The 144179-nt window shown below is 45.4% G+C and overlaps 1 protein-coding gene across 1 annotated transcript; it reads right to left on the bottom strand.

The window, feature by feature from the left end:
- Positions 1–3518: 3518 nt before the first annotated feature.
- NDST1 (N-deacetylase and N-sulfotransferase 1) lies at positions 3519–98656 on the bottom strand. Its single transcript, XM_066590401.1, has 15 exons — positions 98539–98656; positions 56181–56982; positions 44887–45369; positions 44711–44798; positions 43072–43226; positions 42661–42846; positions 37482–37610; positions 28098–28280; positions 21494–21590; positions 16290–16413; positions 15919–16093; positions 15356–15526; positions 14297–14406; positions 10730–10832; positions 3519–7122 (listed from the first exon to the last, which is right to left on the bottom strand). Exons 2-15 carry the CDS (start codon positions 56691–56693, stop codon positions 7003–7005), a joined length of 2637 nt encoding a protein of 878 aa, XP_066446498.1. The 5' UTR covers positions 56694–56982; positions 98539–98656; the 3' UTR covers positions 3519–7002.
- Positions 98657–144179: the final 45523 nt, after the last annotated feature.

The raw sequence follows: 144179 nt of genomic DNA on the forward strand, positions 1-144179 counted from the left end.
GGCGTTCTGTCGCGCTCCGGCAGGATGTCGCTCGCTCCTCGTCCCCGGCGCAGCATTGCTTTCTGAATGCGGGGCTTGAAATCCCCGCTTCCAGAAAGCTAGTACACACGCCGGCAGCCATGACAGCATTGAATGGCTGTGATTGGCTGAAGGCGCACGTGTTAGCAATCACACCCATTCAATGATGTCATTGAATAGTGTGATTGGCTGAAGCCACGTGTGTTTTAGCCAATCACAGCCATTCAATGATGTCATTGAATAGTGTGATTGGCTGAAGCCACGTGTGTTTTAGCCAATCACAGCCATTCAATGATGTCATGGCTGCCGGCGTGTGTATTAGCTTTCTGGAAGCGGGGATTTCAAGCCCCGCATTCAGAAAGCAATGCTGCGCCGGGGACGAGGAGCGAGCGACATCCTGCCGGAGCGCGACAGAACGCCGGGGGAGGTGAGTAATGAAATTTTTTTTTTCTCCACTGTATACCGGCGTATAAGGTGACAGTTGGGGGGTCGTCTTATACGCCCCGTCGCCTTATACGCCGGTATATACGGTACCGGCCTGCAGTTTCTGGGTTCACTTTTTGACCTATTTTTGAGTAACGGCACACCATTGGCTATGTGCCAATCCAGTGTAACTGACTCTGTCACTATAGAGTCCTTAAATATAAGAAACAACTGTATCACATTACTTAATTACATCAGAACCCGGGGGTGTATGCCATCGGGACCCGGCGATTTCTCTTATTTTAATCTTTTTAAGGCTTCTCTGCACTTCTTCCTGGATTGAACTAGTGACATTTAGTGGAGAGTTTACTTTATCACTCTGCATCTCACCCGACAGTTCATTTTCCTCTGCGAACACACTGGAGAAAAAGCTGTTTAATACTATTTATATGACTAAAGAACACTTTAGGGTTACTTTTATTCTCTTTAGCAAAAAGTCTCTCTGCCTTTGCTGTTTTTAGCTGCTTTTTGCATATTATTTTTTTCCTTATAGGTTTTTAGTGTTTCTTCGCTGCCTTCTTGTTTAGTAGTTTACATGTTTTCTTTTTGTTTATTGCCCCCTTTACATATTCATTGGGCCACATTTTTTTCTTCTATTCCTAACCCTTTTATTCCCGTAAGGTATGTACTACTCAGAGTAAGTATTTAAGTTGTTTTTAAACATTTCCCATTTATTGGCTGTACTCTTATTTTTAAGGACATTGTCCCATTCAATAAGGTTAAGGACATCTCTGGGCTGATTGAACTTTGCCTTTCTAAAGTTATCATTTTCATAGCTCCCCAATAAAACTTCCTTTTATAAGACAACTGGAAATTTATTGTATTATGGTCACTATTTGTCAGCTGCCCCCCCAACCTGCACCCCTGTTATTCTGTCAGGTCTGTTGGTTAATATTAAGTTCAAAATGGCCGTCCCTCTAGTCTGATCCAGTACAAGTTGGGTAAGGTAATTATTAGAGATGAGCGAACCTACTCGTTTCGAGTATTTACTCGATCGAGCACCGCGATTTTCGAGTACTTCAGTACTCGGGTGAAAAGATTTGGGGGGCGCTGGGGGGCGGGGGGGTAGCAGCGGGGAACAGGGGGGAGCCCTCTCTCTCTCCCTCTCCCCCCCACTTCCCGCTGCAACCCCCCACTCACCCACGGCGTCCCCCGAATCTTTTCGCCCGAGTACAGAGCGGTGCTCTGGCGAAAAAGGGGCGTGGCCGAGTACGCTCGCTCATCTCTAGTTATTAACATTGCAAACAATGTGTTATTTTCATGCACAAATTCTGTCTATATCGCTATCGGACAGAATTTGCCCGTGTGAACGCACCCTAATTCTTACCATGTGTAGCACATTTTACTCACTTCCTATCACCATTCTTACTGTTGTCGCTCCAACTCACCCCAAAATATCTGTACCAGATTGGCCTTGGTTTCATCCCATTTAATGACATCACCACATGGTTAACAAAGGCTCGTTTACACACATCGATTATCGTTCAAAATTGTGTTCAGACCAACTACCGCGAGTGATAATCGTTCAGTGTGAATGCATAAAAATCGCTCACTATTCATTCGCGGTTGGTTAACTTGACTTTTCAGTCAGCTTAAAAAACATTGTAGGGTCGCCGGCTTCTCATCCCGTGTAAGCGCTCCCTGCTCAGCGCTTCCCTCAGGAGAAGCGGACGAGAAGCCAGCGATCCAGCGGCAAGCCTTTCTGTGTAAATGCTCTGTACGAGCGCTGATGACCTTAGCGGTGACGTCAGCACTCCTGCAGGGGTTTAAAGGACTGTCGGCCCGTGTAGAAGGGTCATAAGAAAGGGGTGCAAGTTAACCCCTTACTGACACGGCCTATTTTGGGCTTAAGGACGCAACGATTTTTGGCAGATTTTCTTCTCCATTTATCAAAAGTCATATTTTTTTTATTTTTCCGTCGACGCGGCCGTATAAGGGCTTGTTTTCGTGTGGCGAACTGTAGTTTTTATTGGCGTCATTTTTGGGTACATTGACTATATTGTAAAAGTTTTTTTTTTTTTATGATAGCAGGGAGAGAAAACGCATCAATTCTGCCATAGATTTTTTTTCTTACAGCGTTAATCATGCAGCATAAATGAGACAATCCATTTTTTCTGCGGGTCGGTACGGTTACAACGATACCAAAATTCTTACATTTTTTTTAAGGTTTTTCCACTTTTCTGCATTAAAAACCCTTTTTTTTGGAAATCTTTTTTTTTTCCCCTAAATCGCTGCATTCAAAGTCCTGTAACTTTTTTATTTTTCTACGTACGGAGCTCTGTGAGGGCTTATTTTTTGCGAGACGAGCTGTAGTTTTTATTGGTACCATTTTGCGGTACATACGGCTTTTTTGATCACTTTTATTGCGTTTTTAGTGAGGCAAAATACTAAAAATTAGCATTTTGCCTCAGTTTTTTAACGCTTTTTTCCGTGCACAGTCAAAAGCATGTGCAGCTTATTGTACGCATCGTTACAGACGCGACAATACCAAATATGTGGGCGGTTTCATTTTTTTAAAACTTTTTTTATGCCAATCTGAGAAAAAGCATAAAAAGGGGGTTCTTTAACTTTTTTTTTACATTTCTTTAATTCATTTTTTTAATCTTTTTTTTTTTTTTACAACATTTGTGTCCCTCTGGGGGAACTTTGACCACAGTACTGCCCATCGCTGTGATAAGGCATGGCAGCTCCCTCTGTGAACTCTTTCCATGCCGCGATCTACTTAGATCGCGGCAGGGAAGGGGTTTACAGCAGGGGGCGCATCTCCGATGCCCCCCCTGCTGTTGCAGCGGGACGCCGGCTGTGACTGACAGCCGGCTCCCGCTGCAGGATAGCGCGGGATCATATGGGATCTCGCGCTATCCCCAGGACGTAAGTTTACGCCCCGTTGCGGGAAGGGGTTAAAACAGTAAACAGATGTTAATAGTGGCCTCATTCACACGCTGCATTCCGTAGCATCCACAATTCATCCCTTTCAGTCTTAAAGGCACAATTACGGAAAAAAAATCACATTAAGGGTCATTAAAACAAGGAGGTTTTACTGAGCATCTCAGTTATAACTGCAGCACAAACCGCAAAGTGGGACCGCACCTCTAAAACATTAGTAATCTGAGTGGTTAAAGGACCAGCAAATGTAAAAAAAAACAATAAAACCCAATAACAACAAGGTACACAGGGAATAAATAGCAGGAATTGGCAAATATGTGGACTCTAAGCTAGACTACAACAGCATTGCATGCTGGGACATTTCCCATCTAGAGTCACTGGTTGCCGCTCTGCCCTGAAAGCTCACGAACGTGACTTTACATCACAGAATCCCTGATTATTATTGCTACAGTGTATTCTAGGCAGATTCCCATGATGGTCCAGTCTGAAGACTTTCATTCTTCTTCTTCGGAAACTTTTCTCGAAAGTAGGGCAAATGTTTCTGGATGGCATCGGTCAACCCTGGAGAGGCCCTAGAGTGTTTTTTTTTTTTCTTTAAAGGGGTTGTGAACAGCAAAAAATATATATTAGGGTGGAGAGAGTGGACTGGGAGATATTGACATAGCCATATCTCAGTCTATTATAGTCAGGACTCTTAATTTATAGTGTTTGTTAAAGGGGCGGTCCCACTTCTAGCTGTTTTGCTGCAGGAAGCAAACAGCTCCGCACAGTGCATAGTGGCCTGAGTTAGTACTGCAGACCAATCACTTTTATAGTGCTAAGCCCAGACACGCTGCAATGTACCGAGCCGTCTGCTTCCTGCAGCAAAGCAGCTAGAAGTGGGACAAATCTTATAAAGTATGAAATGGGATATTCTTTCTTCACCATGGCGTACCATCATAGAAGAAGCCACATTGTCTCAGCCGGTCCCCCATGCTACACAGTGAGGATGTCCCAACACAAGTATATATGACCAGTGATTAGCCCTGGTGTCAGTGTATCAATGCTAGTTCCCGTCACCTGCTAATTAAGAGTAGTGGCGGACCAGGCACTGGAGGAAGGGGAGCATCAGGGAAGAAGGGGAGACAAGTAAGTAAGCAGCTTTTGGAAAAAACTGACCCCAGAAAACCCCTTCTTGTCCCCAGACGACCCCTTTAAAAGGGTTGAGAAAAGATGAACAACCCCTTTAAGAAGTTAGGATGAAAAAGATGTGAGAAAGGGCACAGAGCAAAGAGCTGATTTCTCTTGCAGCGGCCACTGGATGACCGTTCTTATGGATGCATGTCCTGTAATGACAGGATGGCAGAAGGCCTGACTCAGCATCTCTCCCTTCTGGGACACAGAGGGGGGCCAAGCGAGGCACATAGTTAACGGCTTCCTGCCCCATGGCAAACATATAAGTCATGGGCGGATAGGTGCTCTCGCAAGATGCCATACATGTATAGCTAGAGATGGCACGGGCTCAGGAACCGGACCTGCACCATCTGCAGTGGAAGACAATAGGGATCGCTGTTGATTAATCCCTTATAATGTTGATCGCTGCATATTTGGGGTATGCCGAGAGAGAACTTCCTCTGTAATTTCATAAACACTCTGGCATCCAATCGTAGAGCGCAGATAGGTTGTCATGGCAACTGGATGATAGACAATGGCCTCCGGGTCTGCCATCGCTTATCATAGGCAAAAAAAAAACTGATAATACACTGCTGTACAGAAATACTACAGTGTATTATCTGAGAGATCATAGAATCGCAGGTTCAAAGCCCCTACAAGGACTTAAAAAAAAAGGGTAAGGAATGATCCCTGTAAAAAATGTTTTTAAAAACTTTTTCTTGTTGCATATAAGAAATCCATATTTGGTATTGTTGCATCCATAGCATCCGGTACAATGAATTGACCACACGTTTTATGCTGCATGGCAAACACTCTAAAAAAAAAAGTTAGAACAACTGAGTGAAAATATTTTTTTTTTGTTCATTTCAAATGCTAAAAAAAATGAATAAAAAGAATCAAAAAAGTCATATGTACCCCAAAATGGTAGCAATAAACACTACGGCTCATCACGCAAAAGAAACAAACCCACACAGCTCTGTCCACAGAAACAGAAGAAAGTTCTGGGTCTTTTGGAATGCAGCGATATCCCAAAAAACTATTTTCCAAAAAAAAAAAAAAAAAAGTTTTTTTATTGTGCAAATGTGGAAAAACCTAAAAGAAACATATAGTTTTGGTATAGTCCTGATTGTATTGACCCTCAGAAAAAAGTTATCATGTCATTTATACCCCACACTAAACGCCATGAAAAAAATGGCAGAATTGGTGTTCTGCTACCCTTCCCCCTCCCCCAAAGTAATAAAGATTATATGTACCCCAAAATGGTACCAATAGAACCTGTAGCTTATGGCGCAACAAGTAAGCACCCATACGGCCCCCCAAATTGTTGCATCTTTAAAAAGGTTGCACCCGAATTACAGGTTATTCCTTATCCATAGGGGAAATAGGGGTCCCATATCCCTCTCTTCTCTGCGGGATGCTTCTTCCACCCACAGTGACATCACACTGAATGAAGAGCAGTGAGGGTGATGAGAGACACAGAACCCCCATTCTCAGGATTGGTGGGGTCTGAGTGACAAGATCCCCACACATCAGCAAGTCATCTTCTATTCCTTTAATAACCTGTCATTCTGGTACAACCCCTTTAAGTACCAATCTTGGCCGCATTCTTATAGTATTTGGTTACAGGCAGCTCATTGGCTGGATGTAATTCAGGCACTAATTAAAACTGGAACTTCTTGCTGTAAGAGGGGAAGAGAGAGCTGTCTCATTCGGTATCTGGACACAGAGCTGTTCTCCCGGCAATACACAAATGCTGTAAACTAAAATCTTTATTTGGAGGGGTGGGATTGGGGGGACATGAAGACCATTTTGGTGTTTACAACCCCTTTAAAACCTTTCGTACCTGTGTCATTAGTGCTGCTGTAGGAGGCATGTTAATCAGTAAATAACTCAATACACTGCTTGCACCAAACTGTACACTAATTACATGGAGAGTAAAGATTTCATTTAACCAAATATCACATTCAGTTATCTATGTGAACTCAGGACGATTCCAAGGAGCAGCCTGGAAACGCTTGCAGTCTTTTTGTGGGAAGACCAGGAAATATTCTTGAAATACATGGTATCTCATAGCTTAGTGGCACTTCCATCTGTAGTACGGAGTCATTTTAAAGCCCACATTGTTGGAAGTTCCGAATTCAGACCTATCCAAGATTTCCACGTCCTTCCAAATCGCTGGGGCGCTAATACTTTTATAAGTGGTTGAGTCCAAGTACAACAGTCACACAAACTTGTAAGACCCTACAAAGCAGAGGGTCCTACACAATATAAACCAGGCCTCTAAAACAGGCCTTTCAGGATGCATATCAGTTGCTATGCGATGCCTTCAGGAGTAAAGGAGGTCCATCTCGATGTCTATCGAAGTCACTTGACAAGTCGGTAAGGCCAGAGTTCCTTGATGCCGTATCTACTTGGTCAAATTTCTTAAGGACTTATCCTCTTCCCAAAAGCAGCGGCCGCCAGCTACCTCGTGTTCTGCAGCTCCTCTCTCAGCCAGGTGGGTAGCGTCTGACCCATCTTGTACAGCAGCTTGGAGAGCTCGATGTTATGGTCCCTATAATAGTCTGTCAAGAAGGAGCGCGACTGCAAAAAGGAAAGGAAATCAAGATTACTCAAGAGAATTAACACTGACGTCTGTACATGGATACACAGAGACTGAGAAGAGAACTGGGTGTGGTCTCTTGGAACCTCCCACGAGGAGCGGGTAATGCATTGTGTATTCGTAGTAGGGTGTGTTGGCACTCGTATATCCCCACCTTGTTTCTATTTAACCCCTTCGCTTTGGGGCATAGATGTATGCCATCCAGGATCGGTGTTTGTATGTAGAGGGATCGGGAGACGAACGTGCTACATGCAGTGTGGGTGTCGGCTGTTTCTGACAGCTGACACCCACCAGCAACAGCCATAATCGGTGCTCATGCTGATGGCAGCTGGTAACCTTTTAAATGCATCTGTCAATTCTGACGGCGGCATTTGAATGCCCCAATCGGAGTTCAGGGGCCCTGAACACCCCAACACACGTAATGATTGTCCTGCTCGATTGCCATGGCAGCCAGAGACCTTCGGAAGGCCCCCAGGTTGCCATAAATGAATGCCTAGCAAGGCGTGCCTGTAAAAATGCAGTGAGTCTACTGTTATACTATGTTATTATTACATTATACTGGATGAGCAAGCAAAAAATTGCAAGTTCAAGTCCCCATTGGGGACTAAGAAAAAAATAAAAGGTAGTAAAAAAATTTTTTTTTACTCATTTTAAATTTGTTTAATGATAAGAGTTTAAAAAAAAACTTTTTTCCATATTTCTAAGGGAAAAAAAGAAGCAATTTTAGTGGAAGAAACAACCTGCAGGTAATATACCCCCCCCGAGACCTCCAGTCCCAGGAGAGAGTTTTGTTCCTAAAGAGAGCCGCTTTAAGTCGGCAGTTGCTGAGACCATCCATTGACATCCCACGATCACTGATCGGGATGGCAGTCTCCCTGTTCAACACCTTAGCTGCTGTGGTCACAATGGACCATACCACTGGGATTGGAGATAATGCTGATCCCAACCAGAATGGTGTCAGCTGTATGTTAACTACCGAGCTTAAAGGCTCATTCACATGAGCGTAGATGGTATGGGTCCGGCCCATTTACGCCAAGCCGGGATTGCCGTCGGACGAGGGGAGACAGTTTAGCTCGGCTAAGCTGCCTCCCCCTTTCCACCCCCTCACCGACTTTCGGCTAGGAAAGGGGGTGGGTGCTATTATGCTAAGCTCCCCTCTCCGCCCCTTGTCGGCTGCCAATAATGGGAAGGGACGGAAGCTTAGCAACTAGCTCCTGCCTCATCTTGCGCGCTCTCATTGCAAACAGCCAGCAAGGGGCGGACAGAAGGAGGGAAGGGGTTGGGAGTTCAGCAGACACGCTAAACCAATGCATCAGATGGGTAGCATATATCGGCCAGGGCGTGAAAGCGCAGCCGATATACGCTCGTGTGAATGAAGCCTAAGGGCTTATTCAGACGACCGTATATCGGCCGCGTATTCAAATGGTATCAATGCAAACTACGGGACATCCCGCACAAAATAAGCCCTCACACAACTATGTTGACGGAAAATTAAAAAGTTATCGCGATCAGAAGATGGCGGCAGAAAATAATAAAAAAAAAATTAAATATTTTTGAAAAAAAAATTAAAGTAGTACATAGAAAAAAACTATATAAACTTGGCATCATAGTAATCGCACTGATCCAAGGGATCGTGTCATTTTTGTTGCAGTGTGTACACCGTAGAAACAAGACGCACTCAAAGAGGCAACCCCCCCCCATTTCACGCCCCTTAAATTTTTTAAAAAGTTTTTCAGTACATTACATGGTACATCAAACAGACCAGTAAAAAATACATCTCATCACACAAAAAACAACAAAACTTCATGCAGCGACGGCGATGGATAAACAAAGGAGTTACGATTTTTTAAAAGGAGGAAGGAAAGACTGAAAATGGAAAAAAAAAAGGTCCCTGTCCTTAAGGGGTTAAACCTCGCAGTCCCGGCATCAATGTGTAGAAAAGATGCAAAATGATCAAAGAAAAGGATGTAAACTTCACTTGATCATTCACAAACAATCGGTGGTAATTACTGTGGGGCCGGCCTGCTGTAACCCTGTCCTAGTAGATACCTGCAGCTGCCACTAGTGGGAGCTCACTGAATACACATTTATGCAGCTCCATTAACCCCTTAGTGACAGGCCTATTTTAGCTAATGGATGCAATCACTTTTGGGGGGATTTTCGTCTCCACTTTTCAAAAGCAATTACTTTTTATTTTTCCGTCAACACGGCCGTATGAGCGCCCCTGTTTTGCGTGCGAAATGTAGTTTTTACTGCTACCATTTTTTGGTACCAAAATGTATAATGTGTTGTAAAACTTTTATTAATTCTTTTGGAGGGCAGCGAGAAAAAATGCATCAATTCTGCCGTTTTTTTTTTGTTTTTTTTTTTACAGAGTTATCATACAGCATAGGGGCTTATTCAGACGACCGTATATCGGCCGGGTATTCGCGCCGGTCGATATACGGTGTCCCTCTCTGCAGGGGGAGGAGGCTGGAAGAGCCGGGAGCAGTGCTCTGAGCTTCCACCCCCTCTTCGCCCCTCGGCACTATTTGCAATGGGAGGGGGCGTGATGGGGCAAAGCTAAGTCTCAGAACTTAGCCCCACCCCCTCCTCTCATTGCAAATAGTGCCGAGGGGCGGAGAGGGGGCGGGAGCTCAGAGCACTGCTCCCGACTCTTCCAGCCTCGTCCCCCTGCAGAGAGGGACGCCGTATATACGGTCATCTGAATAAGCCCTAAATGACATGGTCATTTTTTTTTTCTGCAGGTCGTTACGATTAGGACAATACCAAAATGATAATATACTTTTTTGTAGTTTTTTTCACTTTTGCCCAATCAGAACCTTCTTTTTTTTTTTAAACAATTTTCGTGTGAGGGCTTGTATTGTATGTGACGAGTTGTAGTTTTTATTGATACCATCTTGGGTTACATTTGGCTTTTTTATCACTTCTTTTGTGTTTTTTTCAGAGGCAAAATCAGCAAAATCAGCATTTTAGCTCCATGTTTAGTTTTCTCTATGGTTGGTGCCATGCGGGATAAAAAGTCTGTTCAATTATTTACACGTGTCATCAAGGATGTGAAGAAAGCAAATATGTGGGGTTTCATTTATTTTTATAACCAAATGGGTTTTTTAAAATTAGTTTTTTAATTATTTTTTTACACATTTTTTATGTCCCTGTACGGGACTTGAACCTTTAAAGCTATAATTGCTCTGAAAATACATTGCATTACTTCTGTACTGCGATGTATTATTGCTTACAATAGCAGTCCACGGGACGTAAGTTGCATTAGGCATCACCCAGCCAGGACGCAAACTTATATCCCGTGGCATTAAAGAGTTAAGTCTAAGGGGGTTATCTGGGACTTTTTTCTCCCCCTTGATGATAGGTCATCAATACCAGATTGGTAGGGTCCAGCAACCATCACCCCTGCAGATCAGCTGTTAGCTGGCCCAGAATGGTACTGCAGCTCAGCCCCGTTGGCGTACCTGGCATTCCAACACTCGCTTTTCTTACTACAATACTCTTATTGTACGACCAATGATGAGAACACTTTTCTAAAATCTGACCCAAAACGATACTTTGTAGCACTGAACTCCCCAGACTTACATCCGAGTCCATATCGGGGTATTTCCTCCCCTTGCTTTTTCCCAAACATTTGGTTTTCCCACCATCCAGAAGTTGGCACCAAAATCCCTTCTTGGCATCAAACCTGGAATAAAAAAGTAAGAAATGAATGAGCCGCTCTTTCCCGGCGCTATGGATTTGAGATAATTGCATTAATTACATGTCAGCCCTGCCAACTGCAAAAATTGTGTTGAAATGAGGGGAAAAACTTTTTTTTTTTTAAGCCAATTAACAGTTCGAAATGAAAACTAAAACATGTGTGCCAATGTGGAGCGGCATTAAGACCCGTCAGGAGAATCAAATGCTCAGCTATTCAGATGCCAAATGTCTTTCTACCTTCCGTGTGGATGGCAGGTACGCCTTAATGAGCAAGTGAGAAGAGAAACACAACGGACTTCAGCATTTATACAGCTTAACCCCTCAGTGACTGGGTGGTTTTCATTAGGCTTTTTAAAGCCCATTTTTTTAGTATGCATTAACCCCTTCCTGCTGCAGCCCTTTTTTGTATTCCCCACTTCTAAAAAAAAACCCCAAAAACATCTTTTAACCATTTAATGTACCAAATAACGTATTGGAAAGCTTTTAAAAGTTGGGTTAAATGGAAAAAAAACCCCAGCAGTTTTGCCCATATTTAGAGGGTTTGTCTTTATGGCGGTCATAGTGCGGTAAAATGACATGCCATCTCTATTCTGTGTATCAATACGATTATGGCAAGACCAAATCCAGGCTTTATTCACACAAGCGTATATATCGGCCGCGCTTTCACGGACAGACGATATACGCTGCCCATTAGTTTGCAATGCATCAATTCAGATGGCCGTATTCCCGCAGTGTAAAAGCGCCCAGCCGGCCAAGATAGCGCATTTCGGCTGGGCGCTTTTACGTTGGCCAAGAAAGATAGTTCAGGAACTATGTTACTGGCTGGAATACAGTGGGCACTACCATAGACTCCTATGGGAGCCTATAGCTGCTGCCGGAGAAGGGAGGAGGGGGGGGGGGAGTTTAGTAGCGTGCCTGCTGACCTCCCACCCCCTTCCCTCCTTCTCTTAGCTCGGCCCCCGCCATTGCAAACAGCGGCAATGGACAGAGAGGAGAAGAGAAGGGGGAGGGAGTTTTATAATTGCGCTGCTAAACTCCCTCCCACCTCCCTTCTTCAGCAGCTAGGATAGGCTCCCATAGGGATCTATGCAACTGCCGCCTCTGACGTGGGAGGGCCCATGTGCACTGATGCATTGTAAGCCAATCAGACAGGCAGCGTGTATCGGCCGGGCGTGAAAACCCGGCCGATATACGCCCGTGTGAATAAGCCCTAACGTTGATATAGGAGATTGCTATATCAGTTACATAATGCCAAGTTTTAATAAGATGGACTTTTATGGACATAGCGATACCATTTTTTTTTTTTACTTTTAATATTTTTTTTAATTTACTAATCAATAAAAAAAATATTTCATTTTTTTTTTAGTCCCCATTGAGATCTGAACTGGCGATTTTCTGATCACATGTATAATATACTGCAATACTTCAGTATCTCATAACTTTAACAGACAAAGGGGGGGGGGGGGGGCGCCTTCGCCTGCTTCTCTGCACAAGGTTATTAGCTGCGTCCGTCTTTCTTTTCCACCAGGCAATTAGCTGTTTTTTAGCTTTACATTATTTTAGGCAAGGACTACCAGACTAAAATTAAAGGGGGTTTTCGGGGAAATACTACTGAGTAGCTATCCTTAGGACAGGTCATCAATGGTTGATGGGTCTGCCGCTTGGGACTGTAGCTGATCCTCCAGCTCACTGTCATCGCAACACACAGAGGTCAAAGTGGAGGTTGTTGCTCTGACCCCTTGTGTAGTGGCCAGTCCTGGTAACTACAGCTGCAGATCTCATTAAAATCAATGGGAGCCGTGCCTGCAGTTACAAGTGCCGGCCACTACACAGCAGTCAGAACAGCAGTTTTGGCTCTGTACCCCTGTGTGTGGCCAGTCCTGGTAACTACAGCTGCAGATCTCATTAAAATCAATGGGAGCCGTGCCTGCAGTTACAAGTGCCGGCCACTACACAGCGGTCAGAACAGTAGTTTTGGCTCTGTACCCGAACAGCTGATCGGCCGGGATCCCGAGCAGTGGACTCCAGGTGGCTACATACTGATGACCTATCCTATAAAATATCATGGCAGCTCCTAATATAACCGGAATAGCATAAGTATAAAAGCATAAAAAGGTTATATCAATTTAAAGATAACCTGTCCTGGAGGCAGCAGGGCGGCTGTACAAAAACGGATCCCCCATCACTTCCCAGTCCACTGACTACTGCAGCTTTCCATTCCTCTCCACTCCCACACTTTCTCAGTCAGCCCTATTAAATTTGCCTGCTGGCACTGAGTCTGTCAAGTGGGTGGTCTCTACCACTTACTGTCAATCAAATCTGACATCACCCAGTGACAGTGATTTATGGGAACCTCCCATTTGACAGATTCACAGTGTCAGGAGAGAAACCTAATGGCACTTGTGCCGTAGAACTGCGCCCCAAATCACCTGCATAAACAGACCATTTGGGGTGCTCCCCGCCTCACTAGTGGAGCGCTACAGCTTAGGCTCTGAACGCAGCCAGTCAAAAAGGCGAAACATGCCGGGCAGCATAACAAAAATATAATGACTCAGATTACAGTCAGAAGGGCCTGCTTGGGGCGGAATGTCTTCCCCTCATAATGGGTCCATTTCTGGCTGCCATTCCATTTTTCCATTCCTATGCAAGACCAGAAAAATGGAATGACCGCATGTAGATATGAACAAAGCTTTACTGATGGTGCTTAACCCCTTAAGGTCCAGAGATTTATTGTTTTTTTATTTTCGTTTTTCCATCCCCGCCCTTTCCAAGAGCCATAGCTTTTTAATTCTTCCATTGACATGGCCGTATGGGGACTTGTCTTTGCAGAACAAGTTATTTAATGGTACGAATTGATCTACCATATAATATATGAATAGATGTTAAAAAAAATTTAAATGGGAAAAAAATTTAAAAAATTGCGCCATTTTTTGGTGGGTTTAGTTTTTACAGCACTCACAGTGCAGTAAAAATGACATATGAACTTTTTTCTACGGCCAGTAGGATTATAATCGGCCTTTAGTAGGCTGCGGGCTGCCATGCTAGCCCATCCGCACCCTCCAATCGTGCTGTAAGGGTTGCCGATGGGGGGCGGGAAGGGGTGCTCCCTCTGACTATTTGGCTGTGCCACCTAACCAGTTAAATGCTCTGATCAGAGCTAACGCAGAATTACCAAGGGCTGTCAGCTGAGAGCCACCAGATATGGCGTGGACTCTAAGACTGTTCTAGTCATTTGGCGGTCCTGAAATGGTTAATCAATAAGCTTCTACTGAATATAACACGCCAGAATTTTTAACATCGTACTCTATAGCTGTGTGACCGGAAGCAGAAGATTTGGCGCTCTGTACCCAAAGACCCGAGCACTGACCCCTCTGACGAGACTATTGGAATAGCTAATATACATTACACCTTAATAAAACCAAGGTGCGCACCACGCGCAGATGTACTTACGCCAGGGTCTTGTGGTAGTCTATGGCGTTCGCCAATCCAAGGAATTTCTGGACAGAGTCCATCACGTTGGCCGGCTCAGTGCGCAGCAGCTTACCATCTAAAACCAGCATCTAGGAGGAAGAACAAACCCCGGGGTTCAGGAATGGGCAGTTTCAGAATTCCTACCCAATCAGAAGCTTTCTGTAAGGAGAGCCACTGATTGGGTCACTGTTACTACTGGGGTATTTTATGGAGTTGCTACAGATTTGACCTTTTGCAATGCCAAGGAAGAAATCTGCACCACAGTCACAGTAACATCCGGGACGGGGCAGGTGAGGGTAAGCAAAAGCCTAGGTCGTCACCTAGCACAGGTAAGGGGGCAAGGGGCGGGGGAAGGGGGGGCCCAATTTTATTGGTAAAGTAATTTTTTGCAACACTTAGGTTTCTATACAAAGAGCACTTCCTTCAAACCCTGGGAGCATTGAGTATCTTCTGTATTTCTCACTGCTCCTCACTCCAGTCTGGTTCTCCTCTGGGCACTGGCGATGTACTAGATTTTGCCGATGACCACGTCTGTATTAATTATAGGGTCGGATCTGGGGTCTATTTTAATTATATGTGCAGATAAGAGCTCTATATTAATTATGAGGGCTGATCTGGGGGCCAGTGGAACATCTGCAACAGGGCTTTCCAGCTACCATGTGTCATTTATAATACTGGTGGGCACCATGGGCCCGGGTATGATGCAATTTTTGCACTCACTAGTGCTATACCACTGGCCAAAGATGTCTCAGTAAACTATGCATTCTCCAGAAGAAATCTCTGTGGCGGTCTGGGCCGAATGGAGGAGAAAAGTAAAACGAGTCACCGGATTAAATAATTGTACTTCCTGTATCCTTTAAAGATGTGTTTAAATCTCTTTCATTCAGAAAGTAATGTGTTTTGCATGATCAGGGCTGGGACACTGAATCACCTTGTCCAGGCCCTGAACATCCATGTGATACGTGCAGATCTTTTCTGCCACGTCTCTATGTATCCCAATGGTGAGGAGGTAAGCGCACACCGAGTTTTCTCACTCACCTGGTTAGCGTGAAAGTGGTTTAACCATCGTTCAATATGAGTGGAGTACCATCCTGGGACAAGGCACCTGCTCTGCAGCGCTCGTAACTTTGGTGAGGCTTCTGCTCCAGCAGCTATGACTTCTTGGAAAGTGTATTTCAGGGCCATAGGGTCATCATGGGCCCTTTGATGCTGAGAACAAAGGAAAAGTTAAAATCCCACCATAAAGCCACAGGACATTCCATGATGAATTTGTAAGCCTTGCGGCCCCTTTAAGTGACAGAGCATCTACCCTGTTTCCCTGAAAATAAGACATACCCGGAAAATAAGACATAGCATGATTTTCCAGAATTTTTGAGGATGCAAAATGATTTTTCAGGCTTTTTGAGGATGCTTGAAATATAAGCCCTACTCCAAAATTAAGCCCTGCTAACAGTTAATTAAAAAAAGTCAATTTAAATAGTGTCCAGGCAGCTATACGTGTAAAATAGTTAAACCTTTTTGAACAAAAATTAATATAAGACACTGTCTTATTTTCGGGGAAACTCGGTAGTTAGAAGATGAGCAGTAAATGTATCAATTACCTGGTACCAGGAGTAAGCGCGGTCTGCAGGATTAATGAGGATAGTAATGAGTTTAGCCTTAGGCAGAAGAGCTGCCACCCGGCGCGGAACAACATCGGAGTCAAAGTAGTTGGCGCTCTTCTCAAAGTAAAAGTCTGAAGTGGTGTTTGATGGAATGGGGAAATACTCCATGTACCTAGAGAAGGGGCGAGACGAGAATCTGGTTACATCCAAGCTGTCCTAATGACCAAGTCATCAATACCAAAAATATGGGACTTGATGTTGGCGGTTGCACCCGTGAACACCACCGTACCTCTCATACCCCCAGTAGGCATTACCCCCATACGGTATTACAGGATCTACACCCCTGGGGTCAGCAGGACACGACTCACCAGTCAATCCCTTTGTGGTAATTTTGGCCATTGAAGAACTGGATTTCCTCAAAGGTCTCGGAGCTGGGGTAATTACTGCTCAGGTCTGGGTGCATGCCCAGGAAGAGGTACAAGGCCGTGGTTCCTGCAAATAGAGTTATTATTCCAGTACATTACATTGTCATCTTGCTCTAGTCACATCCAAAGCTGCGTTCACAATTCTACTTGGGATGACTCCACACTGTGCTGACAGACAATCCATAACTGCTGAGCCGAGATCAATACTCAGTGATTTATGCTGCAAGTATTCTACGCTCGGCATGAAAGGCTAGAAGTGAGAGCGTGCGGTGTACACACACTGAACCAGCAGGGGGCGCTGAACGAAGCTCTACAGATGGCAGATTAGAGGACGCAACATTCAGATCCTACAAGATAAATAATGCCTGATATTCTCCAGTTCCTCGGCTTGCTCGTACATATGTGGTCGTCGGCATTACGGGGATTCTTTGGCATTTGCATTCATTTTTGGAAAGAAAACATATTTGTAAGACCGCATCTGAGAAGAAAAACTGCAAGCTGTTTTGTGTCATTTGCCACAGTTTCTGAAAAAAAACTACCGCCACATCAAAAACTGTGACAAAAGGCCGAATACGCCGCAATGTAATAGGAGCTGCTCATTGCCCTTAGAATCCAGTCACTCTGCAGCCGCTCTCCCCTCCGGAGCACCAATCTCATCTCTGGGGGCGCTGCTGCAGCCGTACCGTTAACTAGTATGACTGCCACATAATGCTACAGTCCCCGGTACTATACCTCTAGATCACCAGGATATATGCACTAACCGCCTCAGGGATGGTACAGTAAAGTAGCAATATTTGCAGATGATACAAAACTATGTAAAGTAATGATCACTAGAGAGGACGCAAGGAGATTGTAAGAGGATCTGGATAAGTTGGGAGCAGAACAATGGCAAGTGAGGTTTAACCCTGATAAATGGAAGGTTCTGCACATGGGCAGGAAATACATACCACCACTACACACTAAACTAATAATTGCAATGCACCACACAGCTCTGCTACATGTACATCACACACATGGTTACGCTACATGCACGTCACACACACAGCTTCGCTACATGCACGTCACACACACAGCTTGGCTACATGCACGTCACACACACAGCTTGGCTACATGCACGTCACACACAGCTCTGCTACATGTACATCACACACATGGTTACGCTACATGCACGTCACACAAACAGCTTCACTACATGCACGTCACACACACAGCTTCGCTACATGCACGTCACACACACAGCTTCGCTACATGCACATCACACACACAGCTTCGCTACATGCACGTCACACACACAGCTTCGCTACATGCACATCACACACACAGCTTCGCTACATGCACGTCACACACACAGCTTCGCTACATGCACGTCACACACACAGCTTCGCTACATGCACGTCACACACACAGCTTCGCTACATGCACGTCACACACACAGCTTCGCTACAAGCACGTCACACACACAGCTTCGCTACATGCACGTCACACACACAGCTTCGCTACATGCACGTCACACACACAGCTTCGCTACATACACGTCACACACACAGCTTCGCTACATGCACGTCACATACACAGCTTCGCTACATGCACGTCACACACACAGCTTCGCTACATACACGTCACACACACAGCTTCGCTACATGGACGTCACACACACAGCTTCGCTACATGCACGTCACACACACAGCTTCGCTACATGGACGTCACACACGGCTTTGCTACATGCACGTCACACACACAGCTTCGCTACATACACGTCACACACACAGCTTCGCTACATGCACGTCACACACACAGCTTCGCTACATACACGTCACACACACAGCTTCGCTACATGGACGTCACACACACAGCTTCGCTACATGCACGTCACACACACAGCTTCGCTACATGGACGTCACACACGGCTTTGCTACATGCACGTCACACACACAGCTTCGCTACATACACGTCACACACACAGCTTCACTACATGGACGTCACACACGGCTTTGCTACATGCACGTTACACACACACAGCACTGCTAAATGCACGTCACACACACAGTGAGTGACCGGGCCAACAGGGAGCACAGTCGCCAGGCCGCGGATGAGCTCAGACAGGTGGGGAGGGGCACAGTAGCACACTTTTCACAGCAGCATTGCGCTTGTTCAGCGGGATCGCAATGCTACAGCACCAGGGAAGGGGACCAAGGCCAAGCCAAGCATCCGAGGAGGAGGTGAGTGAAACGAGGCAGGAGGGGAGATCATGGGCTGCCATTCTCCAGCGCAGCCAATTAAATTGGGGGCGTTTTCTTGTGGGCGTGCATATTGTCTCCACCTATTCTTCTCGTAGTGACAAGATACAATAATACCCAGCACTATCATGTCATCCGTCCATGCGTGAGCATGTAACTCACTCACGCATGGACGGATATGTGGTCGTTAGTAGTTTGATAGAAAAACACTAGATAACACTGACATGGAGAAGGACTTGGGGATTTTAGTGAACTGTAAACTTAACTAAAGCAACCAGAGTCAGGCAGCTGCTGCCAAGGCAAATGGGATCATGGGAGGCATCAATAGAGGTCATGGGGTGCATGATGAGAACATTGTTCTTCCTCTTTACAAGTCACTGGTCAGACCACACATGGAATATTGTGGACAGTTTTGGGCACCGGTACTCAAGGAGGACATATCAGAGCTTAAGCGGGTACAAAGGCGGGCAACTAATTAATTAGTAGTTAATGGAATGGACGGACTACAATACCCAGAGAGGTTATCAAAATTGGGGTTATTTAGTTTAGGAAAAAGACATCTGAGGGACAACCTAATGACTATGTATAACTATATAAGGGTACAATACAGAGATCTCTCCCATCATCTATTATACCCAGGACTGTAACCAGGGGGCGCTCTAATAACTATGTATAGATATTTCAGGGGTTAGTACAGAGATCTCTCCCATCATTTATGTAATCCTAGGTCTGTGACTTGTAGCAAGGGTCGCCCTCTACATCCGGAGGAAAGGCTTCTACACAGCATATTAGGGGGTCTTCACTGTAAAAGCAGTGAGACTGTGGAACTCTCTGCCTGAGGACATAGGGGTGGGGAATTCAATAAAAGAGTACAGGAGGAATCTGGATGCCTTTCTGGAGGGATACAATATTACATGTTATAATTATTCAAAACCTCAGAAGCGTCGGTGGTCCAGGGATTATTTTGATTGCCAGATTGGACTCAGGAAGGAATTTTTCCCCTAAAATGAGAAAATTTAGCTTCTACCTCATTGGTGTTTTTTGCCTTCCTCTGGATCAACATTGGGGGGTAACAGGCTGAACTGGATGTCTTTTTTCAGCCTTACATACTATGTTAGTTGACTTCCTTCCTCGAAGGGTTGTTTGAGGTCGTCCCCCTGAAGTGGTATTTATCACTCATCCACAAGATAGGTGATAAAAGATCTGATTGGTTGGGGTCCCTCAATCTTCCTATCTGCACCTCCTGCAGTTACGAGGAGGGCTGAGAACACAAGCTGCTGCTCCATTACATTCTATGGGACTGCCGGAGTTCGCTGACTGTCTCCAACAGTCCCAGTGAAGTGAATGGACCAGCAGCAGGCACGCTCAGCCGCCACTCCATTCAAACTCCTCCTCGCCGGAAAGTGTGCGATGAGACGTAGCGGCTTTTCTCGGATAGATATCGCACTCACCTGTGTGAAAGCACCCTTAGGGCTCCGGCACACGAGCACTTTTGGGGATGCAAGATCTGTGCATTGAATGCACAGCAAAATGAACCCATTGATTGCAATGGATTCCTTTACACGTGTTTTATTTCTGCGTGCATTTCAAGCGTGGGGGAAAAAATGCAACATGGTTTAATAGCGCCCTTCTGCCTGAAATCGCGCACTGAACCGCGTAATTTCACAGGGTAAAACGATAACACTTGGGCCTACTCAGTCAGCTGACCCTAGGACTACTCCAACATAGCGTTGGCGGGACCGCACCAGTGTGAGTGGTCCTGGCAGCACGAAAATGTACAGTAAAAAGCGCTGATACGGGTGCTATAGCACGCGATTGTGCGCCCTGCATGGCACATACACGTCACGCAATAGCGAGCATATATGTGTGTGGGCGCCCTTACTGATAGACGGCTAGTTGCACACTAGCAGTAAGTACAGGTTGTGCCCATGCATTGGACAAGCGGTGAGGTTATTCACGTGGACTATCGGTCTGCATGGAATTACACGGACCGCACGCGGAAGCCTATGATTGGGAATAATAAATGGGCATAAACTGGGTAATTTCCCGGGAGACCCCAGAACAAGATGGCAGGGGGCAAACTAAAACCAGCCCTTATTTACATAGTATGATGGCCTTTGTGAATGGCATTAATATGGAGGACTATATGACGGTATTATGTGGCTTTTTTTAGGGTGCAACCGTGCATTCCAAAATGTCATGGGGCCATAACAGACGGTGTGATGGCTGGGGTCCGGTGCTGAGACCCTTTACTGATCATCCGAGTGCTGTCTCTGCTTGCTGAAGACGGGTGCATAGACTTTCTAGTGAGTCCGTCGGATGAGTCTTTCTGCTGCTTCGTTCTAGCAATCAGTGGAGGTCTTGGCATGTGGACCCCCAGCGATCAAAGTTTTTGGACAGTGTAGCCTCACTGTATGGGCATACTAACTGGTACTACATAGGGCACGTTAGAACTGTGCCGTCCGTGTAGAAGCATCCACAAGCGCATTCTCCAGACGTTAAATCCTACTTAGTCCGCTCCCGCACGGCGGTCCGCTGCAGCTGCCACTATGTAAACACCCTACCCAGCAGCTGCGCCAGCTTACAGGGGGCACCCAGCTTCATATCCAGTATGCCGCCGTCTTTTGCTCGGACTCCTTTTTTTTCCCACACTAATTCCGCCCGTCTCCTGACATCCTGCACTAATCCCGGCCCCCACTGTGCAAACGCCACATCCTGTATTAATCTCAGTTTCCCCTCTTTTCATAGACTTCATCATGTTGTAATCCTTCCTGCCCTCCGTACTCGCTAATAATCCCAGCTCCCGCGGGACACATATAACATCCCATGCTCAGAGGTGTTACACGCTCGCCGCTGCGCACACACATGCAGGTCATTAGGCATCTGGCGGCAACTCTTAAAGAGACATACCTGTTTTCTGAGGTCCAATGATCAGCAGCTTGGGAAAGCGGTCACAGGTTTTCTCCTTCGACCAAATGTCTTTATGCCGCTTATCTTCACAAGGATCCTGCAAGCAGAGACAGATTGCAATGGGAAGAGCGTTGACGTCAGCCATCCTAAAGGTAAAAGTCATCCGAATTTGGGAAAGCTGGGTGACAAAGAACAGAGTCCCCATCGTAGTTTCCATAGGGGGTGCCCACTGCATTCCTAGACCGCCAAATGGTAAAACTGCCTAGTCCTGTATCACTATGCTTAGCCTTTCAGTAGTCTAGTAAAGCTGGGTGACGACTTCTGTATCAACTACACAGCAACTCGTCAACATTTTTGTGCCCATAGTGTGCCACGTGGCCAAGAAACCTGCAGCACGTGCTTGTACACTTCACCGCGGATCTTCGCTGTGCGGCGTGTACGGGTTAAAAATGTGGTTTCGACTTCTTTCTGTTGAAAAGAAGTCGAAACCACATTTTTCGACTTTGTGACTGATTGCAGTTGTCCATTAAGTTGGTTGACTAAAAAGAAACACATGAACACCCGTCTTGCCTTCTTATCGACTTGCCTGATCAAATACTTGCTTCTGCGAGTACCTCTACCAGTTTCCAGAAAGAGCCTACCTGTCCAAAGTTAGCCCCAGGGACTATATGCACTCACATACCAATGGGCCCATTTGTGCCCATAGAAGGGTATTAACAAGCATTAAGACTGAGGAACAGGAGGATCATGGCCAGAGCCCTACAAAACGACCTCCAGTGGGCTATTGACCAAACAGTCAGAAACAGACTCCATCAAGGTGACATATGGGGCCGACGTCCTGTAGTGGTACCTGTGCTCACAGCCCAGCACTGTGCAGCTCAGTGGTATTTGTCAGAGGACACCAGAATTGGCAGGTAACTCATACCATCCTTATAGAAAAAATTACCAAATATGGGATTGACCAGGCAACTGTTAGATAGATTCACAACTGGCTGAGTGATCGTACTCAAAGAGTGGTCATAAATGGCTGCACATCCAAGTGGAAGAATGTATCAAGTGGGGTACCACAAGGTTCTGCCCTAGGCCCAGTGTTGGTCAACACTTTTATAAATGATCTGGAGGAGGGAATTGAGGGGAAACTGATCAAATTTGCCAATAACACGAAGCTAGGAGGGATAGCTAACACTAGGGAAGAGAGAGAGTATTCAAAAAGATCTAGAAAAGCTTGAACAGTGGGCGGCGACTAACAGAATGGTATTTAACAAGGAAAAATGCAAAGTCCTACATCTGGGCAAGAAAAATGAAAAAAGCACATACAGAATGGGAGGGATTGGGCTAAGCAGCACATGTGAAAAAGACTTGGGTATACTAATAGATCATAGACTGAACATGAGTCAACAATGTGATGCAGCAGCCAAAAAGGCAAACACAATTCTGGGATGTATTAAGAGAAGCATAGAGTCTAGATCACGTGAGGTCATTATCCCCCTCTACTGTTCCTTAGTCAGACGTCATCTGGAATACTGTGTCCAGTTCTGGGCACCCCACTTTAAAAAAGACATAAACAAACTGGAGCAAGTTCAGAGAAGAGTTACCAAGATGGTGAGCGGTCTGCAAATCATGTCCTATGAGGAATGGTTAAAGAATCTGGGAATGTTTAGCCTGCAAAAAAGAAGCTGAGAGGAGACCTAATAGCTGTCTACAAATATCTGAAGGGCCGTCACAGTGCAGAGGGATCAGCCCTATTCTCATCTGCACAAGAAAAGACTAGAAGTAATGGGATGAAAATGAAAGGGAAGAGACACAAATTAGGAATTAGAAAAAACTGAAGGTGATCAATGAGTGGAACAGGTAACCATGTGAGGTGGTGAGTTCTCCTTTAATGGAAGTCTTCAAACAAAGGCTGGACAAATATCTGTCTGGGATGATTTAGTGATCCTGCACTGAGCAGGGGGTCGGACCCGATGACCCTGGAGGTCCCTTCCCCCTCTACCATTCTATGATTCTATGTCCACCATTAGTATCCGGTTTTGTTTGCAGATGAGAGCAGACTCACACTGAGCCCATGTGACAGATGTGAAAGAGTCTGGAGGTCATCGAGATCTGATGTGAAATGTAAGCGTTCCCTTCATTTTTCGAGCATGAATTGGCGCTCTGTTTAGGACTGGCTACTTTCAAGTCCCCTTATATATTGGTATATGTTCACCAAAGACGACCATGTTCTTGGAATACAAGTAATGATTACCTGACTGTATTGCGGTGTAGTCTGCTTTGTTCTGGGAAGAGGAGATGATAGATCGGTGTAGTAAATAACCCCTCACCTTCCCTCGGGGGCCGCGCTTCTCAGCAGCTCTGGATGCTATTTAAGTTCCAGTCTGGTTTTATCATGTAGAGGGATAAATAATTGGAAGGAAACATAATGGACCAGTAAACTCCACCGGAACGCGAGCGGCTAAAGTGTCTCCAGTGGCTTCATGTACAAACGAGGCTGCTGGTGGATACAGAAACACATGTGGGAGAACGAGACTGGGGGACCAGAAGGTGGAAGTGTGCCCGAACAGAGCCAAGACAAGATGCCCATCCGAATGAAGATTTATGTTAATCACTAAATGGAAACGAGGCTCCCAAAGTAATTATTCATAGGTGCTGATTAGGCGCCCGAGTTCCACTCTTGGCAATCCCCTGTATGGCTGGCCATAGGTATATACAAACTGTATAGTTCCATTGCGTGATGGCCACCAGCTTGTAAGGGGGCAACAGGCGGATGGTTAGTTCCACCTGGCCAGACAATCATCTTTCTTTGTTCAGCGGTGTTTTGTGGATCTACATGAATCCTTCTACTCCTGTCATTGTCTCTTCTACTCTGATGTTCTGAGGCGCTGCTGTCAGCCCATTGGCTTGTTTCTGGTCCTGTATCTATGTACTGAGCTTGGTTCTAATGATCTATCTATGTTGTGAGTTTGGTTCTGGTGGTATATGTATATTATGAGCTTGCGTCTGGTGATCTATGTTATGAGCTTAGTTCTGGTGCTGTATTAATGTTATGAGCTTGGTTCTGGTGCTGTATTAATGTTAAGAGCTTAGTTTTGTTCCTAAATCTATGTATTGAGCTTGGTTCTGGTGTTGTATTTATATACAAATCTTGGTTATGATGCTCCATCTATGTACTGAGTTTATTTCTGATAATGTATTTATGTTATGAGCTTGGTTCCGGCGCTGTATTTATGGCATGAGCTTAGTTCTGTTGCTAAATCTATGTATTGAGCTTGGTTCTGGTGTTGTATTTATATACAAATCTTGGTTATGATGCTCCATCTATGTACTGAGTTTATTTCTGGTAATGTATTTATGTTATGTGCTTGGTTCTGGCGCTGTATTTATTTTGTTTCTCATACTGTATTTATTTACTGAGCTGATCTAGTGTGGTTGTGCTGCAAATTGCTGCTTTCTACACAAGCAGAATACAGGCATACTGCCTATCAGCACAATATATAATTTTTTTTCTTACGACAGAGACGGGGTGGGTGGATGAATTCCACATAGGTTGCTGTCTAATCTAAGGCCGATCTCCAGCAAAATGTGAACAAGCGAGCGAGGCATATTATTACATGGCAGCCATTCTTTGTAATAAAAAGACGGCTTGACTTCACAGAACAGGACTCCCTTCTACAAAGTGACTTGTCTTGTAGTACTCCTGAGTTAGTGCCGGGATTATAATCCAGAGCTGCATTAAAGAAAGTCCGTCACCTAAAATTGCCGTCTTAAACTAAATTTAACCAAGGAAGGACAATTGGATCCATAACATTTTTGCCTGCGATGCCACTTCATGGCCCCATAATTGTCTCGTGTGGCATGCAAATTAGTTTAACTGGTCCGATGGGCGTTTCTGTGGCAAGAATTGTCTGGGCCCTCTCAGTCAGCTCAAACAACGCTCCTTGACTCTTGATTGATGTCTTCGACTTCTTGGTCATGAAGAAGTCATGTGTTCCATAGATTGCGCATGTGCCGGACTTCCAGAATCGGCACATGCATGTGACATCAGCAAGATCCATAGCAGGGAATGTCATTACGCATGAGCGGACTCCAGGAGGGCGGCACATGCGCGGTGTGGAACGCATGGTATCTCCAGATCTAAGAGAATGGTGTAGGGAATAAATGGTAAAGTTACAACTGTATGTATGTATGTGTGTGTATATATATATATATATATATATATATATATATATGTATAGTAGTGGTGCAGTACACAGAAGGGCCTGTAGAGGGCTGCAGACAGGACTTCTGAAGAGATATGGTTCACACCTAATGGGTGTGGCAGGAATTGGTTGCATAAAAGCCAGTTCCTGCCAGAAGCAAGGGGGAAGTTAGAGCTCAGGTGAGCTGGAAGGGCTGAAAGCCTGGGGTGCAGTGTGGACCAGTGGAAGCAGTGGAGATGCTGCATCAGGAACTGGGAGCCTGATCCGTGCGGACCAGTTTTGGGTCAGTCACACGTCTGACGGAGGAAAACGCCCTCTAGACACCCCAGGCAGGGTAGTGATGGTGACCCAGTGGGTGGTGAACCCAGGATTACACATGGACTGTGTTTGTATGCTGCTTGCTGTGAAACAAAGGCTGGCAGGAGCCAGAACTAAAGTGAATCTACGTTTCTGCAGCATTTCTACACGTGTGGAGCGCCATTTTCATGTATGAGAGGTCGGTGATCTGCAGGCGAGTGACCCCAACTTGCAACTATATATATATTTATATATTATATATATATAGAACGGTAGAGTTGGAAGGGACCTCCAGTGTCATCAGGTCCAGCCCCCTGCTTAGTGCAGGATTCACTAAATCATCCCAGACAGATATTTGTTCAGCCTTGGTTTGAACACTTCCATTGAAGGAGAACTCACCACCTCCCGTGGTAACCTGTTCCACTCATTGATCACCCTCACCGTCAGAAAGTTTTTTCTGATATCTAATCTGTGTTTCCTCCCTTTCAGTTTCATCCCATTGCTATTAGTATTTCCTTGTGCAGATGAGAATAGGGCTGATCCCTCTGCAGTGTGACAGCCCTTCAGACATTTGTAGACTGCTATTATATATATATCCACCTTCCTTGGTTAGGTGTAAGCTATGATGGGCATTCTCAGGGACAGACTTCATATAACACTTCTGTGTTTTTTCTTGTACACAAAGTTAAAAAAAAAGCAAGAAGGCCCAATTGACGTCACTTTTTTCACTGTCTGTTGTGTCGATGTATTTCACGGATAGCTCAGGGACCCATTAGAGCCTATGCGGCTTTACATATATAGGCCAGTTTTCATATGGACTGACGCTCCGTGTTACAAGAACCAAAATGCTGCATGTCCTGTTATGGTCCGTATTCACGAGAATAGCACATGCAACGTGCATTGATCAAGGCCTTATGAAAATATTCCTCCCTGCAGTCAGTGAGGCTCTAGGGCTCCTTCACACGAGCGGTTGATTTGTGTGCGCGTCTTCACATTGTACTGTTTTGCACATGCAGGGCCTGTTCATGTGCGCCCAACACTCTCCCTGATTTAAAAAGTCTAGTGTTCTTTTTCCCCACGGTTTAGTGCTGTTTTTCCCACATCCACTTGTATATCGCACACACATCTGCGCACCCTCCATTGACTTCTATAGGGCCCTTTAGTGTGCAAAAGTGGGAAATGTGAACAAACCCATTAACCCTTCCCAATCCACTGTCTGACGTCTAAAGACATCCTGATTGAAGGCTGTACAGCTCAGACGCCGGAAGATGTCCAGCAGGGTATTCTTACTGTAGATTACTTACCCCTCTGTTGTTAGGGGCCTCTCCAGCATGTCACATACCGCAGTACTGGCTCTAGCCAGCAGATGGCTCCATTGTATAATAGCAGAAAGAGAAAGCCCCCTAGGAAATCCTGAATCCAAAATTGGATTTCAAAGGGTTAATATCAATGGGATCTATTCCTTGCATACTGCACGCGCAAATTTTGCCAGTGTCAAGGCGCCCTAAGTACAAGTCTAAAAAGGCCTTTTACATGGCCTGATGATGGAGCATGAACACTCATGGAGCCGTGTGAACGTGCAGCCGATTACTCAGACCTTTCGTGCAGCACCAAAAATCCCTGTCGTTGGCAGCACATCTGAAATGAATGGCGCGGCACCGCTTATGCGTGACTGCCGCTCCATTCAATCTCCACGTCACTGTAGGTGGGTGCAGCGAATCCGCAGTGGTGAGAAAAGGGGGACACGGGACCCCTTTCTCAGGATCGGTAGCATTCTCAGCGGTAAGACCACCACTGGTCAGACTTCTTTCCCGTGGGTCAATCTTGGTACAATCCCCTTAACTCTTCATGCCTCCGCATACCATTCAGCAACTGTGACTCACTAACTTTAACCCTTTGCAATCCAATTTTGGATTCTTGATTTCCTAGGGGTTTCTCTCTTTCTGCCATTATACAATGGCGCCACCTGCTGGCTAGAGCCAGTACTGCAGTATTGGACATGCTGGAGAGGCCCCCCAACAGAATGTCTTGAGATGTCAGACAGTGGATTGAAAAGGGTTAAGGGCTCAGTGAGCAAAGAGCTGTTCTTCCATAACTTGTGCTTTCCTTACCTGCCACAATGGGTCCTTCTCCTCTGGAAATATCTGGAAGTACTTATGAGCGAGCTGCACCGGAGGCAGAGTCTGCAGTTTCAGGTTCGTCCAGGTGTTCAGAAACTGTACCAAGTGCTTGAAAGTGTAGAGTCCCAGGCGGTCATTGCCATAATTAGACAAGTGGGTCATGAAAATGCTGATCTGAAATAAAGTATGACAGCAGCAGGTCAGGAAAAACCACAAATATAGCATAAAGAGCAGCGAGGTTGTCGTGCAGATGGCTTTCATATGAATGATGCTTAGAGGAACATCTCTTCTGTTTCCCGGCGCTGCCCCCGATTCTCTGACATCCCCTGAATGTGGGCGTAGAGAATCACCAGCCGGTGATGACAGCTAGCACTCGGCAAGCTCTGCATTGTGCTTGGGTTTCCCGGTTTACTGCTGTAGGACATATCTGCAGTCTTACCACCAACCTGCGAACAGCACTTTGTACTCATCAGAAGCGCTCATTAGTGAGACTAACGAACCGAGCCAGTACAGCGTTGATTCGCATCGAACTTTGCCGAAAGTTCAGTTCGGTGCAAACCTGAACCTCGGGCAGCTTGTCTCGGCAGAACCCAAGAAAAGAGGAAGAGAAAGGGAAGAAAAGTAGAAGAGGAGGAAAAAGAAGAAGAAAACTACTAAATCTTACTGCTTCCTTTTGTTCCTCTTCTTTTTCAACTTATTCTATTTCTTCTTCTTCTTCGTTCTGTTATATAGCAAATCGTAGGGAACCAAAAATAATGGGCCGTAAACAACCCTAAAGACTTGGGGCTCATTAAAAAGGGAGATGCACTCCGATTCATCGTTATTGATTAATGACCAGCGCATCTTCTCTTCTAAGTGTTGCGCTTACGGCCCATTATTTCAGTTCCCGATGATTTACACCATCACGCCCCATTATGCATGGTGGCAACATCCAAGCTGGCAGGACCTTTATCCTCGGCTACTTGGACTACGCTCCCAGTAGAAGTTTCTCCACCCCATCCCCTTTATTCTCCCTCTATTGGATTCGGTTATACACCAGTTTCAGGCGTATTGGTGAAATTCTGATTTGGTTCAAACCAATTCAAACTGAACCAAAAGCTGCGATTAAATTCGGCAAACTTTTCAAAGGTTCGCTCAACACTACTAGCAATACTAGCCAAGAGTATCCAGTCTAGTCATGTTCAAGTTAAGTGTTTAAAAGGTGTGACTAAACTTTTAGGAAACCTCTGATATGTCATAAGCTTTGCTTGGTGGGCGGCTGGATGAAGAGACCCCAATGGATTGCTTAATCAAAGGAGCAGAAGTACTCATCTCAGCGCTGTAACCACTCAATGCAACGTATGGGCTCCAGAGCAGAATGACCATCACAGGGCTCCAGAGTGGTCCTTCTGCTGGACTGATGAGAGAGAACACCTGGGTAGGTATGGCAGGAAGGAAAGAAAAACGTGGACTCCTGCCACACTCATGCCCCCGTGACCCCTCAATACTGGAGGAGATGGCCCTCTCTGGGATAAGGGCAGGTTAGATCCCAGAGAGGAGCATATAGAGACTCGCTGCCCTGAGAGAACTCCGGAAGAATATATGTTCTAGGCTGGTAAGCCGCAAGATCTCGGCAGAGAAGACACCTTGAGATTCGAATGAAATGTTACTGATGGACCATGCATAACTTATATGGGAATGATAGCATAAAGCTGCTACTGTAGTCCTCGTACCACAACCTGTCTTGTGGAAGATGGCGACCCTGGGCAAGTGATAATCCGCAGACTATCATAGGCCGTACCCTGCTGGCTGCTGAGTGCTAACAATCCGTAGAGGTCGCGGTACCCAAACCCCCAACTGGTCAAAACCTCTGACATGTCACTAAGGGTGGCTTTATGCAGGACAACGCGAAATAGAATGACTGCTTGCGCTTTTACATAGAGGGATTCTTGTTCGCTTCTTCAAGTTCGCCATCACTGAATGAATTGTTGGGCGCAACTACACGGGCCAAAATACCGTTTCTCAACTAGTCAGGGGATGTGAGCTTCTTGGGCGGCCTGTATTTAACATTTTTTTACCCTCCCCGACACGTAGGCACATTGGTTGCCGAGTCCACGGAACGCACATACATACGTCCGAGGGCTCTCTGAGTCTCATGGCTGTGGCCTCACACTGCCTCAACTCAACAGTTGCTGCAGCAGCAAGTATATCTTCGAAGACCACAACCAGCCAGACACGCAGCGGCGAGTGTTCTTTCCAGCAGGGACTGTTCAGTTGAGTCTTCCCACCGGTAAATTTTGTTGCCGTGTGTCAGATGGCAGCAGAGAGGCCGTCCGACAACACGGCGTCTGACATGAAAATGCGTATAAAACATGAAGAAAAAATGGCAGCCATTGACAGTCATCCACACGAATGAAGATCGTCTCGATCAGTTCAGCCGCTCAAATTGATAGATCGACATTTCCAACGTATCGAAGCCGATATTAAACAGTTCGCGGGTCGTAATGCGAGGACGTTACGGTCGAGACGCTCTTCATTACGCAGCGTGACAGCTGTGCATGGCCATCTGGAATGCGGTTTGTCTTTCACATGGCTGTTGAAACGCACCACCTCACTGTGCCAACATCCATGGTTTGGTGTCCGTAAACATCCATCGACGAATGTCAACGGGTGCAATATTTTCCGCATGGAGGAATTCAATTACACAGCTTTGTTTTATCCGCACTTTCATGTCCGACGCCATTTGGTCAGACTGTCCTTCTGCTGCCAATTGTCGTACGGCAACAAAATTTACCGGATATTGGCGGTAAGGTTCAAACAATATTGTCATTCCGCCAACATCCGTCTTCTGTCAACATAAGGAGATAGGAGGCGTTATGTTCGGAGCCATCCTCATATAATCCACCTAATATATATATACAGTCCTGTATGTATATAAACAGCCTCACCTACGCGCTAATTCCAGAAATGAACTGGGTCACGATGATTCCCCGCTCACAGCAGTACGGGGACTATCTGATGGGTTTGCAGCCTTGAGCTTCTGTGGGGCTCTTGCAATTTTTATGCTTCCAAGTAAAAAGTGCCAAATGAGATTACATTCTAGACGTTGACTCCACTGCAGCGTGATCGCACATATGGCACATTACCATGAATCTCTATGGAGCTGCAATCCAAGGAAATGTCTCCTGCTGCCGAGGACCTGGGAAGTGAGGGGTGGGGGGGATCTGTGCAGGTTTAGGATGAAGACTTGTCTTGGTTACTAGTAGAGATGAGCGAGCATTGTCCTAAGCGAGTACCTGCCCGCTCGGAAGAGAATGTTCCGGGTGAGCGGTGAGTTGAGCAGGGGGGAGCGGGGGGGAGAGAGGGAGAGAGAGATCTCCCCTCCGTTCCTCCCTGCTCTCCCCCGCCGCTCCCCGTCCCCCACCGGCACCAGAGCCTTTTCTTCCGAGCGGGCAGGTACTCGCTAAGGACAATGCTCGCTCGAGTAATTGTCCTTAGCGAGTATGCTCGCTCATCTCTAGTTACTAGTCATTTTGTATCCTGTAGAGATCAGCGGTCTTACATAGGATTTTCAGCTGGCCATACGCATTAGATTGTCAGTCGAACACACCAAACTGAATATTGAATGTGTATGTTGACAGTGAGGGTCTCTAACGTGCCAACCCTAAGGCCTAGGAGTGAGTGACATTCGACTGAGCGCCACCGATTGTGCCACCTCAGCGCCCAGGGAGAACACCAAGATCAGCATAAACTAGGAGGACTCTGAGACCCGAACTTCAGGTAGACCTTCTCCAGAGACTCATCAGCAAATACCGATCCTGGGAGGTGGACTCAGCCCCTGGACCCCTGTTGCATTTGGCAGCTTCCACATTCCCTCCCAATGGAAAGAAGGATTGGGCATGTTGGATTTGAACGTACCGATCCTTTTGTTCTTAGTGGAGATAAGCCTCAGTCGGAGATGTCTTACTTGCCTCTCCCCACTGACAACGCACACACGATTGGTCGAACCAACTGTTTGCATGCTGGGGAGGGAAAGCTTTCAGCTATTTAATATACACTGAAACCCACTTTATTAGAGACCCCCATCTAGTAGCGTGTTGAACCTACTTTGGCCATCAGAACTGCAGGAATATCGGCCCCTGCGGACAGGAAGCTTCTTGTAGTTGCTGCAGATTAGGTGGAGGTGCTGACATGTTCTGACCAGCTGACAGGAAGGGGTCATCAATTCATGCTGCTTGCGCCAAATTCCGACCATTAAACATCAGCATGGTGGCAAGAAATGTGGATTCATCTGACCAGGAGATGTTTTTCCATTGTTCTAGGATACAATTGTTTGCACTCTTTTGCCCCCGGAGTCTTGCCTTTCAGTTTCTCATAGACAACAATCTTGTTGTAACTGGTCGTCTGCTGTTACAGCCATCCGACAAGTTGTGCATCAGGACCCATTGGTTGGAGCTCCAGCGTTGTATTCAGCTGTAATTTGCTTGACTGTGCGGCGCCTGTTTGTCAGAATGATTCCTGACATCCTCCTCTGACCCCTTTCAAGGTTTCTGTCCACAGAATCCCATTTCACTGGATATTTTTTCTCGATCACACCATTCTTGATATACTCACAACACCGCGGCACAAAAACTCCCACGCAGTTGACCGTGACATCCCGGCCCTGGCTAGTCTAGCACCGGTGGCCTCGTTGGAAGTTGCTCAGATCGCTGGATTTTCCCATCTAATGAGGATTTACGCTGAAATTGATCCACAGAAAACTTGGTAGATGATTTTATGCTCTCCAGGGTCACGGGACTAATCTATACAGGAAAGCGCCAATCATGAGAGGGCCGGGGGCTCTAATAAAGTGGCTGTTCAGAGTATATCACCACCACATTCCTAAACCCCTGGAACTAGAACACTTGGACACAAGTCTCCTTTCCATGATCCTGGGGCTAAATTCTCCGCACACCCTTGTTGGGTCTTTGCACAAGTTCTCACTGTCCCTTAAACTATCTGGGCTGGGCTCCATCTCTCCAGGGGCCCCATATGGTCAACACACTATTGTCCTGCAACTTGGGTTTTCGGGATTCTTCACATCTTCAGGCTCACTTTAATAAGTGTGGTTGAGCAGTTGTCGAACAATTGGAGCGTGACTATGTTGCAATGGTTTTAAGTCATGCCAAAATTACATGCTTGGGACGTCCATGAGACTCCCAGCATTCCAACCACTCCGAAGTTAGACAACCGGAGCTTGTCGTCTCGTTCAAAGTTTAGTCCAAAGCCGGACGGTGGACGTCATTTATTAAAGCTGCCTAGGAGATAAGTCCTACCCTGTGATCGATTGCTTACAGACAGCGCGCTCACAGAAACCGCGGCTTAGAGTGATGGCCCTTTTATAGCAAATGAGAGCCTCCCGATTGCCCAGAACGAATGAGCTGATGACATCACCACCAGCTTGATCGCGCTCCTACAGCCTGTGTAGACCGGCAAGTCATCATTTGGAACTGTGAACTTCTCGTTCAGCGTTCCACATCCCTATGTGAACCACTGAACGATCACATGTCTAAACGCAACGAGAAGCCAACGCGCCGATGATTTTTATGCCGGCTGAAACTGAACGACGAACGAGAGGAACACGATTCTCGTTAGTCATTCAGTCGTTGACTTGCGGTAAAACCGAATGATTATTGTTCCCTTTCGTTCTATTTTTGGAACTAATTAGTTCTATTTAATCGCACCTTTACAGCGCAGTTACAGAAGAAAATCCACAGCAGTTTCTTCTTCTACACGTGAACAGGATTTGCTTCAATCTCCTTCACTAAACGTTCCCACTACGGTTTTTCTGCAGAGTTTCCGCAACGTGTGAAAGCACCCTTAGGGCTCCTCCACACGAGCGTAGACGCGCAGTTCAGAGCAATGTATTAGCGCTATGAACCGGGATGATTTGTACACCTGTCTGCGCATTGTACTATACTTTATGCAAGCAGGGTGTATGCGCACAACACACCTCTGCCATGAATTAACAGGCTATTTAGCCTAATGAGGTCCAGATGTGCTCTTTTCCCCGTGGTTTTGCGCTGTTTTTCATGCATCCCCTTGCGTATTGCATGTATATCTATATATATAAAGCCCTCACTGACTGACTGACTGACTCACTCACTCACTCACTCACTGACTCGCCACTAATTCTCCAACTTCCCAATGTCGTAGAAACATGAAATTTGTCAGGAGCATAGATTATGTTATTAATAGGAAAAGCTAATGAGTCCCAACTCGATTATTCAATTCTAGCACAAAAGAACTAGCGTCCAAATTTTATGTACGGAATCTAATTCTCTTACTTCCCGATGTCATAGAAACTTGAAAGTTGGCACGAGCATTGATTATGTAATAATTAGGAAAAGTTAATGGGTCCCAACTCGATTATTCAATTCTAAGCGCCAAAGGATTAGCGTCCAAATTTTACGTACGGAATCTAATTCTCTCACTTCCCGATGTCATGGAAACTTGAAATTTGCCACGAGCATTGATTATGTCATAAATAGGAAAAGCTAATGGGTTCCAACTCGATTATTCAATTCTAGCGCAAAAGAATTAGCGTCCAAATTTTATGTACGTAATCTAATTCTCTCACTTCCTGATGTTATTTTATATAAAAGAAACGTCGCATGGTTACCTCCACGTGGTGTTTCCTGGGTAACGCAAAGAACCATGCAAAATGGTGAACATATTTTTTTCCTCGGGATCTCTAAAGTAACCACGACTTCATAAGATTTTCCGTGTGAACACCAGATAAACACCAGTACCAAATTAACTCGGGCGAAGCCGGGTATATCAGCTAGTAGACTTATATAGGGCCCTTTGCTGCACATATGTGAGCCAAATAGAGTACGTTCTATTTTTTTGTGCGCAAAAACGTGAAAGGAGTACGAATGCAGTGATGTTAATGGGTTCTATTCTCTGCGTTTGCACGCGCAAATACGCCTGTGTGAAGGAGCCCTACGACAGTTTTGATAAATGAGGCCCTATGACTTCCATCACGCTACCTCAGTCCTCTAGCGTTGCCATACGGCCGGTAACTCACCAACCCAGCCGGTAACGAAGTCCAGAGGCGGGTGTCGGTATTTAAGGGCTGGTAAAAAATAATAGTCACCAGAGAGCGGGCCGAGCAGCAACAACACGCCATCTAGTACGTCACTAACTATTTCTCTTTCGCTTCCGTTCGTCCGCCTGACCCCTGGCCTCTCCTCCTGGTATGCCTGTACGCATTGCATATGCTGGCGAGGGGGAGTGAGGGAAATACTACATGCTGCCTGGTCGCAGGGACAGGGTGTGGAGGGCACAGAGGGGCCCTATTACTATTGGGGCTACTAAAAGAGTCACCATTACTATTGAAGACACAACTGGGGGAATTATTACTGTTACTACTACTGGGGCTCTATTACTGTTGGGGCCAATAAAGTGAACATAATTACTACTGGGGCAACACCTGGAGGCACTATTACTATTGGGGCCACTACTGGGGGAAATATTGCTATTGGGGCCACTACTGTAAGCACTCTTACTACCGGGGCCACTATCAGTATTGGGGCCACTACTGGAGGCACTATTATTACTGGAGCCAATGAATGCTGCACAATTACTATTGGAGCCACACACTGGGGGCCCCATTACTACTGGGGCTACTAAGAGAGTCAATATTACTATTGAAGACACAACTGGGGGAATTATTACTGTTATTACTACTGGGGCAACACCTGGAGGCACTATTACTATTGGGGCCACTACTGGGGGAAATATTACTATAGGGGCCACTACTGGGGGAAATATTACTATAGGGGCCACTACTGGGGGAAATATTGCTATTGGGGCCACTACTGGGGGAAATATTGCTATTGGGGCCACTACTGTAAGCGCTATTACTATCGGGGACGCTATTAGTTTTGGGGCCACTACTGGAGGCACTATTACTACTGGGGCCACTAATACTATTTGGGGCAACTCTGGGCAAAGCACAGTTATTACTGGTGGCACACTTACCATTGGTGGTCACAATTGGGGGCACTATTAGTATTTAGGTGACAACTGTAGGCACTGTTACTACTGGAGCCACTATTCGTATTGGCGGTCACTTCTGGGGGCACTATTACCACTGAGGCCATTATTTGTATTGGGGCGACTCTGGGCAAAGCACAGTTATTACTGGTGGCACACTTACCATTGGTGGTCACAATTGGGGGCACTATTAGTATTTAGGTGACAACTGTAGGCACTGTTACTACTGGAGCCACTATTCGTATTGGCGGTCACTTCTGGGGGCACTATTACCACTGAGGCCATTATTTGTATTGGGGCGACTCTGGGCAGAGCACAGTTATTAGTAGGGGAACAATTACTATTGGTGGCCACAACTGGGGGCACTATTACCATTTAGGTGACTACTGTAGGCACTATTACTGCTGCGGCCACTGTTAGTATCAGGGCCACTTCTGGGGGCATAATTACTACTTAGGACCCTATTTGTATTAGGGCCACTATTAGTATTAGGACGATCCTGGGTGGGGCACAGTTACTACTGGAGGCACAACTACTATTGGTGGGCACAACTGGGGGCACTAATACTATTGGGCCAACTGAGGGTGGCACTATCACTAGTTCTGAAAACTAGAATAACAAAGGTATAAATATACGTTGCCCCTAACCACAACTCCTTTTACCTTGGCCGATATTCTTTTGTGATAAAGTTGGCAACTCTACAGTCATGTGACTCAAAATGTGCGATCACTACCATATCCGACGGTCATTTTTGTTGTCATTTAGTTTTCTCAGAATAGAAATTGCCAAAAAATGTCTTTTGAGAAACTTTAGAATAAACTTATGAGCGAACAGAATGTTTTTCAAGATCTTGGCTCGGTCACATCATTTCTGGTGGCCTCGTCCACAGAGACCAAGTTCATGTTCCTGTTATCTAGCAGGGATGAATCTGAGAAAGTCGGAGCGGGGAAGGTTATCGGCGCTCTGCAATGTCTACGGTCCAGGAAGCAGCCTGGGAAACAATTACTCCTTCATCAAATATTGATAGAGCATTTAATGGCTTTTTATAGTTTACAACAGCCGGGCAGTTCATCGATCGGATTGACTGGAACAGTCTTACCATGAGCACCGGGGATCGGCAGCGGGGCCGTCGCGGCCTCATCTATTCCGCTATATATCTGAGCTTTATACACAGAGCGTCAGTAAAGGGGGTCAGGCTGCAGCACTAGATCACACGCCGGACACAAATAGCTGCACGGGGACAGGGATGAGCAGAACAAATGATGTCACCGGGGGATAGGAACGCACGCGGAAGATAAACAACTCAGCTGGCGCCGCACCCACACACATCAATTTTGCTCTTTCTTTGGAACTCACAGGGTTTAGCAGTACGGTGAGGAAAAGTTCGCCTCCGTTAATAATCTTATCCAGTTCCACGGGGCCTCCGGGATATTCATTATAGAATATGGTGTGCGTGAAGAGGCCGCAGGTCTGGCGAGGTAGCACCTGTGGTGAAGAAAGCAAATTGCGAAAGGTAAGCGTACATTCCTCAGAAGTGACGACTCCATTCATTCTCCCTTAGTATCGTCATCCGTATTGATTCCACTCTATAAACTATTTTTCTAAACATTTCCCAGAAAACTGTCCATTTCCCTTCTTCATTCTTACAGAGTCTGCAGCAGGAGCCTCCCCCTCTTCATTCTCGCAGAGTTTGCAGCAGGAGCCTCCCCCTCTTCATGCTCGCAGAGTCTGCAGCAGGAGCCTCCCCCTCTTAATGCTCGCAGAGTCTGCAGCAGGAGCCTCCCCCTCTTCATTCTTACAGAGTCTGCAGCAGGAGCCTCCCCCTCTTCATTCTTACAGAGTCTGCAGCAGGAGCCTCCCCCTCTTCATTCTTACAGAGTCTGCAGCAGGAGCCTCCCCCTCTCCCAACAGTAGAACAGGAACACAATCACACCCTCTTGACTGAAGCCCATTTTACACGACATGATGATTGGGCAAATCGCTGCTTAGATCGAGCAGTCTGCATGATAATTACACATGCAAGTGAAAGACCAATCAGCAATAAATCACTGATTGGTAGAGATGAGCGAGTATACTCGCTAAGGCTAACTACTCAAGCGAGTAGTGCCTTAGCCGAGTATCCTCCCGCTCGTCTCTAAAGATTCGGGGGCCAGCCGGGAGCGGCGGGGGAGAGCGGGGAGGAACGGAGGGGAGATCTCTCTCTACCTCTCTCCCCCCTGCTCACCGCCGGAACTCACCTGTCACCCGCGCCGGCAGCCGAATCTTTACAGACGAGCGGCAGGATACTCGGCTAAGGTACTACTCGCTCGAGTAGTTAGCCTTAGCGAGTATATTCGCTCATCTCTACTGATTGGATCTTCCATACAGACCATCAAACCATTTTGGTCCGTCGCGCATCATTCAGTTTAAACAGGCAGTCGCTCTTCTATGAATGACTGCCTGTTTATTCTGAATGGAGACAAATGGGCAGAATGATCCCTGCCGCCGCCATTCACTGATTGATGATCTTCCAGTGTAAAAGCACAAGAACAATCATCGCTGGGACACTTTAGGACCCTACAGTCGTCCGATGTAAAAGGAGCTCAAATCAAATACCCGTCAACTGAAAATGATGGATAAAAGAAAGGAGCGGAGCGACTAGTGAGAGTGGAGTATCATGTAAGCCAAGCGAGTTGTGGCATGGAGTGGTAGGGTGCAGCCAACCCAGGTAATGTCAATTCCATAATGGGGGACGTAGCAGCGACGGAGCCAACTAATTGGGGAAAAAAAGTGGGAATAAGGCACGACCTTTTCAATGAGTATACAAGTACACAATGGTAAGTTAGATCGACATCTCTGTTTTTATTCTTAATACCAGGAAGGGAACGTGTTTCGAGGCTATGAAATGCCCCTTCTTCTGGGGGAACCCATGACAGGTTTTTGAACGAAAAGAAAAAAAAAATAATAAAAAGGAAAGAACCAATGAATAAATATAACAAATGAAAGCAAATAAAAAAATCGGGGACACCAGAATAAATATATGTTGGGGGTAAAGGCTATAAATGCGTAAATGCAAATGGATACAAAGTAACATAAAAGTAGTACAGGAGTCAATGATTGGAAAAAAACACACACACACACACACACATACATACATATATACATACAAACAAAATGCATCAAGTGCACAGGTGAAGGTGAAAATATTAATACATGGCTGGAATAGGGCATATTCACATGAATGTAATCCAGACAGTCGTCTCCCTATGATTTTTATTAGTGCGTGTATTGTTTTTACGTTCTCTCGTGTGCCCATAGTCATTAACGATGATCGTCAGAGAAAGAACAAGAGAGATCAACTGTATGAAGCCACCTCTGTGCTCTTTCTGTGGAGAACAGCCCAGTGTTGGCTATATTTAACGTGCAAAGCAGAACAAAGCAAGGTAGACGACACCTTAGAAAGTAACAAATCATTACAGAGTCTCAGTGAGTGTGGATACTATGACTAAATATTCGCAAACCCACACTTGGAGGACAGCTCATTAGGACTAAATATTAACCCTTGAATAACAAGTGTAACACAGAAATCACCTTAATACTTTTTACACCATCCATGTATTACTTTTACCTTCACCGTGCACTTGGTACTCATGCATTTTCTAATATATATATATACATTATATACACACACTAGTACCAGTGTTTCTTGTGCCACTTACTAATATGATATAATGAAAAGGATTGGAGTTGGTCACAGGTCCTAAACCAGCGAAGTCGGGCAGCAGTCGGCCCTGATCACATGACGGTGACATCATCACAAGTCCTGTAAGCACACAGCTGCTGCCAGACTTTGCATGTTTTAGGACCTATGATCAGGGGCGGAGCTCAGAGCCCCAGTGACTGATCACATGACGGTGACATCATCACATGTAACTCACACATTCACTTACCACTCACAGACAGGTGGTTGTTAGTATTTTGGGATATATATATATATATATACACACACACACACATATACATACAGATATACATGCACACATACCTTTATTTTTCCATTCCTTGACTCATGTACACATTTTATGTTACTTTGTATCCATCCATAGCTTCTACCCCAACAGCTCATATATTTATTCTAGTACCCACATTTTTTCCTTTGTGTTATACTTTCATTTTTACTGGTTCTTTCCTTTTTTATTGCTATGTTTTTTATCTGTCATTCTGTTCCATCTTACATTGACCTTTCTGCACACAATGTTTTTTGGCATACTTACCTTTACAGTAAGTCCCCGGTGTTACTGAAGGAGGGGCACTCCATTGCCTCAAATAGCGTTTATATGTTATTATAAATAAACCTGGCGAAGTCATACTAATATACCATCCGCATATTCATTATCACGTCGCGCCTCTTTCTGACGATGTTCACCACTTGGGATAAATAATGTGTTACTTTGATAACTCAGACTGATGCAGCGATACCAAATATGTTGTTTTTTGTTTTGATATTTTTCTAATAATTAATTGGACTTTTTAAAACTCATTTCTTCATTTTTTTTATAGTCCTCATAGGGGACTTGAACTGGTGATCATTTTATCGCTCCTGCAGTATATTGTAATAGCATAATATTACATTATACCGTTTTCTGACAGGCAGTCTATCAAGCCATGCCACAGGCAATTAGCCATGGCAGCCCTCGGGGCCTTCAGAAGGCTCCAGGGCTGCCATGGCAACCCATGCATCACAAGGAGGCCATTTGGGGTCCCATAATACTGATTGTGGTATTTAAATGCCTTTTTCAAAACTGACAATGGCATTTAAAGAGTTAACAGCATCGATCCACATTTACGCTAATTGTGGCTGTTGCGAGCGGGTGTCAGCTGTCAAAGACAGCCGGCTCCTACATTATATGGAGGGGGATCGGCTCCTGATCCCGCTCCGTACAAACCCTGTGGTGTTCAGAAGCTAACAGGGGTCGTGGCCTGTTCATATATCATGGAGCTGGATGCCCCACTTGGAATGCCATTTATGACCTAGATTGGAGATCTGCTCAGTAAGACCGGCTCCACTTCCGGTGGACCCTTTGCTGTTCCTAGTACAGCTAAATGCCAGAGGTACCAAGAGCGGGACCTGTTGTGTGTGGGGAGGGGGCACTCATTTTACCGACCTCAGACGGATGGAAGGCTGAGTCAACCTTGAGCCGGCTACCTGAACCAAGCGGGGATTGAACCTGCAACCTTCAGCAAGAGCTTAGGACATCATTTCTGCTGCCTTAACACTCTGCCCCACACGAGGCCCAAATTGATTGTTCACCAGTTTTTCAATCATCGACCTGCTTCTATCAAATATATAAGGCCACCTTTATAGAACTACACTTCCACTTTAGTGCTCCCACCCACTAGCATTTTTTTAATGCTGCGACATCACTGCGTTTTTATAATGCATATGTCAATGGGACTGCCTAATGTTAAATCGCATCGCACAAAAATCACAAGTGGGTAGGAGTCCTTATTCTACCTCACATGGTCCTGATTTTATCACTGAGTGGGACAGAATACCAAATGGTAGCAAGTTTACAGGCAGATGTCTCATTTCTCATCCATGTGTATGACATACATATATAGACCCCTATGTAATATAATGATCATTATTAAAAACGTCACTGTCCTACCAAAACTTATTGGACACCTGAGCAAGGATGAGAAGTAGTATTTATTTCCATATGTTACTACTCAGCGGGGCCACTTTGGCCCTGAAGATATTGGATACTCTCCGTGGCATACTTTCTACAAATGTTTGATATATTTCAGCTGGTACTTCCCTCCATCCATCCTTCAAATGTCTGGCAAGTTCTCTCAAAGAAGATGGGCGCTGTTCATATAAAGAAGATGTTCACTAGGGTTCAGGTTGGGACTCTGTGCAGCCAGTCTAATTGTGGAGCATCTATATCCTCAAACCAAAGTAAGGCAGCACTGGATTTGTGTCAAGGCGTTTTGTCTTGTTGGAAGTATGGCCGACCATTCCCAGAATATTGCCACGTTGTCAGCAGCACATTATTGTCTAGAATGTCAGGGTACACCTCCGTGTTCATGGTTCTTGTCACTAAGATCAACGGACAGAGACCATGCCACGGAAAACATTCCTAGACTATAACGGAACCTCCGCTGTACTTGACTGTTGGCACAACACAGTCAGGCAGGAGGCGTTCCCCAGGATCCTCCACACCCAGGTACGCCAAACTGATGTGAAGATGGAGTAGCGTGATTCATCACTTCATAGAACGTTCTTCCATTACTTAACTGTCCACTGACGACGCTCCTTGCACCAATGTACATGCATCTTCTTTGAGAGAACTTGCTAGATGTTTGCAGGATGAATGGAGGGAACTAGCAGCTAAAAGGTAAGAGATGTTAGTAGAAAGTGTGCCATGGAGAGTATCCAATGTCATAAGGGATAAAGGAGCCCCACTAAGTATTAACATATGGAAATAAATACTACTTTTGATTCTTCCTCGGCGGTCCAATTACTTTTTGTAGGGCAATATATATTAGGACTAACCATAATGCCACTATGGATGAATCCTCTTCGGAAGCGCGCAGGTTTCAGGTGTGGATACTCCTCAGTACTCGTAACTTTTATTCCCCAAACTTGTTTCCAGGCTTCATAGAGTTGTACATGTATGGGGTACACACCAGAGTGATGAGGGGCAACGGCATACCCCATGTCAGTAGGTATCCCATGCTCCTAAAACGCAAACAGCAGGTTTACTTCACAAAAAAAAATTCTTTCCAGTTGCTCCGAGTCTTCAATAGGATCTAATACAAGTAGAAGTAAGCTAAAAAGATGATAAAAACAAACTTCCCGACCAATAAGAGCTTCCTGTGGTCAAACAACAGGCAAGGGCTATGTGACCGCTGCAGAACTGTCCGAAAGCCGAGATATAGTCAGACAACCCATCCCCACACTTACCACAGCAAACTTGCGGTTTAATGCCATCTGCTCTGCCAACACTGACTGGTTGTGGAAGAGATGGGGCTGCATGTGACTCCACATGTGCGGGAACCACCAGAACTGCTTGACGTAGGAGAGCAGGAGGTCATCTCCTTCGTCTTCTGCATCCGTACCTGGAAGAACGGGCCATGTAGGAAGACTGTAAAAGGCTTGTAAAAACACTGTCAATCCTTCAACTCCACATCAAATATTTTATCACCATTCCTTTAAAAAGGTCAAAAATGACATCGGTCACTGCTGCAGGTTGGAGTAAGTGATTTATATAGCTGTCCTCGCCGTTAGAAGAACAAGTCTGTTAACGTGTTGGAGGAGCGATCGGGAAATGCTGCAGAGACCTCAATGTGGTTTTATTTATGAGGGGCGGATCCTCCACGGTAGCCCACAATAGAGCTGTCGGCCTATAATCTGACTATCTAGGCTAGGGGGCTAAGGAAATCAAAAAGGTTCCCCTGCAGGTCTATTGTGTTCACATGTTCTCCACTGTCACTAACATGATGAGGAACAGAGTTAAAGGGATTGTGTCATGCGTACAATCCCTGTTCTGATGCCCTATGGACATCATACAAGGAGTCCCCGACTTAGGTCCCCTCTCTAATAGACTCCAGTAGGGGTTCTTCTGTACGTGCATCTCCCGTTCAGGCGGTCCTAATACTGTAGATACACAGCCATCATGTAAACCCCCCTGGCCCAATGGGCTTCTTTTGCAGGGGATGCCAGGACTAGATTGATCAGCTGATTGCTGCAAAATCTGCACTCTGGAGGGAGTTGTCTCTAAAGAGACAACCTATTTAGATTGCTATAGTCAAATGCCCTTAAAGGGGTTTTCCAGTCTCGGCAAGTTATTCCCTATCAACAGGATAGGAATCCAATCATAGGGACCTCCACCAATTCAGAGATATCGCCCCTGAATATTGACAGCAGTGGCCATGCATGTCACCATGTCAATCCCTTCAATGGGACTGCTAGAGATTATCCAGTTTTTGAACAGTTATCTCCAACCGTCCCATTGAAGTCAACAGCACAATGGCAAGAATGTGCGACCAGTGCTGTCAAAATCTAAAAGCCCACTTTGGGATATTTTTCTGCATCGGTCAGGGTCCCAGCGGTTATATTCCCACCAAAGGACAAGTTACCCGCTATCCTGTGGATCGGGATTCACTTGCCAAAATGGGAATACCCCTTTAAAGGATCTTCTCATCTCAGAATTTTATGTCATATCCACACGACCCGGGACTTGCAACTATCTCAAGTTTTGGTGGCTGTACAAGGTGGCCAGCATTACAGAAGCATCCGAGGGATTCACTACACTGTTTCCGTAACTCCAATAGAAGTCAATGGGAGTTACACGAACAGTGTAGAACAGCGAGTTACGCTGTTTAGATAGCCCGGAAGCTGTGCGAATACCATAGCTTACTGTGCTACATTGACTTTAGGTTTTATGGAGACAGTGTAGTCCAGCCATGCTTGACCGTCTCAGTCTTCCCAGCCACCTCTTACAGAGCAGTGTTCCCATCTTCGCCATGTTTGGCCGAGATGAAAAGACTTCTTTAATTCATGGAATTACTAAATATACCGATAACATATTCATCTAACTTACCAGTATGGAAAAACTTTCCAGAAAAGCCAAGGTTAAAAGTAAAATTTGGGATGTGCGCTCTCAACTCATTCTGGGTGTCATAGAGGGCCTAGAATAAATTGGGGCAAGTCACTTTTGGGTGCACACAACAACAAGACCACCAAACAGACCACCAACATTGTTAGAACCACTCCTACCTTTACATCTTCTACTTTCATGCGAGTCCCCTCTTTGCCAACAAATATATCATCGATGTCGACGAGAACATAGCGGTTCAGTGGAAGAGACAACCTCTTCCCGGTTAGGAATGACACAGCGTCCACAAATACTAGCTTATGGAGCCAAAAGTTCAAGTTGTTACCAAATAGAACCCTTTGGATACCATCATGTAGTCCCAGATCCTGTACCACAGTTGTATGTAGGGCCGCGTCCACACTAAGGTGCGGGATAGTCTCAGCAGACTTCGTCTTGGCAAGAAGAACTGGTTCATAGGTGGAATGATTGGACTGGAAAACAGTCCAGTCTTCCCCCGGTAGATCGCCCTTTTCGACTTGGTTGGGTTTGGTTATATACAAGAGAGGAGACTTAGGGTTGATACTGCAGTCCTTGAGGCCTAGGTTGGAGTGAAGATATAGGGGGAATCCTTTAAGTTGAGCACTCAGTAGGCTGTTTTCATTGGCCTGTGATGGAAAGAAAAAAAAATTGTCTACTGTAGTCATGACCGCAGCTATTTTTTTGGCAGAAGATGGTTAAATAATGCCTGGTCAGCACGCCAGGAACCAAGCAGCGGCTCACTTTTTTAGTACAAGCCTACCCTATGCATCAAGAATGTAATCCTATACATGCATAAGACCCTTTGTGCCCCAGCCATCTCTTCTCCAGCTCAGTCGTATTCCATCTATTCCAACAGTTAACGCGGCTTCGGCTGACACCGGAGACGGTGCTGATGCAGAAGTACACAGCTTTGCTTACCCAGCACAAGAAATATTCACACCTGCTCCGAAGGGGTACAAAACACAAATCTGGCTGAGGTGACAACAAAGAGCAATTTGCTAAATTTTGCAGCTTTTTCAGATGCAAGACGCAGAATTTACAGATGATTTTTAGCACTTTTCCTTGACAAACATAACACATAAGGAGAGGAAACATTGGCATCTTATCAACAGCAATCCCAGAATGCACTGCAGGGCGGCCTCAGTGTTCTATCGGCAGAGACAAAAATCTAAGTTCTTTACTGTATGGAGATAACAGGATCCACCATTCACAATAGGTGATGGTCATAGCTCACCTCCTCCCCCTCCTTGCACAGGTAATAAAGCATGCCCATAACAATTCTATATAAGTCAATGAGTCATCTCCGGACAACAGTGTCCTATGGTCCATGTAGCTGCTGCTGTAATGCTGGTCACTGAGCAGAATAGAAGCTCAGGCAAGATGGCCAAGCCCATAATCATGTGCAACAAGTAGATAAAAAAAACTAAAGCTACTATCAGAAAATAAAAGTGTGTTGGAAAAAGAAATGTTTCACCATCCAGATTATAAATTACCAACAGGGGGAAAAAAAAAAAAAAAGTGGACAGGCCACCTATACTCATTAGATGGTCTAACGAACACTCGTTTGGCCAACAGCCATCTCTCCTGAACCTCCAAATAGTTGCACACTCGGCCAAGAGTGCGTGAGTAGAGAATGGAGTAATCCGCTGTCAAACACTTCTGACAGTGGCTTATCTCCCAAGAGCAAAGGAATCGGGGAGTTGAAATCCAACTGCCCCATTCTTATCTCCCATTGGGGGTGAGTCTGAAGGTTGCCACACATTAAAGGATCGACCGGTCCTGACAAAATCGACAGGTTCTCCAGATCCAGGTCTAATGTGTATGGTTAGATATACATTCCCTTTAAACCTTGGGGTGTCATATATGATCAAACATCTCCCCAAAACAGGCAGCTAGCGAGAGATATCACTGCCCTCAGACTCTGCTCCGTCTGTCCAGAGTCCAATCCTACCCTTTTATAGGCAAAGATGGGTGTGGAGGAGTTTCTCCTTGAGGAGAGGGCAGAGGGAGTCTTATATAGGTTATGCAATGCTCCCTGGAAAAAAAGTATATAAATAGGGGATGGAAAAGTAGCTCCACTTTCAACCTTCAACAGGCCTTGCCAACATGACTAATGGGCCTTATAAACGGTCCAAGAATCTCATGATTCTCGTTTGCCCGAGCGAATGAGCTGGTGATATCATCACTAAAAGCAGCACTCCTGCAAGTCATTGTCAGACTTTTTAAGTAAGCCATATAACAATGACTGGGAATTGTAAGCCAAAGCCAGAATAATCATACACAAACAGCTGTTTCAGGGTTATTGTCCCTTATCAGTGTGAGGTAGGCTTCTGGACGGACTTAGGGCTGGCCAATGAAGTTTGCAGACGTTCTGCTCTTCAAACCAAACCTCAACACTGCGAGCCGTATGGCATGGTGCTTGTCATGTTGGCAGAGACATAGGGCTGTACAAAAGTATTGCCACAGGGTAGATAATGCCAAATTGTCTCTGTACCCATTGATGTTGAGGATGGTATTCACTATAACCAATGGCCCTAGTCCTTCCCAGTAGATTTCCTCCCCCAACACCATAACAGAACCTACTCCAACCTTCACTGTTGAGATGATGCAGTCATGTAGAAACCGCTCTCCAGGCAACCGCCACACCTAAATGCGACCATATCATCGGAAGATAGTGTCCTGTGAATCAGTATACACAACACTTGCTTCCACTCACTTACAGTCTGACGTTTTAAGCACAATCGCAGGCGCCGCTGTTCATTCACTGCTGTGATACTGGGCTTCTGTGTAGCCACTCGTCCATGGTAACTTTTCACGTGCAGTTACCTACGGATGGTTCTGATGGATGTTCCAATGGGCTGTGAGACCTACTGAACGAGATGCCTTCACAGCTGGTACAAGGCTCTGTTGTCCACGTTCCGTCAGTTTACAAGGTCTCCCTGAACGTGGCAGCACCTGCACACACCGGATGGTCTACATCTCCCAATAAGATGACCAACAGTGGACTCTGGAAGGCCCAGAAGCTGCGATATGCCATACTGATTGGCTGGTGACATCTCACCACCAGACCCTGTTGTCAGAGCTACAGCTGGTGGCATCCCACCACCAGACCCCATTGTCAGCTACACCTGGTAACATCCCACCACCAGACCCGTTGTCAGCTCTACACTTGGTGACATCCCACCACCAGACCCCATTGTCAGCTACACCTGGTAACATCCCACCAGACCCTGTTGTCAGCTAGAGGAAGGCCAGCAAGGCTGAAACGTCGCGTTCTTTTGTAATGGCGGAATAAAGAAGTCTTTTGTACTTTCCTACATCCGCCTATGCTGCCAGTGATTGCTTCTGTGGACGTATACCTGGAACCATTCTGGTTTTTGGCTCCAATCTGGCTTGTGCATTCTATTGGCCTGACCCCGGGAAGGGTATACTTAGTGCTGCTGGTGGGACTCATTATATTTTCACCACCAGACCCCATTGTCAGCTCTAAGCCAGGTGACATCTCTCCACCAGACCCCATTGTCAGCTCTTCAACTGGTGACATCCCACCACCAGAACCCGTTGTCAGCTCTACACCTGGTGACATCCCACCACCAAACCCTGGTGTCAGCTCCACTCCTGGTGACATCCCACCACCAGACCCCATTGTCAGCTCTAAGCCAGGTGACATCCCTCCACCAGACCCTGTTGTCAGCTCTACACCAGGTGACATCCCACCAGCAGACCCCCTTGTCAGCTCTATAACTGGTGACATCCCACCACCATACCCCATTGTCAGCTCTACATCTGGTGACATCCCATCACAAGACCCAGTTGTGAGCTCTACACCTGGTGACATCCCACCACCAGACCCCGTTGTCAGCTCTACACCTAATGACCTCCCCCCACCAGACCCCGTTGTCAGCTCTACACCTAATGACCTCCCCCCACCAGACCCCGTTGTCAGCTCTACACCTGATGACATCCGCCACCAGACCCCGTTGTCAGCTCTACACCTGGTGACATTCTCCCACCAAACCCTGTTGTCAACTCTACACCTGGTGGCATATATCTACATTACACTCCAAATGCACACCATTCGCAACCTGATTGGTTGCTTGGATTTACTCATTCCCGGTGATTGGTTATTTGGGTTGGCTGATTCCCGGTGATTGGTTATTTGAGTTGGCTGATTCACAGTGATTGGTTATTTGGTTTGGCTGGTTCACGGTGATTGGTTGTTTAGGTTGGCTCATGTAGAAGTGGGGAGTAATAGGCTAATATGCCACCTGGTAACATCTCACCACCAGACCCAATTGTCAGCTCTACACCTGTGGGCATCCCGCCACCAGACCCCACTCTCGACTCTACACCTGGTTACATCCCGCCACCAGACACCGTTGTCAGTGCTATACCAGGTGACATGCCACCAGCAGACCCTGTTGTCAAGTCTACACCTGGTGACATCCCCCCACCAGACCCCAGGGCAGGAGGGTTTAGTGTAGCACTAACACTGATGTAATGCTGCGCCCCCTTCTGGTAGAAAGTGCGAAGACATAAATCACTGTAGAGTTTAAAAAAAAGGACACCAGATGACATCCCAAGACCAGACCCCATTGTCAGCTACACCTGGTAACATTCCCCCACCAGACCCCGTTGTCAGCTACATCTGGTGACATTTCCCCACCAGACCCCGTTGTCAGCTACATCTGGAGACATTCCCCCACCACTAGACCCTGTTGTCAGCTACATCTGGTGACATTCCCCCACCACTAGACCCTGTTGTCAGCTACATCTGGTGACATTCCCCCACCACTAGACCCCGTTGTCAGCTACATCTGGTGACATTCCCCCACCACCAGACCCTGTTGTCAGCTACATCTGGTGACATTTCCCCACCAGACCCCGTTGTCAGCTACATCTGGTTACATTCCCCCACCACCAGACCCTGTTGTCAGCTACATCTGGTGACATTCCCCCACCAGACCCTGTTGTCAGCTACATCTGGTGACATTCCCCCACTAGACCCTGTTGTCAGCGACATCTGGTGACATTCCCCCACCACCAGACCCTATTGTCAGTTACATCTGGTGACATTTCCCCACCAGACCCGTTGTCAGCTACATCTGGTGACATTCCCCCACCACCAGACCCTGTTGTCAGCTACATCTGGTGACATTTCCCCACCAGACCCCGTTGTCAGCTACATCTGGTGACATTCCCCCACAACTAGACCCTGTTGTCAGCTACATCTGGTGACATTCCCCCACCACTAGACCCTGTTGTCAGCTACATCTGGTGACATTCCCCCACCACTAGACCCCGTTGTCAGCTACATCTGGTGACATTCCCCTACCACCAGACCCTGTTGTCAGCTACATCTGGTGACATTTCCCCACCAGACCCCGTTGTCAGCTACATCTGGTGACATTCCCCCACCACCAGACCCTGTTGTCAGCTACATCTGGTGACATTTCCCCACCAGACCCCGTTGTCAGCTACATCTGGTGTCATTCCCCCACCACCAGACCCCGTTGTCAGCTACATCTGGTGACATTCCTCCACCACCAGACCCCGTTGTCAGCTACATCTGGTAACCTTCCCCCACCACTAGACCCTGTTGTCAGCTACATCTGGTGAGATTCCCCCACCAGACTCTGTTGTCAGCTACATCTGGTGACATTCCCCCACCACCAGACCCTGTTGTCAGCTACATCTGGTGACATTCCACCACCAGACTCTGTTGTCAGCTACATCTGGTGACATTCCACCACCAGACTCTGTTGTCAGCTACATCTGGTGACATTCCTCCACCACCAGACCCCGTTGTCAGCTACATCTGGTAACCTTCCCCCACCACTAGACCCTGTTGTCAGCTACATCTGGTGAGATTCCCCCACCAGACTCTGTTGTCAGCTACATCTGGTGACATTCCCCCACCACCAGACCCTGTTGTCAGCTACATCTGGTGACATTCCACCACCAGACTCTGTTGTCAGCTACATCTGGTGACATTCCACCACCAGACTCTGTTGTCAGCTACATCTGGTGACATTCCCCCACCACTAGACCCTGTTGTCAGCTACATCTGATGACATTCCCCCACCAGACCCCGTTGTCAGCTACATCTGGTGACATTCCCCCACCACTAGACCCTGTTGTCAGCTACATCTGGTGACATTCCTCCACCACCAGACCCCGTTGTCAGCTACATCTGGTGACATTCCCCCACCACTAGACCCTGTTGTCAGCTACATCTGGTGAAATTCCCCCACCAGACCCTGTTGTCAGCTACATCTGATGACATTCCCCCACCAGACCCTGTTGTCAGCTACATCTGATGACATCCCCCACCACTAGACCCTGTTGTCAGCTACATCTGGTGAAATTCCCCCACCAGACCCTGTTGTCAGCTACATCTGATGACATTCCCCCACCAGACCCTGTTGTCAGATACATCTGGTGACATTCCCCCACCACCAGACCCCGTTGTCAGCTACATCTGGTGACATTCCCCCACCACCAGACCCAGTTGTCAGCTACATCTGATGACATTCCACCACCAGACTCTGTTGTCAGCTACATCTGGTGACATTCCCTCACCACCAGACCCAGTTGTCAGCTACATCTGATGACATTCCACCACCAGACTCTGTTGTCAGCTACATCTGGTGACATTCCCCCACCACCAGACCCCGTTGTCAGCTACATCTGATGACATTCCCCCACCAGACCCTGTTGTCAGCTACATCTGGTGACATTCCCCCACCAGACCCCATTGTCAGCTACATCTGGATACATCCCCCACCACCAGACCCCATTGTCAGCTCTACATGAAGATTCTACATTGGGGAGAACGGGTCGGGCTGCCATATATATATTTGCCTGCAAAATTTCCTGTCTGGGAAATCGGAGCTTTTCAGGGCAGGAGGGTTTAGTGTAGCCCCAACACTGATGTAATGCTGCACCCCCTTTTGGTAGAAAATGCAAAGACATAAATTACTGTAGAGTTAAAAAAAAAAAAAGTACAAATACATCAGAAAAACAGGATGATTAAAATAGAATGCAGAAAATAAACACTAAAACAGTAAAGAACTAGGATTGCGGTAATTTTTCTCTCTTCACATAAAAGGTGGGAGAAGTCCAGCCATGCGGATCGAGGACTGCGTCATATTGATGGATCTCAAAAGGAAGGATAAATAGGTCCAGTTTTCCATTCAATGGAATGGCGTACAAAGTATTAGTTATGAAAAGTCATGTAAACGGGTGTCCCTACACAGTCCAACATGTAAAGTGCAGAACCTAATACTTTGTGTTTTCGGGCTATAAGACACACCTGACTATAGGATCCGCCCAGGTTTACACAATAGAAAACAGGATACAAATATTTCATACGAATTAAAACTTCACTGGTGGGCTAAAGAAATAAGAGGGTTTAGTTTTAAATGGATGTGGATAGCCGCAATGGCCCTATAGTCATCGTGCCCCCTATCAGTGGCCCTATAGTCATCGTGCCCCCTATCAGTGGCCCTATAGTAATCGTACCCTCTATCAGTGGCTCTATAGTAATCGTGCCCCCTATCAGTGGCCCTATAGTAATCGTGCCCCCTATCAGTGGCCCTATAGTCATCGTGCCCCCTATCAGTGGCCCTATAGTAATCGTACCCTCTATTAGTGGCTCTATAGTAATCATGCCCCCTATCAGTGGCTCTATAGTAATCGTGTCCCCTATCAGTGGCCCTATAGTAATAGTGCCCCCTATCTGTGGCTCTATAGTAATCGTGCCCTCTATCAGTGGCCCTATAGTAATAGTGCCCCCTATCTGTGGCTCTATAGTAATCGTGCCCTCTATCAGTGGCTCTATAGTAATCGTGCCCCCTATCAGTGGCCCTATAATAATCCTGCTCCCTATCCGTGGCCCTATAGTAATCATGCTCTCTATCAGTGGCCCTATAGTAATCGTGCCCCCTATCAGCTGCCCAATAGTAATCTTGCCCCTTATCAGTGGCCCTATAGTTATCGTGCCCCTATCAGCTGCCTTTTAGTAATCGTGCGCCGTATCAGTGGCCCTATAGTAATCGTGTCCCCTATCAGCTGCCCTATAGTAATCTTGCCCCTTATCAGTGGCCCTATAGTAATCTTGCCCTCTATCAGTGGCCCTATAGTAATCGTGCTTCCTATCAGTGGCCCTATAGTAATCGTGCTTCCTATCAGCTGCCCTATAATAATCATGCCCCTTATCAGTGGCCCTATAGTAATCGTGCTTCCTATCAGCTGCCCTATAATAATCATGCCCCTTATCAGTGGCCCTATAGTAATCGTGCTTCCTACCAGCTGCCCTATAATAATCGTGCCCCCTATCAGTGGCCCTATAGTAATCGTGCCCCCTATCTGTGGCCCTGTAGTAATTGTTCTCCATCTCAGTGCTCCCCGTAGTAATAGGGGTCCCTAGTAGTTATAGCGGCCCCTAGTGGTAATATTGTCCCCAGTAGTAATAGTGGCCCCCAGTGATAGTGCTTCCAGTACCTCTGGTGGGGCGCCACTGAGTATCACCGTCTCTGATTTCTGACACTTCCTCCCGGCGTCTTCGTTACTGCACTTCCTGTACATGCACCGCAAATGGTGGAAGGAAGTGTCAGAGGTCAGAGACTGTGAGACTCAGCGGTGCCCAGAGTGGAGCTACGCAGGGAAGGTAACGTTATTCCTGGTGGGGTTGCTGGTCTTAAAGATCAGTTATTGCACTTTTGTAGAAGCAGTCAGAGGGGTCTGACATTGCAGCAAATGACACACTTTTTAGCAGTATCTTTTTTTCTTAGTCCAAAAAATACGGTACATGGACATTAGAGATGAGCGAACCTACTCGGCCACATCCCTTTTTCGCCTGAGCGCCGCGATTTTCGAGTTCTTCCGTACTCGGGCGAAAAGATTCGGGGGGGCGCCGTGGGTGAGTGGGAGGTTGCAGCGGGGAGTGGGGGGGAGAGGGAGAGAGAGAGGGCTCCCCCCCTGTTCCCCGCTGCTACCCCCCGCTCCGCCACGCCTCCCCCCGCCCCCTGGCACCCCCCGAATCTTTTCACCCGAGTACGGAAGTACTCGAAAATCGTGGTGCTCGATCGAGTAATTACTCGAAACGAGTAGGTTCACTCATCTCTAATGGACATCTGATGCCAAAGGCAACCCTATTTGTTGTGCCACACACAATCATGGTGGTTACATAGTGCTAGAACTCCTGGGTCTTGCTAGAAAAAAAAGTGGGCCAACACCCGGAAGGCCCAATTCATGAAGGCCGCAATCAAAAGTATTTTGTATGTACAATCAGGCCTCTTTCACACAACCGAATGCGTTTTTACACTCAGTCGATCGCGGCTAAAAATTGCGTAAATGAAAAATAGCTGCGATCAAGTCCCGATATTAATTAGCGTTTTCTTGTCCATTCACATAGGCGGCTGATGAGCATCTTTGAAAAAAAACGCTGCAGCGTGGAAATCCCTCAGTTGTCAAGAATCTTCGGAATGACTTATAATGCGCAAATAGAGACGGCTGTCATCTTTTCCTAGCGTAGGACACAGGTAAACTCCCTCCCCCTCCCCTTTTTTCAGCTCCCATGGAAGTCTATGGGAGCTGCCAGCGTATCTCGGCCAAAGATAGGACAAGACCTATCTTTTCACATGCCATATAAAATCGGTCGCTGTTTTCGGTCGCCGATGTCCTATTATTTTTTTACACCCCTATAAATCTCTCATCTGAATGAATACATTGGAATCCAATTCTTCAGATGGTCGCGATTTTTTAATGCGGCTATCGCATGTGAATAAGGCCTTCGGTTGTGCTCATACCAGGTTCAGGCCTCCGCCCCCGGGTCCCGTCACAGGTTACCATTTGGATTGCTGAAAAGATAGAAACCTGAAGGAAACCATAGACTTCCACTACTCAAACGGGGACCAATAAAGACCTCGATTTGAGCAGGTTTAAGTTGGCTTTTTGTTTTAATTACGCTCTTCTCTCCATCATGGTCACAAAACAATGGAATCCGGCTCAAAAGGAGACCTTATGGGTCTCTGTCTGATTAATGGAAGCTTATGATCTTAATGGGGAGAAGGGAAAAAACTGCTGGTAGACATTTCTGAGAACAAAGGATTGGGCATGTTGAAATTCAACATGCCCAATCCAGCTTTCCCTTAACATCTGCCATTGGGGGTTAGTTGGGGGAGAGACGAAAGACTTCCATACACAGTAGATAGTGGCTTTCGGATGACATGCAACTATGTCCTTTGTCTTTTCTCTGATATTCATTGTCTATTTTCTTCTGTCCTTGTATGCAGACCAATATCCGCTGTCATAATTTACATTCTTTCTACCTCTCCATAAGCGGTCATTCTTAAAAGAATATGTCTTTTCGATAGAGGAAGCTCATGGGAGTTGCTATACCCTCTGCCATGGTAGTAACCCTCATACCACCACCTAACCTGGCAATGCTATATCATGGCAACATACCTCATGTAAATCTGCACTAGTTGGCAGTTGCACCAACATACACCCTCTCAGACTGTTCTGCCTCTACGTATGAGAAGCTCAGGATACACATTGGTTTGGGTTATACCAAAATATTGCACTCTATGGAGGCCTCCAAGAAGACCCCGGCCATAGAAAGCGGCGGCAGCCTTCTTGGAAGCTCAACCAACACTCCTGAGAATGTAACCTACTGGTCCATAAGGCTCTAATGATGCCTCTGACGGGGAATATGGTATACGTCTCTGAGGATAATACAACATATGGCCTTGTCCTTCTGGAACACATCAAGACTTTGACTGCATTTCCACAAATATTGGTTCAGCCATGTCTACTACATATATGTTCCCAATTACTTCAAGCTATTTACATACACAATACGTCTAACACTGCCCTTCACAAATGTATGGAGATGTAAGAGTTAATGCAAATATAAAAGAGGACATACGGAATTTCATGGGCTCTGTGCATGATAACCGCAGCATTCAAAAATATATAATAAAAGTCTAAAAACTCCAATTGAGGATAAATAGGACTTAAAGGCCATGTGTTGTCTCGTAGACAGGGGGGGAGAAGGAAGGGAAACCTAATGAATGGAAAGACATCAGTTGAAAGGGGTTGTCCAGCAAGACCCCGGTCCAAGAACAATGTCCCTTTTACAGCTTTGTCAGAGGATTAAGGCCACTCAACTGGACTAAATAAGTTGTGTCTCTGGGACAGCGAAAAAACAAGAACGAATGAGTTGACCACAAAAGAAACACATCCAGGCATTGAGAAACCAGATTTCCATAGACTGGGGAATTTCAGGGCATCAATCCTACAACCATCAGACACTGAGAACGAGAATAGACATTTATTGTACTACTACTGGATGCAGTTTAAAACAATGTTCCTGAAGGCTGTGAATCCAGAAAAAGAGACCGAGAGGCAAATAAAGCCATGAATGCCTTACCTTGAAGAAGCCTATGATGCCCACACCATACTCCACACAGTACTTGTCCAGTAATTCTCGGTTCCATGCATCCAGGTTAACGTATTTTAGAATATTTTCATACACAATTAGTGCAAATCGCCCCCTATCTTTATCGGTAAGAGTAGGCATATCACCCTTGCCTGGAGCGATCTCGGTCCGATACTTAAAGCGGCTTGACTCCAATATAGCCACTATTTCCTGCCCAAGTTGAGAGTATAGGCTTTCCACAAAGACTAGCACCAGCGGGTCAGTTCTAGAAGTGTCCATTGATCTCATGGACTTTACAGGGAGCAGACGTGAAGGGCTAATTTTGGGCTCATCGCAATCCAGGGATTGTGCCTCACCGCCTGAAGGCTCCAGTCCTCTTTTCCATCCATAGAGATAATAGGCTGAGATGAAGACACTCAGAAGACAGAAGGCAAACAGAAGTAAGAGAACTAGTTGTGGGCTTACTGGCCTCCCAAACCGGCGTGACTTCAGGGACAAGCTCATGGTCCTTGCACCTTCCCCGGAGGAGCGGCACAAGCGCTCACTAACACAAGCCCACACACCTTGGTTATGTAGAAAGTACCCTTAACTCATCCTGTTCATGTCACCATGGCATGTCCATAGGAAGTCCAATCCTAGGATGAATCGGGTACGTAAGGCTTGCGTATTGCAGGATTCTCCGGCAGCTTTGGACAGAGGATGTGCCGGAGGAAGGCTTAGGTGTAACCGGCTGTCATTCATCATTTGTGGAATCAGGATTGCAACGGTGCAGGATTTTGATGGAATTCATTGGCTGTAAGAAAGAAACATCAAAGTTATCAACATCAAAGGTGGGCCCAACAAGTTTTCGAGAGTTCAGTCAAGTTATAACTTTAGCAGCAGATCAAACAAGGATAGTCAGTAACACAAGAATCTTGAAAGACACTCCATCGGCTCCTATCTCTTCTCATGCACATGAAAACGGCTGCAACTCACAACATCAGTGAAGCCTTAGATATCTAGAAAAATAACGCCAGGAACTGAAGGATAAACATGCAACATTAAACAAGAGAGTTCTTCATCACCGGGAAGACGAAAAGATAAGGCCCGAAGTCAAGACTAAACTACAGTATGCTTTTAAGCAATGGGGTCATTAGGTTTTCCTTTCTTCCTCCGTGGTGATCCAATTGTGGACTTGGAAGGAACACAGACCTTCTAAAAAGTAGGCCTTAAGGGGCTGAACACGTAAACTTTTCGTGACCTTGGCAGTGGAGAGGATGACGGCTGCTTTGTGCTTTGAATCATTACTTCTTCGGATGTTATAGCAAGCGTTATTCACATTGCATCGTCAGGTTAGTGATGGGTCGGATGCAAACGAACTGCTCTATGTGAACGATGGGAACTGGAAGCGGCTCTTTTACCAAATGTTCATGGAGCGTTTGGTCAACAGGTTGCACATTGCTTGACGCTAAAGAGTATGCACAGAGGGATAATCGCTCAGAGATGAGACTTAACCCTTTCCAATCCACTGTCTGACCTCTGAAGACATTATGATTTAAGGCTGTACAGCTCCGATGTTAGAAGACATCCATCAGGGTCCTCTTACTGTGTATTGCCAGCTGCTCTGCTGTTGGAACCTATCCAAGTGTCACCTCATGCAGTACTGGCTTTAGCCAGCAGATAGCGCCGTTGTATAACGGCAGAAAAGAGTAAGCCCCCTAGGAAAACCAGGATACAAATTGGATTGGAAAGGGTTAAAAAAGGCGAATGGGACTCTTAGGTGGGATGACTGTTACTGCTATGCTTTCACACAAGAGCGACAGTCCTTCAGCGAATGGAGGTGGAGCATGCCGGAGTTAGACTTCACTACTACAAAGCGACTAATGAGAGATTTCTTGCCCAGTACCCTGCTGGGTCCCACGTTTACACGGGACAACGCTCATTTGAGAGTTTTTTTTGCAGCTGATAGTTGGCCCGTGTAAAAGTAACCTACAAAAGTCTCTGTAGACTCTACAGACTCGGTAGAACCGAAACAAGGAGTGCGTGGCCTCTGGTCAGTGGGCCGATTGCTAAGATTTGCAGCCGCATCTTTGCTGTCCATCGCTGAATTTCTTGTGTCGTTAAACCCCCGGTATTCCCGCACAGATTCCCATTAGAAACAGATCCCAGTGCTAGTATTCGGTTAATTTGGCGGACTGCACCGCTCACTGTCATTCAAACCTGATGTCATCTGTTAGCAGTGGAGAGCCATTCGGGAGTCGAAAGACCCAAATTTTTTCACTGAGACCTTCTGCAGACGGGTAATTTTGGGCATGGTTTTACATGCATTAAATTGGCCGTGGAAACCACAAACATTTAGACCCATTGGTTTCAACGGTTCCCTCACATGGAGCATTTTGGTGCTCGCTTTTTCTGTTGGGCGAAAAAATACACGACATGCTCTATTTCTGTGAGCATTTGCATACCCGAGGCCCCAAATGAGCACAATTTTGCGGTGTGAATTAAAAACACCGTGGACTAATTAGATTGGTCAGCCTACTGAGTAGGATACCCCACCTGTTCAAACATGACGTGGTTGTCCCAAGCTGATGTGAACAGGCCCGGCAGCGCATAAGAGTATAGTAAAGGAGCACGGTTACGCTCGCGAGAAGATGTAATAGTGCTCCATTCAGAGCGCAATTACGTCACGCTCATCTGCAGGAGGCCAGAGCCAAAAACCCGGCCTCGGTCAAAAGAGCAGGAATCCCCATCACTACTCAGATCCACCTTAAGTGTAACGAAAAACTCTGCACTCCCTAAAATATAATGCTAGACACTTTATTCACCAAAGCATTGGACAACCAACCAGTTGATGCACATTTTCAGTCATCGTACCAGCAAATTGTCCACAATTTCACACAATAGGCACAATGTCACTGGAAGCTAGATGGTATGTGTATCAACAAAGATTGCCATTCATAGACACATACCACCTAACACCCAATGAGACCGTTGGACAATCTGAAGGTCTAAGGAAGGTCCGATGACCAAAACCGTTCACCAACTCGTGAACTGTCCAGTGTATCACATTTTGGAAAGTGCAAACTTTTCTTTGTATACTTTGGATCCGGGTTGGTGACCTACTCCGATCATGCCAAATGCACCACAATGGGGTGATTTTCCTACTACCAGATCCACATTATGAAATTGGTATGAAATGGTTAAAAGCCATTAAGAGTATACATATAGCCTACCCATCAGTGACATTTGCCATAATTGCTTATTACAGGAACTGGACCATACTTCAAAGATCTATTCAACTTACGACTCATAACTAAGACACATGTAGATGCTTCAAAACTTTGACTGAAGAAGTAAATTAGCCCTACGGCAAGAAGGAACTGATCTGAGGCCAACAAGTGGTCAACACTAAAACCGCAATCCTGCCACCAAGTCAAAATATAATATAATTGGTCACCGTGGCATGATGTGCCATGCAGCTGGTGAAGGTCTCTGTCCATGTTAGTCAAGGTCTAGAAAACCCCTTTGACCTTTGGGTTCAGCTCACGTCAACAGCTTGAGGACCGATGTAAACCTAGACCTTTAAACGTAACTCCATCCAAAGTGCACCGTCATGGATTCACATGTGCTTTGCCAAGTCCCATGGCTTATCTGGTGCCAGTGTATCCGACAGCTTATAGCGCCACATCTGATGACGAATTTCATTATGTCTCTATCAACGTAAAACCGCGCACATTTCAGCATAATAGCTTTTGTTTGTCTTCCATTTAGCCACGAGATAGTGTCAAACCAGGCAATTTAGGGCATTAAAATGTTCCAGGACTGACACTAATGAATGGAATTTCAGAACTAACGCGATATACTGCCCACAGCGCCATTACTGCCAGAGCCGAACCTCCATTTATTACTAGGAATTAGTATCAGAGTATATTTGTATAATCCCTGTATGTCACGCTGCTCCATGCTTCAGTTTATAGCAGCGGCATCCTGGGACTTGCCATCTTTAGTGCAACGGCAAGTCTTCAGTGCCACCATATGTCCACTGTAGCTGGCAGTAGCGGGCGCCTAAAGTGGCATTTCGCCTAGGGCTACATTTTGCAAGTCAATTCTTTAACCCTTTCCAATCCACTGTCTGATGTCTAAAGACATTATGATTTAAGGCTGTACAGCTCCGATGTTGGAAGACGTCCGTCGGGGTTCTCTTACTGTATATTGCCAGCCTCTCTGCTATCAAAACCTATCCAACGTGTCACCTCATGCAGTACTGGCTTTAGCCAGCAGATAGCGCCGTTGTATAACGGCAGAAAAAGAGTAAGCCCCCTAGGAAAACCAAGATACAAATTGGATTGGAAAGGGTTAATACACTAAAGGTAACCAAAAAGCACAAGTCAAAGTTGGGCATACGCATTAGATCAAAGACCGTTTTTGCGAGATTGACTAAAGAACAAATATGTACGACCCCCTTTGACTCTTTCCTGACAAATGTCTACAGAAAAAAAGCATCTTTTTGGTATGTTGGAATTCACAAGTTCCATCATTTATTTTAGTAAAAGAAGACAATCCGTCGCTGCGATGAACCCATTTATGGATGGGGAACTAGCCAGGCGATAGTCGTCAGACAAATGAGGATTTGGCCGACTGACAGCTTTTCAACGTATGGCAATTTTAACCCTTTACAATCCAATTTTGGAGTGAGGGTTTCCCAGGGGGCTTTCTCTTTCTGCCATTATACAATGGCGCTATCTGCTGGCTAGAGCCAGTACTGCAGGGTGATATACAGTAAGAATACCCTGCGGGACATCTTCCGACATCGGAGCTGTACAGCCTTTAATCAGAATGTCTTCAGACATCAGACAGTGGATTGGAAAGGGTTAAGAACTGGAATTTAATGACCACTCCATCTAGAACTAGTAGCCTTGTTTATACTTTATAATTAAATGTGAGATCAAGATTGGATTTTGCTGACGTGAATTTGACACTTCATCTATGGCAGAAACCCAAGGTCGAGCCTGATAGTTCTGCCTAAGATTGCAGATTTAACCCTAGCCAATAGGGTAAATAAGCATGCGGCCACCAATGTGGTTTCTATGCAGATGGGTGAAGACAGATTTATCAGTGGGGGTCTGCGCGCTGGGACCCTCACCGATCCCAAGGACAGAGGTGCCGTTTCCCGCATCCTCCTCACTTCCGGGTGGCTTCTTACACCAACAGTAACGTTATTAAATGCAGTGCAGGTCTGGCTTGCGTGGCTGCTGCTCCATTCATTTCAATGGCTGACAAAAAAAACAGCCAAGGGCTTGTACTCAGGTATATCCAGCAGTCCCACTGAAAATAAATGGAGCAGCACAGCACAAGCAGAACCTGCTCTCCATTCTATCTCCTCCTCACTGTTGGGGCTGCACAAGGAGCGCGGCGGAAATGGGAACCCCATTCTCAGGATCGTGGGGTCATAGTGGTCTGACTTCCACTTATCTATCAGTTTTCACCCATCCAGTGAACATTTGGAAAAAAAAAAGGTTGCATTAACCAGAATCCCCCTTTAATTGTCACAGCAAGTTCACCCACCCCAAGAGCAAGACAATGAGAATCTCTCCAAGAGTGAGTGGGTCAGGAGAAGCACCTCTTCTCCTGAGAGCGAGTGAGAAAATAAGTACTTTCCCCCTTCCCCAAAGGGTGGGCAAATCAGTGCAAGCACCCCACCCAGATAGTGAGCAATAACAAGCACTTCCCGAGACAGAGCAAGAACAAGTGACCCTCTCACAAGAGCAAGAGAGAACAAGGGAACTTCCTTCCCGACGGCGAGCAAGAACAAGCACCCTCTTCCTGAGAGGGAGCAAGAACAAGCACCTCACTCGTAAAAGCGAACGCGAATGAGAGCACCGCCCTTCTGAGAGTGAGCAAGAATGAGAGCACCGCCCTTCTGAGAACGAGTGAGAATGAGAGCACCGCCCTTCTGAGAGTTAGTGAAATTAAGAGCACCACCCTTTCTGAGAGCGAACGAGAATGAGAGAACCGCCTTTCTGAGAGCGAGTGAGAATGAGAGCACTGCCCTTCTGAGAGTGAGCAAGAATGAGAGCACCGCTGTTCTAGGAGTGAGCGAGAATGAGAGCACTGCCCTTCTAAGAGCGAGTGAGAATGAGAGCACCGCTCTTCTAAGAGCGAGCGAGAATGAGAGCACCGCCCTTCTAAGAGCGAGCCAGAATGAGAGCACCGCCCTTCTAAGAGTGAGCCAGAATGAGAGCACCGCCCTTCTAAAAGCGAGCGAGAATGAGAGCACCTCCCTTCTAAGAGCGAGCGAGAATGAGAGCACCGCCCTTCTAAAAGCGAGCGAGAATGAGAGCACCTCCCTTCTAAGAGCGAGCGAGCATGAGAGCACCTCCCTTCTAAGAGCGAGCGAGCATGAGAGCACCTCCCTTCTAAGAGCGAGCAAGAATGAGAGCACCGCCCTTCTGAAAGCGAGCGAGAATAAGAGCACCGCCCATCTATGTGTGAGTATGAAGGCACCGCCCTTCTGAGAGCGAGCGACAATAAAAGTGCCGCCCTTCCAAGAGCGAGTGAAAATAAGAGTGCCGCCCTTCTGAGAGCGAGTGAGAATAAGAGCACCGCCCCCCTGTGAGCGCGCAAGAAAAAGCATGAGAGTGAGCAATCCTAAGACAGCGAGAGCAATCCTTAGGACATGTCCACAAGTTGCCGAAACACTGCGGATTTTCTGCAGCTGAAATGCTGGCCATTAGATGGATGGGATGAAAACAAGTCCTCTTCCCGTGTAGAGGGAAAGAAAAGCAGCAGACCTTCTGCAGTAACTCCAGGGGCTCCTCCCCACGAGCGCAGGCGCAGATACACTCGCAACTAACCCCCAACCTGCATTTTGTTGCGAATCCACCATGGAATTTCTGCAACAAATCAGCAGCATTTCCACAGCGTGTGAACGCCCCCCTAGGGCTGAAGCACATGACCGCGCAAAAAGTGATGAAACAAAACCGCTGATGTCATTTTCACCAGTGCGATTCTCCCACAATATTACTTGGCCTATTTTCTCGCATGTACAAAAACGATCTCTTTTTTTTTGTCACGATAGCGCAGAATTTGAACGTTTAAATAATAAACAAAAACTGTCTTGCTCATGCGCATATACACTCCGTAGCGGCGAGCGTATTTGCGCATGCGCTTCTCTGTTTAACCCTTTGCAATCCAATTTTGGATTCAGGGTTTCCTAGGCGGCTTTCTCTTTCTGGCATTTTACAATGGCGCCATCTGCTGGCTAGAGCCAGTACTGCGGTATGGGACACGCTGGAGAGGCCCCCGACAACAGAGCGGCCAGTAATATACAGTAAGAATACCCTGCCGGACGCCTTCCGACATCGGAGCTGTGCAGCCTTCAATCAGAATATCGTCAGACAGTGGATTGGAAAGGGTTAAGCCCGTAGACTGTATTCAAGCAGGCGCTTGTGAACGTTTTCCCTGCGATCTTCATACTGCGTTTCAAGTGCGTTTTTATCACACGTTTTTCTCTGCACTTCCTGGTTCTTTTCCCCCATGTGGTCTCCATAATAAACTGCAGTACTCATGCACCGCAATCACATGATAATCACTATTTGTTTTGACGCTTCCATAAAACAATGGGTGATTCTTGAAGAAGTGGGACACGCAGCGATTGTTCTAAGTTGGATGGGAATTACCGGTAACCCATTCATATAAATTGGTTCTTTTTCCATGTGACTTCTGTCCATCTCGGACTCGGATAGAACGCCCACGGGTGGGGGGGAGGGAATCGCCCTTGTGAATCAATACACCCTGAGAGCGAACATGTGAGCGACAGTAAATTCATGGCTTTGTATTTCCTTCCAGTCGGGAAGTGATTTGTATTCACCTGTATTGTTTCCCGACAACTCTGGACCGCTGATTTATAACACTGCCTATTAAGTGGAAGCGCCGTCGAGAAATTAGATTGTAAGCTCCGCTGCAGAATGGCCGGGCCCGAAGGCTAAATTCTCAGAGTGGCTTAAAATGCTGTCACTTTCTAAAGAAAAGATTAGCATAATTCCTTTTAGCCCTATATTATCCCTGATAGGTTTCAATGGTTCCATCATATCAGCTCTCCTCATTTACAAACACCCTTTCAGCCTTAGATTAGGCATGGAGCACATACACAATGCCGCCCGGCTGGAATTCCTAAGCCCTCATTACTCCAGGCTCATTTACATTCTAAACTCCCCAAACTATTTTTCTCCTTTCCGCCTCCCGGTCCTCCACATGAATCAAACCTGCCCAGTGACAGGCGGGGAGAACGACTATCTAGGTCATGTTCCCTCTGGGGAGACGCCAGCTAGATCCTTCTTGCTACATCTCAACACCTTGACAGGTGCTTCTCAGAGATCGCGTGTCTCGCTGCCGAGCGGTCAAGCCAAGAATCCCCAAAGCATTCTAGAAGGCCACCGGACGCGCTGCCCAGATACACGACTAATGCGCATTTGCAAGGGCATCCTAATACTGCCCTGGAGCCTTCAGCTACTCTACTTACGGAATTAGCATTCTGCAAACAGGGCTCCGTACCCCACCTTAATCCAGTGCCACTGAGCTCCTCCACCCCAAGACATGTGGCCTGCTCCAAAGGCCCAAGATAGCTGCCGCGGCTCGTGTTTGTATTTTATACCCTTGGCACAAAACACATGCATCTACCGGATGGCGACGAGAGCGAAATTATAATCCCAACCGTCCCCAATTGTCAGAACACAACAGAAATGCCCCACTGTGCCCGTCGCCCGCAGATGTGAGGGTGACACTGGTAATTAGCCTCTGGGGGCTGAATTTTCTAGCACAGCATGAAAAACTGCAAAATACCAGCATAACACAATTTACACAGGAGACAGAAAGCAGGTCACACAATGCGCCGCTCAACGCTCCCAACAAGGTGCCGCTTCCAGAAAAGGGAAGAACGAGATCATTAATTAATATATATTCGCATTTGCAACTCACGTAAGAAAATGTCGCTAAATATTCTGTAAAAGAGTCCGACTGCAGCTAAATAGACATAAAGAGTGTGAGATAAGTGTGTGTTCACACCAAGTGTAGCCCCTTTAAGGTGTACACTGAATAAAGGGGCTTTTACACAGGATGCGCCATCCGCAGCAGGAGTCGGCTGCGACTGACAGCTATTGGTGAGAATACCGATCTCAGCTGTTAACCTCCACGATCAATCCTGATCTCAGCACCTAAAGGGTTTCACAGAGGGAGGGTGCTCCCTCTGTAATGTGATCAATCTTCTACTATGTAATCACGAAGGGTCGATGGGTTGCCATGGCCTGCCGTTGTCTGGAGTCCGGGTCTGCCATAGTCTATTATCACTATTATTATAGTGATAATGCGTCGCAGTACAAAAGTATTGCAGTGTATTATCATATTATCAGAGGAACGCAGGTTCAAGCCCCCTGCAGGGATATTCAAAAAAAATACAAAAAAAGAATAAAAAATCTTTTTGACCACTTTCCCCTGTTAGTTTAAAAGTATTTTCACATTTGTAATGACCCATACAATAAATTGAACATGTTTTTCATTTTGAATGGCAAACGCTGTAGAGAAAAAAAACTAAGGAACTGAGCCAAAATGCTGTTTTAATGCATTTCGCCTCCCCCCAAAAATGTAGCAAAAGTGATCAAGAAATCCAGATGTATCCCAAAATGGTACCAATAAAAACTATAGCTCAACACGCAAAAAACAAGCCCTCACATGGGCATATCGACGGAAGAATAAAAATGTTTATGGCTTTTGAAAAGTGGAGATGATAACCCCCCTCCCCCCCCAAAAAAAATTGTTGGTACCTTGGGGCTCTTTCACACGAGCGTATATCGGCCCGTCATTTTCACGGCCGGCCGATATACGCTGTGATCTGATGCACTGGATTCCAATGCATCAGATCTCATGGCCGTAATTCCGCAACGTAAAAGCGCCCGGCCAGCCAATATAGCACCAGGCGTTTTTACGTCGGAACTATCTTTTGGGCCAAAGTACATCGGTCGTTGCATGGGCTCCTATGGGAGCCAATGACAGCGTCCGGAGGCAGGAGGGAGTTTAGCAGCGTGACTGATAGTTATCATAATATAGTTATAATCGCTCATCATTCAGTTTCTGTAGGACTAAAATCCATTGTTGGCTTGTTACCTTATTATTCAGCTTGTGAAACAAAGGAGAATTGAACAATTCCCGTTGACCGCGTCAATGATGAATCTGTCAGCCTGAAAAGTCTGCACGAGCGCGAACCAACTGGTGATGACGTTCACTTATGCAAACGATTCTCGTTCAGTATAAAAGGAGCATTAATAGGTGACAGATCTTGAGATTTGAGGTCTCCTTGAGTGGTGACAACAAACATACTTGCAGGTCTTAGCCAGAGTGGCTACAAAGAGCATCTCAGGATCTGGAGGACCAGAAGGTCCAAGTGTCTGTCGGTTTCACTGGGAATTATGTAATGCCTCATTTCTCCTGCGGTGGTGCTGTAGGGGAATTCAACACCTGTTGGCCGTTTCGTAGCAAATTACAGCTGATTGCTGGGGTCTGAGCAGAGGGGTACAATCTAACAAAAATGGGCTGTCCAAGGGAACCAATTGTAGAACATTAGGAAGGTAGGGACCTGGCCATGGAGTATTCATTGACACACTCTGACTACAGTTGGCTGCACACGACCGGGTCGGATTCCGTATGCGGGATCCTGCAACAGAATCCGACTCAGTGCCCGGTTGGTGACCCCACGTACCTGTAAGTCATCTTCATTATCTGTGTTGTGTATGGTCTCTCTATGTCCTTTTTCCCTAGGCCTCCAGGACCCAACTTCCTCATATGGGTGAACTTCCTATCATCGTCGAAATGACTTCTACCCCCAGAACTGTGAGTCAATACGTCCCTTAAGTTGCCTTTAAGACTGGTATTCCTGATTGGATCTATGGATCCCTGGTCTCCCTGCTTCTCATTGGTGCGCTAATCTCCTCATGCCAGCTAGATTCATGGTGGCATTTTGGGGAGGATGTGGTACTCGGCCGCAATCTGACCCTAAAGATTTCCACTACTCAGTCCTGTCATACTTAAGCTCTACACACTATTGTAAGTTGATTTTTTTAGTCTGTTACAGCGGTGATTACTATATTATAATTGTTATTGTTTTGTCATCTTAATCATATTAGATTAAGTCTCTGGGGTTTGATGCCTTTATATTGGGCACGTCCGCCTCCTCCCACATACACGAGCAGTTGTGTGCTTCTCGCATGGTCTATAACTACCATTGTACATCAAATGTTACCGCACCTACTAAATAATACATGCCGGACCACAGGGGCGTAACTATGGAGGATGCAGAGGATGCGGTTGCACCCAGGCCCAGGAGCCTTAGGGAGCCCATAAGGCCTCTCTTCTCCACATAGGGAGCCCAGTACTATGAATAAAGCATTATAGTTGGGGGTCCTGTTACAGGTTTTGCATTGGGGCCCAGGAGCTTCAAGTTATGTCTCTGTGCAGCATGGTTTAGGTATGAGTATGGGTACAGATACAGATAGAGGGGGGGCCCAGCTCACCTTTTGCATCCAGGCCCCTGAGCCTTTAGTTATGCCCCTGGTACGACAGCAAACATTTTTCAGCCTTAAGAGGTCTAACAATAGTAATTGGTAAAAGCATTCCTTTCACCCCTGTAGGCCTTATTCACACGACCGTATATACGCCACTAATTGGCCGTGTCAAAAAAAAAAACATCGCTCAAAAATTGTGACCATCTGAAGCATTGAATTCCAATGTATTCATTCTGAAGAACATTTTTTTGTAAAAAAAAATCGTTCCGAGAAAAATAGCACATCAGTGACCGTTTTCGGTCACCAATTTTATACGCCACGTCAAAAGATAGGTCTTGGTCTATCTTATGTCAAGATTAGAGATGAGCGAGCACCAAAATGCTCGGGTGCTCGTTACTCGGGACGAAATTTTCGCAATGCTCGAGGGTTCGTTTCGAGTAACGAACCCCATTGAAGTCAATGGGCGACTCGAGCATTTTTGTATATCGCCGATGCTCTCTAAGGTTTTCATTTGTGAAAATCTGGGCAATTCAAGAAAGTGATGGGAACGACACAGCAACGGATAGGGCAGGCGAGGGGCTACATGTTGGGCTGCATCTCAAGTTCACAGGTCCCACTATTAAGCCACAATCACTGTCAGCATAAAGATCGTTCTCCTCTGCCATAGCTGTAACAGCTGTGGCAGAGAAGAACGATGTTTGCCCGTGTGTTTCTGGAGGCGGGCTTTCAAGCCCTGCCTCCAGAAAGCAATACTCTGCCGTGGACCAGGAGGGAGCAACAGCCTGCAGGAGCGCCGCAGAACGTCAGAAGAAGTAAGTAATGATTTTTATTCTTTGCTCCACTGTATTGCCGGCGTATAAGGTGACAGTTGGGGGGTCGTCTTATACGCCCGGTCGCCTTATACGCCGGTATATATTTTTATTGTAACACATTTCTGGATGAATTGCAGGGAAGGGGTTATATATTTAACCCCTTCCCGACAATTCATCCTGCGATCGCCGGCAGCCCATTGCTTTCAGTGGAACCTGCTGTATTGCCGGCTCCATTGAATTCAATGGGCAAACATCGTTCTTCTCTGCCACAGCTGTTACAGCTGTGGCAGAGAAGAAGGATTTGTCTTCTACATGTTCTCAATGGGGTCGGCGCTGCTGCCGCCGGCCCCATTGAGCGCATATAGAGAAGATTTATGGCCTTAAGAAGGACCGTTGGGGTTCTTGAAACCTAAAATACTCCTAACACTCTCCCTATAGCAGCTCCAACACGATAGCGCTTTCCCTGAACTAATGTCAGAATGCATCCATAGCGAGCCGCGGGAGGGGCAGATTTCAATACTCGGGTGACACCTAATCTCGCCAGCCACTCACTGCAGGGGGGTGGTATAGGGCTTGAACGTTGCAGGGGGAAGTTGTAATGCCTTCCCTGTCTTTCTATTGGCCAGAAAAGCGCGCAAATTTCTCAGGGAAGAAAGTGAAAGTAACTCGAACATCGCGTGGTACTCGTCACGAGTAACGAGCATCTCGAACACCCTAATACTCGAACGAGTATCAAGCTCGGACGAGTATGCTCGCTCATCTCTAGTCAAGATACATTGGAAGCTCCTATAGACATCTATGGAAACAGAAAAAAAAGACCTACAGAGTCTGTTAACCTCACCAACATCCCAGAAGTTACCTACCCAATACTCTTGGAATCACATAAGGCGCTTATCAGAGGGGGATTAATAGCCCCAGGCAGAAGTGTCATGATATGAAGATAAATTCTCTCCTGGTTCAAATCCCTAGTTTAGAAAATCTACGCATAGCCACAGAATTTCAAACTTGCTACAAAGCCCTCTCCAAACTAGCTGAAACTGAACCAACTGACCTACATAATACTGCTCCCACTGCTACAATAGCCTTCTTAGATTCCTTAACCCTACCTAAATAACTAATGAAGAACAATCTAAAAGTTTTTCTAAAATGCTTCACTAAATTATGCAACTCCTGGTTAACGGGTGCAAAACTCCCCAAGCAAATCTTAAGAGGCCTTTATCACTTTAATACCAACAGTTGGTACAGACCCTGAACTTTGCAACAAATAACTCATTGCCCAACGCATCTCCCCCCTCCTAACCAAGCTCATACACCCAGATCAAGTAGGCTTTGGCCCAAACAGAGAAGGCAAATGTAACACCTCCCTTATTATCAATGCAATCTACTATGCTAAAACCAACAAAATTCCACTAGTCCTGCATGGACCCCAAAAAGGCTTTTGACGGAGTGAATTGGAAATATATGATGAATACATTAAGAAAATTTGGCTTCCCCCCTGTTGATCTCTGCCATCTTCACCCTCTAATTGGAACATTCTGATAGAATCAACATTAACGGAACACTCCTATACCCTTTCTATTAAAAATGGAAGTAGACAAGTTGCCCACTTTTACCTATTTTAATCGGTCTAGCGATGGAGGCCCGGTATTAGTGTACCTTGATGCCACCGGAAGCTAGTGCTTTGACAGGAGGAACGCCCCTGTCACACCCCTAGCTTCCGATTGGGCCAAGAACGAAGGTCCTAAAAGCACAGTGTGCTCATAGATTGCTCCCAGCGCTTCAGGGTTACTACAAGTAAAAAGCTGTTATTATTACCTGTAGATACTGCCATGTTAATGCTGTAACATGGCAGCATTGACATGTCATAATGCAAGTCCAACAACTGTAGTAACCTTCAGCCGAAGGCTGCAGCCCTGGGAACAATCAATGCAACGTCTGCAACCTTCGGCCTTGTCACGTTTGTGCTGGCCGCCATGTAATACAAGCGTGGTAAGCAGCTGGCCGCTCACCTCTCTGTCCCGGGCACAGCCTGATACCTCAGTCCCTGCTGCAGCCCTCCGTGGCAGCCGCTCCTGGAAAACCAGTTACACTTGGGTTTGCGCTCCCTGCTCACGACAGCGGCCAGTGCCTGCACAGAGAGGGGTGTTCCGCTTTCTGCCCGGGAGCCGCGAGCGCCGCAGCCGGCCAGAAAACCACTTTTTTGTGGGCCTGCGCAGTTGCGGCCGCTGATGCATGCCTTTTGTATCATTCTATTCTGCCGTTGCTGGACCGAAGGCAGCAGCCAATGCCGCCAGGGGGAATTACTTGCTGCAGATGCTGGTCAGCGGGGGTTGCCGCTGCATTTTTTGCATTTGTAACTTTAGTGAGCTTGCAGGACCTGAAGCTGAAGAATTTCTGCAGCCAATCACTAGAAGGGGCGTCACCCCTGTCAATCTTGACTCCCCCAGGAATTCCTGGTGGTGTCAAGATACACCAATACCTGGAGACCCTACTACAAAAAATTAGACAATGCACTGAAATGGAAGGTCTTAAAGTAGGCAACACCACTCACAACACAGCAGCATTCGCAGACAACCTTCTTATATTAATGACAAATCCAAAGGAGGCCTTCCCCTCAATTCCTGAAATCTTTGACCTTTTTGGTAAGCTTTCAAATTTTAAAATTAATTGTTTCGAATCAGAAGCCTTGAACATTTCAGCGCCAGTCAGAATAATATCCTCTTTAAAACACCACCAACCACTTACAGGGCCTCCTTCTGGCATTAAATACCTACGAACCACATGAACTTCCAACCTCTCCATCCTCTTCAAACTCAACTAAGCTCTTCTTCAACTCCAACTCCAACAACTAAATATCTCTCATGGCAAGATTGGAAAAATCTACTTTCTACGTATACTGTGCTTACCATTTTAGATATTCTTCAAACAGTTCCGATAGCTGTCCCTTACCAGTTCTTCAGTAAATTTTGGTAAAATTTGCTAAATTTAAATGGAACAACCACAAACCACACCTAGCTCCCCCTTACTTAATTTAAAAATCGCAAGGAGGCTTTGGCCTTTCATATATAATGTTCTACTATAAAGCTCTTCTTGATCGACCTCGCCATAAACTCCCCACAATAAACCTTGAAAGATCTCTCCTAAATCCTGATAATCGCTTTATCTTGTGGTCAAACTGCTCCACTAAGACAAGCTCACAGCCACTTAGTCCTATCACAACAGGTGCAATTATGGTCCTATGGACCTTACGCCTCAACTCACAAGAACACTTCAAACTTCCACCCATGACCCCAGCTTGTTTAATTCCCTCTATATTGGCCAACAACTCACTAAAAACTCTGTGCTTGTGGTCTAAACTCAACAATACACAACATTCTTAAAGGAACTGAAATCTCTAACTTAACTCAAATTAAAAGCCTCTTTCCAAATATCTCTCTCAACTTTGTAGAAATATTAGACGTTTATAACTCACTTAAGAAATTTCTATAATAAAATAAGAGACTCACTTTGGTTTAACACCTACCTAACCCACTCCGAACAACCAACCAATACTTGGCTCCTCCTCTGACAAACTGTGATTTATCAGGGAATGGGAGAGGTATTTGGGGGCCACATTCTCCGGGGACAAAGTTAGCAAAATGCTCTACAATTCGCATGGATTCTTTAGATACGTCGGTATACAAGAAAACGCTTCTAAATTACTCCCAAGATGGTACAGGACCCCTGACTCAAAATCAATTTAATACTGTCTCAAAACTGCAAGAAATTAGGCCTACACAGAGGCACTACACTACACATTTGGTTGTGTTGTCCAAAAAATTAAGCCCTTCTAACAGATTAATAAAATATGTACAACCTCCTTATCCCCCCCTCCTGATGAAGTTCTACTTTGGAAACCCTAAAATATCTGAAGGGCTGTCACAGTGCAGAGGGATCAGCCCTATTCTCATTTGCACAAGGAAAGACTAGAAGCAATGGGATGAAACTGAAAGGGAGGAGACACAAATTAGATATTAGACAGTGAGGGTGATCAATGAGTGGAACAGATTACCACGGGAGGTGGGGAGTTCTCCTTCAATGGAAGTCTTCAAACAGAGGCTGGACAGACATCCTTCTCGGATGATTTAGTGATCCTGCACTGAGCAGGGGGTTGGACCCGATGACCCGGGAGGTCCCTTCCAGCTCTACCATTCTATGATTCTAACTCACCTTCCAATAAACACCGCCCTACAATTTTATTTACTGTGGCAAAACTCCTCATCTCCTTATTATGGTGTAATGGCACTCCATATTCTCTGCTCCAATACAGAAATAAAGCATCTCAAATTTATTGTTTTGAAGAGATCGCCGCCTGGGAATCAGGAACGAGATCTAAATTACTGACCTTTTGGAAACCATGGTCAGTAACTCAGAGAAACAACCCAGTTAGACAACCGCTACCGTCATGTCCCCTATGCACCATTTCCTAGACCAGAGGTCCCCAACTCCAGTCCTCAGGGACCACCAACAGGTCATGTTTTCAGGATATCCTATGGTGAGAACACCTGTGGCAATGTCTGAGGCACCGACAATAATTACATCACCTGTGCAACACTGAGGAAATCCTGAAAACATGACCTGTTGGCGGTCCCTGAGGACTGGAGTTGGGGAACCCTGTTCTAGACGACCAACCTTTACGGTATCTTCACTTTGCTATCGGTTATATGTATTTATGGTTTTACTACATTATAATACCAACAACTTTACTGCACTTGTTAAAAAACGGAAAAAAAACCCCACAGATGCCAGATAACCAAACCTCTGCGTGGTGACCAGAGCCTAAGTGAATCCAAGATATATCCTCCGCTCTATGGACTACGTCAATGCTACAGACATCACGAGGAATAAGTTATCTCATAAGCGATCTGAGATCACAAAGACGGGGAAAAGCCAAGTTTAAGAGAGCGCAATCCTTTTTTCTGGCCGATGGGTCAGACGCGTCGAGTCTTTCTTAACCTTTCCGTTTTCTATCTTCGCACTTTGCCGTGAAAACTATCCCCTAGTCATCACTTTGGTAGATTCATGTAAAGTAATATTTGCCGGGTACATTAACAATAGCCGGCATTGTACTTTCTCTCACGACGTCTATCTCTGTCTGGTCGCGGCTCAAGGGAAGAGGAGGGGGGGTGAAGTTTAACTCTCTAAGTTCCGCAGACATTATCAAGTACATCATTACAGCCCGGCCCCCATCGTTTTCTATTTTCAAAGCATTTGGCGCACTTAAATCCATCAAATGTCAAAGCGTAGCCTACAGCAATTAGTTTCAGTCTGCCATCGAATGGAAGATGCTCAAGTAACAATGCCTAAAGCTGATTATTTTTGTTATCACGCAGCAGGCATCCGCAAGACAATTTTTTTTATTCCTCGGCATGTCTTATCATAAAGAAGACACGCACGGTTGGGTGCCGGCAATATCTAGAGAGTGTTGCCGCAGCCGAATGATTCCTAGACTGGGAAGATGGATACAGTAGAATCTGTGTTCCCTGTCAATTAACCGAGCCCCATTAGATGTGTGAACTGTGCGTGAACTTCTGCCTCGGGAATCGGAAAAATGCATATCTAAACCTATGGAGCAGATATCATCGGAAGGATTCCGGAATGGCTGAAAAGCTCAAATGGCAATATCAGACTCTAGGAAGTCAGTGCTACATACGTGAAGAAGTGGAAACAAAAGAGGGTGGAGCAGCCTTCTAGTGATTTGTAGTACTAGTTACTGAAGATCCGCGAATGGTAAGGCCAGTGTAAGTGGCTGGAGTGGTGGTGGCCCACTTGAGGGAAGGGCGTAATGGCAAAAGACATTTGATACAAATACTAGGACTAATAGCAAAAAGGTGAGTTATGAATGAACCTAAAGGAGATGCAGAAGAAGTGGAGCTACTCCTACAGACTATCAAACCCAAATGGATGTGGTTATGTTTGGTCACCAGTGATGGCACAAGTCTGAGGCGCTGCCAGCCCAAGATATGCCACAGTTATACAACCAACGTGGCTGTATAGTGGAAAAAAAGTCTACATAATGAGCACGGCACGGCTCTATAAATGATAAACCTGACTACTCTTCATTTCTACAAAACACCAGCACATGACGCGTTTCGGGGACACGGCCCCTTCCTCAGAATGGCTGGATTACAAGCTTATGTGATACTCTTAAAGTGGGGTTCTTGCATCCAGCCACATCATCTTGGCTCTTTCTTTAACTCACATTCACACATGGGGGATCACCAATCCATGCAAGCTGCGGATGGGTGGAATTGAGGGAAGGAGTTCATTTCACTATAAAGTCAACGATAGCTGGCATTGATAGTACTGCAAACTGATATGGAGGTGGTGATCTTCATCTTCTTTATAGTGGAATGAACCCCTTCCCTTTATTTCGCATGGCCGGAGACTCAACGGATCAGTGATCCCCCATGTGCGCAGAACTTTACATTCAAGTCAATGGGAGTTACAGAAAGAGCCGAAAAGATGTAGCTGGATACGAGAACCCCACTTTCAGGCCTCATGTCCACGGGGAAAATCAGGCCCGCTACGGATTCTCCATGGAGAATCTGTAGCGGGTCCCTCCTGCCCCGCGGACATGAGGGTGGAAAATAAGAATAAACTCACCTGCTGCGGACCGTGCAGGTCGTCTCTTCTTCACGGCTGGATCTTCTTTCTTCGGCCGGCGGATGTGCTCGGCATGCCGGCTGAGTGCTGCGCGCATGCGCCGGGCCGAAGAAAGAAGATCCTGCCGCGAAGGAAGGAAGATCTGCATCGCCCAGAGCAGCTGAGTTTAATTCAGGCGCGGGTCTCCTGCGGATCCGGACGGCTTCCATAGGCTTCAATAGAAACCGGCGGGAGCCGTCCCCACGGGAGACCCGCACCTAAATGGAGCATGTCCATTTTTTTCATGCTCCAGGATTTTTAAAATTCACTTTTATTGACCATCCGCGGGTATTTATCTACCTGCGGCTGGTCAATGCATCCCTACGGGGTGCGGATCCGCGTGCGGGTGATCCGCTGCGGATTTAAAATCTTCTTTTCCCCGTGGACATGAGGCCTTAGAGCATCAAATAAGCTTGTAATCCAGCTATTCTGAGGAAGGGTCTGTGTCCTCGAAACGCATCATACATCCTTGGTTTAATTGTCATTAATTTATAGAGCGTCATTATATTGTCTTTCGCCACTATACGAGTAAATCGGACTCTTATAAGTGGATGATACAATGAAAGAGGAGAGAAAGGAAAGGAATGCAGCAGGAAAAAATCTCATTCAGTCCAGATAGTACAAGGAAAAATGAAACCGCATTGAAGTTTGGATATGTACAAAGACAATTACAGGCCGATAAATATTATATATCAATGAACCGTCTCCTTGTGGGATTGTAATCATTTTTTCATACGTATTCGAGCTCCATTATGGTTTTACATTTTTTTATTTCCTGGGTTGAATGACATTTTTGCAAATTCTGAAGAATATAGGTGTTTTCCATCTCGTCTCTTACATTGTATTCTGTACTTCCAGCGTACGGTTTGTAAATAGCACACATTCCAGAGTGTGCTGAGGAAGAGGCGTGTTACCTCAAAACGCGTTGTCGGCTGTCAATGAATTAAGGCATCGGCTTCATTCATGATTCATGTCTTTTGTTTCACTAAGAGCAGATTGCATCCAGTCCCGGGTTTTTGCATCACATTTCTCTCAATAGTTAGTATGTGCCTCAGGGCTCTTCCACACGGGCAATAGATTTTCCAGCGCTGCGAGAGTGAGTGAAAACGCATGATTTTGAAACCAACGATTTTCAATGGTTTCACTCTCACTTGCGATGTCTTCACTCAAGCCTCGCTGCGATACAAAACAGCTGCGATATCGCCCATTATTTTCAATGGGGCCAATGGCAGCAAAGAGCTTTGGAATCCCCCATAGTGCAGAGGGGAGGTGCAGCTACAGAGGATCTCTTACATATCTCCCCATATTTGGAGAGATAGCAGGCAGGGCTAGAGGGCTTTCCCAGAGCTTCCTGAAGAGCAGGTGTAGGGCTAGAGGGGTTCTTATAGTGATTCTTCTCTAACCAAGAGAGTGGATGAGGCTAGAGGGATTCCCAGAGCTTCCCCGAGAGCGGGGGTGAGGGGTGGGGCTAGAGAATGTGAACGGGGCTAGAGGGGTTCTCACAGTGATTCTTCTCTAACCAAGAGAGGGGATGAGGCTAAAGTGATTCCCAGAGCTTCTTTGAGAGGGGTGAGGGGTGGGGCTAGAGAATGTGGGCAGGGCTAGAGGGTGGATCCCCATCCCCTTTCTTGGTTAGAGAAGAATCCCTATGAGAACCCCTCTAGCCCTGCCCCTGCTCTTCGAGAAGCCCAATGGAGGAAAGCACTAAGTCTGAAGCTATAGAGTCTAACCTAATACAACCTATAAAAAAGTATGTATATATATATATATATATATATATACACACTTGTATAGTGGCCCAGAACATATATTTCTGGTCCCTCCATAATTGTCATACATGTAATGTCTGTTGTGTAGATGCTCTGTGCAAATTGTCTAGTCTACAACTGTTATGTGTCTTGCACAGCTGCAGCGAGTGAGAGGTTAATGTCTGCATGAGACTGGGAGATGTCTGCAAATGTATCAATTTATGTCCTGTCACGTGGTATGCTTCAGACTATAAGTATGAGTGATTTTGGGTGTGGTAGTTAGTTAGGAGCCCACCGTGACAAGTGACCACTCTACCCTCCCAGCTCCTCTTACTATGCCCGTGTCCTGAGTTACCCTTTGGGACGCCGCACTTGCTGCTGATGGTCTGATGTCACCCGCACTTTTCACTTTTACTGACTGGCCGATGATTAACCTGGCGCCATAAAGCTGTGTTCATATCTATTGTGGTCAGCAACTGGTGAACATGGCCTTAAAGGGGATTTCCTGTCAAAAATACTATTGATGACCTATCCTCAGGATAGGTCATCAATAGTTGATCGGCAGGGTCCGCGGCTCAAGACCCTGACCGATTAGCTGTGCAGGCACAAGTTGTCAGCTCCACAGTAACAGAGGTCGGTATGGAAGCTTCTGCGCCGACCTCCCATGTAGTGGCCGGCGCTGGTAACTGCAGGCACGGCTCTCATTGAAATCAATGGTAGCTGTGCCTGCAGTTACAAGCGCTGGCCACTACATGGTAGATTGGCGCAGACTTCCGCTCCAAATACACAGAGGTCGGAGCAGAAGCCCCTGCGCCGACCTCCTATGTAGTGGCCAGCGCTGGTAACTGACGAGTTACATGAACACCCGTTCAATTAAATCCCTGCATGCAACATTTTTTCTTTAACAATTTAAGAAAACATCCCCCAGTTTTCCGCGGTCTGAGCCTGGCGGTCAGCTGATCACCACAGTGACGCTCATACTAAAGTGGTTGTGATGAGACATCCCCTTTAAGGACTCTGAGTCACATCATGGTGATTCATTACAAACTGAATCTCATCTTTTCATTACTGGGTTTTGCAGTAATGCGAGGCAACAATCACTTCATTTTCACTTTGTAAGCATCAGTTTTGTGACGATCACTAGAGTTAAAAGAGAAACGGTCACGAGATTCATCCTGCCTGAACCAAGACAGGCAGGACATCCCAACAGGCACCCCTACAACGGATGGCCATGAGTTACTCAGAGTCATTGGGGCGGCTCCCCACCAGGAGGACCTGTCAATCCAGCCAAGCTGGGAGGGTAGATGACTGTGGTGGTCACCGGTGATGGCCACTGTCACAAGAAATGTGAGGGCCACAGCGGGACTGCAGAGCAGGATCCCGGCGGTGACGGAGGGGAAAATATAGGCAGAGCATCACCTCCTGGCAGGTCCTCTTTAACCCTTTCCAATCCACTGTCTGACGTCTAAAGACATTCTGATTGAAGGCTGTACGGCTCCGATGTCAGAAGACGTCCGGCAGGGTATTCTTACTGTAGATTACTGGCCACTCTGTTGTTCGGGCCTTTTCAGCATGTCCCATAACGCAGTACTGGCTCTAGCCAGCAGATGGCGCCATTGTATACTGTCAGAAAGAGAAAGACCCCTAGGAAACCCTGAATCCAAAATTGGATTGCAAAGGGTTAAAGTACACATTAGACTAAAGTTAACAAAAATGGACAACTTCGACTAAAAGGAAAATTTGTCGGGTGGCATTTAAAGGGGTTGTCCAGTGGAGTTTTTTTTATATAGTATAACTTGCATGCAACTCTGTTTAGCCCTGTAAAATGGCGGAGGGTATAACGGAAGCCAAACAGACCCCACTACAGCCAATGGGACCCCACTACAGCCAATAGTTCGGTTCTGTCATAGGACGGAGCCATATTGGCCAGGCATTCCGTTTTCCTGTTTCTATGATGGAATCTATAACACAGATGGGTAACCCCCCATCCACTGACCAATGTAACAAAGTTCACGCCATCTTTATTGCACCGAAAATGCCATAAAAACTAAACCCCCCCCCTTCCAAAAACAAAATTGCACTATTGCATTTTATTCACTTCACCGCACTTTATTTTCAAAAGTTTTTTAGTGCACTCTATGGTACATTAACCCCTTAACGCCACAGGGCGTAACGAAACAGGATGTAACCTTACGTCATGTGGATGGCGTGGGACCAGAAGTTGAACCCGTACCGTTCCGCAGCAGGAGACAACTGATACTGATAGCCAGCCTCCCGCTGCAAGACTTGAGATCAATGAGAACATTGATCTCCACTTTTAACCCCCCACATGCCATGATCTATGTAGATTGCAGCATGTAAAAGGTTTACAGAGGGAGGTTGCTCCCTCTGTGATGTCATCGAACCCTCGCGATGTAATGGTGGAGGACCGACAGTTTGCCATGGCAACAGGACGCCAGATACAGGCGTCCTAGATTGCCATTGCCTATGATTGCTATTACAAGCGATAAGACATTGGAGGACAGAAGTCCTGCAATGCTTTATCATAGCAATCATAGGTGCTATGGATCAGGTCCCCCACAGGGATATAAAAAATATATAAAAGTAGTGTAAAAAAAAACCCTTTGTGCTCTTACCCCTATTAGTATAAAAAAAAAAAAATTAAAAACTGAAGCAAAATGCTTATTTTCTTCATTGTGCCTCCCAAAGAACGAAATAAGTGCTTTTACCCACTAGCGTTTTTTTAACGCTGCGATATCACTGCGTTTTTTTACTGCAAATGTCAATGGGACTGTCTAATGTTAAAAAAAAAAATCACATATAAATCGCAAGTTTGCACTTCTGCAATTCTTGTGCGATGTGATTTTAACATTAGAAAGTCCCATTAACATTTGCGGTAAAAAAAACCGCAACGATATCGCAGCATTAAAAAAAGCGCTAGTGGGTGGAAGCCCTAAAAGTGATCAAAAAAGATACCAATAAAAACCACAGCCCGTCACGCAAGAAATTAGCCCTCCCAGAGCTCCGTCCATGGAAAAATAAAAAAAGATACTGAATCCGTCGAGGTAGAAAACAAAAAAAAAAGTTAAATAAGGGGTTTTATTGTGGAAAAGTGGAAAAAAAAAGAATTTTGGTATTGTTGTAATTGTAGCAACCTGAAAAAAAAAATGTATCGTGTCATTTACGCTGCATGATTGGCGCTATAAAGGAATACAAAAATAACAATGGCAGAATGGATGCGTTTTCTCTACCTGCTTTCAAAACAAAATTAATGAAAGCCTTACACTTAGGTATATCAACCAAAAAATGGCACCTATAAAAATTACAGTTCGCCACGCAAAAAACAAGCCCTCATACATCGTGTCGATGTAAAAATAAAAAAGTGATGAAAATCCCGCGAAAATCGCTGCATCCTTATGGCCAAAATAGACCGCATCCTTACGGGGTTAAATGATACCGCTCAAAAAAAAACAAACCCTCATGCAGCTATTTTGGAAAATTTACAGAGTTAAGCCTCTTGGAGGGCGGGGCTGAGAAAAAGAAAAAAAAAAAAAAAAGAAAAAAATCTCTGGTCTTGAAGAGGTTAAAATAGAGAATTTCTGCCATTCGTATGACCATAAGCTCTTATAATACATGCAGAAATCACAGACCTAAAATAAAAAGCAGAACAGGAGGCTCAGCAGCTGTAATACTTGTTCCACTATTAGGAGAGATCTCAGCCCACACAGATCTTCATCTGGAGCTCCAAGAAGGCGACGAATAAAAAACATCACCCGCCATTAGTCATCGTATATCTCAAGGCTACTCTTAGGTGTCTATACTCCATCTACTCGTATAATACACCCGCACGAGCGGGAGGCCTGCCATGACGGGGAACACCACGGGGAAACCAAGATGGATGTCACATGTGGCTCTGCGATCACTCCCGCCAGAGGCGTCAGCTTGGCCTAGCTCAGTCGGCCGCAGTACATAAATGTGGCGGTGAAGAAGGTGAATGTCACGCGACGCCAGCACCCAGCTATTCACACGGCACGAAATAGAGTCCACAGTCCAATAATGAATTTTGAAGAAAAACAACAGTAGGTGCACAGTTGTACTTTTTGCACACAACTTGGCAGCTTTGAACTACTGGTGGGAAAACAACAATTTTCTGTACAGATTCACTGTTATACTCTTACTAGGAGACCCTCTTCCCTGTGAACTCAGAAGGTCTTCAGTCCCAGTTATCTGATAGACCGTCTGTGGGGTATGCAGTCCTGACTCATTAGTAGCATTCACTCAAGTTTCTTGCTCTTATTCTCAGGCTTCTCAAATGAATTTCCTTCTCTTTCCCCGGCAGGAGGACCGTTACACCACGATCAGCTTAGCGCAGGCACCTCCACCTCCTCCTCCGACTACATTTTCTCAACCTTTTCTTCTAAACTCCATCACATCACTCACGCAGTTAAAGGGGAATACACAGAGAACTCACAGCAGCCATCCACACTACAGCTTCGGGCCATTGCACTCGCTCTCCTACTGCTCATTGCTCCAGGGCCTTGGAGACTCCCGAATAACAAAGTATACCCTCTCTGATCAGCAGGTGCTTGGGTAATGCTGAGGACAACCTCTAAGGTCCTATTCACACGGACAATATTCTTGTGCCAGTCCGAGACGGAAAGACCTCAGATGGAAAATGAGCCCATTCACTTGAAGCTATTCAAATCCATGGTATCGTTTCATTCTGTGAGGTGGCCACGATTACCATAACGGGGATAAGCCTCAGTGTGAGATAGAAAATCGCAGCATGTTCTATTCTTTGGCGATACTGGCCATTATTTTCTATTTAAGTGTAAAAAAAAACGGATTGCGCTCGCCACGCGACTTTCGATGGAGTGTGATGCATTTTTAATGAAAATTACTACGGTCACCGCCTAAAAAAAAAAGAGCCAAAAAGTGCAGAGCAGAAAAAAACGTGTGAAAATCAGTCAGGTGTCCACCGGCCGGCATCGCACTCGCCCGTGTAATTACAGCCGAACGGTATCTGCTTTGTGTCCTTCTCACTAGACAGATCTTCACCTACTTCTGCTCTACTCAAAAGACTTCACAAAAAGTTGTGGCAAACATTTTTAAAGTATACTCAGAAAAAAGAAAAAGAGTTTTTCCAACGTAGGAAAATTTTTTTGCAATCTATCTAAGAACACAAACACAACGTAAACCTCCCACCCAAAAAGAAACAAAAACATAAAAGCACAAAAAGACGGAATCTTCTATAACAAGATCACACCGCCCGTCCTTCTACCATCCAGGCCATTAGACCACAATGTCTTTACATCTCAGGGGGCTTTGATATTGCGGCTCCTGCCTGGTGAGCCCCCTGGGAAGCTCTCTTGTAGATGTGATGTTTACCGGAATCTTCTGATCTCTCAGGACACCGGGAAAATTAGAAGAAATGATAGGACATCCCCAGGGAAGAGGTCTGCGAGTCAGGCTGTCAACGCTGCATGTTGTATCCCGCTGTGAGACGCAGACAAGCGACGCAACGCCGGGACACAGACATGGCCATTGTATATAAAAAAGGCAAAAAAATAAGAAGAAACCCAAAGTAAGAGATGATGAAATCACTGCGGAATTATATGGACGGCAGGCATTTTTAACAAAAATTTACGCAATGGATGTTGGCATCTCTTAGCGGAAACCAAGGTAAGCAGCCATGAGGGCGCCATCCTGAGCTAGGTATATGACTAAGGGCCTTTCACAGCCACCCCACCGACCACCGCTTCTCCACAGGAGCAATGAAGGCGGAGCGGGCTGGAGATCTCTACCGGCTGCCGGCCTCCTTCCACAGTAAGAGGAGTTGACTGTTTACAAAACTGAGCAACTCCTGTTTTCACGAGAAGCCGCCGAGGGTGTGGTTTGGGCGACTCCTTGCTCAGATGCTACCGAACGACTAGCGATAAGTGAGCGGCTTCTCGCTCGGTGCCCCGTCGGGGCCATGCGAACACTGGCCTGCAGTCATTCGTAATTGCTCGCTTGAGTGATTATTCGGGCTACTATCGGCCCATGTGATGGAACCTTAAGATGAATGGTGGAGACAACCAAACCTGGCCAAAAAATGTAAAAAATCAGTAAAACATTAGGAAAAATAGCCTTTTGTTGAAGCTACCAAAATGTCAAGCTGACATCAGATGGAGTGCTTGCTCCACTGACACTCCACTCACACTCCTCCGTACTGAGGTTGTGCTGGAGGGCTCGGTCCTAGTAAATGGTGGGGGTCCTAGTGGTAGACAGTTGACAAATGTCACTTGATAAACAACCCCCTTTAGGGGAACTTTATAGGGGTTTTCCAGGACTAAGATAATGGTGACCTATCCTCAGCATATAAGATCAATAAAAGACCCTCGGGACCCCCACTGATCAGCTGTTTGAAGAGACTTCTCAGGCCTGTGATGTCATGTTCATTGGTCACATGGCCTGAGAGTAGCTCAGTTCCATTCAAGAGAATGATATTGAGCTGTCAGACCAGCCACTGCCACTATACAGTGTACGGCGCTCTGCCTTCTATGTCATGGAATGACTGCATCGCTCAACTGAGTACCGCAGCCACTTCAAACAGCTGGCCGCGGTCTCCTGATCAGCAGATCCCCACTGATCTGATGGCTTATCCTATGGATAGTACCTCAGTCTCAGATAATCCCATACCCCCCATAATTGCAGGGGTAACACCAAAATCTAAACGTATCTCCTACCCACCGGATAACTTTAGAATTGGTGGGTGTTAACACTGAGACCTCCAACGATCCACAGAAGGGGGGTCCTGCGTCGCCTGTCCCACCCGGCCGCGGTGAGGAAGCGATAGCAACGCACGAGCGGCTGACGCTCCAGTCACTTCAGTGGGGCTGACGGAAATTACTGACTACCTCTGCAGCTTACTCCTGTGCAGTAAGCCTAAAGTGAGGAGGAGGTGAGACAAGCGATTACCGCCGAGACCCCCACCGTTCATAGAGTTATCCCCATCCACTGACTAGGGAAGAACTTTAGATTTTGGCATAACCCCTTTAACTGAATGGGCCATCTAGGATTAGAAGAAATAGTGCCCCTCTAAGATGGGTTGAGTCCGGTATTGCAACAGTAAATGGGGTTGTGCTGCAATACCAGACACAGCCCATAGATAAGAGTGGCGCTGTTTCTGCGTATGAATAAAAGCAGATCACTTTTTCTTCTCCGCGCCATGCACCAGTAATTTGGCAATATTGCCCACTCGTTAAAGTGTCTCTGAAGGAGTCATTCCGGAGTCGCCCAGCATGACATAAGACGGTAATAGCTGCTTTCTGCATCTCCAATGATTTAATAGCCGTCTTCTAGGATGACAAGAGCCGATATCTCCCATTTACTACGACTCCTGGACTGCGGCCACCCTCAGCCGCCGCGCCGCATTTAATTGCCACCTCCCTAAATCTATAAGCGACTCCATCTACATTAACATTTCCAATGTCATTAGCGAGGCTCGGATCTCGCTGCGAGGACCTGAACTTCCAGTGAACCGCTTGGTAGGACTGTTGACCCGTTCCTGGTATTTTCTTAATTTTAACGGATGTTGAATAGAGAGAAAATTCATAATTTTTTATTGGCCGAACCGTGACAGACCTGAATATGGGTGACTTACTGGACAGCTAAAGGGGTTATTCAGTGGTAGACTATTGATAGTCTATTCTTAGGATAGGCCACCGATGGTAGATGGGTGGGGATCCACCATCCAGGAAGCAGACAGCTCCATTCACACTGCAGTGGTCAGATTTGGTATTGCAGGCAAAATCCCCATTCACTTCAATCACACGGCATTTTGGATGGTTTAGGGCTCCTGCAGACGTATAGAAGCTCGTGAAAGCATGAAGTGATTACGCATTGAAGGAAACGCTATCGCATGCTTTCATGCGCATAGCAGTGCTATTTACTGTACTTTTTGTGCATTTGCGCGCCCCCAGAGACTTCTAAGGATCCTTGGGGGCGCACAAAAATAGAGAATGTTGCGTATATTTTCACGAGTGTGGAAATTGCGCACAAACATGTGAGGGAACCTATTGAAATCAATGGGTCCTATTGTCTGCGATTTGCGTGAGCGATTTTGAGCGCGCAAAACAAGCGCAAAAACGCTCATCTGCAGGAGCCCTGCCAAAAAACTTGCACAAACAGTGAAGTCATGAACTCGCCCCAAGGTTTCCTACACGGCTGAGCACCATACCGGCCTGTCAAACCCGGCCTGATATCGCGCTCGTACGTGTGCGATGTCCCCAAGGAACGCAAGGCGTTTTTGTGTCACTGCAGTACAGTTGCAATCCTCCGGCTCAGCCGAAATAGGAAACCTCGCATCACGTTTACGTGCAGTGGTTTTTTTCGCAACCAAAATGCGCGCGCAAAATACGAAAATGTGAAAAAGTTATTAAATCAATGGGTTCTATTCTCTGCATATTGCGCACGCAAATTTTGCGTCTGTAAACACGCCCGTGTGGGGGAGCCGTTATTTTCGATGGATTCGCAAAAAAGTGCCTTGCGCCCACAAGCCATGTCCTGGCACGTACTGCAGTGCGATGCCATTTGTTAGTATTGAAACGTTGCAGCGGCGCATTTTTCTCGCAAAACACATGAGAATCGCAGGGGAGTGACAGGTTCACGAGCGCTCGGCACGAATTGCGCGCTCACGTAAATGCAGCCAAGAATAGAAGGACTTCAGTCTTCTAGAACGGAAATAATAATTGTCCCTCCAGGCAAATAAAGAAAAAAAGTTTAAAAAATAAAAGCGCATTGTGCGGGCCAGAGGCCCGTCTTAGTCTTAGACCGCTCACAGCTGTAAAGCTCGGACCTCCGGCAGTACGACGGCGACATATTAGTTCACACTGGGCGGATTTGCAGCGGAACTTCGCCGCGGCAAATCTGCCTGCAGCCGCTAATCCCGGGATTAGCCAGCCATGTGGACAAGATTTGTCAAAAATGTCATCCACACGGGGCGGCGAATCCATCGCGGCAAAGCCAGCATTAGCCGGTGCTGCGGCGCGGATTCCCGGACGCAGCATGTCAATTCTTTTTTTTTTCCGTTGCAGCCTCCCTCCTCTCTACGGGAGAGCCGGCCACAACGAGAAAAAGCATGCGGCGAAGCCGCTACAAAATCCACGGCTGAGTGCTGCGGGTTTTGAAGCTGCGCTTATCCCATGGAAATCTCACAGTTTTTTGCTGCGGCACAACCGCGAGATTTCCGCGGTGAAACCATCCCGTGGGAACCCAGCATTATTACTCCGTGCAACTTAAAAAATGTGCATTTCCCACGACTGAACAATTGTGAAGCTTCTATTCTAAGAATTTGCATTGATCTGTTCCTCTGTTATTCCTCCTGGAAACAAAACAGGAGCGCCCCCTATTGATAAGGTAAGGGTCCTTTTATGCACGAGCGGGTGACGTCACCGCTAGTTGTTGGCGTTCGTGCAAAGCGTTTAGGCAGGCAGATCATGGCGTAGACGGGGCAGCAAAACGGACACAATAACTTTACTCTGTGGGTCGGTACGATTACGACCATACCGCGTTATATCGTTTTTTGTTGCGGTTCTACTCTTGAAAAATAAAATATGTTTAGAAAAAAATTAAATTATCTTCTGACCGCCATGACGTTTTTATCCTCCGCCCACACAGTTGTGCGGGGCTCTGTCATTGCGGAACATCCTGTAGTTTCTATTGGTGCCATTTTGGAGTTTATCCAACTTTTTTATCGCTTTTTACTTAATTTTTTTTTGAAGTGCGGCTGCATCCACACGGGGGCGATCGCGATACTGGGATGAGAAACTCGGCCCAAGGCTGTGGTTGTAACGCGCCTCTTTCATGCCGATGGCAAAAACGCCTCCCGTCGCTTCTGTAGAATCATGAGGATCACGGGTGCTTCCTATTGACTTCAATGGGAAACATCCCACCGCACCCGCTAACACATCACGCGGTATGACAGTGCCAGGCGGTGTCTTTTAGGCTGGGTTCACACGGGGGAGATTCCCGACGGAAATGTTGCGGTTTAGCTTTGAAGCGGCCCGGCCGCTTGCTCTTCCGCTGCGGCCCGCACTCCCATTGAGGAGAGCGCGGCCGCAGCGGAAAAAAAAAATAGACATGCTGCGTTCGGCAAATCCGCGCCGCAGCAGCGGCTTCTGCCGGCTTAGTCGCAGTGGATTTGCCGTCCCATGTGGACGAGATTTCTGAGAAATCTCGTCCACATGGCTGTCTAATCCCGGGATAAGCGGCCGCTTGCGGATTTGCCGCAGCGAAATTCCGCATGGAATTTCCATGGCAAATCCGCCCCGTGTGAACCCAGCCTAAAGGTCGCATTAGAACAATGGGCGAGGCGAAGATAGAACATGATGCGATTTTTATCCTTGCAGCATCTCTGTGAGGAAAAAAAAAGCTCCCGTGAATCGGTCCTTTGAATGGAGTTCATATTCGTGCAAGTTTCGTGCGCTCGCCGCTATGTACTCTAGTTGCGCATGAACAAGAATTCTTTCTCCGGCTGTTCAAACCCTGCGCTATTCCGCACGACTTTGAAAAAAAGTAGCGGGAAGAAGGTCCTGCACTGCAATTAACGGGCGGGAATCCCGATAGTAAGAACGAAACCGCTGAAGTCGAAGGTTTCACTTTGTCCCGTTATGCGGTTGTGATTATCACGGCGGCATAATGAGTCTAAAACACGTCCGTCTGTTGAAGCCCTAATGTCGTATTTACACGGCCAATAGCCAACCGGGCCCGAAAATATCGTAACGAGTCGCATCGCACAGAACACACCGTGCAGTATGCATGTACTATTCCCGTATGAGACGTGCACAAAGATTCCATCTGCACAGCACGAACACACCCAGTGTAAGCAATGCGTTGACGTTTGTACGTGAAGTATATCAGCTGTGTGAATCAAGTGGGAACCACGAGGCTCTGTCCTAGGCCCAGTGCTGGTCAACATTATTATAAATGATCTGGAGGAGGGAATTAATGGGAAACTGATCAAATTTGCCGACGACAGAAAGCTAGGAGGGATAGCTAACACTAGGGATGAGAGAGAATATTCAAAAAGATCTAGAAAAGCGTGCACAGTGGGCGGCGACTAACAGAATGGTATTTAACAAGGACAAATGCAAAGTCCTACATCTGGGCAAGAAAAATGAAAAAAGCACATACAGAATGGGAAGAATTGGGCTAAGCAGCACATGTGAAAAAGACTTGGGTATACTAATAGATCATAGACTGAACATGAGTCAACAATGTGATGCAGCAACCAAAAAGGCAAACGCAATTCTGGGATGTATTAAGAGAAGCAAAGAGTCTAGATTACGTGAGGTCATTATCCCCTCTACTCTTCCTTAGTCAGACCTCATCTGGAATACTGGGTCCAGTTCTGGGCACCCCACTTTAAAAAAGACATAGACAAACTGGAGCAAGTTCAGAGAAGAGTTACCAAGATGGTGAGTGGTCTGCAAATCATGTCCTATGGGGAACGGTTAAAGGATCTGGGAATGTTTAGGTTGCAAAAAAGAAGGCTGAGAGGAGACTTAATAGCGGTCTACAAATATCTGACGGGCTGTCACACTGCAGAGGGATCAGCCCTATTCTCATCGGCACAAGGAAAGACTAGAAGCAATGGGATGAAACTGAAAGGGAGGAGACACAAGATAGAAAAAACTTTCTGACAGTGAGGGTGATCAATGAGTGGAACAGGTTACCATGGGAGGTGGTAAGTTCTCCTTCAATGGAAGTGTTCAAACAAAGGCTGGACAAATATTTAGTGAATCTTGCACTGAGCAGGGGGTTGGACCCGATGACCCTGGAGGTCACTTCCAACTCTTCCATTCTATGATTCTATGAATACACCCACATTCATGCATTTCCAGGAGGAGCAACAGAGGAACAACAATGCAAAAATGTTAAAAATATCAGTTTCAGAATGGTTTTTGATGAGGGTTTATTAAAATGGACATGAGAGGAGGAATAAAAAGTCCCTTTCCCTTTAATTCCTGGGACATCCCTACAACTGGGGCCATGGGGATCCAGAAATCAGCGCACGTTTAAAAAAAAAAAAAAAAAAAAAGGGAAGTAGCAGCCGTAACCTGCAGCGCATTCGTGTGTAACACACATTTGCCCGGGCAGCTGATGACTGCTGCAGCATCCCCTCCGACCAGAGCAAGTCGCGCTCCCCCTAAATAACTCACCTTGTGCCGCCATCTGGTGCCGAAGATATCCAGCACAGACAATCCGGTCTCCCCTCTCCCAGAAGAGACCCGCCATTATTCTCAATAGTAGCCTCTGCAAACGGCTTACAAAGCTGGGAGAAGGGTTGTCCCGTTGGCGCCGGAGCGGCAGCGCTGCGCAGTCACAGGATGTAAACGCCATAATTGCCTGTGAGATGCAGAAGCGTTAGACTTCATAGAGTGCGTTCCTACACTGCGCTCCGTCCTCATCGGGTCGGTGGCGAGCGCCGGCACCGCCGCACACCCGGACACAAATTAGCATCCTTTATTTACACACAGCAAATATATTCGGCGGCGGCGAACTGCGAAGAACAAAACGCGGGAGACTCGCGACAAAGACGTTTGTATAGAATTCATACAAAAAAATGGTGTCGGCAAGAAACAAGTATCAGAATGTCAGACCGAAAATATAACAGGGTCACATCCCCTCGGAAGAGGCGGGGGGCACTTACTTAATTAGTAATGACGGGGAATGAAGTCGAACGTGTCGGCGGAAGAAGCTTCTTACTAGACAAATGGAGGTTTGCTGTATTCTGAGACCGCGCAGCGTGCAGGGATTTAGCTGAGATGGAATATATAGCATGGATTTAGGAATAGAATTCCAGAAAGCATTGAAGACTGACACACAAGGAGTAGGAGACAGGACACAACGTAGGCTGAGTGGAAAGTGCAGGAGAACGGATATAACATGACGTGTTTGGAAAGCTAAAGTGCATCCTGAGGCTGATGTCACGTGGGCCTTATTCACATGAAGGGGTCCGATTTTGGTGCCTGCAGAATGGAGTAATTTTAATGTATGTACTCCATTTTTGTTTTGTTTTTTCGCACACCGCTGACTTGAATGGTTGGCTGCCATCCGATAAATCGGACATCCTGCGCCGATGCAGAGGCCCCCTGACTGTAATGGATCCATGGGGTCAGGTATCAAATATTTTACCCCAATTTCTGGCGTAAAAAAAGTCACAATCTGTTAAAGACTTGCTTGCACAAAATTTTTTTGCAGTTTGTGCCGCCCTCCACCGCTTTCACTAAATGGAGGGGTGGCCTGTCGGAGGGTATAGCTGCCCCGTACCGAAAGATTTATGTATAATTTACACCTGAAACTGATGGAAATTACACCAAAACTGGACTCCTGCTGTAGATTTCTGTGTAGATGCACGGAGGGAGAGGATATGAAGACCGGTGATTGAAATCTCCCCAGTTAGTTGCACATATGTGACAAATGGCGGGTGTGAACATGTCCCTAGTGGTTATTACCAGTGTCTGCAGGCACAACTAGTACTTTAGGCCAGGCCTCATACACATCCCGAGGGGAATGACGGAGGGCGGTAAATCATTCAGGTTTCTGCATCCAGTGGGAATCAGAACAATCATCATTCTGTGTAAAGGCACACCCCGACTGAACGTAAAAGGCACACTTTAAAAGAACGTGTCATCAAGCCAATCCACGATAAACCTTTTAATGGAATTTCCTTATTACTATTTGGTAATCCACGTTCCGCCACCATTACAATCTGCTTTTGATGTTTTTCCGCAACCTATTCTAATGAGCTGAACAGACCCAGCGCCGCTCCTGCCCATCCTGTTCTTGATCGGCATGCATACTGATGTAATCCAGCGCAGGCGCCCTGCCCACACCTCAGCTCTCCCTTACTTCAGCGGCATTCTGCGCATGCGCCTTGAGGATCCTTACTCCCACTGCCCCAAGGTCAGATGACTATAGGAGAAACGATCCTCAAGGCGCATGCGCAGTACGCCGCTGAAGTCGCACAAGTAAGGGATAGCTTAGATAGGAAATCAGCATGGGCGGCCATGAGGGAGATATCTGACTCAACTCATTTTAACCCTTTCCAATCCACTGTCTGACCTGTGAAGACATTATGATTTAAGGCTGTACAGCTCTGATGTTGGGAGACGTCTGTCGGGGGTTCTCTTACTGCATATTGCCAGCCTCTCTGCTGTCGGAGTCTATCCAACGTGTCACCTCATGCAGTACTGGCTTTAGCCAGCGTATAGCGCCATTGTATAACGGCAGAATAAGAGTAAGCCCCCTAGGAAAACCAGGATACAAATTGGATTGGAAAGGGTTAATACAGCGCAGGAAAACTTCAAAAGTAGATTGTAAAAGTACCGGGACACGAATTACAGAACCAGTTGGCGGTAAGGAAATCTCATTAGCGGCGCTGTTAAAGATTTATCGTAGATCGCATTGTAAAAACTGGATGACCGGTTCCCTTTAAAAACACTGAAGACAGACTGACCCCCCCAAGCTTGCCAAATGGTATCAAGCTTCGCCTGGCGGGTTCCGTTAAGAGGGGTTGTACCATGATTACAAGGCCTTCCCATCCACAGGGTAAGGGATTTCAGATGGGTGGTGGTCTGAACACTGGGCCCCTGCATAGTCATAAAGTGTGGGCAGCAGCGGATGCCCATGTGATGGGCATCCGCTGCGCTATTTACTAAAATCAGACCAGAGACCGCTGAGAGCACTTGGCCATCTCCGGCATACTCACCAAAGTGCATGGATCAGTAGTGCGCAGTTGCGACAGCTGCTGTCCGTCCTTCAGGGCGACCATTGCCCTATTCTTGGGATTGGTAGGTGTTTCAGCAGCTGCACCCCCAATGATCTGCAAGTTATCCCCTATCCTATGGAGTGGGGAAGCCAAACCTCTGACTCCTCGGTTTTCCCAGACTCCCTCATATAGGATAAATTTGCTATATTAACATGGTAACATCCAACTTTTTGTCTCCATTTTGGTAAAATAATCCCGCTCCATCCTACATCCCCACATCCCGGATAAATAGGGGCTTAGAACAGAAATCTATAGGTTCAAAACTTTCCTAAATGAAAGGCAATGTGCAACAAATTCTGCATTGAATTTATTATACCTTGTTTATAATATATATTCTTACAAGCTGGAGTCGGAACATTTGTACCGACTCCACCAAAATGGGACTCTGATTTTATTATCGATACAGACACAAATATTATCAACCACAAAAATGAATATATAGGTGGAAGATTTCCACTGTATGCCATTCCCACATCATGTCGGTAGCCATTTGCGGCTAAAGTTGGCCATAAAGAGCTGGATGCCCCTTCGATGACCGGAGAACAATTTGTCCTTTTCCAACTACTTTTCAATGTATAATCCCCATCTGTCAGAAGTTTGGACTTGGTAGAAATAGTTCACTTTTCCAGCAGTGCCTCTAGAGGAGAAACGAAGCATTACACAATGCCCACTATAATGATTGAGCTGCCTATGTAATGCATAAACACATCAGGTCCTCCAGAGCAAGGGACGCTCTTTATAACCAGTTTCTGCTCTACGTAACAGAAGAGAGTCCCAAACAAGTAACCCTCTATGTATTAATAGGTTATTCGAAACTATACATGGCAGATGATAGGTATGAGCCTTGTTACAAAATTTGCACTAGGGTCCATAAAGTTCATGTTACATCTCTGCTTTTGCCTCTTCCACCCTCAAGGCCTGGTTTGACTTGATATGTACGTCTACACATCATTCAAAAGAGAAAAGAAAAAGGTACCTTACAATGTATGGAGATACCTGTGAAGGACACATTCAAGAAAGATCCAGGAACACCTTCATCTACAAGGAAGGAAGTAGCTCAGTAGATAAAAATTTGACTAATGCTATAAAGTCCTTTACTTATGGACATAAACTGGTGTACTTGGCTAAGCCTGACTTAAGATTAGGCCCATAGAAGACCCAATGCCAATAAAAAGTTTGCAAAGTACATTCCCAAACCCACCAAGAATATAAACCCATTGGAGCATCATCCTGATGTCTCTAGTGCTGATCGTCTTGAGGGAAAAGAACACAAAAAAATAATTCACTTTTCCACCTAAAATTGGATATGAGAACGTCTGCCGGTCAACCATAGACATTTCATCAGCAAAGTGTATGGAGGTGTTAATGCGCGCCTACCAGGAGATAGCACCATGAAGCATCTCCAGTGGCCAGAATCTTGGGTACATATGAGAATGCTTAATGCATAATTATCTTCCCACCTTGACTATGGTCACCCACCAAGGATTTATGACAGAGCCTGAAAACTGATGTACAAGATAACGTCATATTGTATTGATGCAGTGAACCTAAATGTGTGACTCTGGCTCCTACTGGTACGGTGTTGCCAGTAGAGCAAAGTGTGATTATTCCCAGTGAGAGAAACCAAGTAATCTTGTAGATATGAGACCTTTTAATGTCTAACAAAAATACATGATGTTACAGCAAGCTTTCGAATCTTCTATGGACCCTTCCTCAGGCTAAAATGGAAAAGGTATCATATCAACAAGATTACTTGGCTTCTCTCACTGAGAACAGTCACACTTTGGCTCCTAAATTCCACATCACTTAAAGAAGTCAGGGACTTTTCCAGAAAACATAAGGGTTAAAAAAATTTTCAGTTATCATCTTCTATTTGTTAAAAGCTGGCCTGACCAACAAACACATGAAACCAATGAAAAATAAAGGACTTCCTCTCGTCTTTATGGAGTGGATCTCCCGAATCTAATACACAAGAGTCCTCATAAGTGCTCAATGTCCATCCAGGACAGGAGCAAGCCCCCGCAATGACTAGATAGATGAAAGGGCGTTAATTGTGGGGTTAGACCGGCGGCACACAAACGGGTCGGATTCCACATGTGGGAGACCACAGTAGAATCTGTCCCTCTGTCCGGCCGGCGTCCACGCGTACCTGTCTCTCTTCTTCTGAATTGTGGATAGCTGCGGCGAGCCACTGTCGGACATGTGCAGTACAGCTTTTTATTTCAAATCTGTGTTTTTCCCGCAACCTATCTGCAAGGTCAACTGCGGATGGGCCACTGGTCAGACGGCTTCCGTTGACTTCAATGGAAGTCGTCTGCGCAGAATCCAGACAAAAATAGAGCATGTTGGAATGGTGGAAATTCAACAAGTGAGTATTAGTTCTCATATTTTCTAACTTTGGCCAATTTTCTGATTATCTTGGGAAACCCTTTTAACTTGAGGCTTCTGGTCCACAATGCAAAATCTTTAACATTCTCCCATCTATTGTGTGGCATCATGTCTTTTAATAAGGTAGCAAGGCCTTTGGGCTCGGGGTCGACTTCCATCCTCTGCTACCCATGCAGTATGATGAATTGAAATCCTTTAAAAGGGATTTTCCAGGACTTAAAAAAAAAATGACAGGCTTAAAATGGTATATATTAAAGAATAAATGCATACTCACCTGCTCCAGCATCTCCCCATCCTGCCCTGAAGCCACAGCCCCCGTTAGTCGGAACCCAGAAGAAGCCAGCAACAGTTCCGTGTCATTCATTGTGCAAGTAACTGTTCAGTTTCTTCCACTGAAGCATTTGATTGGCTGATCAGTCCACGTGCGCAATGAATGAGATGAGACCGCCAGCCAACGACTTCTGGGTTCTGAAAATTTTTGAAGTCCCGGAAGCCACATTAAATCACTAAGTTAAAAAAGGTTCCTAAGGTTAAGTTATAAATGTATTCCGTTTCTGACAAAGATGTATTATAACTGGTATATTGTGTTATTTTGCGCTGTCAGATTTATGTAGTCAATGAGTACGGATTCTGCCAACCAGAAGTACCATACATGATTCAGTACTGTATGGAGGCCAGAGTGTCACTTATATACATTCTCGTTGACTACCCCTAAGGGCAAACTTTCCTTATATTACAGACCTTTTCACAAGAATGCATAAAATTTGCAAGTCTCTCAGCCTATAATGCTTTACGCTGTAATCAATTGCGCTGTGCGTAGATTACATCCGGACTAGATAAATACTACACAATTAAAAGCCATTGAGCACTTCCCATGTTCAATTTTTTTAGTGGTCTGAAAATAATGTCCTCCACTAGTGATAGTCCAAAAATGTAGGTCCCAATCAGTGATATACAGAGGAGAGGAGACCCCATAGCACAAGGAATGAGGGCTGCTATGGTGCCAGGTTTTGACACCTACGCAAAGACGTGTGACCCAATAACCCACTTCCTTGTTTGCCATACGGTTCTTCTGAAGAGGGGCGTCCTTCACATGTTCTCATCACCCAATAGCAATTGGACCAACCAGTGCTGGGTCCCGTCTCTCCAAGGCCCCCACAGAAGCCGCATGGGCTGCTTGTATGGGGCATATGCCCTTGGACCTAATACGTTTCTAAGTGCACTGGATCCCGAGACTTGTCTATAGTATAACATCAACTATGACGTACCACTAATCCTAAAAAAAACCATGGCATTTCAACACATCACTATAGACCTCTTCCCGCGACATCTCTGAACCATTCCTCCAAACTGTCACCGACTGTCTGTCCACTGTCTCAAATACCATATCCTTCCTTTTTCTCAGACTTAACCTCTGAAAAAATGACCTCCTTGTCTTTCGCCCCCAACCAACCGACTTCCCCATAACATCTCTATATCAGTATCTGACACCACCATAACCCCCATACAGCACACCCACTAACATGGGGTCACACTGGACTCGGACCTCTCCTTCACCCCCCACATCCAATCTCTGGCCCAAACATGCCACCTGCACTAGAGAAATAATGCTAAAATCCATCCGTTCCTCACCATGGACATGTTAAAGACACTCAATGTCGTCCTCATCCACTCCTGACTCGACTACTGCAACTCCCTGCTCATTGGCCTTCCCCACACCAGACTCCCCCCTCTCCAATCCATATAAATGCGACAGGTAGGCTCATCTTCTTACATAGACACTTCTCAAATGCCTCTGCACTATGCTAGTTACTGTACTGCTGCACATACACTACGGAACTCAATTCAAAGTAATCACCCTCACCCACCCTCATCCATGGCGCCACGCCACCGTACCTAACCTCCATCCTATCCATACACCACCCAGCCCGCACACTGTGATCCGCTAACATACTCAGACTAAACACCCCTCTAATACGGACCTCACATGCTCGCCTCCAGGACTTCACCAGAGCAGCACCCATCCTATGGAACGCTCTACCCCAAGGCATCCAGACAATCCCCGACGCATGGAAATTCAGACATGCCTTAAAAACACACCTTTTTAAAGGAGCATATTAAATCTCCTGAACTAATTCCCCCTCCACCCCCTACAATATGCCCCCTGCCCCTCCCACCGCACCCCTGGACTATTGTTTACCTATGGCACCCCACATTCTCCACTTTGCCTACCATGTATATCTCCTGTCCCCGAACATCCTGAGTCACCTTCTCCTTGTTGTGTGTGAGCTCATTGGTGTAGGCCCCCTACCGTATTGGTATTTGCCCGCCATCTGTACAATTCCATTAAACAACTGAAATCTTTTAGAGTGGAAAATTTAAAAAAAAACTAAAATGATGCGGTTGCATAAATATTCACACCCTAAGGGCTAATGCCCACAGCCGGATTTCCGCCGCATAAAACACGTTTCACTGCAGCTATTAGGTTCTATTGACTAGGTTCTTCGCGCAGCAGATCTGGAGGTAAGTATGGGGTCTTTGGGGGGGCGCCGTGACGGACTCCGCTGTGGTATTCCACTTGCGGAGCCCGCCAAGGCCGTGTGCATAAGGCCTTAAACTAATACTTTGTTGATATATTCTTTGACAGCAGTCAGTCTTTTTGGGTAGGTGTCTAATAGCATGGCATCTTGTCTTGGCAATCATTGCCCACTCTTCCTTCCAATAGCGCTCCAAATCTGTGAAATTGCAAGGACATCCCATGTGTAGCGCCCTCTTCAGGTCACACACAAATATTCAATGGGATTCAGGTCTTGGCTCAGGCTAGGCCATTCCAAAACTTCAATCTTCTTCTGGTGAAGCCATGCTCTTGGTGATTTGTAGGTCTGCTTCGGGTCGTTGTTGTGCCGCTAGGTGAAATTCCTCTTCATCTACGGCTGAGGCCCAAAGATTTTGTTCCAAAATGGACTGATATTTGGGACTGTACATAATTCTCTCCGCCTTGACTAAAGCCCCAGTTCCAGCAGCGGAAATATAGCCCCACACATAATGCTGCCTCCACCATCTTCACTGCATGTTGGGGGTCTTCTGGTGATGGCGTTCTGTCAAACATACCTTTTGGAATTCTGGCCAAAATGTTCCCCCTCCTCATCAGTCTTCCCCACGTTCTCCATATACTTTTGGCAGACTTGATGGAGGTTTTGGCAGAATATAGCCGGGCTTGGATGTTCTTCTTTGTTAGAAAAGGCTTCCATCTTGGCAACCTTCATCTGGTCTTCTCCTCAATTTTTGAGGGACGTCCAGTTTGTGGTAATGTCACTGTTGTACCAAATGTAATCCACTTCTTGATGACGTCTTCACTGTGTCCCATGGTATATGTAATGTCTTGGAGATGTTTTGGTCCCCTTCTCCTAACTGACCCCCTCCAACAATCAGACCTCTTTGATGTGTTGTAGGATCTTTATGGACCAACTAAGAAAATGTCAGGAAAATCCTCCCAGAAGAGCTGAAGTTTATACAGTAGGACATCAGAATCCCGTAAGTAATGGCGGCGGAGTGCTGACTACTATCTATCAGGAGGTTACATGTGATTGGCTAATTCTGAACACAACCACATCCCAAGTATAAGAGGGTGTGAACACTTATGCAACCACATTATTTTACTTTTTAATTTCATTTTTCCACCTTAACTAATTTCAACTTCTTTTCCAATGGCATTGTAGAGATAACGGGTCACATTATCTGGAATGATTCATCTCGATCAGATTTAACGGGGACGTGTAGCCTGTTTATATCCACTGTAACCGTCTCATTCATTTACGCCAGACTCTGAGGGCATCTCAATGCCCCTCGTACCCGTCACGCTGAAGGCACATCCTCACTTTCACGGGGGACTCAACTGACCACTACGGTTGATGTAATGGAAAGGACTACACAGCGGATCCCCTCACCCTAAACTTCCCAATCAGGGGCTGACAGCTCGCCTTCTCTTCACTGCCCCACAGATTATCCTCCAGCCCTCAGGCCTCCTCCCGGGCATCTCCCTCCACAGCTCCTGTCGCCAGCCTGCAGCCATAACTTTATCCCCAGGATGTGGCCTAAGTGCCCCTCACCTGCCCAGTCCCATCAAGGCACAAGACAAACAATTGGTGCCACACGTGGAGGCTTCTCGCCACTCCTGGTGTGGCAGGGTGCCGGGCACACATAGCACTTGCACCCATGCCTTTCCAGGGCTACATTCATATGCAGTGGATCAGATCTGCTGCACTGCTATATATAGCCCCACATTGTACACATATGCACCAACCTACATGCACCGCCAACCTGCCCTTGTTGCCATCCTAGCCCTGCCTGGCACACCCGCTGCCAGCTTACCTGCAAGGTCCATGGCTGGGGATCTCCTGGGCCTGATCCCTGATCCCTTCCCTGTGCAGAGAGAAGCTTTCTCAGGCTGCAAGGGGAATCCAGCGCCTGCAACACGGCTACAGAGAGGGAGGGAAGAGGGAGGAGGAGAGGCTGAGAGGAGGGGGAGGTTAGCAAAGCCTTCACAAAGGCTGATTCACATTAACCCATGCTGTGCCGCAAAGCTGGGAGTCCACCCTGCTGCTTCACGAAGGGACCCTCATCTACTTACCTCTATCATGGTCGCGAAGGGACCCTCACGAAGGGACCCTCATCTACTTACCTCTATCCTGGTCGCCTACATGCAATGATACCCTTGTGTGAATAAATCAGTGCGACTCAATGTTGGCATTACCCATGTGGTGGTAAATAGTGGGGATCATTCTGAAGTCCAACCTCTTTAGACTGCATTATTGGAAATACCAAGAATTGGTAAAATTACAAATATTGGTTTGGCTTAGGGCTATCGGAGGATGCAGCGCCTGGGGAAACCCGCTTTTCACCCTTGACCTTCTAAATGGGATATGGTCTTTGCTATGGGGTCCCCAAGCTGTTACTCGTCCACGTAGTCCCTGTACTGTGGGCCGAGGCGCAATATCTGATGGCCTGGACTGTGGCATAGTGGTCGAACAGGCTATGGTCAAGGGTGGCAGCACGGATGCAAATATGGCCCCAGTGTGAGGGCTGAAACGTTGTGTCTATAGGTGAATAAATACACAGATTACTTTACTATACTTGGATGTGCCGTGTGGTTTTAGAATATTTAAAGGACCTGAATGGTGGTCGCGACTCTGGCACTCTTTTGACTTGGCACAACACTGCTTTTGCTTTCTGGCTATCCTATATCTATCTATCTATCTCATATCTATCTATCCCATATCTATCTATCTATCTATCTTATATCTGTCTATCCCATATCTATCTATCTATCTATCTTATATCTGTCTATCTCCTATCTATCCATCTATCTATCTATCTCATATCTATCTATCTATCTTTCTCATATCTATCTATCTATCTATCTATCTATCTCATATCTATCTATCTCTCTATCTCATATCTATCTGATATCTATCTATCTCATATCTATCTATCCCATATCTATCTATCTTATATCTGTCTATCCCATATCTATCTATCTATCTATCTATCTTTCTCTCTCATATCTATCTATCTATCTATCTATCTCATATCTATCTATCTCTCTATCTCATATCTATCTGATATCTATCTATCTCACTATCTATCTATCTCATATCCATCTATCTATCTATCTATCTATCTATCTATCTATCTATCTATCTATCTATCTATCTATCTCATATCTATCTATCTCATATCTATCTATCTATCCCATATCTATCTATCTATATCATATCTATCTATCTAATATCTATCTCATATATATTCCATATGTTTCCATCTATCTATCTATCTATGCAATATCTATCTATCATCTATCTCATATCTATCTATCCCATATCTATCTATCTATCTATCTATCTATCTATCTCATATCTCTCCATCTATCTATCTCATATCTCTATCTCTCTATCTCATTTCTATCTATCTATCTATCTCATATGTCCCCATCTATCTATCTATCTCATATCTATCTATCTATCTATCTATCTATCAATCTATCTATCATGTATCTCATATCTATCTATCCCATATCTATCTATCTATCTATCTATCTATCTATCTATCTATCATGTATCTCATATCTATCTATCTATCCCATATATATACATCTATCAATCTATCTCATATCTATCTATCTACCTATCTATCATCTATCTCATATCTATCTATCTATCTATCTATCTATCTATCTATCCCATATCTATCCATCTATCTATCAATCTATCTCATATCTATCTCTTTCCATCTATCTATCTATCTATCTATCCTACATTTATCCCATATCTATCTATCTATCTATCTATCATCTATCTCATATCTATCTATCCCATATCTATCTATCTCATATCTCTTCATCTATCTATCTCATATCTATCTATCTATCTATCTATGTATCAATCATCTATCTCATATCTATCTCTTTCTATCTATCTGTCTATCTATCTTTCCTACATCTATCCCATATCTATCTATCTATCCCATATCTATCCATCTATCTATCAAATCTATCTATCTATCTATCTATCTATCTATCTATCTATCTATCATCTATCTCTTATCTATCTATCCCATATCTATCCATCTACCTATCAATCTATCTCATATCTATCTATTTCCATCTATCTATCTATCCTACATCTATCCCATATCTATCTATCTATCTATCTATCTATCTATCTATCTATCTATCTATCTATCTATCTATCTCCTATCTATCTATCTTTCTATCTATCTATCATCTATCTCATATCTATCTATCTATCCCATATCTATCTATCTCATATCTCTCCATCTATCTATCTCATATCTCTATCTATCTATCTATCTATCTATCTATCTATCTATCTATCTATCTATCTATCATCTATCTCATATCTATCTCTTTCCATCTATCTGTCTATCTATCTTTCCTACATCTATCCCATATCTATCTATCTATCCCATATCTATCCATCTATCTATCACTCTATCTCATATCTATCTCATATCTATCTATCTATCTATCTCATATCTATCTCTTTCCATCTATCTATCTTTCTATCTATCTCATATCTATCTCTTTCCATCTATCTATCTATCTATCTATCTATCTATCTATCCTACATCTATCCCATATCTATCTATCTATCTATCTATCTATCTATCTATCTATCTATCTATCTATCTATCTATCTCTTATCTATCTATCATCTATCTCATATCTATCTATCCCATATCTACCTATTTCTATCTCATATCTCTCCATCTATCTATCTCATATCTCTATCTCTCTATCTCCTATCTATCTATCTATCTATCTATCTATCTATCTATCTATCTATCTATCTATCTATCTCATATGTCCCCATCTATCTATCTCATATCTATCTCTTTCCATCTATCTGTCTATCTATCTTTCCTACATCTATCCCATATCTATCTATCTATCTATCTATCTATCTATCCTATATCTATCCATCTATCTATCAATCTATCTCATATCTATCTCTTTCCATCCATCTGTCTATCTATCTTTCCTACATATATCCCATATCTATCTATCTATCTATTTATCTATCTAATATCTATCTATCTCATATATATTCCATATCTATCCATCTATCTCATATCTATCTATCTATCTATCTATCTATCTATCTATCTATCTATCTATTCCATATCTATCTATCTATCTATCATCTATCTCATATCAATCTATCTATCTATCTATCTCATATCTCTCCATCTATCTATCTCATATCTCTATCTCTCTATCTCATTTCTATCTATCTATCTATCTATCTCATATTCTCCATCTATCTATCTCATATCTCTATCTCTCTATCTCATTTCTTTCTATCTATCTATCGATCTATCTCATATGTCCCCATCTATCTATCTATCTCATATTTATCTATCTATCATCTATCTCATATCTATCTATCTATCTTATATCTATCTATCCCATATCTATCAATCTATCTATCAATCTATCTCATATCTATCTCTTTCCATCTATCTGTCTATCTATCTTTCCTACATCTATCCCATATCTATCTATTGCATATCTATCTGATGTCTAGTATCCATCCTATATCTATCTATCTCTCTCATATCGATGCCATATCTATCTATTTATCTATCTATCTATCTATCTATCTCATATCTATATATCTCATATATTTCTCTCTCATATCAGCCTATTTATCTATCTAATATCTATCTATCCATGCCACATCTATCTATATTTCTCACTCATATCTATCTAATATCTATCTATCCATCCCACATCTATCTTTCTCTCTCATATCGATCCCTTATCTATCTATCTATCTCATATCTATCCATCTATCTATCTCTCATATCTATCTATCCATCCCACATCTATCTATCTAGCTATCTATCTATCTTTCTCTCTCATATCTATCTAATATCTATCTATCCCACATCTATCTATCGTTCTCTCTCTTATATCTTTCTAATATCTAGCTATTATCCCATATCTATCTATCCATCCCACATCTATCTATCTTTTTCTCTCATATCTATCTAATATCTATCTATCCCTCCCACATCTATCTATCTTTCTCTCTCATAACTATCTAATTTCTATCTATCTATCCATCCCATATCTATCTATCTATCCATCCATCCCATATCTATCTAATATCTATCTATCTATCTAGTATCTATCCATCCCATATCTATCTCTCTAATATCTACCATCTATCAATCTCTCTATCTTTCTCTCTCACATCTACCTATCTCATATTTAACTATCTTTCTCTTTCATATCTAAGTATCTCATATCTATTTAGCTATCTTTCTTTCTCTCTCATATTTACCTATCTCATATCTATTCATCTATCTATCTGATATCTATCTATATATCTATCTATCCCATATCTATCTAATATCTATCTAATATCTATCTATCTATCTATCTATCTATCTCATATCTATTTATCTTATATCTATCATATCTACATATCTCATACATATGCATCTATCTATCGCATATCTATCGAATATATATCTATCTCATATCTATCATCTATCTCATATCTATCCCATATCTATCCATCTATCTCATATCTAAATATCTATTTATCCATCTATCTCATATCTATCTCTTTCTATCTGTCTATCTATCCTATATCTATTCCATATCTATCTATCTATCTCATATTTATATATCTCATATCTCTCTATCTTTCTCTCTCATATCTATCTTTCTCTCGCATACTTACCTATCTCATATTTAACTATCTTACTCTTTCATATCTAACTATCTGATATCTATCTAGCTATATTTCTTTCTCTCTCATATTTACCTATATCATATCCATTTATCTATCTAGATATCTATCTCATATCCATCTATATATCGATCTATCCCATATCTATCTAATATCTATCTAGTATCTATCTATCTATCTAATATATATCCATTTATCTCATATCTATCATTATTTTTCATATTTAACTATCTCATATTCATGCATCTATCTATCGCATATCTATCTATCTCATATTTATCTATCTATGTATCTCATATCTATCCCATATCTATCCATCTCTCTCATATCTATCTATCCATCCCACATCTATCTATCTATCTAGCTTTCTCTCTCATATCTATCAAATATCTATCTATCAATCCCATATCTATCTATCCCATATATATCGATCCTATATCCTTCTGTCTAGTATCTATCCATCCATGCATCCTATATCTATCTATCTATCTATCTCTCCATATTTCTCTCTAATATCTATCTATCTTATATCTATATATCGCATATCTATCTTTCTTTATCATATCTATTTATCCATCTAATATCTATCTATCCCTCCCATATCTATATATCTTTCTCTCTCATATCTATCTAATATCTATTTATTCCATATCTATCTATCTATCCCATATATATCTATCCAATATCTATCTACTATCTAATCATCCCATATCTATCGATTTCTCTATCTTTGCCTTTCATATCTATATTTCTCTCGCTTATCTACCTATCTCATATTTAACTATTTTTCTATCTATCTTTCTTTTTCATATGTACCTATCTCATATCTAGCCATCTATCTATCTCATATCTATTTATTCATGCATCCCATGTCTTTCTATCTCATAGCTATCTATCTCATATCTATCTATCCCTATCTTTCTCTCCCATATCTATCTATTTATCTAATATCTATCTATCCATCCATCCCACATTTATCTATCTATGTTTCTCTCACATATCTATCTATCTGTCTGTCTATCTCATATCTATATTTCTCATATCTATCTATTTATCCATCCCATATCTATCTCATATCTATCTATATATCTCATATCTACCTATCTATCTCTCTATCTATAGATCTCATATCTATCTATCTTATATCTATTTATTTATCTATCTATCATTCTTATTCATATCTACCTATCTCATATCTACCTCATATCTATCTATCTATCTATCTATCTATCTATCTATCTATCTATCTATCTATCGCATATCTGTCTATCTGTATCTATCTATCTACCTGTCTACCATCTATCATCTATCGCTCTATCTAGTCTGCCCCTCCCTTTTAATATTTAGTTCGCTGGAGGTTGAAGATATAAATACACCTAGGAGCTTTGACAGTTTTACACATTATGCATTAGTGTTTTGTGGCTGTAAGCCGATGCAACACTTTATGGTTCTCATCAGCATGGAAGAGACGCTGTCTTGTGTGTTCAGATTACAGCAAATACTTTACAGTGCTGTAAGTCATTGTGATGTCGGTACAAATTATTAATTAAAAAGAAAGTCAGAAATAAAAGTACCAAATGGGTCCAGTAATTTATAAAGGGAGGCTCTAACTTTAGATATTTAGGTTGTCAAGGTAAGAAATAAAGTCTACTTTTTTCTGTTAGAAAGAACCGCACTCCTGTCCATGAGATATGGCTGGTATTGCAGCAGTTCCTTAGTCTCTTGAATGGCAATGAGCTGCAATACCAGACACATCTGATGGACTAGAGTGGCACTGTTTTTGTAGAAAGCTAATCCTTTTTTCTAACCCAACGCAACCTGTTTAAAGGGGTTGTCCAGTTGTAAATCATTGATGGGCTATCAGCAGTCTACGCTCTCACTGCAGTGGCCAGGCTTAGTATTGCAGGTCAAGTTCCCATTCACTTTAATGGGAGCTGAGCCTGCAATTCCAAGCCTGACCACTGCAGCCGGAATAAAGCTATCTGCTTCCTGCCAAAATCAGATCAGTGCACAAGCACACAGAGCAAGCAAACAGCGGATTGGCGGGGATCCCTGGTTTACAACTGGACTATCCGTTTAAGGATGATAAATGGGAGTTGGATATTAATTATCATGAAGAGGCCTGTGCAGAGAGAATGAACTCATTGTTTTAGTATTAGATTTGGCTTAGGGCTTAACTGGGGTGGGTGCATGCATGTTCGGTTGGCCTCTTAACACTTTGCAATCCAATTTTGGATTCAGGGTTTTCTAGGGGAGCTTTCTCTTTCTGCCATTATACAATGGTGCCATCTGCTGGCTAGAGCCAGTACTGCGGTATGTGACATGCCTGAGAGACCCCCCAACAACAGAGCAGCCAGTAATATACAGTAAAAATACCCTGCCAGATGTCCTCTAACATCAGAGCTGTACAGCCTTCAATGAGAATGTCTTCAGACGTCAGAAAGTGGACTGGAAAGGGTTAAAGCACCAGCACACGCACCCATCTTTCCCATCCCCAGCTAATCCAGACACTTTCCTAATTATTTAAAGGAACTCTCCCCCACTGTAGGATGTTTGAGGAATATGTCGTGTTTGATTTTGCAAAGGGGCTATTGCATCCTGATTGATTCCTGGCTTTGACTCATGCCTGTGCACCCAGCTTTCCCATCTTTCTCGTATCTTGACCTTGGCTTGTTATTTAAGCGCATTTTTCCTGATATGCTACCTGCCTTGACATTCTGCTTGACTCTCTGCCTGTCCTGACCTCCGCCTATGTTATCAACTACGTTTCTGCCTGTCCCTCTACCTGTTTCTGCTAGGGTACCATGTGGCACAGTGCCCCTGACCTGTCCATGTCAGCTGCCACTGCAATGAGTATACTCTTGGAGTAATGGCCTAGGTGTCCCTGCAACCAAAGGCCCTTTTAGACACAATGATTTTCGCTCAAAAATCGCTCAAAGCCATCTCTTAAGCGATAATCGCTGTGTCTAACTGCACTGACATCGTGCAGTTTTCGCTAAGCGGTCGCTGATCGCTGAAAGATCAGCGATCAGTTATCAGGAATTCACAGCGGGATACAGCTGATACTATTGTTTCAGCTGTATCCTGCTCCCTGAACACAGGCGGGGTATGAAGAACAGAGTTGTCCAGCTGTGTTCTCCATTCACCGCTCGGAGCGCTCGGCTGTAGAGATGAGCGAGCGTACTCGCTAAGGCAAACTAGTCGAGCGAGTAGTGTCTTATGCGAGTACCTGCCCGCTTGTCTCTAAAGATTCGGGTGCGGCGGGGGAGAGCGGTGAGTTGCGGGAGTGAGCAGGAAGGAGCGGAAGGGAGAGAGTGAGAGAGAGATCTCCCCCCCATTCTTCCCCGCTCTCCCCTGCCGCTCCCCGACCCCTGCCGGCACCCGAATCTTTAGAGACGAGCGGGCAGGTACTCGCATAAGGCACTACACGCTTGAGTAGTTTGCCTTAGCGAGTACGCTCGCTCATCTCTACTCGGCTGTATAACAGCCGGGTGCTCCGAGCGGGGAACAGCTGAATGCAGAAGACAAGGGGCCCCGCTTGTCTTCTGCATCCCCCGCTCGGAGCGCAAGGTGATCGCTCAACGTTTGAGTGATCACCTTGCACTGTAAAGAACACAACGATCATCACTCAAAAATCGCTCAAAAGATTTTTTTGAACGATAGTCGTTGTGTCTAAACCAAACTTAAGACCAGATCCCTCCAAAACTGGTTAAAGGCCCTCAGGAGTAGTCCAAAGTCAAATCTGTCAATGGCACAGTGGGTCCAAACCTACAGTGTGATAGGGGGCAGAGTTGAAGGAATTGTGCATTCTATACCTGAAAATGCCACTCAGGCGCATATTAACTTTTCTGAAGAGAATCCGCAGGTGGCATCTCCAGAGTAGTCTCCTCTAGCAACATGTGACTGCTAGCTGGTAGATATTTCCAAGGCGCGGTGCTAGTCCGATGTCAAGGCTGGTAGAGTTCATGCAATACTAGAAAACAGGCACAAGGCAGGCAAATTTAAATGGCTGACATAGTGTTATTCTTCTTGGCACCTTATTTTGAAAAGTCACTTGACAAGTCGGGTACGTGTTAAGCAGAATGCAGGTATTACATAGGTAGTCTGTAGTCCGTCCGTGCACCGCTGACAATGGCTCTCAGTATCTATTAGCAATTAGTGATGAGCGAGCATTGCCCTTAGCGAGTACCTGCCCGCTCGAGAGAAAAGGTTCGGGTGCCGGCGGTGGGCAGGGAGCTGGAGGAGAGAGTGGGGGGGGGGGGGGGGAACGGAGGGGAGATCTCTCTCTCCCTCTCCCCCCCCGCTCCCTCCTGCTGACTGCCGCAACTCACCGCTCCCCCGCTCTGGCACCTGAACCTTTTCTCTCGAGCGGGCAGGTACTCGCTAAGGGCAATGCTCGCTCGAGTAATTGCCCTTAGCGAGTATGCTCGCTCATCTCTATTAGCAATCACAGCAGCCCACTACTGCACTCCATAGACAGTATGCATGTTATCTGCATGGCCTATAATAATAGCTAGCACACCTACCTATTCCATGTTTTTCCGCTGTTCTCTGCCAGGAGCTATTTGCATTGATATGTAGCAGATACAGGACACGTTCTAGTGACAGTTTCTCGTACTACCCAGTAACTGGTGCCTGTGGCATGCAGTGATCGCTAATGGAGACCTTGTAGTGCAAAGTGACTGTAAAACTATAATTACAAATCAAACTGGTCCTTTGGTTAAGACATATAAATAACCGACTAGCAGAGAACTATACACTGAAGAGCTTGCTCGGACAAGTCGCTGCATTCCATAAGAAAAAGGAAACTGCAAGGTAATAACGGGGTGGGAATTTTGCAAGACAGCTGCACATCTACAAGTGGGCCTGGGTTTCTGACTCGGGGTCTCCCCAGTGATTTGGGACAAGGTCGGATTCAGCATGATGGAGACTTGGCACAACCCTTACTGTCAGGCCCAATTCCTTGTGGGCCACCACAGTGCGCTTGTCCCCATAGGTAGGCAAGGGCGCTAATAAAGGTATATGCCCTGGCTCTGGCAATACTGATTCGAGAGAAAGCCGGGTGAGGAAATAGTCCATTCCTGGGACAAATAAGTAATTGCATGGACAACTGAGTCTGAAGAATCCTCTTTAGTAGAGATGAGCGAGCATACTCGCTAAGGACAATTGCTCGAGCGAGCATTGTCCTTAGTGAGTACCTGCCCGCTCGGAAGAAAAGGCTCGGCTGCCGGCGCGGGTGAGAGGTGAGTTGCGGCGGTAAACAGGGTGGAGAGAGGGAGAGAGAGATCTCCCCTCCGTTCCTCCCCGCTCTCCCTCGCAGCTCCCCGCCCGCCGCTGGCAGCCGAACCTTTTCTTCCAGGCGGGGAGATACTCGCTAAGGACAATGCTCGATCAAGTAATTGGCCTTAGCGAGTATGCTCGCTCATCTCTACTCTTTAGCAGTAGCAACACAAAAGACGCATCCCATTTTATGGGATATTAATGTCTGTTCAGCGGGATCGACAGTCTTGCTGAGGCAGTAACTGAGAATATAAGTCTCTAACCGCTCCATAGCACACCAACGTTGGGTAGGTGGGAGGGAACGAGGAAGCAGCAGTCTCTATGAAGTTTGGTTTCAACTCAATTCTTCTTTATCGAAGAGTCTGTGCCTGTAGGGTGATTTCTGCCTTTCCGCAGTATCAACCAGGAGGGTCTCTCCAGCTCCTTTCCTAGCAGCGTAGCTGAACATGTAGTACCCCAGAGTTGGAGTCCCACAGCATCACTACTACCAGCTAATATAATGTATATGGGTAATGTTTATTTATGTTTGTAATTATGTGTATATGCCTTTAAATGGGCCGGAGAGTGTTAATGTCTGGTGTTCTCACTATCTAGCACTGTATGACTATGCAGAATTCACCCTAACATGCTTTAACACCTGTCAGTCACCCCTTGCTAGCCTGGGATTGGGTAGACAGATTTCCCCTAGGTCAGGATTGGTTAGCAGGGAGAGTATAAAAAACAGACAGTGGGCGGGGTTGTCAGTCTAGTCCTGGAGCCCAGCCATGAAGGAGAGCCTAGTCCTGGAGTTCATGGAGAGAAGACAGCCAGAGATAGAGACCGGGGAGTTATTAGGAGAACATCTTTGCAAAGTCTTCTAAGGAGACCATCTACTCTAGCCAGTGCAGTGGGACGAATAACAACCTGTGTGAGTACTAACACCTAAAGATTGTTGAGAGAGGAGAGAATAGACAAGAAAGGGAAAGAAAGCAAGTCTATTTTCGAGTGTTAGCAGTGGGGAGAGAGAGAAAACAGAAAAAGAGGAGGAAAGAAAGGAGAGCAAGTCAGCAAGTCATCTTTAATGTAACAGTCAAAGCTAGTGAGGAAGCTGGAAGTTAATATTATTCTCCCGAGAGAAGCGAGGTTCCATAAGTCTAGAAGTGTGTGCTAAACTCACCAATGTCTGCAATTGTAATTTCATCATCTACCTCAAGTGAATATAATGCAAGTGTTGCAACTACTGAATCACCAAGTACCCTCTCTCCCTGCAATAAAGTGTGCAAATTATTTTCATCTAAAGTCTGCCTCTTGGAGTGCTTCCCACCACCTACAACAACTGCACTGAGACACCATACGAGTCTACAGGAGTGTAAGGACTACAACGCCCATGTTTGTTTAGTTCTCCACTTTTTTTGTATTTTTATTTTCAGGACTTTATTTATTATTTTTGCCACTGGTTTGACCCTAAGGCCCAATGTCCACAAGCAAATTTGAATTGCAGAATCCACGCGGACAATTCAAGCCCTCTCTCATGGGGAGACATGGGCATCTGCAGCTTAATTGAAGCATGCAGATTTGTTTTGTGGACCATGCTCCATTTTGCTGTGGTTCCGGCACGGATGGCTTCCATTGAAGTCAATGAAAAGGCTTCCGATCCACGGCCTGGCCGCAGTTTAAGGCAGGAGATTTAAGGTGGGAAGGCAGGAGATTTAAGGTGGGAAGGCAGGAGATTAAAAAAAAAATCTCTACTGCGCATGTGCACACACCTGCTGTGAAGACTCGGACAGGTAAGTATTGCCTTCGCCACGGGCGGGGTTGGCTTCCGCTGTGGGCTACAACATGCAGAATCCGACCCGACCACGGACATGAGGCCTTAGACAGGCATTTTTCTACTCTGCCAGGAGAAGCAGCAGAGCCACCGTGACTACCATTTTGACCCTGCTACCTCCTACGTCTGGGTGGTTGGCCACACTCCAACGTCTGGTGGTTTTTCTGCTCAGAGTGCTAATCCTCATTCCCGTCTCCACTTAAAACCACAGTTATTAGTACACAATAAACATCGTATCAACAATAAAAGACAAACATCCCCTCTTACACATGCACAGACTAATTCTTATAAGCATTAGAAGCTTCTACCTTGCCAGCCCCCCCACCTCCCCACTTTTACCTTAATTTCGGTAGAAAATGTGGTAATCCCACCTGGTTCCCAATGCAAAATGTGGCCCTTCATCTTCCATGTGCAATTTGTAATATTAGTATCTTCTTAACCCCTTTGCACCCCATTATGTACAAATGCATCATGGGGAGAAAGAGGTTGAGATGAAATGCTGTATATTTACAGCAGATCGATGGCTATGGCTGACAGCCCCCGTCCTGCCCCTCTCATTGCAAACAGTGGCAAAGGGCGGAGAGGGGTGGGAGCTCAGTGCAGTAGCTCCCGTCCCATTCCGCCTCCTTCCTTTGCAGAGAGGGGCAGCTGTAAACTGCTGAAGGCCTATCTACAGGATAGGTCATCAATAGTAGATCGGCGGGGATCTGTCACCCAAGATACTCGCTGATCAGCTGTTCCATGGAGCAGTATGCTCTGCAGGAAGCAGACAGCTCCGTTCCCAATGTAGTGGCTTGACTTGGTGCTACAGGCACAATTTCCACTGCAGTGAATGCCCTGCAATATCAGGCTTGGCCGCTGCAGTGAGAACGCAGCTGTCTGCTTCTTGCAGATATTAGCTGAGTGCATGAGCTCACTAGTCTGGCAAACAGCTAATTAGCAGGAGCCCTGAATGGTCGACCCCTACTGATGTACTATTGTTGACCTATCCTGTGGATAGGTGAACAATAGCTTACAACTAGCCAACCCTTTTAAACAGAGGCATAACTTGCAGCTTCTGGGCCCCAATGCAAAACCTGCAACAGGGCCCCCAACTATAACGCTTTATTCATAGTACTGGGCTCCCTATATGGAGAAGAGGGGCCTTATGGGCCCCCTAAGGCTCCTGGGCCTGGGTGCAACTGTATCCCCTATAGTTACGCCAGTGCCTTTAAATATAGATGACTTAGCCTTAGGATAATGAATAGGGGTCTGACTCCTGGCTCCCCGGATAAATAATTAGCATTACATAGTAACATAGTCTGTTAGGCTGAATGAAGACAATGTCTATCTAGTTCAGCCTGTTTTAACCTTCCCCTTGTTGGTCCAGAGGAAGGCACAAGATGATCAGATGTTTGAATAGGCAATAGGTCTGTGACGTCACATTTATTGGTCACGTGCCCTTTCTGCATCTCAGTTCTATTCAAGTAAATGTGATTGAGCTGCAATACTAGGCACTGCCACCGTGCAATGTACAGCACTGTGCCTGGTATACAACAAAGTAAAAGTAGAGATTGTGCGAGTACTGCAACCCCTTCAAACAGCTAATTGGTATTGTATAAACCCCATCGATTTAGAATTGATTACCTATCCCAAGGGTGTTGGGTATCAGCTTTAAGGAGCATTAGGACCTTTAGCCCCCCTGCAGCCCCAGGGACTGGGGGCAACTGCTGTCTCTGAGTACCCTATAGCTATGCCAGGAGAACTAGTGAACAGTATGTAGCTTCACACGGACAACTCTTATTAAAAGCTTACGGCAACTGAGCACTGATTAGACCCTGCAAGCCCTACAGCATTAATGACTGTAAGTGTCTACAGCGGGCCTTCCAATTCAGAGCATTGGTAAGCAAAGCAGTTGTGCCATTTAGGGCACGGACATGTTGTTCCTCAGACACCACCTGCAGACACACTTGGCATGTTACATCGTGTACTTAGGAAGCATCAAGCCTTCAGGCCTTCAATGAATATTCCTAAATAGTACTCATGGTAGATAAAGCCTCGCTGTGCATTCCTGTAATGATTAGTCAAAGAGCCGCAACAACAGTGTGGTCAACCTAGTCATACTGCTGAAGAACTGCTCCCTTGGGGTAGATCTGCTCCTAGTTCTGTGGGATGGCAGATGCTGCAGAAAATATGTACGGTGGAAAAAGTAGAAACATCGCCTGAACTCCTAATTCTGTACGTAAGCGTTCCATCTTTATGTCAATGGTGGTTTCAACCAAGGGTGAAGGTAAATCATTGGTTTCTTTGTTGATCCCAAAAACTTAGCGTGAACCTACTTTAGAGGCTCTTTAGAGTTTTGGAGGTATGAGAATTTATTCTGCAGAGCTATTTTATAAAACATTGCTGTCCTTCAGTATAACATCCCAAGGAGCAGAGAGAATGGAATCATGGCTGACCAAAGCTATTGTGGGACTCCAAAGGGCTTCAGCCACCAGCTTGTGGGAGGGGAGGTGGGCACCAGGAAAGTTATGTGCTGGCGGCGATTTCCCTTAGGTCCGTGTAGACGGCTCATCTTCTTCGTCCATGTGGCAGTGCAGCGTGCGAAGAGTGGGCCCACAGCTGAGGAGATGGCAGGGAAAATCAAGATTACTTCCGTCATGGCGGATCTACCATCTCCTCCCCTGGGGGTAGCTCGGTACCCATCCAAGTTACTGCTGGGGGAGGTCACAAGGAAATAGTAACCAGAAGTTACCTCAATGTCCTTTGTCACTCAAGACGTCACCCTTCCATCCTCTGCCGTGAACCTGGTCGTTAAGAAATAACTAAAGGCCCATTTAGACACAAAATTCGCTCAAAAATTCGCTCATTTCTAGCCAGCTATCAGCACTGCGCGCTGATATCTCAGTGGGCTGTGCTCTTAGCATTCTTTCAGCTGGTATCCCGCTGGCAGTTCTCAGTGGGACACCAGCTGAAAGCACCAAGAACAATGCAGCTGTTTGCATATCCAAAACACTTGCATTGTTCTCCGAGCTATCGCAGTATCCCGCTCCGTCTGCATAACTCTTAAGTAGCTAATTAGCTACATAGTTATGTACAGATGATTGCTCAAAACTGTCGCTCAAACTGATGTTTGAGCGATTTTGGAGCGATCATCGCTCCATGTAAATTGACCTTTAGTCCACACACAGGGTTTCGTTTTCTGAACCAAACGGTCGGTAATGTCAGTTTACTGAAACTTCCATAACAGTTCACAATAGATTGGCACAGATACAGCAAGAAAAGGTGATGCGGCAGGGAGGATACTCGGGGCAATCCGGACAATCCACAGTCGAGTTTTCTGTGAGATCCGCTCCAGGCGACTCTCTTTCTCTCTCTCTTCAACTCTCTATCAGTACATACTCACGCTTCCTGTGCCTAAACACTCCAAGTCACGATCCCTCTTTTCATCCAGTACTCAGTGGTAGCACCGGAACACTTTGCAAGACTCTGACTGAGGTGTACTGCTCACTGCTGCATCCTATGAAACACATATATATTTCACAGTCACATGACAGACAACATGATACATTTCTCAGACATATGCCAGACATTAACCCATTCAGTGCTGCAGAAGTGCAATACACATCAAATGCATACAACACAGAAGACACTGACAATACCTTTGCACAGGACAAACACATACAAACTGATAGAGGGGCCCCTCTAACTCTGGGCCACTACAGTCCCCCCTACTTGGAACAAGCCGAGATTGATTCTTACTGTATTTAAGCTCTGAGCCTGGTTCTGATGCTGTATATAGAATACAGGAAGACTGCTTGTTATCAGTGATATATATATATATAGTTTTCTTTCTTATGATATAGGGTTAACAAAAATCCATATGGGCTTCCATCTAACTTAAGGCCAGCACTGGTCAGCTGCAGTTGGAGCACTTTCTATACGCACTTCTCAGTTATCATATAGTCAGGCGCAGGTATAGTTGTAGTATTTCCTATACTGACTTCTATGTTAGCCCTCCTGTCCACGGCCGTGATGGAATATCGCTAGCAATATTCCGTTGCGGGGGAGAGCTGTCACGTCTCTGACAGATAGGCTCACCGCGGAGAATCGCGGTAAATCGTGGCATACCGCGAGTTGAATCCCACGATCAGAGAATCGCTATGATTCTCCGCCCATGGACGTTGGGGCTGCGTTTTCCAAAGCAGCGCTATGGAAAGTGTTCACTGCATTACCACGGATAACGCAATGAACTATCGCCCGTGGACAGGAGCCCTTACTTACAATCGCTAAGGCTTCAGAGGTGGCCTAGTATAAAACATCTCCGTTCAGGAGAATTAGACATTTCCATTCAGTTAGATGTCAAGATTTAACCCTTTCCAATCCACTGTCTGACCTCTGAAGACATTATGATTTAAGGCTGTACAGCTCCGATGTTGGCAGACGTCCGTCGGGGTTCTCTTACTGTATATTGCCAGCCTCTCTGCTGTTGGAGCCTATCCAGTGTGTCAGCTCATGCAGTACTGGCTTTAGCCAGCAGATAGCGCCGTTGCATAATGGCAGGAAAAGAGTAAGCCCCCTAGGAAAACCAGGATACAAATTGGATTGGAAAGGGTTAAGGCATTAGGTTATTTTGGGCTTGAGATTTGCTTTATGTTTCCACTTTCTCGGTCACTGCTAGGACTTTCTTGTCTTTAACTTTTCTACTACTTCGAGCTTCCATTCCTTTTATTACCCAGTGTGCTCATCTCAGATAAATGTAGCAAAAAATAATATGTTCATTTATAATCATTTAGGAGAATTACAATCATATCAAGACTAAGAACCTTTACAAAGTGACACAAATATTATGTGCCTTCCAGCAGTCTGTGCAGCGGGAGGTCGCCTGTGTCTTCCAATTCCTGGCGTTTGGTAGAAGGGTTATAGGAGCAGAAGAATGCGTGTGAAGATGACTGTCATTACTTATGTTGTCAATTTGCATCTGAAATGAAGCTTTAAATATGTATTAGTACAGAACATCTCCCCAGCATCTCTTGTGTTCTATGCTATCATCAGCTTGTTGCTTTGGCCTTTTAATTGCTTTGTGTTTGAATGGTAAATTTCACATTACAGCATTATATCAGTATTACCCCTTTCCAATCCACTGTCTGACGTCTGAAGACATTATGATTTAGGGCTGTACAGCTCCGATGTTGGAAGACGTCCGTCGGGGTTCTCTTACTGTATATTGCCAGCCTCTCTGCCGTCGGAGCCTATCCAACGTGTCACCTCATGCAGTACTGGCTTTAGCCAGCAGATAGCGCCATTGTATAACAGCAGAAAAAGAGTAAGCCCCCTAGGAAAACCAGGATACAAATAGGATTGGCAAGGGATAAAGGGGAACTAGATCTAACATAGTAACATAGTATGCTAGGCTGAAAAAGACAAATGTCCATCCCCTTGTTGATCCAGAGGAAGGAAAAAAAGCAATGAGGTAGAAGCCAATTTATCCCATTTAGGGGGGAACAATTCCTTCACGACTCCATAACGGCAGTCAGAATAATCCCTGGATCAACACTCTTCCTTGAAAAGTTCCTTCCTGACTGCAAGTCCAGAAGTCGGAAGATCCCCGTCACAGTAAACCTTCTGATTATTTAATGTCTATATCCTGTAATATCATAGCGCTCTAGAAAGACATCTAGTCCCCTCTTAAACTGCTCTATTGACTTTGCCATCCCCACGTCCTCAGGCAGAGAGTTCCACAGTCTCCCTGCTCTTACAGTTAAGCCCAATGCACACAGGCGTATTTGCACTGTGGAACCGGAGCGAGCGTTCACCTCCGGATCCCGCAGCAAATACTGCCAACAGACATGGTTTGCAAAACACTTTTCCATGCCCACGAACGGACGTCAACTGCGATTTTTTTTTTTTTGCTCACGGGGGGAAATTGCAGCATGTCCTATTCTAGCACGAACATCGCACAGCCTAGCACAGTCGGCTTCCATTGCAGTCAATGAAAGCTGTCCGTTTTGCGGCAAGTTTCCGCAGATCTGCGTCATTGCCGGCGTGATGGCAGCGACTCGTTAGCTGGTACATAGCAGAGAGAAGACAGGTATGTGGGGGATCACTGCCTGGGTACAGGGTCGGATTCCGCTGCAAGATCTCACAGTCAGAATCCGACCCGGCAGTGTGCATTTGGCCTAAAGAATCCCCTTCTGTGCTGGTGATGAAACCTGCTTTCTTCTAGACATAGCGGATGCCCTCTTGTTACCGTCGCAGTCCTGGGTATGAACAGATCCTGGCAGAGATCCTTGTATTGTCCCCTCATGTACTTATACATCGTTATGTGATCACCCCTTAGCCGTCTTTTTTCCAGGATAAATAATCCCAGTTTTGATGCCTCTCTGGGTATTCCAGTCCCCTCATTCCGTTTATTAGTTTAGTCGCCCTTCTTTGAACCCCCTCAAGCACTTCAACATCTTTCCTGAGTACTGCTGTCCCGAACTGTGCGCAGTATTCCATGTGAGGCCTGACAAGTGCCTTATATAGTGGGAGGATAATGTTCTCGTCCTTCGCCCCTATGCATTTTTTAATGCACCCCCAAGACTTTATTAGCTTTTGCAGCAGCTGACTGGCATTGGTTACTCCAGTTAAATCTACAATCCACTAGTACCCCCAGGTCTTTTTCCATATCACTTTTCCCTAGCAGTACCCCATTTAGTGTATATTGGTGACATCCGTTTCTCCTGCCCATGTGCAGAACCTTACATTTATCAACATGGAACTTCATTTGCCATTTTTCTCCCCAAGCCCCCGGCTTATCTAGGTGTATTTGCAGCTGTACATTGTCCTCCGTTGTATTAGTTGTCTTATATAATTTTGTGTCGTCTGCAACTATTAATATTTTGCTGTGCAGCCGCTCTATCAGGTCGTTGATAAATATATTGAACAGAGTGGGGCCTAATACTGAACCCTGTGGCAATCAGCTAGCGACGATGGCCCAATCAGAGTATGAACCATTTATTACCCCCTCTGCTTTCTATCTCTGAGCCAGTTCTTTACCCAGATACACACGTTTTCGCCCAGTCCGAGCTGCCTCATTTTATGTATCAGCCTATTATGCGGCACGGTGTCAAAGGCTTTAGAGAAGCCCAGATATACAAGATCAATAGACTCTCGCAGGTCCAGCCTAGAACTTACTTCATCGTAGAAGCTGACCAGATTGGTCTGACATGATCGACCCCTCATGAACCCATGCTGCTGAGGGGTTATACTGTTGTTCTCCTTGAGGTATTCCAGGATGGCGTCTCTCAGAAACCCCTCAAATATATTTCCAATGATTGAAGTAAGACTAAAAGACCTTTTACACAATGATTATCGCTCAAAATTCGATCAAACGATAGATTTGACACGATAATCGTTACATGTAAACGCAGTCCTGCACTGTTCCTTCACTTGTTGTTTATGGCTGTTTTTCAGCCAACATAAAAATAGTCAGGCAGTTCAAAATTAGTTCCATTGGAATGGTAATTGTACCGTCTTTTAATTGCCTGGAGGACATGAGGGAGAGCTGAGTGTTTACCTTTCCAAACACAATGAGTACATTGTTTACTAATGCCTGCTAAGGACAATGGATATCTTCATACTAATTATCTCCCGGACACACATGTATAAACACACGCCAACCCGAGGAATCAACTAATACTCAGTTTACTTTAGCAAATGAAGGAAACAGAGATGATTTCAAGAAATTATAATTTATGTAAAAAAGTTGTCAATTCGTTCAGCCGTTCGTCCGTTTTAACGATAATCCTTGCGTGTAAAAGGACCTTTACCAGCCTGTAGTTACCAGGCTCCCTTCTTGACCCCTTTTTGTATATTGGAACCACATTGGCATTATGGCAGTCCAGTGGTACAACCCCGGTCTAAATAGAATCCCTAAATATAAGAAATAGCGGTCCAATTATCACGTCTCTCAGTTCCCTTAGAACCCTTGGGTGTATTCGATCTGGGCCCGGTAATTTATCGATTTTAATCTTTTTTAGCCGATTCTGCACTTCCTCCTGAGTTAGGCAGGTAATATTCTGCGGGGGGTTCGTTTTATTCCCCTGCATCTCGTGTCACATTTCTTTTTCTTTTGTGAATACACTTGAGAACAAACGTTAACAGATTTGCCTTCCCCCCCATCACCTTCTATGATTTCTCCTGCATTATTTGTTAAAGGGCCAGTGCTCTCAGTGCAAATCCTTTTATTAAACTGAAAAATAGTTTGGGGTTGTTTTTGCTCTCTTTGGCGATCAGTCTTTCTGCCTCCTCCTTTGTAGTTTTTATCTTTTCCTTACATAATTTGTTCTTTTCCCTGCATGTTTTTAGCGCTTCTTCACTGCCTCCTTGTTTTAGTAATTTAAATGCTCTTGTTTTTTATGCTTTTAGCCCCCCTCACAGTTTTGTGGATCCACGTTGACTTCCTTCTATTCGTATTTTTTTTTTAAATTTTTGAATCGAGTCATATTATTTCTAATAGGCTGAATGCAATCTAATGTACCATGAAAGCAAGGCCCTGTGTGGTCACACAGGGAGCTAGTAGCCAGCTTGTAGGGGGAGCAACAAGTGGATGCAGGCTGGAGGCAATTGCCCACGTTTGGTCTACTTAACTAGATTATGTTTTCCCTCTGTGCAGCAGCATCTTGTGGAGCTACATGAATCATCCTCCTGGCTCTGTTTTTGCCCCTCTGATATTCTGAGGCACCACTATAAAGCCACCAAAGCCCACATAACACAATTGCTTAGTTCTGTTACTGCATTTATGTTTTAAACTTGGTTCTGGGGCTGTATTTATGTTAGAAGCTTGGTCCTGGTATTGTATCTATGTACTAAGGTTGGTCTGTGCTATATTTATGTACTGAGTTTGGTTCTGGTGATGTATTTATGTACTGAGGTTGGTTCTGATGCTGCATCTATCTTTAGAGTTGGTTCTGGTGCTGTATTTATGTTATGAGCTTGGTTCTGATGTTGTACTTATGTACTGAGGCGGCTCTTGTACGGTATGCCATGAGCTTGGTTGTGGTGCTGTATTTATGTTATGTTGGTTCTGGTACTGAGCTGTTCTGTGTGTGAGTAAAATAGTATATTAAACAGAAACATAGGAATGCTGCTATTGAATAGTTGAAAAAATCTGCATGTAATACGAAGCATATTTACGCCTGTGTGATTGAGCCCTTATCTGCAATTCTAGGAATATCCAGGAACATTTCTGTAACCCAGAGGGCATGGGCCCACTGTGCCCCTTACTTATTTGGCTTTGGGCCACTCTTTAGGGCTGTTCTATAGGAACCCCTGTTTTTTACCCTTTGATTCCTTTTTGAGGGATCTCGGCTTAGCTGCGGGGGCCCCAGGGAGTAGAGTCAGTACAGCGACTGCTGACTCAAATGGGTCAAAAGGTATCAAAGCATTGCAGCAAGGGACACGCAGAGTTCATGTAATATGGTAAATCAGGCTGGAGGTCAGCACACGTGGCAATTAGGTAAGATTTAGTTAGAAAACATGCCAAGGGCAGGACTGGCAGAGTATGGGAAAGCTGGGTACAAGCAAGGATCAAAACCAGCAGGCAGACAGGATTCAGGAATCTTTAGCATGAAACGCAAGGAACCTTATTACGCCAACCCTTTCCAGTGGGGGAGGTAGCTTAAATAACCCCAGGAAGGACTGGGATGCTGGGAATGGGAAAGCTGGATATGAGCAGAGACAACAGTCTGAGGAAGAGTGCAGTGTCTGCCACCCAGAAGATGGACCTCAGGAGGAGGCAGATGGACGTGGCTGCTGGGAGGGGAAGCTAAGGGGAGGCACTCCTGATCTCAGCTTGCAGTCATAACCATTTTCTGGAGCAGACTGAGGCTTTATTCACACGAGCGTTTTTATGTGGCTATTTAGCTGCGTCTTCACGCCGGCCGAAAATTGCAACCATCTGAGGCATTGGTTGCCAATGCATTCGTTCACATGGGCGATTCTGCGCCATGAACAATCGCCCGGCGGGGAAAAATAGCACATACAATGCCGATTCCGGCAGGCGCTTTTTTGCTTAGCCAGAAAAGATAGTTCTGGTTCTATCTTTCGACCGATATACACTGCCATAGACTCCTATGGGAGCTGGAAAAAAGGGAGGGGGAGGGAGTTTAGCAGCGTCCAACGCAGGAAAAAGCTTACAGGCGCCTCTGTTTAGGCATTAGAAGTAATTCCGAGGATTTATGGTGAGCGAGGGATTTGCGGGCTGCAGCGTATTTTTTCATTAATAAATCGCACCCGGCCGTGTGAATGGACGAGAAAGCACTAATTAAGCTTAGGACTTGATTGCATCATTTCTTTATTCACACAATTTACAGCATGTGTGGTGGACCACAAAAATGCATACGCTTGTGTGAAGGAGCCCTAACTAAAGGCCCGTTTAGACACACAGATGATCGTTCAAAAGATGGCTTTTGAGTGATCATTTAGCATAATCTGCTAATTGGTACTAATGCCTTTTAGTACCAATTAGCAGTATGTAAGCTACTGGGAGCTGTTCTCTGAATAAATTCCTTTTATTCTGCCAGTGGGGCTGACAGCTGAGAACAGCTGAGACAATGCAATCAGCTGTCCTCAGCAGTCCCTGGGCAGAGCACAGCATGCAGTTGATGCACACTGCTGCATGTAGATCATCCCCTGTCCACTAAGCCACAACCCTTTGCTGGACAAGTCATAAAATGTGTCTGTAAGTATCCAAAACACAGGTGATAAGTGTGGTGAAAACTACATAAGGGCTCGTGCCCGCGGCCGTAACGGGCTCCACAAGCGGAATACTGCAGCGGAGTCCGTCACGGTGCCCCCCCAAAGACCCCATACTCACCTCCGGATCCGCTGTGTAGCCCCTGCATGACGCGCCAGCGGTGTCATATGACGCGCTGGCAGCGTCATATGATGTGGCCAGCGGTGGGCGGGGCCCATATTCACGCTATACTGTGCTCCAGAGGAAGTATAGCGTGACGGACGGCTTACATTGACTACAATGGAAGCCGTCCGCGCGTATTCCCGCGGACGGGACATGCCGCGGGTAATTTCACACTGTGGAATTCCGGAGCATGAACATTGAGCTATTAGGTTCAATAGAACCTTATACCTGCGGTGAAACGCCGCGGATCTGGCCGTGCACATTAGGCCTAAGACAGTTTTCTGCAACAATTTGCAACAGAAAACTGGTGCATTTCCAATAATAAATCTACCCCACTGCATGTAAATTATATTGGAAACTCCTTTTATAATCTATACTTTTTTTGGCCTTGCCATTTTAGTTAAGTATGCCTTTAAAGGGGTTCTGTCAGTAAAAAAGAAAAATGCTCTACTTATCTATTCCTCCCCCATCAGTCTACTTACCAGATCTTCACCTCCCTTATCTTCTCCTGTCTCCTGTAGTCCACAGGGTCACTTCACCTCCAGCTGACTGATTCTTCTCCTTCCTGTGAGGTTACATACATTTGGTTGGCAGTCTTCCAATGTACATTAAGTCACAGCTCACAGGCCAGCAGGAGGACTGCCTATCTTCTTCAGAGATTGCTCATGCAAGCTGTCTCTGAAATAGATTACAATTCCTTCCTAGGCAGTGGAGCTACAGCACAGGGATGTGACCTTCACTGACCCAGCTGGAAGGAATTTGTGATAAGCAGCCCTCATAACAAGCAGGGCCCAGCCTGCAGTGAGCTGATCTGGGGCACTGGAGAAGCTCAACCAGGAGAAGATGTGATAAGGAGATAATTTTTTTTAATGACAAAACCCCTTTAAGTCAGACTAAATTGGCTATTACTTGCAGTATTGCATTGTGTAATATGGCCCAGATTAGGTCTGTGTTAATAAATGCCTTGAAATGATCGGAAACATTCTTGAGTGGACTCATATGTGGTGAGACAATGACGTTCCATTGGGAGATAACTACATCATTTGAAATAGGAAATGGAAAAATAGCTGAGTGGCTACATGAGAATGAGATGTATCACAGACCACGCATGTTGGGAGCATCCCTAAATCTCTGCCGGTACGTGAAATAAGTGGCAGACGCTCTGTGTGCACCGTGAGAAATGTTTACACAACCTCCTATGGTACCCGCCAAGGTAATTTCCTGCAATACTGTTTTTACTGCCCTAAAGTCCCTAAAAGTAATCCACAGAAGCTTTCATACCAGTGTGTGGCAGCCACAGATACCCTACCAAGTGCTTTAGCACAGATGGGCCTCCTTTGGAAACTCTAGAGACCCCTTAACCCCTTAAGGACTTTTTTCTTTTCCATTTTCGTGTTTTCCTCCCCCAGTTTAAAAAATCATAATTCCTTTATTTATCCATCGACGTCGCTGTATGAGGGCTTGTTTTTTGCGGGACGGGTTGTATTTTTCAATGGTTCTATTTAAAGTACCATATAATGTACTGAAAAACTTTAAAAAAATTCGAAGTGGAGTAAAATGAAAAAGAACACGTCATTTTGCCATCTTTCAGTGCGTCTTGTTTCTACGGCGCACAAACTGCAACAAAAATGACATGATAACCTTATTCTATGGGTTGGTACGATTACTATGATACCAAACTTGTATAGTTTTTTTTTTGCTGTACTACTTTTATTTTTTTTCAAAAATATTAAATGTTTTTAAGTTATTTCCTGCCGCCATCTTCTACACGCAATAACTTTTTTAGTTTTCCAATGACATCGTTGTAAGAGGGCTCACTTTTTGCGAGACGTCCTGTAGTTTACGTTGGTACCATTTTGGAATAAATATGCCTTTTTGATCGCTTTTTATTGCATTTTTTCTGGGAGACAATGTGACCGAAAAAGTGCATTTCTGGCGTTCTTTATTTATTTTTCCGGATGATGTTCACCGTACGGGGTAAATAATGCATTACTCTGATGCATTAGACTTTTATGGACTCAGCGATACCAAATATGTATTTTTGTTTTATGCTTTAGATTCTTTTATTATAGATATGGCAAAAGAAAAGGGGGGTGATTTAAACGTTTATTACTTTTTATATTTTCTTTACAATTAGTAAAACTTTATTGATCTGATTTTTATTTTCTTTTTTAGCCCCCCTAGGGGACCACAACATGCGATGCTTTGATCGCTCCTGCAGTATGATGTAAGACTGCAATCTGACAGGCAATCTATCAAGCCACCCCACAAGGATGGCTTCACAGGCAGTCTGCTAAGACAATCCTGGGGCCTTTCAGAAGGCCCCTGGCTGCCATGACACCCGCACAGCCCCCCTGCGATCTCATCGCGGAGGTGTGGGGGGCATACGGGAACGATGTTCGGGGCATTTAAAGGGTTAATAGCGCCGATCAGCCACACAGCTGATTGCATGCTCGCGGGTGTCAGCTGTAATAAACAGCTGATGCCAGCGCTATATGAAGAGACGTCATCCTGCGATCTCCCACCACACATACGTCGACCCCGCAAGACATAACTGTACACCATGCAGCTTTAAGGGGTTAAATGGGTTATATGCGATGGTGAAAAAGGTTTTCCCTATGAAATGCGCTATGTTACCAGATACAACGCATGGACACAATCGTAGGCTCTTGTACATCTCCTCCATCCACCTCATGACTGCCTAATGTAAATTTACATTGTAGTCGTAAAAGGGTGAATGGAGCGGACTGAGGAGCCGAATCTGCCCCGTACCTATCAGATGTTTCTGAGAGCTGTCAGTAAGTGCCGCCATCAGTATTAGCTCTAATCATAGTAGGTAACTGTTTAGATGCCCTTCCCACGCCCCATCATCACCCCTCACAGCGCAATTGGGGGATGCTGATGCGTTAGCATGGCAGCCCGAAGCCTATTGAAAACTCTCATTGGACTTTCTAGTACTAGAAACACTTAGCGCAAACGTGATTTTTTTTTTAAAAAAGTGCAAGAAAAACTCAAGAACTGCAAATCTTTCCGTTATACTTTCTCTCCACTCCTGGTTTTGGCTCACAAAAAAAACTATTGTGTGAAAGCGTGAAAATGCGGGCACTGGGGATTGAAGCCATTCTGCCATTTGGTAAAAGGACGATGGCTAGAGTACATTAGCTGTTTGGTGTTTGCTCTCAGCGTTACATAGCCTCAGGTAATAGTCGAAGGTGGAAAACATAATTAGAAGTGCAATAAAATAAAATATTTAATAGGCTAATTTAATAAATTCTGGATGTACATTCCAACTAGTCACTGTGTTGGCATTACTTATTTACAGCATCAACATATTCCGAGGCCCTGTCGAGAGATTGCCACCAATCACGTAAACTACTTCCCCTATCACTAAGGGCTCTTTCACATGGATGCAGGCGATTTAACGTGCGCCGGCCGGCACCGTAAAAACACGTGAACGGGCGCACAAATCTAATGTTTGAGTGCCCATTCAGACAGCACAGCCCCGGTGCATATACGCCGAGGCCGCAATGCCGTTGGGCGTGGGGAGAGAGCTTAGCTGTTTCCCCCTTCCCTCCCCCTCGCCAACTCATCTCCTCTCTACTCCCCTTCGGCTGTTTGCAATGGGAGGGGGCAGGATGGGGGCGGAGATATGCTCCCGCCCCTTGTCCACAGCCAGCAATGGAATAGGGCGGAGCTTAGCTCCGCTCCCATCCCGCCGCCTCCCATTGCAAATAGCCAGAGGGGGGAGAGAAGGGGGAGGGAGTTTAGCTTCACTTCTCTAAACTCCCTACCACCTCCCTTCTCCGGCCGCTGTCATTGGCTACCATAGGAGCCCATGCAACGGCCAACGTATTCTGACCGGAAAGATAGTTCCAGGACTATCTTTCTGGCCTGGCGTAAAAGCGCCCAGCGCTACATTGGCTTGGAATCCAATGCATCAGATCATAGCGTATCTCGGCCGGCTGTGAAAACAGCAGCCGATATACACTCGTGTGAAAGAGCCCTCAGGCCAATCTCATAGGAAGCCAATTGACCTATCAGTATGTTTTTGGAGTGAAACAAGAGTACCTTGAGAAAACCCACCCACGGTGCGACAATACAAACTCCATGCAGAAGTTTTCTTTTCAAATCTGACAAAACAAAAAATCTGACCATAGTTCAGCTTTGCCTCTTTCACACGGCCGTATATAATTTATGGTCGCCCATACGGGCTGTAAAATCACATGAATGAAGAATTGCCACGATCAAGTCCCGATCTTTAGCAGAGCAATTTCTGCCATTCACACAGGCGGCTGCAGCACATCGGCAAAAATATACGCTGCAGCGTGGGAATCTCTCGGCAGAATGAATGCGCAAATATCGGCAGCTGTCTTCTTTTCCCAGCGCTGCACACAGCTAAACTCCCTCTCCCTTTTTTTTCAGCTCACATAGGAGCCCGATTTCTGAACACAGCCAAATAGGCCTTAAGGGCCGGTTCAGATGAGCGTGGGCGCAACTGCTCTCAGCTGCATGGAGCCTAGTTGCATCTGAACAAGGGGAATCTCTTCCCTGGCTTTTTAAATTTCCATGCCATACCGCAGGAGTTTGAAAAAACACCCAGAAAGATAGGTGCTGCACGATCTTTTCTGCATGTAGTGTTCACTACGTACAGGAAGATAAGGCAGGTCCTCTCTTTTCTTGCCCGTACAATTAACGGGCGAGAATCCTGATAGTGAAAATGAAACCACTGAAATCCATTGATATCAGAGGCTTTGTTTTGCTCATTACGTGGCCATGATTATCACAGCCATATAAGGGGACAAAACCATGTTCGTCTGAATCTGCCCAAAAATTAAACCATTTACTAACTTCACGTCCCCGTACCATTAAACATCGTTGGGCCGAAATAGAACGTTTAGTCAGGAAGTATGAACAGCATCCATCTTCTTTGAAAGCACTCACCAGACATTTGCAGGATGAAAGGAGGGAAATACTGTTAGGTTCTGCTGCTAGGACCTGTAGTACTATAGTTTTTAGGAGCATTCCCACAGGTGGGGCATGATTGCGCTGGCTGGGTGTGATGATCTTCTCCTAGTCAATCCCCCAGGTCTTTGCTCACATATATACCCAGTTCCCGTCAGTGCCTGTTTGGTGTCCAGGGTGAGCAGTCATGTTGTCTTCTCTGTGCAGCCTGTTGTGTGACTTGTGTCCTGTTACCTTTGCGGTGCTGCTTGCTGTGTGAACTGTGTCTGGTACTGCTGGATCATGTGTCTCATATGAGTAGGGACCGCAAGATAGGAGGACCCTTGATCGCTGGGGTTGCAGCTTAAGTGACTTGGCCAATTCACGAACTAATGCCTCATATTTATATTACAGCAATTCGATCTGCTTTAGCATGTGGGGATGTTTGGCGAGTGTGTTTGGTTGTTTTTCAGTTCTATGTTATGTCTATCCGTGAGTCCAGTCCACGATATGCAGTTCTCTTTCCAGTTGGTGATACTGTCAGTACGTCCAGTCTGAAATCCGCTTTAGGTCCCTGTGTTTGTGATATCCCCATCTTTGGGCATGTTTGTGTGGGCCCGGTGCTTATTTGCCCACTCGAATGTAAGAAATACCAGCTGAAGTGTATCAGACGATAGTAGAAAGTATCCTATACAGAGTATCCAATGTCATTAGGGCCAAAGGAGCTCCACTAAGCATTAACACATGGAAATAAATCCTGCCTCCGATTCTTGCTCAGGTGCCCAATTAGTTTTGTGAGTAGAGGGTATTTTCCTTTGTCTTTTCCCCATTGTGATCTACGAGCAATCTTGTTAAACAATTAAAATAATTCATTTTATTCACCATCACTTTATGTTCTGCTCTTCACAGATTTTCTTCTTCTAAGATGAGTTAATATCGGCCGTATTAAATAACTGCTTTAGGGAATTCTGGTAAATGCAAAACTCATTCGAATCATCAAAATGAGACGGTGTGAAATAATGGGCTGCTTCGTACCGACTATAACTAATTGTGGTAATAATAATAATGACGATGAAAATAATAATAAAATAACAGCAGGAGGTAAAGCGAGAAGACGGATTTCAAAGAGCTCTTCTCCTCATTCGGCACAACAAGCTTTGAATAAGCGATCAGAGCAAAATATAATATTTAACACTGCGGAGAGGCTGCAGAAAGCCGAACCAAACAAAATGCAAATCACCCTACTATTAGCCAGCAGATATGAAGTATAAACACACATTTTGGCTGAAGGGCTCCTGTAACCCAACTGATGCGCTGTGTTATGTCTAGTGTAGGGCCTGAGAGGGTGATTCAGGACAAAGGGATTTAAATGAAGCAGGTGATGGTGTTATGTATGGGGCGGCGGTGACAGATGGGGGCGGCACATTTTCTAAAGACCGAACTTTACTAAACAAACTTTGAATTATGTGTCAGTCCCAGGAGCGTAACTAAAGGCTCAGGGGCCCGGGTGCAAAAGTTCAGCTGGGCCCCCCTTCTGTACCCATACCCAGAGTCGTAACTTGATGATTCGGGCCCAAATGCAAAACTTGTAACAAGGCCCCCAAACTATAATGCTTTATTCATAGTACTGGGCTCCCTACATGGAGAAGAGAGGCCTTAGGGTCCTGGGCCCGGGTGCAGCCGCATCCCCTGCATCCCCTATAGTTACGCCCCTGGTCAGTCCATGGGAGAGTACGAATAGGTTTAACGTTACATATCATTAACCAGAATTTCACATGTGTCTCTATAGAACAGTCTCCATACTCTGTGGGATCAATGCATCATAGGTGCCGGATACATCTCCACTACTTCCCTCTGCATCTCTTGCCACCATATTCATTTCACATAAGGGGATTATCTCCGGTGGAACAAGGCAGTTCATACCCGTACTTATATCCATCATCAATACCACTGTCCTTCGGGGTACTTCATACTCACCATTATACTCCATATTATTTAATGACCTGGTAGTAGGATCGTAGAGTAAAATATCAATATTTGCAGATGATACAAATCTATGTAAAGATATTAACACTAGAGAGGACAGAATGCGGTCGCAAGTGGATCTGGATAAGTTGGGGACTTGGGCAGAAAAATAGAAAATGAGGTTTAACCCCTTCCCGCTCCAGGACGTACCGGTACGTCCTGGGGATAGCGCAGGATCACATAAGATCCCGCGCTATCCCGCAGCGGGAGCCGGCTGTCACTCACAGCCGGCGTCCCGCTGCAACAGCGGGGGTGCATCAGAGATGCGCCGTCCCGCTGTTAACCCCTTCCCTGCCGCGATCTAAGTAGATCGCGGCAGGGAAAGAGTTCACAGAGGGATCGCGATCGAGAGCCCGGCCTGTCGTCATGGCAACAGGACGCCAGACACTGGCGTCCTGTATTGCCTGTGCCTATAATCGCTGTATAGGCGATAAGGCATGGGAGAGCAGTAACTCTGCCATGCCTTATCACAGCGATCATAGGCATACTGCTGCAAGTCCCTCAGAGGGACTCAAATAGTGTAAAAAAAAGAAAAGAAAAATGTAAAAAAAATGTAAAAAAAACCCTTTTTTTATGCTTTTTCTAATATTAGCATAAAAAAAGGGGAAAAAAATGAAAACCCCACATATTTGGTATTGACGCGTCCGTAATGACGTGTACAAAAAGTTGAACACACTTTTCATTTTGTACGACAAAAACCTTTAAAAAAAAAGCTAAAAAACAGAGGCAAAATGCTAATTTGTAGCATTTTGCCTCCCAAAAAGTGCAATAAAAGTGATCAAAAAAGCCGTACATTCACCAAAATGGTACCAATAAAAACTACAGCTCGTCTCGCAAAAAAAATAGCCCTCATAGAGCTCCGTACATAAAAAAAAAAGTTACAGGACTTTGAATGCAGCTATAGAGAAAAAAAAAGACTTCCAAAAAAAAGGGGGTTTTATTGCAAAAAAGTGTAAAAACCTAAAAAAATATAACAATTTTGGTATCGTTGTAACCATACCGACTTGCAGAAAAAATTTTGTGTGTCATTTATGCTGCATGATTAACGCTGTAAAAAAAAGAAAAAGAAATCTATGGCAGAATTGATGCGGTTTATCTCCATGTTATCATAAAAAAATTTTTTTAAAATTTTACGATATTGTCTACGTACCCAAAAGTGGCATCGATAAAAACTACAGCTCGCCACGCAAAAAACAAGCCCTTATACGGCCGCGTCCACGGAAAAATAAAAAAGTTATGGCTTTTGAAAAATGGAGATGGAAAAATACGAAAAAATCACTTGGTCCTCAACGCCAAAATTGGCCATGTCATTAAGGGGTTAACACTGATAAATGTAAAGTTATACACTCGGGCAGAGGAAATACATGTCACCATTACATGCTAAATGGGAAACCACTGGGGAACACTGACATGGAGAAGGACTTGGGGATTTTAGTTAACTGTAAGCTTAACTGGATCAACCAGTGTCAGGCAGCTGCTACCAAGGCAGATAGCATCATGGGGTGCATCAAAAGAGGTCTAGAGGTACATGATGAGAACATTGTTCTTCCTCTTTACAAGTCACTGCTCAGACCACACATGGAATATTGTTAAGTACCATTAGAAAGTCAGAAGAGAGAGAGCGAGAGGAGTGAAGAAAGTGAAGATCACTGTGCAGAGGTACTTGAATAAGTGAGAGTCTGTGGAGAGTTTGCCCCTTACCCCTTCCAGGAGCAGTACCATACAGATAACGAGAACTGTAGGACCGGCATCATCCTGAGCTTCCTCCCTGACCTCCCTTTTGCTGTTTTGCTTGGACTGGTGTGTTTTACGTTGTACAGTATCAAAGTTTCAAGCAAAGTTTTGCCAGGCCCTGACCGTTCCCAGGGACTGAGGTACTTAAATACTACATTGTGTGTGGACTTCCTTTATTTTCCGCCGAGGTTCATTGATACTCAGGCCGAGGTCACGTGTGTTCCTCTGGGGAGGAGTCTGGTAAGCGCCACCGTGACAAGTGACAACGCTACCCTCCCAGCTTCTCAACGTGGGCCTCGTGTCCTGAGTGCCCATCTGGGTTGCTGCAAATGTACAGTACATTCTAGACGTTTCTGAATGATGTGTGTATGTTTATGTATTGTCAGTGTCTTCTATGTGAGTGAATTTGATGTGTATTGCATAGCTGCAGCACTGAATGGGTTACTGTCGGGGTTATGTCTGGAAATGTATCGTTTGTATGTCATGTGACCTTGTTTTATATATGTGTTTGCAAGGTGCATGAGTGAGGTGTTTTCTATCAGTCTTCTGTTTGGGATACTCAAGGCAAGAGTCTGCCTGCACACAGACACCTTTAGAGGATGGTGTGTGTGTCCTGTGTCCCTTCTACTCAGGCCTCGTCACTGAGGAGCAAGAGAAGAGCCGCAAGTCTGCGAACCCCACTGTGCAGTGCTGAGTGCATGTTCCAGTCCATGATAGTGTACCGGGAGAGAGATGGAAGAAGAGTGGCCATTAACAGAGACCCACAGATAACTAGGCCAGTGAAATACTAGGCCTGTCCTCCCATGATTCCTCCCTGTCACACCACAAGTCCTCCTGCACAAGTGTCCTGCTGATGGATGTAAATTGTTATGGACTGTTTTTCCAAGTTTGTTCAAGTTCTTCTTCAAGTAAACAGCTTTACCGACCATTCCCATGTGTGGACTCTTTTTACATCTTCTGGAATTCCCCGCAGAGGACGGAACGGTGGCGTCACCCGTGACAATAGACTAGGGTAAACCACAGTTGGATTACCCCTATTTAATAGCCTGTCCTTGGCCCCTTGGACGTGTCCCTAGTTACCCTCTGGGTGAGAGACGTTAGAGCCCTGTGATAAAGCCCAAACTCTACCCCACTGTCTCCTAGGCTGGGGCCCGCTTCTCGAACGCTGCACCAGACCTTCTCATTCTACCCTGCAATCACAGGCTGCCAATAGGTTGGCATGCAAACCCAGAGCCTAGTAAAGTCTCCCTAGACTGCCATGCATGGATGCCTATTAATGCTGAAGTACTGGAGCCTGTATTACAAGCAATCAAGTGATTGAATTCAAATATTTGCTAACACCGGGTCTGTAAAAGTCCGTACTCTTAAAATATCACACTATTTATCCTGCATAGTGGAAACCGTAAAAGTACAAAAGAACAGAATTTTATATTTCTGTTACCTTCGTTCCTCAAAAATTTGCATAACATGTGATTAAAAAGATATATGTGTTCCAAAATTGCACTAATTAAAACTATAGCTGACTCAGCAAAAATGAGCCCTGAGACATATATATGGGCAGCTTATAAAAAAAAATCAATGCCTGCGCTGTAGCCAGTTTAGACAATAAAGGGTCCACTCCCATCTGAGCAAATGTCCATCCCTGGGATTTCTGGTCTGTCACCTGATGAGTACTTTGAAATAAAGACCATACCTGCATGAGTGGGTTAGTGCGCACCAATCTGATTTTGGGGATCAAAGTCTACTTACTACCTGCCATCCTAATAGTTTAGAGGGCTTTAAGGATATTACACTGCAGCTAGGCATCAGATTGCAGGCTGCCATTTATGCATTTGGGACTCTCTCTATAGGACAATATATGGCAAAAGAACAAGCCAGCATGGGAACCACAACGATTATAGGTGACACTCAGATACATAAATTTGATATCAATGGAAACAGACTCAAAACGTTTTGTTGCACAACATCAAAAATGTTTCCAAAATCAGAAGTGATCAGTGTGACCCCTTTGTCACTGCACATACATGGAGTCTGTAGTCAAGTTTCTGGCATACCCGCTGTAGCGGATCTTGACTGATGCAATGGCTTCTGTGATGCGTCCTCGCAGATCATCATGGTGGGTGGTGTGGGCGGCATGTAGACTCTAACACAACCGCAGAGAAAATAATCTCAAGGTGTAAGGTCCGAGAAGCATGGAAGCCAAGGAAGAAGCTCAATTCATCCGTTTGGTAGTTGCCTATTGAACTCACTTCTGACTTCATTGTGAAAATGAATGAGAGAAGGGGGTGCCCTATCCCGTTTCCGCTGCGGCAGAAGCCATATCTGTATTGTCCAGGTACGAAATCAAATTTATGTATCTGAGTGTCATCTATAATCTTTGTTTCCACATGGAAAAAGAAGGGATTGTGTAGTGACCCAGAGGGTACTACAGGTTAGTCAAATAATCAAAACTTCTTGAGTACCTGGCTGTGAACTCTTCTAGAGACATAGTAGGTAGCATTCAGAGGGAAAACACTGTCTTTCCCAGAGATCGGGCTGAGGTTAGTCTGCCCAGCAACCGTTCTCTCTGACTGGCTAAAATCTCTGATTTGTGGAATGGGAGGAGTCTAGCTAACCCTGGGAAAGTGAGAAGGGTGTTAAGAAGATAAAAAGTGCTGGAAAGAGACAGAAGGAGGAGCTGGAGGGGAAAGAGAGAGGAAGAAGTGTGAGGAGCTGCAGCAATCAGGAAAACTACCGGAGGTAGGAAGATGGAGGAAAGTGCTGAGAACAAGCTTCAGTGAGGAGGAGGACATATACAAAGAATACTTCTCAGTAGTGAGTGTACTTTGGCCCTGTGAAATTACAAGTCTGAGGAAGTACAGGCAACCCTGCATAAGCCATCCATTCTTGCACTTGTCTGGAAACAACCCCAGATAACTTAGACTGGTCGGCTTTGTTTTCCCAAGTAAAGGAAGAAGTTAAGGAATAAGTAAGTGTATTTCTGCTCAAGTGAAATTGCTTGAACTTAATGCTAACTAGGAATTCTGCAAAGTGTGAACTGTTGATAATTTTACAAGCATGGAGTAAACTCTGTACCTTTGGTTTACTTTCAAGTCTGGTTAGGACTCTTCATTTCAGCATTACCAGAATGCTTCATTTAAGACGCACTGGTATCGCGAGAACATTAAAACTATATCATTCTTTGCTACTGTTGTTTTGCTACTGTGCACAGCCGAGCCAGGCTGCGCCTGGACATTCCAGGGAGGGACAGTAAAGCCACCGTTGAGAACCATCTTGTTCCACGCTATCTCCTCGCTAGGTCCTGTGCTTGGTCACCACAATTGTACACTTTTATACATGTTGTAGCTAGAGATGAGCAAGCGTACTCGCTAAGGCAAACTACTTGAGGAGTAGTGCCTTATGCGAGTACCTGCCTGCTCGTCTCAAAAGATTCGGGTGCCAACGGGGGAGAGTGGTGAGTTGCGAGAGTGAGCAGGGAGGAGCGGGGGGGAGAGAGTGAGAGAGAGATCTCCCCCCTGTTCCTCCCTGCTCTCCCCTGCCACTCCCCGCCCCCCACTGGCACCCGAATCTTTTGAGACGAGCGGGCAGGTACTCGCATGAGGCACTACTCGCTCGAGTAGTTTGCCTTAGCGAGTACGCTCGCTCATCTCTAGTTGTAGCATAGAACACATTCCCCTTGGGTGAGTTGCATATACGCCCCAAACAGAAGCTGCTCCCACACCCCCAGATTCTGACACTACGCTTGTTGCCCAAAAAGTGGAAGGTGGCTTCATCACTAAAGACTCCATAAAAACCATCACTTACCATTACAGACTGCAGTCTCTCGCAGAAAGAACATTGCCGCGTTTTGTCGAACCGGTAACAATTGCAATCAGGTTGTGTAGACTCTTCCACACAGTCGGCTGTCGGACGTCCAACTCTCTGCTTGCTCTGATGGTGGACTTCTGAGAATTCGTGTGAAACTTGCACATACACGCTCCGCTGTTTTCGCGGTTACTGGTGGACGGACGGATGATTTAAAAAAAAAAAAATGCAGCCTTTTTCTTTAAAATTTAGATAACCACTTACGAATTGTGCGCCCGCTGGGGAAACGTCACCAAACTGTGTTTGTAAATGATGTTGCACACTAATAACAGACTGGTAGACGTAAAAATCAAGGACACAAAATGCTCTCCTGTCTTCGTTGGCAGCCATTTTGTCTCATATCTCCCTAACTACGACTATTACAGAATAAAACTTTTTGGGCCTTGTGGTGGCCCAATGTTTATATATCTGGCCTCTCCATAACTGTCATACATGTCATGTCTTCTATGTGGATAGTCTGTGCAAATTGTCTTTTCTTTAGTTATGTGTATTGCACAGCTGCAGCATGTAAGAGGTTAATGTCTATAAATGTCTGGGTTATGTCTGGAAATTGTAACTGATTGTCATGTCACGTGGGTATGTAAGATATAAATAGGAATGCAGTGTGTGCAAGAGGGTTGTTCAGAGCCATTGCTCTGGGGGTACCTTCAACCCTCATGTGGTGAAGGATGGAAGCTGAGGAGAGGTACCCTGATGTCCCCATCCCAGGACCCCTACCTTGAGTGCGAGTGAAAGAAGGAGCCCACTGTGCAGAGTTCAAGCTACTAACCGCAAGTGAGTGCCAGTGGAGTGTTGTGTTCACTCCCGATGCATTTGTCCAGGAGCGGAGCCCTACAGATAACTAGGACTGTAGACCCGTTTTCATCCTGTGTCTCGGAGTGTGTGTGTCCAGGAGCGGAGCCATACAGATAAATTGGACTGTAGGCTTGGTGTCATCCAGTGACCCGGAGTGTGTGTTTGTCCAAGAGCAGAGTCATACAGATAACTAGGACTATAGGCCTGCTGTCATCCTGTGTCCCGGAGTGTGTGTTTGTCCAAGAGCGGAGTCATACAGATAACCAGGACTGTAGGACCGGTGTCATCCTGTGTTTTACTCCTTGACCTTTTCTGAACTGTTTTTCCTGCACTGGTGTGAGAAGTTTGCATTGGAGAAGTAAAGTTCCGGACACTGCCCGTTCCCAGTGATTGAGTTCTATTGAACCTAATAGCTCAATGTACACGCTGCGGAATTCTACCATGGAATTCCGCAGCGTGAAATTACCCGCGGCATGTCCTATTTGCTGCGGGAACATGAGCGGACGGCTTCCATTGTAGTCAATGGAAGCCGCCTGTCACGCTATACTTCCGCTGTAGCACAGCTGAGTGTATAGCATGAATACGCTCCCCGCCCACCGCGTGATATGACATCGCCGGCGCATCCTGCGGGAGCTACGCAGCGGATCCGGAGGTGAGTGTGGGTTTTTTGGGGGGCGCCGTGACGGACTCCACTGCGGTATTCTGCTTGTGGAGCCCGTCACGGTCGTGGGTATGTTTCCTTAGGGCTCACACCCACTTGCGTTTTTTTTAACGCTGCGATATCGCTGCGTTTTCTTAACGCGATTGTCAATGGGACTTTCTAATGTTAAAAATGCATCACACAAAAATCGCAAAACACAAACTTGCGAAGTGGGTGTTCACTTACTGTTACACGGTTTTGCTAAATGAAACTTTGAGTATTTTTTTCATTTTTTCATTTATATCAAGTTTCTGAATCTGAGTGTCATTAAACCTGAGTTCTGGGGGTTCATATCTGGAAGATCATTGGTAATAACCCTGTATTAGTGGAGCGCCGTCAGTGGTGAACCTACACACAACAGTCGGCTTTTTGTAAGACTTGGGATGGAATCCATTGTCTCCTTTCACCTGGTTTAGCTGTCAATAACCTGTTTGTCCAAGTCCTTTTCATCTTTCTTTACAAATTGCTATAGTCAGAACACACCATTTCCACCGTCCCCGTCTGAAGAGGATGAAGCCGATCCATCTTCTAGACCTACACAGCCTGAAGAATATGGCAGGTGTCCTCGGTGTCGTATTAAAGTGGCTTCTTTTGACTCGGTCAAACTTTTGAAGTTTAAGCTTTTAAGTCCAAGTCAATGGTGCACAATGCTCTTGTGGGAATTCGAACGCTGCATCTGTGGTGTGAAGCAGAGAAGAAAGGAACGTGTACTAGATGTTTGTTTAGGGACAATCGCAGCCCTGACCTTTTATCTAGATTTTTTCTTAAGAGGGCTAGTTGCATAGCTCTACCATCCCCGTTTCTTTTTCATAGTCACCTTCCCTTGCCTGGACAGGCTCTTCAGCTGTCCATATATCAAGTGGGCAATCCCCAAAACTCACTGTCAATAGTTGATATAGGACTTTCAAGCAAGTCCTGCCCAGCGCCTCCCTCTTTCCTGTTCACAGCCTGGCACATGCACGGTGTAGACAGGTTGGTCACAGATGTACTGTGCATGCGCCCACCTAAGAAAGAAGGCACATGCATGAGATTATTGTACAGCAGTAGATGGCATCATGAAGTTCTTATGATTGCGGGACTAACCCTCAAGGGAAAGGGGGAAGCACTGGTCAGGATTATGTTTCAGGGACACTTGGGAAAGAAAAAAATGGCAATCAAGTCCGAGATACTCCTGCACAGTGCCTCCCCCTAACCTCTTTGTAGCCCAGCACATGCGCACAATGGTCATAGATATACTGCGCATGTGTGGCAGTGCTCTACAAACATGTGTAGTGGTTTGGAGGGCATCATTTTGATGACAGACTCCCTTTAAAGGGAACGTGTCAACAACTGTGATCACCATAAAGAAAGTTATGGAGCTGTGTCTCATATTCACCAAGAACTCCTGTTTCTGTGATGTCCCCTGACAAAGTCAGTGCCCACAGACCAGGCTTGGAACCAGAGGTGTAACTTGAAGCTCCCGGGCCCAGATGCAAAACTTGTAACAGGGCCCCAAACTATAATGCTTTACTCATAGTACTGGGTTCCCTATATGGAGAAGAGAGGCCTTATGGGCCCCCCTAAGGCTCCTGGGCCCGGGTGCAACCACATCCCCTGCATCCTCTATAGTTACGCCCCTGCTTGGAACTGTGCATGCGCTCTCCCATAGAGTCAACCTGGGGTGTGCATGCTGATTTTGCAAGGAGACATTGCAGGAACAGGAGACCGAGGGAGTATGAGAAGAGGCTCCCAGGACTCCACATCACCATAACTTAGTTCGTGATGCTTATACTTGATGACAGGTTCACTTTAATGACTGCTGGACATATATAAAGGAAGCCTAAAGTAGACATAAAAATGTTTCTTACAAAATCACAGAATAATCTGGGATCAGGAGAGCCTTGTGCCTGTTCAGCCCACCTGACTTCCCATCCTCATAAAACAGAATGATGGCTTGGCCCTTCACCTGTTACTTCCTCGTTTATGCTTTTCGGTAATATATGGGTTTTTACATTATTTTTAAATCGCCTTTTTTTAAAAAAATCAAATGACCCTTCCAGAAGCCGATAGATGGATGGTCCTGGTTAGTCTTGTCTGTTGTCAGTTTCTAATGGTGGATGTTTGTTCCTTTCAGGTGGCTTTAATGTTCTTGGGACCGTCATTGGAAAGAACTTGTTCTAAGGCCTCATGTCCACGGGGAAAATCAGGCCGGCAACGGATTCTCCATGGAGAATCCGCAGCGGGTCCCTCCTGCCCCGCGGACATGAGGGCTGAAAATCAGAATAAACTTACCCGCAGCGAACCATGCAGGTCGTCTCTTCTTCACGGTTGGATCTTCTTTCTTCGGCCGGCGGATGTGCTCGGCACGCCGGCGGCATGCCGCCCGCATGCGCCAGGCATATCCGCCGGGCCGAAGAAAGAAGATCCGGCCGCGAAGAAGAGAAGACCTGCATGGTCCGCTGCGGGTAAGTGTATTCTGATTTTAGGTCTCCCGCGGATCCGGACGGCTTCCATAGGCTTCAATAGAAGCCTGCAGGAGCCGTCCCCGCGGGTGGCCCGCACGAAAATGGATCATGTCCATTTTTTTTCATGCTCCAGGATTTTTAAAATCACTTTTATTGACCATCCGCGGGTATTTATCTACCCGCGGGTGGTCAATGCATCCCTATGGGGCGCGGATCCGCGTGCGGGTGATCCGCTGCGGATTTTAATTCTTGTTTTGCCAGTGGACATGAGGCCTAACAGCTATTTGTCCTTAAACTATGATGCCAATGATTATGGTCAGTTTGTAAGAGGCTCAGGTTGACCGTTACGTTGGGGCCTCACTCCAAAATGGCACAGCGGATACCAGCAATCAACGTAAGTAACTCTACTCCACAGGCGGTGTGAGCACTAAAAGGTGATTGTACTATAGTTGGGGGCATGTCTGTTTAAAAACTGTTTTGGCAGGGATACAGATGTGTCTGGCAGGGGGAACTGGAAGGTGACGAGGAGCCATTTTGCTGACTTAGCAGAGAGTTCTCAAAGTAACGGACAAGCAATGAGTAGGTAGGTCCCATATGCTACTGAAGGACGATTTCAAGCACTGCAGAAGGTGCAGCATTGAGCGGAGAGTCAGAGGTGACAAAGAAAATGGAAATCAGGAAAGATCCCATATACAGATTTCGTCGTTCAGTGCGAACCTAGCAAACTCATCAGCACCAAGGCACCTGTATGATTATGTGAAGTAAAAGTAAATGACTGTTAACCCCTTAGTGACCAAGCCTGTTTGCGCCTTAATGACCAGGTCAAAGTTTGAAAATGTGACATGTGTCACTTTAACATAGAATGACTCCGTAAAGGTTTTGCATATCCAAGTGATTCTGACATTGTTTTTTCACCACATATTGTTCTTCATTTAGGTGGTAAAAATCGACGGATAGAATTTGTGTATTAAAAGCAGGAAAATTGGGAAAATTAAAAAAAAATATATATTTTTTTCACATTTTAAATTGCAATATTTCATATATGTGCAAAGATACTGAACAAAGTTGTGCTAAGATATATAGTTCCATCGGTTTGCTTTATTCTGGAAGCACATTTGAAAAACTTAGTTTTTTTAAACCATTTAGGAGACGTACAAATTTAACATTCATTATCAACATTTTGAGGAACACTTTGTTTTCCTGCACCAAGCCAAGATTGCAAAGGCTCATAGGTGTCAGTATGATAGATACCCGCACAAATGACCCTATTTTAAAAACTGCACCCCTTAATGTATTCACTGAGGGTGGTCAGGAGTATTTTGACCCCATAGTTTTTTTTTCAGGAGTTAATGCAATTTAGAGGTAAAAAAATAAAATTTCATATTTTTTGCAAATATGTCATTTTAAAGGCAGTTTTAACTGCATACTCACACAGGCGGTCATGCGTAGTACAACTTTTATTGTTTATATTTCCCCCGCCGTCGCTTAGTGATGTCACAGGTACCCGCAGCCCGTACACCATGTAGTTGTATATCTGCGTCCATGGACTCTATGTTGTGGATATTCGCAGTAAAATAGAACCTGCCACGTTCTGTTTTCTGCAAGTGGATTACATAATTCTGAACCGCTAATGTGAACAGAACTGTGAAATCAATGCATTTGATTGATCTGCGTATTACCGCAGATCAAACACATACGGAATCTGCAATTTCTATCCGGTCGCGTGAGACCCGCATAAGGTAAATCGCTACCTTTTTTTATCACATGACCGGGGACTGCTCAACAAGGCCACCGGTCACTGCTCCAGGCTCTCGGTGACCTTTGGTAGCCAAGAGCAAGGAGATTTTAAATTTCCCGGGCTCCCCGCATCCTGCTCATGTGTCCGGCACATTACCAACTGGCGCATGCGCAGAAGCCGTGATAACGGTGATCATGTGACCAGCCTCCCCGTGTAATCTCCAGGCTCTCGGCTACCTTTGGTAGCCAGTAGCAGGGAGATTTTAAATTTCCTGGGCAATCCTTTACTTTTGCGCATGCATCCGCCATTATGCTGACAGGCGCATGTGCCGAAGCTGGGAAAGGGCTGCGGATAAGGATCCGATTGGGGGGGGGGGGCAAATCTGGGGACCTTAGTTATGTAATTTCATCTCCCCTCACAGAGATGATCTGTAAGGGGAGATGAAACTTTAACTTATTAAACTTTTTTTTTTTTTACAGTTTTTTTTTCTCTTTCATATAAATGTTTTATTTATAAGTTTTAGGAACTTACAGAAACAAAAAAGGGAAATTTGCTTACTTGGATCGACACTTTACATTGGATAACGGTGATCCTGTGACTGGGAACCGCATACAGCGGTCCCCGGTGACATCTCCCTGCACTCAGCGATCTTTGACAGCCGGGTGCAGAGAGATTTTAAAATTGCCGACCTCTCTGGTCTTCTTCGCATGCGTGCCACATTAGTGCATGTGCAGAAGCCCACGGTAGGTCCCGATCACCATGGACATCACAGAGAATAGAGGTGAGTATTTTCAGCTGCCCTCATGGATCCGATCCATGAGGAGAGGTGAAACTTTAACTTTTTTTGATTTTCTTTTACTTTTCCGTGATCGCCATTATCCATTGGATAATGGCGATCATGGGCCCGGGGACCGGTCACCGCAGTCCCCGGTGATATCTCTTGTCTCCCAGCTACCTTCAGTAGCTAGAAGCCAGGAAATTTCAACTTTGCCGGGCCTTTCAGCCTTCTGCGCATGTAGCTGACGTAATGACGTCCGGCTCGCATGTGCAGAAGACCCGCATCAGGTCCTGAAGAATGAGATCGCCACAAGACATCGCGGAGGACTGCAGGTGAGTATTTTCAGCTGCCCTCATGGTTCCGACCCATTAGGGGAGCTGAATCTTTAACTTTTTGTTTAATTTCATACGATCACCACTATGCATTGGATAGCAGCAATCGCATGACCAGGAGTGAGGGAGTGATTCCCACGGCCCCTCATGACAGCTTCAGGTTGTCAGCTACCTCCGGTAACCAACAACATGGAGCTGTCAGCTCCACAGCCCACTTGGCTTTAATCCCCAGAGCGAGCGTGTTTTTATGGCCCTGGGCAGAGGCGTAACTTGAAGCGCCCAGGCCCCGATGCAAAACCTGTAACAGGGCCCCCAACTATAATGCTTTACTCATAGTACTGGGTTCCCTATATGGAGAAGAGAGGCCTTATGGGCCCCCTAAGGCTCCTGGGCCCGGGTGCAACCGCATCCCCTGCATCATCTATACTTACGCCTCTGGCCCTGGGGATTAAAGCCCTCTAAAGCTGGATGGAAAAAGTCTATGGGGTGGTCACTAAGGGGTTAATAAAGTGTTTGAGATAGAAATATGGTGTCGTGAGTAATGTACTTCTAGCGGCAGGATGGCCACAAGACAGCCTTGTGACTGGGCCTTTTCCCAGATTTATAGCCAAGGAGACTCTGTGTTTTAACCATTGGGGTAGCCTTCCCGTTGACACAGATATGTCCTACAGCTGGAGGTGTTTACCAAATCATGAGATTCAGCGAGGACGACCAGTAGGGGACATCATATAGGCAGCACCATAACCTCTCAACTTATCCCTGCACAAAGCGATTAGCAATCACCGGCCCAGGGGCTTCAGAGGCACAAGGTGTATCTGCTGCAGACTCAATGGGCTTTATGGTTACAGAGCCTTTGAAAGGCACAGAGCTTGGTGGTGACAGCATTGGCACAGAGCTTGGCAGTTTTCAGGAACAATGACGTCTAGGTAGGGATCTCTGCTTATTGGTTACAGTCTCTTTGCAGGGCACACAGCTTTATAGTTACAGACAGTCTCTCTAGGGCTTGATTAGCCCACAGTGCAGACTTCCAGGTAGTGATCTGGCACCACGCCATTATCCAAGAATGACTGAGGTTCCTTCACAGGCCAAGTGTCCCACACAAGGCCACAACTGATGCAGTTCAAGAGGCCATGATGGTGAGGCATCCACAGGACCCCATGGTCTATGACTTTGCTGCTTGCTGCAAATGAAATGAGGTTAACTTTCAAGTGCAATGACAGTGTTAAACATGAACAGTCCAGCTGAGTCCCGACAATCCCTGAAGTTCAATCCCAGCATCTAGTTCACATTTCTTCTAAGGAGGGCTCAGTACTGCAGAAGCAACAACCCCTTACAAGCCTTATTATCTGGACACAAAGGCAGATATAGTGTATGAGACTGAGAAGTTGTGGATCTGGTCAGCAGTCACTGAAGAGCCTTGTGGTCTAAGTGAGGCATAAACACTTTCTTTTTTCACTTCTCAGTAAGTCTGACCCCAACCGCCAAGATCTCCATTCTTGTCTTCTGAGTCGGAAAGTGCAGCTGTTCTGTTACTTCTGCTGACAAGGTGGGAAGTCCGTGCATAACTTTCTGACTTCAGTTTACTCTTTGCTAACAGTGTTTGACAAACAACATAAACGAACAGCATCCCACCATTTATACTATCGTGCGCGCCGAGTCATACCATTCCAGATGCTTCTCACAGGGGTGTTGGCGGTTTTCCTTTCTTCCTCGTTACTTCGGCTCTGCGCACATCTCTGTGTTTCCCCGAAAATAAGACAGTGTCTTATATTAATTTTTGCTCAAAAAGGTTTAACTTTTTTTTACATGTATAGCTGCCTGGACACTATTTAAATTGACTTTTTAATTAACTGTTAGCAGGGCTTAATTTTGGAGTAGGGCTTATATTTGAAGCATCCTCAAAAAGCCTGAAAAATCGTTTTGCATCCTCAAAAATTCTGGAAAATCATGCTGTCTTATTTTCAGGGTATGTCTTATTTTCAGGGAAACAGAGTATCTGTTTTTCCGTTGACATTAAAGGTCCTTTTAGGCAAGCCGACTAGCGCTTGAACAAGCAAACGAGCGAGTGATGTCACTGCAAGACTGTTTAGGCAGGCAGATACATCGTTGGCTCCTTCAAATAAGAATGGTTCGGTATTTTTTTTTAGTTTCTTCACATTCGCTTGGACTGAAGGACTGAAGGACTGAAGGAGCGCCGTGTAAACCGAACGATAAGCGAATGAGCCAATGATGATTTTTATGCTGCATAAAATGAATGAAGAACAAAAAGTGAACGACTCTCATTCATCATTCAGTTGTTGGCTGGCGTTTAGACCGAACGATTCTCATTCACTTTCACTCATCTGTACGGGCGTATGCATTTTGGCACATGTGCGCTATGAACATTTCCTTTTTGTGCACTTGTTTTACAGTAATATTCGCGCTCGCAGGGCGGGTTCTTTTGCGCACGGGACGCAACCACAACCCAATTTAAATGGCTATTTAGCCTAATGCGTTCCAGATGCGTTATTTTTCTCGCATCCCATTGCGTGTGCGTTTGTGACCCCCTCATAGACTTCTATGGCGATCCTTGACGTGGAAATGCTCTCAAAAGTAGGGCATGCCGCATTTTTTTCATGTGCAGGAAATGAATGCACAAAAAAAGGAAATGAGAACGAGCCCAGAGGAATCAATCGGTTGTATTCTCTGCGCCAATACGCTAGTGTGAGTCCGTACTAAGGCTGTATTTGCATGGCTGATTTCCTCTTGCAAGTTCCTTCTGATTGTGATATGGATGGAACTAGCACGAAAAAATGACCCAGCATTTTTTATTTGCATATACACATGGGCGAAGAGATAGAAAAATCACAGCATGTCCTATTTTGGGGGCCTCTTCGGATCTATTTTGTTAAAGCCTGAAGAAGAACCCTGCGTTGGCTTGGAAGCTCGCTGTAACATCATGTATTTCTGTTATCCTGTTGATGGGTCGATAGAAGAACTTGAAAGCTTGCTGTAGCATCATGTATTTTTGTTAGCCATTAACCCTTTGCAATCCAATTTTGGATTTAGGATTTCCTAGGGGGTTTTCTCTTTCTGCCATTATACAATGGCGCCATCTGCTGGCTAGAGCCAGTACTGCGGTATGGGACATGCTGGAGAGGCCCCTGACAACAGAACGGCCAGTAATATACAGTCAGAATACCCTGCCGGATGTCATCTGACATCGGACCTTTACAGCCTTCAATCAGAATGTCTTCAGATGTCAGACAGTGGATTGGAAAGCGTTAAAAGGTATCATATCTACAAGATTACCTGGTTTCTCTTGCTGGGAACAATTTCATTTTTGGGGGAGATACTGCCATTATTATTTGAGGGAGCAAAAAAAACATATCATTGCAGTCACAAAGCAATGAGATTTTCCTGCCAGCGTGA

This window comes from Eleutherodactylus coqui, chromosome 2 (assembly GCF_035609145.1).
Source record: "Eleutherodactylus coqui strain aEleCoq1 chromosome 2, aEleCoq1.hap1, whole genome shotgun sequence".
NCBI lineage: Eukaryota > Metazoa > Chordata > Amphibia > Anura > Eleutherodactylidae > Eleutherodactylus > Eleutherodactylus coqui.

Excerpts from the sequence above, each read along its gene's own strand:
- NDST1 (XM_066590401.1), bottom strand. The coding sequence starts at position 56,693 with ATGAGCTTGTCCCTGAAGTCACGCCGGTTTGGGAGGCCAGTAAGCCCA. Across the intron at positions 45,370-56,180 it reads GCATCATAGGCTTCTTCAAG|GCCAATGAAAACAGCCTACT; the intron begins GTAAGGCATTCA and ends TTTCCATCACAG. Across the intron at positions 21,591-28,097 it reads AGAAGGACCCATTGTGGCAG|GATCCTTGTGAAGATAAGCG; the intron begins GTAAGGAAAGCA and ends CTCTGCTTGCAG.